At 39.5% G+C, this 111,371-nt stretch overlaps 3 protein-coding genes across 5 annotated transcripts in view; 1 reads left to right on the forward strand and 2 right to left on the reverse strand.

Moving 5' to 3' along the window:
* The window catches only part of ZNF592 (zinc finger protein 592), a 16,444-nt gene extending 1,901 nt beyond the window's left edge, over positions 1-14,543 (reverse strand). The window contains exons 1-8 of the mRNA XM_053462971.1: positions 14,415-14,543; positions 7,904-7,952; positions 5,301-7,582; positions 2,735-2,913; positions 2,095-2,271; positions 1,662-1,821; positions 1,297-1,554; positions 113-222 (exon numbers count right to left, since the gene is read on the reverse strand). Of these exons, the coding sequence (XP_053318946.1) occupies positions 113-222; positions 1,297-1,554; positions 1,662-1,821; positions 2,095-2,271; positions 2,735-2,913; positions 5,301-7,562 (3,146 nt within the window). The 5' untranslated portion in view covers positions 7,563-7,582; positions 7,904-7,952; positions 14,415-14,543. The remainder of the gene's footprint in view (positions 1-112; positions 223-1,296; positions 1,555-1,661; positions 1,822-2,094; positions 2,272-2,734; positions 2,914-5,300; positions 7,583-7,903; positions 7,953-14,414) is intronic.
* An 11,226-nt stretch (positions 14,544-25,769) lies between these two features.
* On the reverse strand, positions 25,770-51,313 carry LOC128492516 (mucosa-associated lymphoid tissue lymphoma translocation protein 1-like). Of its 2 annotated transcripts, none has more exons than XM_053465094.1 (16): positions 51,217-51,313; positions 40,452-40,558; positions 40,025-40,143; positions 38,667-38,820; positions 38,062-38,234; positions 37,339-37,435; positions 35,833-35,880; positions 35,276-35,302; positions 34,367-34,570; positions 31,306-31,483; positions 30,452-30,526; positions 29,935-30,062; positions 29,531-29,671; positions 28,061-28,212; positions 26,454-26,564; positions 25,770-26,295 (listed from the first exon to the last, which is right to left on the reverse strand). In XM_053465094.1, exons 2-16 carry the CDS (start codon positions 40,528-40,530, stop codon positions 25,966-25,968), a joined length of 2,016 nt encoding a protein of 671 aa, XP_053321069.1. In that variant the 5' UTR covers positions 40,531-40,558; positions 51,217-51,313; the 3' UTR covers positions 25,770-25,965. The 2 variants fall into 2 exon arrangements, with proteins under 2 accessions (XP_053321069.1, XP_053321068.1); XM_053465093.1 differs by having other exon boundaries at positions 25,770-26,298.
* A 10,913-nt stretch (positions 51,314-62,226) lies between these two features.
* Positions 62,227-107,934, forward strand: ALPK3 (alpha kinase 3). Of its 2 annotated transcripts, XM_053462547.1 has the most exons (16): positions 62,227-62,392; positions 72,463-72,745; positions 76,274-76,315; positions 76,739-76,860; positions 80,451-80,568; positions 80,958-82,434; positions 90,260-90,382; positions 92,386-94,516; positions 96,498-96,645; positions 97,379-97,506; positions 99,368-99,403; positions 100,687-100,961; positions 103,824-103,912; positions 105,023-105,240; positions 106,136-106,184; positions 106,536-107,934. In XM_053462547.1, the coding sequence occupies exons 2-16, from the start codon at positions 72,576-72,578 to the stop codon at positions 106,891-106,893; spliced, it is 5,484 nt and encodes a 1,827-aa protein (XP_053318522.1). In that variant the 5' UTR covers positions 62,227-62,392; positions 72,463-72,575; the 3' UTR covers positions 106,894-107,934. The 2 variants fall into 2 exon arrangements, with proteins under 2 accessions (XP_053318522.1, XP_053318523.1); XM_053462548.1 differs by lacking the exon at positions 76,274-76,315.
* Positions 107,935-111,371: the final 3,437 nt, after the last annotated feature.

A 111,371-nucleotide genomic window follows, 5' to 3' on the forward strand; every position in this document is an offset into this window, starting at 1 on the left:
TACCACCAAGCCGTTAAATAGATCATTGTTTGGAGATTAATATCAAAGATATTTTTTCTGGCTTTATATTAATCAGATTGCCCGGCCATGTAGTATGCCTTAGTGCTCATACCAGCATGTGTAGTCTTTTTTTGTGTCGTGATTGTTCCGTACGTGTCTTCTTAAGCTGGTGCAGGAGTTAAAGGAGCGCTCGCACTGTCTGCATGGATATCGCTTCATACACTGCGAACGAAAGCAGATACACAGAAAATAAAGTCAGCGATAGGTCACCCAAAGACCGGCGTAACAGTGTGTGGTCGGCACTATAAAGGAAACGCTTAAACTGCCAACATTATTGTGCAAAGAACCAAAAAACAATGAAGCAAATGTGATCGTTTTCCTTTAAATATGATATATATGCTCTTCATCCAAGTTACAATAATGATCAAACACACACAATTATATATTCAAAACAGACAGGGATAATACAGTAATGTGTGGGATGGAAAACATTTATGTAGACCCTTAGGCTCATCACCTCAACTAAACGCGTAACTTAGATGTAGATCAGATCACATTTTATGAACAATTAATGCAGTAAACCGGGTAATTCCAAACTAGATATTTTAGTAGTTTATTTCAGCAAGACATATCTACATGATTCTGTTGGGTAATAAATGGAGCAATTTGAAGAATAGTCTGCATTATGTTTAATCCTTCTTTTATCATATCTTAGGCAAGAAAAGGGAAGTGGCAGCAGCGCACAGGTTCAATCTGAGAAGCCAAACACATTGCACCCATCCATTTAATATACCTGTACATAAATATATATTTATCATCTCTCCTCTATATCTTTCTACTTATCTCTACATTTTCTCCCTACCTCTCAGCATTTTCTTCATATCTTCCCCCTTTCTCTGACATGCAAAGGGGGGGGAAGAAAGGGGACAGATGGTGCAAACTGGGGGTGAGTGAAAGACAAGAAGTGGGAGAGGTAACAGAGGAGATTTACTCTCTCAATATCCAACCCTTTGTCCTCTCTTTCTCAACACTCCCTCCCCCTTGTGCCATCTCGCCTTTTTCTCAATACCAACCTCTATGTGACATCTGTCCTTTCTCCCCCTTGCACCGTCTCTCCTGAAAACCAACCTCTTTGCACCATCTCACCTTTCTCCTCATCACCCTTGCAGTCTTTCCCCTTCCACAAACAACCAACCATGCACAATGTGCACTAGACAAAGAAACAATTGAAGCACACACTTGCGTACATGTATCCATCCTGTCACATTATGGTAGGACTTCCCCTTTAAACCTTACTTTGCCATGACTCTTCTTCATGTGGAACACATAGGTCTCTCGGTCTAGAATCCACTCTGAGCATTCTCCACAGGTCCAGCCTGAAAGCTTCAGTTTCTGCTGAGACTGTGAAGAGTCAGTGTCCTTCTTGGAGGAGGACGCTCCATCACCCTTGGATCCTGCCTTCGCTGATGTAGAGTCGTTTTTCTCTCTTGCAGTATCAGACTTCTTCTGGACGCCTGCAGTTTCATCAGGAATTTTAGGAAGGCCATGAACACTCTGTTTAGGGTAGCAGCGTATAAAGTATTTTATTAGCAATCTTATAGGACACTCCGACCTTGGTTTTGGACATACATTATAAAAGATACATCAATGCAAGGTCTTACCTTGAGATGCTGAATTAGCAGCTGTTTCTGCATGTAAGCCAGCTGGCACTCAGGACACTTAAACACATTCACTAGCAGGGTATTGGTGTTCTGATAGAAGTGCTGGTGCAGAAGCCTCTTCTTATTGAAGACTGTCTCACAAGAACACTTATAGATTATCCTGTAAGACAAAACATGCTTACAACCCAAAAACAAATGGATTAGCAAAAAAAAAAAAAAAAAAAGCCTTCACAAAACAGCATTTTATTTCTCATGACCGCGTGTCACCATTAACACATTATCAAAAATCATAAATCCCTAATAAACAAATGAGCCCAACATGCCTAACATTGTGAATCTTATACGTTCAAAAAGGGGTACAAAGAGGGCCTAGCGACTAGGCTCTAGAAAATCAGATTAAGGGAGTGAATTGTGTGACACGGGAGACACTTACTGTGCATTCGTATGGGTGGCAGTGGGATGCTGGGCAGTGATGTGAGCAGCCGTGTTTTCTGTGCTCTTGAAGGCCATCGGGCAAAAAGAACACTTGTGGAAGACCTCACAATGCTTGTCCTGAATGTGACCTTTGAGCAACCCAAGAGACATAAACACCAATCCACAATGAATGCACCTGTTGAAAAATAGATAAAAAAAAACAATCAATCTCTTATACATAGCCAGCCTGGCTAACAAAAAAACAGTATATAGCTGTGTGTATATGAAGCACATTTAAGCTGGGTCATGCCTTCACAGAAGTCTCAAATTTGACCAAAAATGGTCAACTGCACACACGCACAATATATACATGAAGCTTCTCCTCATTTATGGAATCATTGAATTAAGATTGGAGAAGGCCGTCCACATCTGCGTAAACAAGATGGTGTTTACTGTACAAATGTACACAAACATGAACACAATAAATGTAGATTGCCAGAGATTGTGTAAGCACTCATTTATCAAACCAAACAGTTAAAAAGAAATATGATTACACTATCACTTGCAAAAGCCGGTGTGAGGCTCAGGGTGTACATCATCTGTCTCCCCTCACACATTTTGTAATATATATGTACAGCATTCTGAGAAGCTATACTCACCGAAATGCCACCTTGCGTGTATAGTGCAGACAGTTTTCTTTGACGTGGGTCTGGAAATAGGCTGATCGACAGAGCACCCCACATTCTGGACAGCAATACGGAGACTTGTGTGTATGAGTGCGCTGGTGAGCCCCGTAACTGCACTTATTAGGGAGCATCATCTGGCACACCTGGCAGGTCTGCAGGGGTAGTGAGAAAACGGGTTAGACAAGAATACAGAGTATACGTTTTCAGCAAAACAATAAATTAAATACTAGCTTAGACATGACAGTAGCGGGAGGCAAAACAGAAATGATTGGAAACAAACAAGCAGAAAGGGCACAAAACATAACAGCAGAGGTTATGCAGAAAAATACCATAAAGGGATTTGAAATAGGCAGGCAGGCCATAAAACAATGACAACAATATTAAAGAGACAAGGCAGACAGGTAAACAAGAAGAAATAATAACCAAGTTTAAGTTAAAAGCACCACAAATAGCCATGATGCACATCTATATAGAGAAAAACATTAAAAATTATTGTGTGCCAGTATATACGTGGACTCCTTCCCGCTACCTAACATCAAACACCAAATATGAACTAAGTGGAACTAAGTGGAAATGAGTCTTCTAGGCTCTCGTAAAACGTTTGGAGCAATTTCTAAGTAGCTATTTGATGATCCTACTAGATGTAAGACGACCAATATACAGTGCAACACAGTATTTTAAGTGACGTTATTCCACATCTCTACAAAGTTTCAATATCTCTTCTACCTCCCTTTTAAACTTCCATTTCTGTGAATCATATTCTGCAAAGCAACTTTTTTTTAGAATCGCATTTTTGTTACATGTTACATGGCTTCTTTAACCTCCCTGTGTTATTATGAATGGGCCAACACTGGCAAGTTTCTCCATCAAAGAGGACCGAGATGGAACCGCATCGTTCAACGTGTAAAGAGACTGCAGAATTCAGGTAAGCTCCTCTGGGGTTGGACCTTCATAATGTATAGTGAGGTCAATGTAATGCCATCAGTCTGATGCTGCCCGATTGAATTAATAAAAGCAAACATTGTTTCACCAATTCCTGAAAGGGGCAGTGATTTTAAATGTATTTCTATAGATCAGATGTGCAAATAGTATTTAGTTCACTGGTGCATGTGTTTTAAAGTAAAAGAGCAAGATGTAGCTTAGAGTCAAGCACTCCCTCTCAACAGAATCATATAGCATGCCTAATGCATTGTCAAAGATGGCATAATATATTTGAGGGGCTACTGACCTCTTTAATGCAGAGTTCCAGATTCTTTCACTATCCATGCTAGTTTAGACTTTAGACTAGTGCAGACTTGTTTTATCTAGCTCTACAGCATCTTTACCATTCAGTAAGAATCCTTAATCTTTACAGTACCTACTTTTAGAATACCAGGTATTTAAAGGCCCCTCAGAACCTTGAAAAATGTTGGCAGTAGAATGGGTTGTACTGAAGAGCTCATAAAAAATGAAATTTCTGCCGTACTATATTTGCCCTGGTCCAATGGAAGTGCTATTGTAAGGTTAACGCATCTAGGAGAAACCTAACAAAATCACCTGTCCACTGTAGCATCACTTACTAGAGAGTTCTAAAATGCCTCTAGAAGCAACATCAGCTTCCATGGCCAAGCAGCTGCACACAAGCTGAATATCACTACATAGACATTTGTGGTGTAAAGCAACTGGACTGTGAAGCAGTGAAAACATGTTCTCGGGGGTGATGAATAATGCTTCACTATCTGGAAGTATGATGGAAAAATCTGGGTTTGGCAGATTTCAGAACCCTACCTATCAGAATGTATAGTGCCTAGTGCAAAGCTTGCTGGAGTGTTAACGGTCTTGGGCTGTTTGTCAAGGTTTGAGCTAGGCCCATTAGTTCCAGAGAACGAAGCGAACCAGTGAGTTCCAGCATGTTAATGTTCCAGCATACAAAGACATTTTAGACATCTGCATGCTTCCACCTTTGTGGCAAACATTTGGGGAAGGCCCTTTCCTGTTCCAGCATTTACTCTGCCCCTGTGCACCAAGCAATGTCCATAAACACAAGGACTAATCAGTTTGGCATAGAGCAACTGGAGTGGCCTGCACAGAGCCCATTAACCATTGGGATGAATTGGAGCACTGATTGCAAGCCATCCAACACCAGTGCCTGACTTCACAAATCGTCTTTAGGTTGACTAGACACAGATTCCCACAGACACTCCACAATCTTGTGGAAAGGCTTCCCGGAAGCTGTTATAGCCACAAGAGGGGGTTAACTGCATATTAATGCACAAGATTTTGGAATGGGATGTCCAACAAGTACATTTAAGGTGTGATGGTCAGGTGTGCACATGAGATGGAAAAGTTAGCATTTAGGCTGATTTTAGTTATGGCATCTCCCACAGAAAAACCATAGCTATAGAGATGTTTAATTGCTAGCTTTAGTATATGCAGCCTCTAAACATTCCTAAACATCTGAAGTATTAATGAGTGATAGGTCTGCTTACATATCCTTTATATTTGCCAAAAGTATTCTGCTTTCATATTAGTAACTAGAGTGAAGAGTCAGCCAACTCACCAGTCCATCTTTATCTTCAGCAACCCTTTGATAGTGTCCTGCTAGACAAGTGTAATCATCCACCTGCTTGCCACATTCTAAACACTTGAACCCATGGCGTATCAGTCCATATGGGTCTGCATAAAGAGGCATGGCTGGTGAGGCATAAGAAGAAGTCCCAGACCCAACACCTGGTGGTACTGTTGAAGATACTGTCCGTTGAGTGGCAGGTAAAGGCTGAGCAGCAAGTGCTAGAGCCACTGGAGATGGTGCCAACATTTGTTCAGAAGAAATGGGTTTCATCATTAGTTGGGAGCACTGCATGATCAATCCCTTAGTCTTGTGCTCCCTGGCATGGCTCAGCAAGCTGCATTTGTTGTAGAACTGAACAGTCTTGGAGCACTGACTGCACATAACCTCTATATGTATACTGCGCCTGCTATGGTGCTGAGCAAGGCTCTTTTCCAATGCAAATGAATCACCACACTCAAGGCAAGTAAAGCCAGTTGCTGGAAGGTGGATATCACATTCAGGAGGTGGGTTCAGATTTGGGGTGTATGTTGGTACAGGATTGGTGCTATGCAAAAGTTTATTAAATGCCTCGACAATGACTGGTGCAGATATTTTAACTTGGTGTACCAATGGTACAGTCATAGGCGCCACCTGCCCTTGTGTCTGCCTTGCTGATGTTGCTTTGGCAGCAACAGGGGTAGTAATACTATTTGGAACCAAGTTGAGACTGGCAAGGTGGACTGCCTTGGGAAGCTGAGTGGTAGGGTTGGAAGTTGTCTTGGTTGTAGGTGGGGCTTGTTTTTTGTTTTGTGAAGAGTTTGAGGTCTTAGCCGATCCACTACTAGGGTTAAGATTTGATGTTGTTGCTCCCTTTTTCTTATCAGCTTTGGCATTAACGACCTGGGAAGAGGTCACACCGGGTACCTGGCTGCTTGTAGGGGCTGCAGTTTTCCCTGGATTCCTCACCTTTTCCTTTTCAAAGTCAGTTGTGTCTTCCAAGGGAACACAACCTTTTATGTCCTCACTAGAAGAGTTCTCAGCCTGAAAATCATCTGGAGATTTTACCATATCATCGGTTTCAACCTCAGGCAAAATTCTGGTTACAGTTCTTTTGATCTCTCCAGATGAAGTCTTTATGGTCTTTATACGCACTTTAGGAATTGCAGGAGGAGATCCAGCACAGACTGAAGGTGAGCCTTTGCTGCTTGTGTCACTGCAGATGCTCATAGGGCTGTCAGGTGGTTTCAGAATTTTCTTAACCACCTCTAGTGGGCTTCTGGGACTTTTAGGGGACTTGGGCATTTTGGGACTACCTTTAACACTGTCTTTTAATGGAACAACTGCTTCTTTAGTAACACTTGAGGGTTCTTCTTTGGGGACCATGGCAACCTTTTTGGCCTGCAGTGCAACCAAAGCAGCCACACAAGATGATAGCTTAGAATTCGCTGGCTTGATACGCTGCCGAGGAGGCACAGCAGAGGAACATACAGTAGACTCTGAAAATACCTTTTCTTCAGAAATATCGTTCTCCTCTTTAAAGGACATAGATTCTCCAAGCAAACTGTTGGCCTTCTCGGTTTCTCTTCTTTGCTCAGCAGATCTCTCTTTTTCCAATTCCTTACAGTCTGGTTTCTGCTCTTTCTTACAGTATTCATCAAACATGCTTAGCTCAGTCTCTGCAGGTTTCCTTATTGAATCCACAACACATGACTCCACAGGAACATACATAGTGGGCTGTGGGAAATATGGACTCTCTGATACTTTTTGCTTGCTCAAGACTCCATTATCTTTCGAAGTGTCCTCAGGTTCAGGGCTGGATATGGGACTAAACTGGTTAAAAGTTGGCAAGGGTTCTGGCTTATGAGACTCAAGTTTGTCAACATAACCTCTTGAATTGTCCCCATTAATGAAACCTGGTTCAAACTTGACGTATCCTTGTCCAACAGTATGGGGCTCAGGTCCCACCTCTGGACTACGGAAGCCATTTTGTAGCAGAGTTGATCCCATGTGGTTCCCCTCTTTCTCAGTCGCTTCAAAAGATTCCTGGCGGCTGGTATTTTTCACAATAACACTAACTGCAGGAACATCGGGAGCTGGCACAGGCTGACTTAAGGACAGGTTTTCATCCAAGCACATTCCTGGTGGTTTGAGGTGGTTTTCTGGTTCATCACTTGTAGACTGGATAGCTTCTTTGGGGTCTAGGCTGGTTGCATCAGGAATATCGAAAGCAGCCAGGAGATCATCAAAGTCTGGAGTCTTCATGTCCCCCATGACTGGTGGTGTAACAATGTCTGTATATATAAAAAAAAAAAAATTAAAATAAACTCAACATGAGTTCTTTACAACTGATGGGAAATACTGTGCAAGCTTTCTTTAATGGGTTTTTGCCTGCAGTGTCTATGAAAAGGAAAAGGCTGCAACGACAGAAATAACCAATGCTACACTAGGGCTCGGCTTAACAAAATGACTAACCAGTTCTGTTTTGCTGGGGTTTTTTTGCTGTTTGTTGTCTAGGCACAAAGCAGCTCGGGTTAAATTTTTGCATACAATATTTTCTAGGAAAATGGTGGCGTTAACATGGAGCAGCTACAAAATGGTATAAAAATGTTTACCTGGCAGTCCTAATGCATGGCTCCACTCTGCATAGAGTCTGCACGCAACCTAAGAATAAACATATTAAAACAAGGTTTAAGTTACATGGTTTATCAGCATTCACCGACTCTCGCTACATTTGTTTGTACACTACAGAACTACAAAACAGCGATCCACCACGAATAAAGGAAGTGTAGACACTCAAACAGTGGCAGAGGAACAGACGCTTAGGAGCACTTCTAAATAACCCTGGCTACACCAACCACACACAGAATCTAGAAAGCAGCCATTTAAGACAATCTCTGTGTCTTAAAAAAGCGGCTGCCCTTTTGGGCAGGATCAGAATGAAATAAAGATGGAAATTCTTCCTCTGTAACGGCACAAGGGAGCTACAATTTAAGAGACTCCAAAGCGGGGGCGCACTATAGGACAGGCTATGACATCCTCTTTGTGCATGGCATCACATGGAACCGAGAATCAATACGCTGCATGGGTCGCAGGACGGAGTCTGGAAATCTTACCCCAGCCCCACTCTCTCAGTGTGCCAACTGTAAACACAGCAATATACACTTGAAAAGCATATAGGCAAAGGACAGTTTAAGCTGTGTCGGTATTATATTCACAACCACCAAACATAACTTCAAATTTAACCCTTATTGGGCAAGGTAACCCAAACAGAGGTTTTCGAGAAACATCATGGTCAGAAATGGAAGCCATCTTTCTCAACAAAATGTCATTTCACTCGCATAAAATCAAATATATATATATATAACATATTAAAAAGTACACTTATATGATGCCCCTTTCTGCCTAAAATTCAACGTTTACAGACATTGTTAAGTACAGCACAACATGCCCCTATATATGTCTATACAAATAGTATGGAAAAGCAGAAACCAGCAGTATCGTTTAAAGGAACAGCATCAGTTCCCTGACTCTTGATTCTTTTTGTATGTGTTAAGTATTGTTTTGTAAGTATTACATTGTAGCAGAGTGACATTTCTTCAGTGTTATCACATGAAAAGATATATTAAAATATTTACAAAAATGTGAGGGGTGTACTTACTTTTGTGAGATACTGTACATGCAACGTCGTCATTACTCCCACATAGCAAGCCAGTCCACATAAAACATATTTAAACAGTAACAAAAAACTGTTCTAGCGTAATTAAAGAAAGCTCTAAATCAGATATCATTAGGATGATGATGTCTAATGCAGGGATGTGTATTGTAATTTCAATCAGACTAAGTTCCATGTGTTGCATTACAGGTTCAAATTCTTACACGTACAAGGTAACCTGGTACTGCCACTAGCATGTGGGTATACCAAGGCTTCAATTCAGAAGAAAAAGCACAAGATTCGTATGACAAAGAATGCAGCATTCCCAATGACTTGAGATACTTAAATGTGTCGTTTCATTTCCCAAACACTACTGCGTGTGCGCATGCACGAAAGCCACCTAGACGGCAATACTGAGGTTGTAAGGATGAGAGGTTGCTTCTACTGTTCTCTTACTGCCTGGCAGCGCAGCTGTGTGATGGTTTCCTGTTGGCCCTAAACTATGAGGGGACAGACAGTGCTAAACTCCAGGATATTTGTTTGCAGCCTAAATATTATCTTGGAAACACTTTAATCACCGAGTTGTTCAAAAACCAGGAAGTCAGCTGAGCAGAGTCCCTGAAGCAAACCTGCAGCAGGATCATACCTTTTTATTTACAAGAATAACTAAAAAAAATACAGATTACATTCTCAGATCAATAACAAATGGTACAGTACAGCCCCTTCTTCTCAGCTCCCTTGGCTTTTGCAATACAGCTATCTTAAGGTCTAGCTCAGATCTGGAACTACCCCATTTTGGCTCTTATTCCCTGTAATGTTCCTTCAAGGCCAGCTGTCAGTGATTTTGCTTTACTCATTCACATTAACCATTTCTTTACCTGCTTCTAACCGGCCAATTCATCTATCCAAGTAATCACTTACTTTTAGCGACGGCCAAAGTGGTCATTTATATTGTTCACTGGTCGTCAGCAGCTATATGAGTGATATTTTCTGTTATAACTGCCACAAACTGCCATTAGAACACATACATGTGAACAGATACCCACGGTACTTTCGTGATCACCCCCACACACACAAACAAACGCCTGTCTTCAGCAGTAAACCCAGACCTTGTGAAGGCGACAATGCATGTTCTCTACATGCGGGACTCAAGAATGCATCATTCTGTTTTTGTTTCTGTCACTGTTTGTATTTGTTAGCATGTTCCCAGAGTCAGTGCCTTTTAACCAGCCAGCATAAAGACATCCATGCCAGGTTCACACAGTCACCCTTCTGTCTTTTCTACCTGGGATTGAGCAACTAGAGATTATGAAAGTAGACACGCTACAAGACGTTAAAAGGAACCCTTCTAGACTTTTATATTAACCTTTTTTATGGACTAGAAATGCTGTTCCTTACTATCCTTCAGGTATACCCTATCATCAGCCAGCTACAACAACTGCACCAATGTAAGAAATAGGCATGGTACCAAACCATACATCCTAAGAAGCTAGATTGGGGAACGGCCCCAGGGCTTTCTAACGCGTTGCTGGAACACCGTACTGCTAGACAGGATCAGGTGCCATGAGCAGCAAAGGGGAAGCATTAGCAATGCCGAGACTCTCAGATACACTCTGCAGGGCAAACAGAGGCTGGGGGGACTTCAATGGTTTTTCTATACTAATGTAAAATATTGACATGATTAACTCCTTAAAAACAGCAGGAAAGATATTAAAGAGATCCAGCCATCTTCAGCATTGAAGTTTGCCTGCAGACTCAGAAGCTGCCATTGCTGTCAGTCAGGTGACATCCTCTGCCCAAACATGACACCGAGCTGATTCTTTCTGCAAATGCTAATTAAGCACTTTTTATCAAAGCAGGTACATTCCTCTGCAGACTTTCGTTAGTTTGCGCCTGAGGGATTAAGACTGAGCCATTCTTTTGTTTACCACAAGGCAGTTTTGATCCGTAGTAAGGCTATTTGTCAAAAAGACAAAGTAGGATAACAGTGCCAGAAAACATACAATTGGCTAAATACTATGTAATTAAAAACTATGTAAAAACCATAATATTTCTTAAAAAAAAAAAGAAAGAAAATGGGGACATTGCACAAGATTTTGTGAAAAATGATACAATGGGATATTAGTAATACATTTTTGGGTGGGAGTTCCCCTTAAATGCATAAAACAGCTGTGTCCCTTTAACAATTTTACCCTCTTCTAAGGGTGTTTCATGCCCAAAAATCTGAGACAATTTTACTATGCTTCCTTAGAAGCGATTCTCCTATGAATTTTTGTGCACCCACACAGACATTAGTGTTTTTTTCAAGGACAGATAGAGCTTTCTTTGTATACCCTTTTCAGATGTACAGTCTAACGTTTAGCATTAATAATACATTAAAAAAGAAAAAAGAAAAAACACCACATTTTTTTCTAATACTTTCCTGTAATAATGGTCTCCAAGCCAAGACAGGGTATTAAACCAGGGCCATTTGGACACAAGCAACTGCAGAAAACCCACAAAAATGTATTCCGCTGCATCTCCAGATTACAGAAATCCCACATGCATAGTTTATTGTATATATTTTTTTTAAATGTACAGGCCACACTACATGACATTTTTCTGTGAAACAGCACACAGAATAGGACAAAGTAGGACAAAGGGTTAAATAATAAAACACTATACAAACAAAGTTTAGCTACAAAGAGATCCATTGTCACAAGTATGCCAGCCTTTTGCATTTCTTGTGCAAACACTTTTGGGGCCACAACTTCCTTCACTATCATCAGCTTGGCTGACATCAGGGATCAAGCATTTTCTTCCAGTATGCCACCTTGCACGCCTTTTCTAACTGTTTTTTTTTTGTTTACTTTATTAAATTTTTCTTCAAAATATTTTAACTTTTTCCAAGGCTCCTGATCAGTCTCTGACAGATCAGCAGCACGAGAACGCGAGGTATCCATTAAAAAAAAAAAAAAGCCTCAGGTGCCAGCCTGCTGCTGGATATTTTTTTTTCTGAGGCTGCTGATGAGTGGCACTCATAACAAATGACTGCAACATCACATTCATTGAGAATGCGAGGCATCCATTCATAAATGAAGAGACTTCAGGCCTGGGGAGGGTGAATGCCGGTTGCACCCATTAACCGGTAACCGGCAGGTAACTGCAAACAAAAGAAATGCAGGGTCTAATCAAAATGTTTCAAAAGCTACACTGTATATTGGACACTAATTCTGCCACAATATCACATTTATCACATGACACTATAGAAGTGTGGCCATTTGTCTTTGTACTGACCTTTTAAAGGGACACTCCAGCCACCATATGCACTGTAATGCATGCGATAGTGGAGTAGTCCCTTTAAATAGCCCTACCCTGGAAAATGCACGGAGGGAATTATGCAGAATCTCTTGTATGTATTTGCTTCTTTTCCTGCGCCCAACTTCTCTTAGCTGTGCCCACGTGATACACGCACCGCTAGCCAGCTTAAGCATGGGCTTTGTGAGGGTTTTGCATAAGGAACTTGAACATGCACTCTTAGTTGATGAGGCATGGGTGGCAAACTACACGAACTGTGCACATGTATCGTATCATAAAAGGGACAGTAAGTGTCCTACGCAGCTTCACCAACAAATAACGCATATTAAAGTATTTTAATATGCATTCTTCCACCTGCTTAAAAAACCCCAATAAAATCACCTACCTTTAGGAGAAGCTCTGGAGCACCAGCACCACAACCCCTTTTCACCCCACTGATTAGAGAAAATCCATGCATACACATTCACATACACTACTGCCCCTCTCACCGGCCACGTCGCTGCCTATCTTCTGCCATCGTGAATCTGGCACACAATGCATTCCCGCGGGTGGGCTGTGAAGCGGGTGATGTATGTCACCCAGCGAGGAAAGGTAGGGTGCATTATGTGACTCCGCCGGGTGCCTCACTGCACTTGCTACACCGGATTGATCGTGGAGTGCCCTCTTAAAGATTTTATATGGAAACAGGTTGTATGCCAACCGAACACAAAGCACAGCATATTTCTGTAAAATAATCCACTTTGATGGAACCTGTTCACTTTCCTTGAATATTGATGACATTTTACATCTCTATATAGCAAGCAAATCAATTTCATGTGAATACAATGTTATAGGTATACCACAGAAGCCACCTAAACATCTTGTATTCACCGCACTATGACACCTCTCCCCTGTTAAGTTACTAATTGTTGATTGGTTCAGGCAGTCTTTAGACGGGTATAGAGACTTTTAACATTCATTAGCTATACCAGCCTGGCCGCCCTATACTGCACATCGCATCCAACGCTGATCACACGCCTCTCCAAAACAATCATACTGACTCATACAGTGTACAACATATAGATGGCTTTCATAAACTAATTTATCTATAATAACTGTGAAACGGCACTTCATTTTTCTAACAAACGTATCAATCAGACTTTGTAAGCATATGCCATTGGCTGTCACAGTGACTGCCAACACTTTGTACCAGAACTACTCTTGTATATGAAGCGAGGAAAATTGAAATATAAACTAGATTATAATTTTGAAAACGGGAAAGCGATGATTACAATAAAAGTAAGAGCAAACTGTGAGCAAGGGTCTCTCTAGCACGGGGGTCTGCTTCCTAAACCTCACATATGGCACGAGCATTAGACAGTGTTTGTTTTTTTACATGCACACAAAGTGCTTCCAAGAATGGAAGCTCACTTTCACTACAATGGGTAAATAAATAATAATAAAAAAAAAAAAACTGGCAGTGCCGGTGGTGCCGCTGGCATAAGAGTGGCACAGGGGAGCGACCAAAATGATAGAGACTGCCTGGTGCCTGAGGGACATGACTTTTTAATAAGCAGATCTTCTAGATAAACCCGTGCTGATCTTATTTACACGGTACTTTATATTTGAACACATAATAAAGCATGATAACATTTTAATCTGACCTAAACCCATCAACCTGGTAATGTGTCCACGGTACAGAGGAGCCTTGCCTGCTCATCACAGGTCATAACACACACATCTGTATATTAACACCTAAAGAGACACTACTATGTGACATCCATGTACACGTTCAAACCATATGTACCTCATGTATGCTCATGTGTTATTGATGATCACTATAAATACGAATAAACTAAAGGTGAATGCACGCCCCTTGCCCCTACATGCACATGCATTCAAAGGGGCTCCTTGCACAGTCTTTAACAGCAAAATATATAACAGGAGAAACTCCCATTCAGGTAAATGGACCGGGGAGAGCACCATTATGATAAAGCGCTAGTGACACGGACATGTGCAACCACTGCTGCGTATACACGCTGTCGTCTCCCAGTATGCAGGCATATACACACAGCCTGGTATGTATGGATTGTGTACATCTCCTTCACCTCCCCCATATTCCTGGCAGTAAAAAGACCCCCCACCCCATTCCCCACCTTGCGGTGTATATTGTGCGCCCGGCCCTGCCTACTCACCTAACCTTGGCCTGTCCACCGGTCACAGGCCGGGGCCCCGAAGGGGCAGCTGCGCCCGGAGCCAATGTGTAAACCAGAAAATCGGCCTGATCAGTAGGCCCTGACCGGGAAAAACTAACATGGCGGAGAAGGACTGGGCCTGGGGAAGAGGAGGGGCCCTGCCTAGAAAAGGAGGAGATATGAGGTCTGAGCCGAGGAGAGGAGGGGCTTTCTGAGCAGCTAGACGGGAGAGAGTGGTGCCGGGACTGAAGGAAGCTAGAGTAGGTCGAGGCCCGGGTGGAAGGCGGGTCTCGATCGGGGTGAGGAGGCACTGGGTTGGCGACTGCTCTCCCCCGAGCAGGGGGTGGGGGAGGAGAAGCCCGTGGCTCCCATACCGGCTGGTGGAGCCGCAGCGAGCGCAGGACGTTGGAGGGACACGAGAAAAAGGAGTGGCCGCGATGGAGAGGGGGCCACACGGAATGGCAACTAAAACATCTCACGAAGGGCTGTGATAAGATGCGCTGGGCTGTGCGGTAACCCGGTTTATTACCCTAAAGTCCGGGGACAGTGGCTGCGCGTTTATTGGAGCAAATCCCGCAGGACACTTTTCTACGCGTTATACCCGTGTATAAAACATACAATGCAAGGGAAAGTATTAGCAAAGGCACCCAACGGCCACAGTGCAGACAAGCATGCTTGCGTAAAATGTAATGTGTGTGTGTGTGTGTATATATATATATATATATATATATATATATATATATATATATATATAGTAGCTTTCTAGCTGTAGAAGAAACCATGCCAAAGGCAGTAACTTTAAAAAGATGTAATGTGAATTTTTTTTTGGGGGGGGGGCATTGTCACCTGGCATTTACTCCGTGAGTACTTTAATATGCATTCTTATATGCAGCTACTAGTGATGTCCGGATTATGAACGAATCGTTCATTTGATCCGGTTCTTTTTAGTGATCCGGATGAATCGGTTCACTAGACTGAGCGATTCATTTGTAGCGGTTCAGTCTGTGAATCATGCAGCTGTAACCTGATCCTAGAGCTGTGAGTCATCTGCAGAGCACTCAGACACAGACTCTGGGGTCAGGTTACAGCTCATTAATTCACACAGGAACGATGACTCATAGAGTCAGAGAGTCGTTCAAAGAGTCGAATGATCCGAAGAGTCGAATGATTCAAATCCGGATCTTACAAGGATCCGGATCTTACAAGGATCCGGATCTTACAAGGATCCGGATCTTACAAGGATCCGGATCTTACAAGGATCCGGATCTTACAAGGATCCGGATCTTACAAGGATCCGGATCTTACAAGGATCCGGATCTTACAGAGATTCGAATCATTCAGAGAATATTACTGATACCATACTTTTATAAATAAATACATTAATAATGTTCACACTGCCCCCAGGATTTAGATTCCCCTGAGTTTGCCCCCCTTTACCTATAACTGCACCTACAGTTAACTTTATTAAATTAATTAAATTAACCCTCAGTCATCAGCATAAAATTAACCCTTATACCCCATCAACCATAACTGCCCCTGAAATTAACCGTAAAGATCCCATTAACCATAACGGCCCCTGAAATTAACCCTAAAGACCCCATTAACCATAACAGCCCCTGAAATTAACCCTAAATACTCCATTAACCATAACTGCCCCTAAATTAATTGCATGTACTCCAGATAAATTACCTAATAAATTGGTATGGTTGATGGGGTCTTTAGTGTTAATTTAGGGGCAGTTATGCTTAATGGGATGTTTAGGGATAATTTAGGGGCAGTTATGCTTAATGGGGTCTTTAGTGTTAATTTAGGGGCAGTTATGCTTAATGAGGTGTTTAGGGTTAATTTAGGGGCAGTTATGCTTAATGGGGTCTTTAGTGTTAATTTAGGGGCAGTTATGCTTAATGAGGTGTTTAGGGTTAATTTGGGGGTAGTTATGCTTAATGGGGTCTTTAGTGTTAATTTAGGGGCAGTTATGCTTAATGAGGTGTTTAGGGTTAATTTGGGGGCAGTTTGCTTAATGGGGTCTTTAGTGTTAATTTAGGGGCATTTATGCTTAATGAGGTGTTTAGGGTTAATTTGGGGGCGGTTATGCTTAATTGGGTGTTTAGGGTTAATTTGGGGGCAGTTATGGTTAATGGGGTGTTAAGGGTTAATTTTAGGGGCAGTCATGGTTGATGGGGTGTTAAGGGTTAATTTTAGGGGCAGTCATGGTTGATGGGGTGTTTAGGGTTAATTTAATGGTGAGGGTTAATTTAATAAAGTTAGCTTAAGGTGCAGTTGCAGGTAAAGGGGAATGTAAATCCTGGGGGCAGTGATTATTAATGTATTATTTATAACAGTATGGTGATATTCTCTGAATGATTAGAATGCCAATGAAGGCAGAGAGTCGTTCAAAGATCCGGATCTTACAGTGATCCGGATCACTGTAAGATTCGGATCCCTGTAAGATCCGAATCTTTGAACGACTCTCTGCCTTCATTGACATCACTGGAGGCAGGGGGGAGGATTCATAATGAAAGGGGCGGGGCCAATGGAAAACAGTAACTCTGTGCAGGCACACTGAGTGATCCGAAGATCCGGATCATGAATCGGATCATTTCAGTGAACGAATCGAAATGATCCGATTCACTTTAATGATCCGAACTTCCCATCACTAGCAGCTACAGCCGTCCTCCTACTCTATGGTCCCAGGATTGTTGGCACAGGTTGAGCCCCTTACCCCCCTGCTGACCGATAACCCACATTGCGATAAGGCCCTGCTTCGTGATTTAGTGCCAAACAAGCCTTCTGGCTTGTCTGGTGTCTGTAGATGAGTGTTTAATAATACTTCTACTACCCCCTTAATTTTAAGTGGAAGGGTTTTCCATCACCTTTACCCACCATAACTTATGTTGTTGAGGGGGAAAATCCTCCAAACCTGCATCTATCAATGTTGCACAGGGAGGAGTTCATAAAAATAAAGAAAGAATGAAAAAATCCCTGTGCCCTTACCACCAGAAATCCCTCTGCTACCCTCAAACCCAGCAGGATTAAAAAAAATGCACAAATAGTGCAAGCACAAAATAAGAAAAATGCCTAAATTCATTGCGTTTTGGTCAAATACCAGAGAATTTCTTAGGCCAAATCCTCCCATTAGTGTTATCTGGAAACCTGGCCAGACTCCATCATAAAGTCAGTGGAACATGCAGAGCATCCAAGCAGGGCGTCTTCAAAGGATGGAAGATAAGATATACTGTCCTGGGTGCCATGGACTCTTACAGGGACCAAGCACTGGGGTCACACAGTGGATGCAGCACCTAGCAGAGTTATCACATCTGAAATCCGGTTAGGTTTTCCGCGTGCCCTTTATAATGATTGGAGGAGAAAAGTATAGTTAAAATGATACTATTGATTGGCTAACTGAGAGTTTAATTGCGAGCTTTCGAGACCAAGTTGTTAGGTCCCTTCCTCAGGCATTAACATCTGAGGAAGGGACCTAACAACTTGGTCTCAAAAGCTCGCAATTAAACTCTGTTAGCCAATAAATGGTATCATTTTAACTATACTTTTCTCCTGTTTTCTCAACGGCTTACACGGTACAAAACCTTTTTATCACTCTATAATGATTGAGAGACATGGCAGGAGGGGGTTTAAAGGGGCCTGAGCGATAACGGGTCACCCCACAAGCAGTGGATGCTTGGTATTTGTACGTTTTTAACGACCTGAGGGGCACCATAATAAAATATAAAATACCAAAACAGCCAAATATGTCTTCATTCATAATCATTCAACAGATTGCTGTCAGGTTGAGCTTTCCCACTGTCCCGTGAGCGTGCATTGGCCAGTCTTACGTTGGCATTGCTGAGCAAACAGATGCTGGTTGACAAAAAGGTATATGCTGAAATATGCTGTCCAAGGCCAAATGGTTATACTTTGCAAGCTCTCTGTGAAAGACCCCCAGGTTGTTTACTTTCCAGAAATATGCACTTTGTGGGTAATTTATTGTTTTATTTGAGATTACCGTTATACAAGACCAAGTACAATAAGAGACTAATGCATTTACTCCCTGAGTAAAATGCAGCTACAGCCGCCTCCTCTTTGGTCCCAAGATTGTTGGCACAGGTTGAGCCCCTTACCCCCCCTGCTGGCTGGTAACCCACATTGCGATTTACAGACTAACTGAAAATAATGGGAAAAAAATAATTTGTATGCCTTCTAATATTTGCCCTATAATTGCCACAAACAGATAGTAATGCTTAAATATAAAGCATTTCCAAACTCAAGACACGTTAATATTTTATTAAACTCCGCTACTTTAGTGACAATTATCATAGCAAAAGTTTACCAAAATGTGGCGGTTCTTTCATTTTTTGATATAATTCATACTTAATTTTGGACTATTCATCTAAAAGCGGAATCAAAAGAAAGACCTACCGGTCCCTGAAAAGATGATGCATGTTTTGTATGGGTGAAGTAAAAATAAAAAAGGAGAATTATAGCTAAAAAAACACCGTAAAAACACCAAAAAACTGGTTTGTCAGCTGCTGCCCAAAGTATTGTTCTGGCGTCTCTATGCCCATGGCCAGATGGATAGATTCAAGCCATGAAACTTCATTCCGTTAACATGGGGAAGCACGTTAGCGTGGCTGAAAGTGAATTGCATTCCACATCACCAGGCACATAATCATAGAGTCACAAACCTAGTGTTTGATGGTTTACTGATAGTCCCACGTTAAAGATAAAAGCTGTTATTCATCACACTACACTGGTAGTCTCTTTAAAATTGTATCTAACATATAAAGATAATTAAAGTGCTGTAATTATACACCATGCAAAATACTGTTAATTTATAGACCATATAGCTTTCCAGATTTCCCCTTGAACAATGAATGCATATGAAAGTACTTTGTGCTTCACTGTATATGCCTATTGAAAAGCCCATTTAAATGGCAAGGTTAGTTATGCAATTCTAGAAATAATTTACTTGTCCCCTATTACATAAAATTATTTAGTAGGTACATTACATTATAGTTCATTTAAAATGCACTAGCAGATTCTTTTATGCTATGTTTTTGGTAAGTAAAAGATTAATGGCAAACTTTAAAGAATATTTGTTAGGGCTGCAACAACTAATCGATAATAATCGATAAAAATTGCGGCCAACGAATTTCATTATCAATTAGTTGAATTGATTTTATCGATTATAAGATGAAGGTTTTTTCAGTGCAAATGCCCTGAAAAATACCCCTCATTTTATAATCCGGTTCATTCAATGTCACTTACAGCAGTTACTACTTACAGTCCCTCCCTGCAGTCACTCTGACAACTGGCCCCGCCCCTTTCCTTATAGCGTCCACACTGCTCAGCAACTCATCTAATAGTAAGTATAAAATTAATATTTGGGCTGCTGAAAGTTAGGGGAGGTGGGGGTTAATTTATGAGCAGTTATGGTTAATGGGGTGTTGAGGGTTAATTTATGAGCAGTTATAGTTTATGTATCTTTAGGGTTTAATTTAGGGGCAGTTATGGTTGATGGGGTCTTTAGGGTTAATTTAGGCTGTTATGGTTAATGGGGTCTTTAGGGATAATTTAGGGCCGTTATGGCAAATGGGGTCTTTAGGGTTAATTTAATGCTGAGGACTGAGGTTTAACTTAAGGTGCAGTTAGATGTAAAGGGGGGCAAACTAAAGGGAATCTAAATCCTGGGGGCAGTGAAGATTAATCCTGTATTTATTTATAAAAGTATTGTGTCAGCGTGCTGTGAACGAGTCTGTGAATCTATGAGGGCACTATTGGATATCCGGGGGTATACGGCATATCTCGGGAGGACAGAGTGGCATATCTGGGGCTATGTGGCATTTCTGGGAGGCACTGTGGCAACCCTGGGCTCAAATGTGCATAACTGGGGGGAGGGAGGTCAGGTTGGGAAGTAAAAACAAGGAATGCATTTTTATCAAAGTTTTTGTTTTTATTATTCTGCTGTTTGTTTTGAACATCCTGTTTGTTTATTACATTTTTAAATAAATGAGAAATTTACATTTATTTTTTTATCTGATTAATCAATTAATTGAAAAAATAATCGGCCAACCAATCGATTATGAAAATGATCGTTAGTTGCAACCCTAATACTTGTTCGTATCAGACTTATGGTTTTAGACAAGACTTTAGTAAAATGTTACTATATTGTATTTGAAATGCCAACAAGACATTGAAAGAATCACACGTCTGTGTTGCTCTCATCTCTCTGGTGTTCTGAGGTCATGATTCCAACTCTAGTCAGATGCGCACTTAAGGACTGATGTATTCCTGACATATCTGGCTATCTTGCAGCTTCCCCTAGAGATATGTGGTAGAGAGATCTGTGTCAGAGGACTCGTGGTGTGGGGGAGGGGGGCAGAGAAATGGCAGGAGGTGTGGAGCTAAGACAGCTATAAGATAAGGAACCCATAAAGGTATTGTGTGAGATAGTACTGGACAAATATTTATCCAAATATGAGCTCCCCAAATTATCGGGAAGCTGATATGCAGCACATGCCTTCACTACGTATGGTTTAAAGACGGGAACTCGTGTGTGTGAGTGCGGGTGTGTGTGCTGAAACCTTTTACATGATGGCCTACATATTTACATAAATTGGGACAAGATCACAGTATTTTAATTTGAAGCCACACATTCTGTGTGGGTACCAAACAGGACACTTTGGTGGCTTCTACAGTATAAATACTACATAGTAGATGTGCAAATGGGCCAAAAACAATTTGGACACATTTTTTGGTTCGTTTTTGGCCCATTTTGTTCTCGGGCAACGAATTTCACTCCCAACCATTCAATTCAGGGCCATTTTTGGAACAAAAATTAATTCCCCGGTGCCTACATTCAGTCTCATAAACATTTATAAGGCTATCTTTTTAGGAAAATATCTACATTTTTGTTTATCAGTTCATATAGTGAACCTCCCTAGTCTCTAAAGCTCAGGCATATTATCAGTGTGTCAAGGGCTCTGTTTTAATATAGTAACCATTAACTTTTAGCCATATAGCCCATGGTTGTTAAAAAATGTCATGTCTGTTATTCTGTGCCATACTTTGCTCCATTTTATATAGGAATTGCATTTGTTTAATTATAGTATTCCAAGTAGGTGCATTTTCTTGCCGCCAAAACATAGCAATTAATGTCTTTACTGTTAAAAGCAGTTAAATAATAATTGCTCTTTTTTAAGGGGGGCATTATGCATATTATACCCTTTCTTAATTATGAGTATCACACACCGATCAGCCATAACATTATGACCACTGACAGGTAAAGTGAATAACACTGATCTTTCCAGAACCTGCAGAGATCTGATTTCTCTCCATGCTGGTTGATCACATGTGGTGTGATCAGAAATGCAGGGCTATGGAGCCCTGCTTGCTGACTACAGTGTGATCAGCACAGACAGATTAGAGTGAGGAGATGGAGAGAAAGAAAAATGTCTCTGCTCCATCAGGACATCGGGCCAAATGGTTCCCTGGGTAAAAATATTCCTTGGTGGCCCCTCATTGGTATACCCCTGCATTAGTCATATGAAGTCACATTGTCACCATAATACCTATACCATAATCCCCAAAACACCACTATTATAGGGGTAATAGGCAGATGCTACATGGAGAAATATGAGATCTTACAACGAAATAATAGTAAAAAGGAGTTATATTGAGGGCAATATCAAGCAGTATGTTGATATAATCGGGGAATTAATGTAGGTGGTATAGGTAAACCATAGACATTGCAAAATGACTCTATTCGCAAAAAAAGCCCCACCTACTACGTAGATCGGACATGAGATACAAAGTCTTTTGAATAGTATCATTTGTTTTTACAAAAAAACTTTTCAAATGGTAAGAAAATGTTTTAAGATGAGTCACAATTCACCTAGAAGGAAATCAGATCAAACAATTCAATTCAACTTCAGAATTTCCTTAATGCAGCCCTTAATAGCTTTCACACATCTCTCTGTGACCAGAGTGTTTATAAAGAACGGATATAGCCCCTTTTGATGTCAGCTTCCTCTGTCTGCTCTGACACACAGGTTTTTAAAATGGTGTGTATATAATGTGTTTTTATGGCATGTGTGACAGCTCCTAGAGTCACCCTAACCCTCCGCTATTGTTGCCCTGACTCCAAGAGGACTATTGGAGGGTTGAGTACATCGACCACCGAGTTAACTCCGAAGGCCAGCAGTACCTAGGACTGTTTGCGGCTATCGCCTCGTGTGCGGCCCGCTGGTTATTTCACTCGGTGGTCCCAGGACTTTGCTGGACTCTAGGACGTCGCTATTTTCACCGATTGTGCCCCTCAGTTAATGTTATCCAGTGACATGAAGCTCTTTATTAATAAAAATGTATTTTATTGCCTCATTTTGTAATAGTTTGCACATGGCACACTAGATAATCTAATAAAGATAATGTGTGCTCCTTATCTCCCAGACTTAGTGGCGCCTGTGTCCTTTTGTAGTATCCCCCCTGTGGTGTCCCTTCCTATAAATATAAAAGGCGACACTTGTCCCATAATAAACAGATTCCTTTTGTTGTACCTAAAGACTAGTCTCGCCTGGTTATTTGGGTACTGGATAGCGATATCCCTTTACTTTGCTTGGGGATATTGCCTACGGATTGCGGTGGATTATCGTCCTGAAGGGAGAAGTCGCTCTTGGCGGAGAAGGACAACCTGAGGTCCCTGGTCGGTCCGTCACAGCATGACAGAGGACATATTTCTGAGGTGAATTTGAGGACAATTTGGTGGCGCTTGCAGTGAAGTCCTCTCCCCCAATTGATCCGGGAAGACGTCACTGCAGCTCACGACGGGTTATGGGTTAGGTAAGCGGACGAAGAAAAGAGATTGCAGATTAACAATTTTAGACAGAATAGAGAAGAGAAGGGAGGATATGAAGGAGAAGATGCGGAAGAAGATGATGTTGTCGGCAGAGAAGGAAGGGAAACATTCAGAGAGAGTGAACAAGAATGAGAGAGTGTGAGTGAATGAGGACCCTTGAATTTCGGATGAAAATTTGTAGCTTTTTGCATCAGACCATGTCTCTTCCCCAAGAGCACTGTTGGACTGTCAATCTGGAGAAATCCCATCTCTATCCATGCAGAAAGAGTCTGTTTCTAGGAATGATCCTGGACTCCACAGTCCAGAGGACTTTTTTCCATGAGCAAATTCCACAGGCTTTGGGATTTCATCCTCCAGGTCCAAAAGGTAACCTCTTGTGTACTCCATCATGTCACTTTTAGTGTTCATGTTTTGCGGTCCACTGGGGCTTGGCTGACATCAAGCCCCCGTCTGATATCACTGGGACCGATCACATCTATCCTTACCTCTGTGTAGGTCTCTCGGTTCTCCACTCCCTCAAGTGGTGGACACTAGAAGAGAATATCCTGCAATGCTTTCCATGGTAATCTCCTTGATGGACTCCTGTCTTAACAGACACTTCAGGGGACAAGATTGTACAGAGAGTATGGGCTCCTGAGGAAGCCTGTTTCCCATGAACCACCTGAAACTTTAAGCTGTATGGAGAGCCCTAAAGCTTTTGGTGACTTTTCTGAGATGCAAAGCAGCCCGAATCTCTAACCCCTTCAGTCCCCTATGGACGTACCTTTAAATATTGACTTATTCGCCCCTTTTCTCACTACCTCTCCTACCATCTCAGTACTCCTTTTTCTCCATCTCGACAATCCTTTTATCCATCTCCACCATATAGTCAGGTCTTGCTGCCCTAAACAGTTATCATAGTTTTGTCTATTTTTGAAAAATTTTAACATCCCTGTTACACATTCAGTTGACCCACAAAAACATTTTAATTGAAAGTGTGTGCTTCTAAATGTCAATGAGAATTAGTGTTTGTTTGAATAAGTGAAAGACAAGAAATAGACTGTAGTGACACATTTTATTGAACCGACACATTGTTGATGATACAGCTTTGATTATTAAATTCTTAAGAAAGTGGAGCTGTGAGAACTATTCATGAAATCAGTTTCAAACTGCATTGCGTCAACAGCAACCTTTGTGCTTATGTTTAAATACGGGAACCGAGTCTTTTTAGTCCAAAATACTAAAAAGAGATCACCGACTCATTAGAAAAGCTGATTTAGCAAATCTTGAAGGTCATGCAGGTATACATGATCTGATATGTCACATAAAGTTCTCAAATAGCTAAATCATAACTAGACATTTCTGAATATGTCCTGCAGCAGTATATTTTTTGACAGGATGTGATCAGTTTTCTACATTTTGTGTGTATATATATAACACACAAATATACATGTGTAGCCTTAAGGAATTATTTGATCTCCTGGTTTAAGGATTCCTGCCCTGTCTCAAAAAAACAAACAAAACATAAACATAAAAAACAAACAAACAGAAAGTTGATCTTTCAGAACTTTTTTTTTTTTTTTGAACTGCACTTAAAATAAGTCTCTGTCTGGAAATCCAAAGAACCAAATAGCTTATGATAAGAACTGGAATGTTGTTCCTCAAGAGGCACACAAAAAAAGCTGTAGAGGTTAGTCATCAGCTAGTAGTGATTTCCAGGTTTTGGCCAAACCAGTAATCCAGCTCAAACCCATATGATTGATTTAATCGTTAATGTTGCGGTTGTAATTTTTGCAAAACTGATTCAAATATGATGCCAATGAATGCAAACAGAAATATTTTAAAATCTAGGAGTGTCCAAATGCCCCCTAACCAACAAGGGTGTGTTCACTTATTTTAGTGTGTAACAGAAAGCATAGGAAATGAGAACTTTGTGTTTTATACCCCCTTTGAGTTCATGAATTTAAAACGAAAACGTTTTCGCCTATCTTTAAAAGAGGCATTCGAACCGTTATATGTACTTGAATGCATAATTTAACTAATTGTTAAAATGTACCGATTGTTTTGTGGAAATGCATCCATTCTCAAGCATTACAGGATATGTGTTCAGCCCTAGTGTGCATCATATCCCTGGACTCTAACAGCACGTGGTGATCAGAACTCGAGTAAAAAGTGTTTGGAAAGGTCTGTTCCAGCTTCTCCACAGCCCTCCACCTCTGGATTACAGCTGCTGGGAAGTGGTCCCAAAGTACTGCTTTCATGGGCCCCTAAGGTAGGCCTGGGTCAGTAGCCCCTTTAATGTCCAGCATTAAAGACAACCAAAAGGTAAACAGTACAGTGTACAAGGGACTAACTACATACATGAAATATCTTTTTTCAGTATATTTACATTTCTGATTCAACTTCATATTTCAATTCCCTGATCTATACTTAAACTCTTATTTATGAGAACACAAATCCATAGAGAGGAAGTTCAATTAGTAATACTAGAAGTGAGTGTAAGAAACAAGGTGCAAGCTGAGAAGGACACTCTTATAACGTACTTTGTGCATATATGTATAAATATATAGACATATATACATACACACAAATATCACGAACAATACAAATATGGAACTAACACCAATCTGAAGTAAGTAAGTGGCTGTTCTACAATAATACTGACTGTGTGATGAAAACACTGTCATCTGTTTGATCCACATGGTGAAAAGGAAAACCATCTCATGAAACTAGAAAAATGTCACTTTCATCATTTTCCTCGGGTTCACTGTTTGACTTTGACTGGATGCTAGAAGGCAGTGCACTTGGATTTTCGGGATGGTGCGCTCCTGGCTTGTGTTTGTTACAATCTGTAGTGAGCTGGGATCCATTTGCTGGTACATAGTCATTATACGTGGCTCCAGCTGCATGGTCTCTATCTAGGAAAGCTACATCTTTCCTGCTAAACAACTTTGATATCCATAGCTTGGGGACCCTTTGGTCCCAACTCTCCTGTATGCGGTTCCCAGTGCCAATGTTCGTACAATGCAGGTCAACTTTAATGATGATGTCCTTCTGCCCATAAACAAAACAATACATATACTTAGGACAATGGAACGACCGTGAGGAAATCTACCACAAATAGATATCATAGTAAAATATGTTAAAAGCATGATTATTTAAATTGGATGAATGTGACAACGTTAGGATAGGTGAGAAGAGTGTCCTACCTGAAATTTCTGCAGGCCATGAAGTCTGATCATGCTGTCTGCCTCTTTCAGGTCACTTCCCGTGGTCAACACAGAGTCTACTCTATCAAGTCTGCAAAGCTTTGCCATTTCCTGAGGAAAGAAAGGTTATAAATAAAAGTAAATTATACATTTCTTGAATTCTTCATGCATTCTGAACAATAATCTGATCAATTATTTTCATTAAAATTCTTTATATGCCTCTTTCAAAGCAACACAAAACGTCTAAGTTTTAAACTTGACCTAACTGCTGAGCTAAAGCATGGTAGACACTGCGTGAAATACAACAGCTAATATTTGAACAAGAGAAATTCGTAGCAATAAAACTGCCAGACTTGACACCGATTTTATTCTCCAATAAGGTGTGTGCCAACTCTCCCATATTTCTCTCCCTATTGCCACTCTTCTATCCCTTCACTATCCCTCTCACCTTTTCGGTTTTCCTCATTCTTTCTCGTCCCTCTCACTAACCTTCTCTCTCCCATACCTCCTCCTCTTCTCAACATCTTCTTCCCACCTCTACTTAAATGTCTCAATGTCCGCCCGGTCCCCAATATTTGCCTCTCCCATAATTTACAGCCCCATGCCATCTCTCCCATAACTTACATAAGGCTGCCACCCCAACATTTGCCTCTCTCATAACTTGCCAACATTCACCCAATGCCTGTCCTCCTCATCCTGTGTCTGAATCTCCCATAACATAACGACGTGCACACTAGAGGACTGCACTGGGAGGCGGGTCCCGCGGGACCCGCCAAAAAACTTGCGGGCGCGGGCGGTCTTGCTGGGGCTGCGGGCGGGAGCGGGCGGTCAGGCACTGTACCTGCGGGTCCCGGTAATCCCGCGCAGTCCCGCAAGGCTGCCTTCTTGCTGCTCCCTCACAGTGTTTCCCAGCTTGCTCCGCCCAGGAACAAAACGGAGTCACGTGATGTAACGTCACTTCCTGTGACTCCGCTTTGTTCCTGGGAGGAGCAAGAGAAGAGACGCCGTGAGGGAACAACTCGAGGGCAGCCGCGCGGGACTGCGCGGGAAATCAGGTAAGGAGGCGGGCATGATTGGCCACAAATGTGGCGGGAGCGGGCGGGATTGGCCACAAATGTGGCCGGAGCGGGCGGGAGCGGAGCACCCACATTGCGGGAGCGGGCGGGAGCGGGATTAAAATCCGCGGGAGCGGGATTAAAAAAGTAGTCCCGCGCAGGGCTCTAGTGCACACTGACCACCCATGCCCTCTTCCCCCTTAACTTGCCAACAATCTCCCCCACTCTCCATACACAGAGGAGCTTATTCACAAAGAGAGATTTGACACTAGAGTTTGCAAAAAGTCATAGTTTCAACTTCTTGACTTCACTATACATTATGAACGTTCATTTTAGCTGGTCCTGTATAATGTATAGTTAAATCAGTAAGATTCCTGTGTTTTCCTCACCCACGGAAAGCGTTTTTGTTTGCTAAATGCCCACACCAGTTCTTGTTGCTCTGTACCTAAAATGTTTCTGAACGTGGAAGAGCTTTCAGGAGCAAATGTTACACGCAAAAAAACTGGATGTTTGATGTAATTTGTCTGTAAGTCAACTGGGAAAGAAACTTACATAAGGTTTGTAGAGAATGATCCTGATATTAGTCAGGTGAGGAGGACTGTGTGTCAGTGTAGCAAAGGTGTGGATGAGGTTGGAAAAGACAGTTTGGTACGTCAGTTCTACCTCAGCTCCACATGAGAACTTTATCTTCTGCTTTGGCAATTCTGGAACACAATCAAGAAAGGGTCAGTGATATGGTAGTCACAGAGTTGTATTATTTTATTGTTTTTATTGTTGTCACGACAAACTATTCTGTATAAAAAGTTTGGTAAATCTGGTTTTATGTTCTTTGCTAAAAGTGGCTACATCATAGGCTCCAGCAAAGTTCCTTGCATTCTATTCAGCCAGAAGTTTACAACATATTCCTTCTATTAATGGTAAGTACTGGTGCAGTCATTTTGGCACCTAGGCCAGGGCTGTGGTGGCAGCTTGCCTAGGATACCTGTTGTTGTGGGAGTAGCAGAGCCAGTTGGGGAGATAATTGATCTCCTTCTAATTGGCCTGAAATTAAGGAAGCAGGAAGTCTGTTCCTACAGACCTCAATTTCAGTGCTTCCTCGTGCTTTTATGCTGGCTATATCATTCCATATCCCAGTGCTCAGCACTGAAACTGAGATATCTGTAGAAAAAGACCCACTGCAGAACCACCAAGAAAAAAAAGAGGAAAAGAAGAAGCGATAGAGAGGAGAAAAAGGGGAGATATATGGAAAATGGTTAGAGAGATATGGAGAAGTGGGAAAGATAAAGAGAAAGGAAAGAGAGAGCGAGAGTATATGTGAAAAATGAAAAATAACTGATCACATCCTTAACCAAATCCAGTAAATTTAAAAATGTCTGCCATGAACCATGTCTGCCTATCCATGATCATGACCGTAACTGGGAACTCCGGCAGAAGCACTGTTTCTCCAGGTTGACACCCAAATTCCCCTGGGTCACAAAAGAGGGGTCTTGACATACCCCACTCCCGGCCATTTTCCCTTTTAAACAACAGTATTTGCCGCAATGTCAGCTGGAACGCCCACTGACATCAGCAGGAACGCCTCCGACGTCAGTGGGCAGTCCTGGCCCCATCCCGCAAGGATAGGCTCCTGTCATGCAATGCTGCATTATAGGTTGTTTAAATCATTTCTCTGTATGGGTGATGTTAAAAAAATGATCAGCCCAGGTGTCAAACGCACAACACTGTACTTTAGGAAATTCATAGAAGATAAAAAAAGTATATTTCCCTCACACATTCAGAAGAGGAGATAAAATAAGATAATTGGGTGTGTCCATGGGAAGACTTTAAATGGATACAGATTGTTCCTGAAGTTAATACAAATGAATAAGAAAAGAAAAAACAGCACCACCTATAACACCAATACGACTTGCTAAAAATATAAAGCTCAATGCGGTTAAATGGTGTTTACTCCAAAAATTGGTTCCTACTGCCAGATCCGCTGTTGCTGGATCTAACACCAGAGGGCACTCTATCCTCCCTCACCTATGTGCTGTTCCCACTCTGTCTTGTTCGGACACTCATATCCAGTGGTGCAGATTTTGTCAGTCAAAGCACGGGGTTCTTTCAGACTGTGCCTTATTTCCATCACTTGTTTTCCAGTTACCAGAGGATCTCTCCCGATGTCTGAAAAAGAGGCAGAATGTGATTTTGTTGCAAAGCAGATATCTGACAACTTGCCTCAATAATGTCTGGGCTCATAGGTGACAGATCATTGAATCACAAATCAAGAGTGCATTTATATACAGTGTGTGTGTTGTGCTCCAAATAAACTTTAGATCCAAGGCCCTAAAATTATATGTTTTTGACAATGAACACAATGATCTTAATAAAAATTTTCTAGGAGTCAATACTCCCATAAAAAGAAAACATGAATTTATGTGGTTTACCTTCCAGGACCTCTTCTAGCATGTGTGTCACCTTCTTCTCTTCCATTATGTGCTTCTTCAGATATGTCATGAAGATTCCAGAGCAGAATTCTCCATCCTGAACTTCATAAGCTTCTGCATTCTCGCTCCTACCCACACAGAAGATGTTATCATATCACAAACAGACCTACTGTAATTCTGTTCTATAGAGCTACCTACTATCCCTGAGTTAAATGAATTAATGGAGCTGGCACACAAAAAGCAACATATTTTGTTCAGATAAGATGAATTTAGGCCAAGGTCTTGAAAACTAAGAAATGGTATCCTCGCTTCTCAAGCGCAGCACGCTACAATGCCAATAGCATTTTAAGGTACTATAATGCTTGAGCATGGACTACGAAAGGCAAAAATCACTTGACAAAAATCTGTGGTAATGAATACCATATTCCAGAGATCAATTATGTAATTATTCCATACTAGATATTGGGGAGCTGGTAGATAAGCAAACATCACATACCAGTCAACACCAAGAACTTACGTGGCATATCCATAAACTGTGTTTCCCCATGGCTTGAGAGGGTTCACTTTAGACAGTGCACAGTCAGAATTGTACCTGAAAGAGTGTACAATAAACAGTAATTATTCAGAAGACAAAATGCATTGCAGTGTTTACTTAGATTTTTCTGTATATCAGATATAATTGTCAGATATAATTGTCACACACAGTCCTAGGTTCCATCCAATCAAAAAAAGAAAATACCCTGCTGTTGAGGAGTAGCCAATTTAACAGAACTATTAGCAAGGTAAAGCTTGGAGAAGAGAAGAGAAGAGAAGAGAGAAGATATGTGATACACAGAAGGCATTCAAGTACATTAAGAAAGCATCTTTCATATAGGGAGGAATGCTAGGACAATAGGTCATAATCCAAAACTAGATTGCCAGAGGCTTAGATATACTGTAAATAAGTTTCACATGTAGCAGTAGTTTGACAGAAACGGTAGAAGCTAATGCAGTGATGGGCATGCGATAGTAGACTCAGACCAACAATCAACTCCCCACTACTGCCCAATGCAAAATTATAGTAATTAACTTTTGCAAATCTGTAAGTGCTTGGCAAATTCACAATTTCCAGTGCATCTTCCAGCTCTTTTGTGGGCCCTGAGCTTATGAATACAATTATAGCTCTTCCTACTGCAAGACTTACTGTTTTTCAGTGGGACTTGTGGAAGTCTTGTGAGAATGGTCTAGCTGGTACTTTGAAATATCAAATATCAAAAGATTGAAATTTCCACTTCAGGGCGATTTGGGGCTACAGTAAAATGAACTAAAACTTTAATAATTCTCATACATTCATATCTGGTGATTGTTTACCAAATAACTGTGCACCCATACCATTTCCTGCACGTGTCTAAAAGAACTACGTTCAAAGCTGTCCTTCTGTCCTGCATCTTCTGCAGAATTTTTTGTACGCTGATGCAGTTCTCGGGTCGGTAGGGTTGTGGGGCATCAATTGGGACCATGTAATTTCTTCCAGAGTGTTCATATCCATGGCCAGCGTAATAAAATAAACCTGTGTTACAAAAGGTGACCATATAGTTAGTGTAAGGATTCTGTGTGGGCTTCTAAAGCTTCTATATATGAAGGACATACTCTGCCCCAATTAACCCTGTATAATCTTGGCAATTTAACTACCCATAATGCACGTCCAACTCTGCCTTCTTACATGAAAAAAATACCAGGACTGGTCCTTCATAATGCATAGTTTAGTCAGTAAGAGGAAATGTTTATCAATACTCAATCTGCCATGTTCAGCCATTCAATGTCACGCTTAACATGATTAAAAATATCAATAAAGAATCAATAAAGAATGCTGAGTTAAGCTCTTGAACACACAATATCACATTCTGATTTTTATCTCACTGGAGCTATTTCCTTGGTGGAGAAAATACCAAGCATGCTGATGAGGATTGAGCAACCTTTATTTGCTTATATCATCAGAAGCTGTTACAATAGAGCTATATTTAGCTCTATATAGTGTAAGTGTTTCCTGTTATTATGCACCTTGGCTCCATAAGACATACTGCACTATTTTTCATTTTACATATCTCCATCCCCTGGTTATATTGGAAGACCCTAAGGCTAGGTTTCCACTTGGGTTTTTGTCCGGCGTTTTTTTCTTGATGAAAAACGCCAGGAAAACTGCCAAGAAAACTGCCGCTGCATTTACCTGCGTTTTGGCGTTTTTTCTGCAGTTTTTTCTGGCGTTTTAGCCTTTCTGTGGAAATTGCTTTTTTTGACCTTAGGCAGTTTTTCCAGCCTTTACAAGTTAGAAGTTTCACCCAGCTAAAAGGGATTAGGATAAATGGCAAGTATCTGCCCCCTCCTGATGTCATTTACTTGGTAGACCCTTTTGTCTCTTTTCTGTGGTTTATTTCGAATGTCTGCTCCTCTGGGAAGATTGGCCCCAAATGATGGTGCAAATTGTTTGCTGTTGCTTTTGGCACGCAGGATCCGGTCGCGTATGTTTGTTTGTAATGGCATGTTTGTTCCAAATGGTGTAAAATTCAATATGAACCAGTCCAGGACTTTGTTTTGTGTGAAACTGTTTGTTTTCAGCCTATTTCTCGTAGGACACACAGATACTGGGTCCATCCTCTGCATTGTAACTGTGGAAAAAACGCCATAAAAAACGCCAAGGCAATAAACCCACATGGCTTTTTCATGGCGTTTTTTCTCTCCCATAGACTTCTATTGGAGAAAAAAAGCCAAGATTTCTTGCAAAAAACGCCAGAGTGTGAACATGCTGCAGTTTTGAAAAACTGCCACAGAGCCCAAAAAAGCAGAAAAACGCCAAAGAGGACTGAAAAAACGCCAAACAGAAAAACGCCAAGTGGAAATGGCATTTTGCGATTTCCTATTGAATTACAGCTAACATCTGGCTGCATGCGTTTTTCACAAAAAAACGCCAGGTGGCGCTATTGGCGTTTTTATAGGCGTTTTTAGCAAAAAAAAACCCAATGGAAACCAAGCCTAACAGCCATAATACCATTAAGTGTGACCGCCACACCCATCCCAAAGAGAATAATATGAAGTCAGAGGACAGACCCATGACACTGGTACAGGGCCCCCATCAGGGGGGTACAACCCTTACAACATTAAGGGGCCTGGGTGCCCTTGGGGGCCCATTCTGGCCTTGGGAGACAATGTCTCCCTGCATTTATTCTTTTTAAAAAAATGTCAGGCAGTTCCACCAAATTCATGATAAAGATGAAAAATCATCCACCAATTAGAGGGAGCTGGAATACACTAGATAAGGAATACACTAGATAAGGACTGCACGATGACACTGGATCCTGCGGCAGCAAGGTGGCAGCAAGGTGGTGGAAAAAGCTGCTGATAAGGTAGAATGCATTTTGAAAATTATTACAATTTGTGTCATCTTTGTCCCCAAATAGCTTATATGTGTCAGCTTGTCACGGCCCCCTAAAAATATGTGTGCCATCTGTGACCCCAAACAGCTTGCCTATGTCATATATGTGCCCCAAGCAGATGGCCTGTTCCATATGCCCCCAAACAGCTTGCCTGTGCTACATTTGTCTCCAAACAGCTTGCGTGTGCCACAGACAAGCTGTTTGGAGGCTAACAGCTTGCCATTGCCCCCAAATATTTTGTATGTTCGATCTTGTCACCAAACAGCTTCACAGTGCCCCTAAACAGAGTGTCTGTGCCATCTTTGCCACCATACAGCTTGTCAGTGACCCCAAACAGCCTGTCTGTGCCTTCTTCGCCCCCAAAAAGTCTGTTTGTGCCAAAATGATAAGTAAAAGAGAAAATCTTGTAGTGTGTGGGTCATCCGGAAAGGGGGGCCCAGTCCATTTGTTCCGCAAGGGACCCCAACATTTCTGATGGCAGCCCTGCACAGGTATAACAAAATAGGAACTCTGCCCACACAATATCACTGCCACATTTTGTCCTGGCATTGCAGGAAATAATTTTGGCAAGCCCGAACAATTTATTTATTACAATTATCTTAAAAGACTACTCTAATAGTGTGTTCAAATGTTAACAAAAATGTATGGTGTTTTTATGTTCTTTTATTAATCTTACTTTAAGTGACAGAGACCTTTTAATCATGGTACACAGTCACTTGACCTTCACTCCAGTGTCACTCAGAGTTAGCTGTCTCTGATTCAATGTATAATTAGCCAGTGATGCAAACTGTTCCTGGAAGTGAGGTTTATATTTGCATCAGTGGCAACATAAAAACTCTTAGGAAATACTTGTTGCTGTATAATAAAGCACTGACCTGCATAGTCTATATAGTGTGTATGGTACCTTGGTACATAGTTTAAAATGTGAGTCTTATACTTGGAACCAACAATAAACTTTGAGCAAAGTATCTTATGAGCAAGTTACATTGCAAAAAAAACAAAACAAACCAAAAACAACTCACCATAAACTCCTCTGTCCAAGAGCTGCAGAAACTGATTTACAGCTCTGAGCATTTCTTCATGAGTCAGGTCCACCAGGGACACTACACAAAATCCTATTTTTCTTAGAAGGACAGACAGCTCATAAACATCCACCATCGGTGCCAGAAGATTTGGATGATTCAGGTAACCATTGTTGCCAATCAGTAATGCTACCTTCCCAACAGCTGCCAAAAAGCAAAAAAATATTTCAGGACTAAGATCAGCATCATCTCTTAGGATTGTCAGGAGGAAAAAAAAGAATAAAATATATTTCCAGCCAAGTATAATGCTTAGAGGTTAGGAGCATATACCAGCCACTTGTGCAAGAGGCTTGTAACTTCCCACCATCCTTACCTTCCTCTATTTTAACTTTTCTGGTTCTGCTATTGTCTTTTAATGTGTCAAGCTCAGTGATTAGACCTTACACCCTGGACAGTGGTAAAGAACACTTTATACTAACACTAAGAGTCAGCAGGAGTCACATATGGAATGCTTTAATTGTTAAGGCTAGAAGTCTGAACAAATTTCAGTAGTCCATATTTAACCTTGAGTATTTACCACTCAAGTAGTTAAGAGATAAGATTCACTAGTTTCTAGTGACCAGAACATACTTAATTTAATACTAATTACACTATATGGACAAAACTGTTGGGACACCTGAACCATTACACCAGAGTGTTTCTGTCCATATTGTGTAGCTTTGACTAGGCAACATTTTATGTATCACAAGTTTATGTTGAGTTGGGGACATACTACATCTATGGGTTAGTCACCTTGGCAAGCACAGAAAATGTTGAGATAATACATTTTTATATTGCGTTATATGACATACACTAGTGAAGACACTCTTGTCTTCTAGCTTATTCTCCTCTTTTCTTTAGGGTACTTACCAAAGTATTCATCTGTTGGTACTTTACCTGCAGAGACAAGAAAATGGCACTTTAAAAACAGACAGTAAAGAACTGTAGGAGGACAAGACAAGAGCTGAAGGGATATGTTTTTTTTTCCTCAGTCAAACCAAGAAATCATTAAAACCAATTGTTAAAATCCAGTGGTACCTTAAGTGACTTAGGGTAAATAAATTGACCCCTGCTTGCCTCCCTTTACACGTACGAAATGCCCAATTTGACTATTGCCCATACAATGTTTTTAGCATACGGAAAAATCAGGGACAGATCCCATTGCCAGAACAGTCTTAATTAGATTAGGGATGTTGGTAATTTATGGCTTTGATTTCTCATGCACATCGTGGATGGCAGTTCAGTAGGCAATCTTCAAACAAATCATTGTAGGTTTATCTCCACTGCAAAATATCAGAGCATCTCTAGTCCAAATATGTCCTCTTCAAAAACACAAGTCTTCCCCAAGTCACAAAGTGATCACATGGTTCATATCGATTGTGCCAGCTCTGTACAGGGTGGTAAAATGATTGAAGGAATGAATTTACCTGTGATTGTTAGGGGTTTTGGTGATGCCTGCAAAATAACATCTTCCCCTGAAAAACAAAGCATATCAAGTGGGTATGATGGTATGAGAGGTAACCTGTCAGGCCATGTTAACATCAGATCAAATTAAACAATGGCTATGTGGCTTGGGTTTTTTTATTGTTCTGATTCACTGTACACTGCAGTCCCAGCACCCCTAGAGGAAAAGCGAGGAGATTAAACCAGGTAAATTTTGGGACAGAGGTACTTTCATACATAAATCCCATTTTGCCACAGTTTCTGGCTATTGATCTAACTGACCTATAGTGAGTACCAGTAGTTCACCATACCATTCTCCCTCTTTGTGGTAAGTCATGATTGAACTAGATTTTTTGCATGTAATAGGCTTATTAGAACTCCTTCATGGTTTAAACAGATTTAAAACATTTATTTTCAGATTATTATGGCCTTCTTTTCCATACACAACAATCAAATCAGGAACTTAACATTCCCCTCTTCTCTCTGCTGGAGGTTTTGAGCATACCTGGGAACTTGTGGGCTCCGGCTACCTGGAGCCTACCCTTGCGGGACGAGGCCAGGACTGCCCACTGATGTCAGTGTCAGTGGGTCAGTGTCAGTGGGTGTTCCCGCCTCTGTCAGGGGGTGTTCCTGCTGCCATCAGAGGGCCTTCCCGGTGACATTGAGGGAAACACCCCCATTTAAAGGGGAAATGGGCAGGCAGTGGTGCGTGTCAAGATCCTGCGACCAAGAGGATTCGGGTGTTGACCCTGAGAACGGGAGAAGCGGCACATCTCCCAGAGTTCTTTGGGGCAAACCCTGAGCGTTCCCAGGTAAGGTTATGAGTTTGAACATTTAATGAACATTTTGATCAATATAAGTATTAGAATGCTGTGGGAGTTCTTTAATTTGGATTATGCTCTTTTATTGAAATTGTTTGTCATTTTCTGACAATGTATTTATGTAAATTGGGGGGATTATGCTGTAAAAGTTAAATTTCTTTTGAATCCCCTTTGACCCAAGGGGGTGAGGACTTCCTCTTTGCTTTGACATCTGGGTAACCCCAGGTACAGCTCCAACCTGCATAAAAGACAGGTAAGTTTACCAGTTTACCAATTGCCCATTTACCTAAATAAATATTTGAATTATCTAATTTAATCTTTGACTATGCATGGTATTTATATTTCCTGTACATCTATATTGGAGCTATACCTATTGCACCTCTATAATTTTTATTTTTCAACCAATTCGTTTTGATGTGCGCCTGGGTAGGCGCATGCAAATAAGGTTAACAATTATCACCTTTGCCTCTATATCCACTTTATACATGGATCCCTTGAAAGTAATTGCCCGCTGTACAAGACAGCCTTTAGACAAAACTCGGGAAGAGTTAACCTTATTTAATTATATATATATATATATATATATATATATATATATATATATATATACACACACACATATACACATGCACATATACCATAATATATGCGGCTGTTGATCTAACTGACCAATAGTGAGTTCCACGGGTTCACTCCAACATTCTCCCTGATCATTGGACACACAGCACAGGTAACTTCCACAATGTCCAGGCTTTACCACCTTTATCTAAAAGCATAAATATAAATACATGTTTTATTATTATTATTATTATTGCCATTCATAATAAATGGCTCATATGCAAACAACAAAGGGGGTTATACATAAAGGGTGATTTTTGTTTCAATGCAACCCGACAGAATGGTTCAATTGCTAGGAACATATCGCTGTAACTAAAATAAAACAACTGATTTCTAAAGGAAATGTGCCAGGTTGAGAGAGTAGAAATGCATTAATGTGATTATGTAGGGTACAACTACTGAGTATTAGTGCTTTGCATATAGCAAATGTGAATTTAAGGGATTATATGCTTTGGGCACAAGGGACAGCAGTCATGAAAACAACAACTAGGCATTACCCTAGTGACAACGGGATACGTTAGGGAAAAAACCATGAAACAAATGCATCTAAAGCCATCACTATAGGGAAAAGCAACGGTATACAAATCTGTTATCACAACATTCACCGGTCTTTATTTCACCGTGCAATCTATTAGATCTGTCAGAAGTTACACACATTGCTTTAGATGCGTACTGTAATATTTTCAGTGTTTTCATGAAATATCCAAATTAGTTATCTGGGAGACTCCTCTTGAGAATACCAACGTATGAGAAAAAATAAAACACTTTACTCACCAGCAACTTCCTGCCCTTTCTATGTGGCAAGCATTGCCCATTGTGGTACCACTGGTATTGAGGAGCAGGAATCCCTAGGGCACAGCACTGGAACTGCACAGGATGCTGAGATGCCACATGAGAAGAGACCGGTTCAGTGACTATGATGGGGTCACCCTTCCAGCCAGGGGGTACTAATCATGAAAAACAGAAACATGGTCAATGTGAGAATGGAAAAGGCCCATGGACATTTATTTACGTGTGATCATCGTGTATAGCGCCATTAGCAAGACAAGTGAACTTCATCTCCCAGTAGAGAGATGTGTTTAACCTTGGTATAGCTAGGCTAACATGCTATGCTTCTCGATAATGACCATTTTAATACCTGCATATCTTTACAGCAATTTTTGAGAAGCAAGTGGTACAAAAACACCTCCTTACCTATACAATACATAGCAACTGTAAAATAAATTTATGCTTATTTTTATATAATCACTTGTAGTATGAAATATATTGGTTGCTATGAGAAAACCATAAGTATTCACATATATAAGAATATTATATATGAAAATTATCAACAAAAAAAAGTATTTCACCCAATGGTTGCTTGCCTCTAGATATCTTACTTTTAGCAAAACTCTTTACAACTTTCACCTTCACCCAACGACTGAACAAGATACGATGACGCTGATCGTTTACTCGGCAGATATAGAGTTGGGTCTGTTTAGCCACAATGTGTAGGTTTGGTTGGTTGGCATCAGGGATTTCCTTACAGGTAGACTGGGGAGAAAATGGTTATCTGTCAATGGGTGTAATGTATTCACGTGTGGGTACTCCAGAGAATGCATTCACAAGAGAAGCCATAATTACATTAAAAAAAATAATTTTCATGGGATAGACAATCAAGATTATTGAAGGTAATCATCTGTTAATTATCATATATTAGTGGAAATATTTTCCTTATTGTTATTTGAACAGGTTGAGCACGTAAACAAAATGAGGTGACTGTGCCCAAGCTGGGGTATCCAAAATTTGTGAACAGTTTTTGATGCCTACGAGTCCTGAGGTTGAGCTGCACTCATATAAGATAACCAACAGCCCAGGAGTAGACAGAAGGACTCTCCATTACAGGTGTCTCCAGCTAAATTTGCAGTGAGGGCAGTAAATCTGTGAAATGTAGGGTAGGGTGGAAGACTTATGATAAATCTTATGACTATATTTTTTGCCAAGAAAGGGCTTTCATTGTATGTGTTTTAATTTAGCACTAGAAATCACCATCTAAGATAGTGATCTGCCTGTTTCCCTGAAGTAAGGACTTTAACCTTAATCAGTCCTTGGTCTCATCTTAGTTTCTAGATACCCATTTGTCTATTCCATACGTGTTTTCCCTACATGTATTAGTCTCTACCATTTCTGCTGCTAGGCCATTTCACTTATCTACCACCCTCTCAGTATGTTGGAGGCATGCTACATTATTTGCTCATGGAAAATAAATCCTCTGGTTGTATCCCCTAGGGAACGTAAGGAGAGTTACAAAATATTATTACCCTCTATTCAACTGAAGACAAGGGGAGGCTAGAGATTAGGATCAAAGAGGGGTTGGACCGAGGTTAGAATCAAAGAGGGGTTGCTAAAATAAAACCTCTTTGAAGAAGGTTGCCTTGCCACTTTCAAATGACTACATGAAAAGTACCCACCTCCTAATTCTGACCGTTTACGCATATCTACAATGTAGACATTTCCTTCTGCAGCATACAGAAATGTAATTAATGAAGTTTAAACCATCTTGTTCCTTAGTATCCTTATGTAACAAAGCCCGATATGTAAAGCAAGTTAACAGAGTCAACTCCACTTTTTTCTAAGAAGGGGTTTTCCTATCCTTCTGTCTCTCTTACAATACACGGGTACTAAAGGAAACACATGTTTATTTTATTCATAAGGTCAGGGTTCCATACATATACTCGTTAATAGATGACAAATTTACCTCCTGCTGCTCGAACCACTGATAATGTAGGGGCAAGGGACTTTGAGCCCGGCATCGCAGGGTGAGGGGGAAGTTTGTGGGTACGCAGGCACACACTGGCTGTTCTGTGATCACAATTTCTACAAGGAAACGGAAAAGTTATTTCCACTGCAAAGTTGTCGAAGAATTCAATCTCAACTAAAAATAGAGCAGGGATGAGTGGGACCTTTATGTGTGCGGAAGTTAAATATTACTTAGATTAATGTTAGAACACAGCAAATGATCTTTAGATAAGGAAATGAGAACATGCACGCAGTGTAAATGTAATTTTTGCATGAAGTTTAATCATCTATTTCTTTTACATTGGGCCTGGCAGGTGAAAAGATTGGTTATCCTGGACTATTTGACAGACATTGCACCCAGTTGAATAGAACGCTGCAGCTCCTACCAGTCAGCATGGCAACGCATTCACTGGCTCGGCAAGACACATCACAGAGGGGACACATCACAGATGGGCCACCGTGCATTCAGACTCCATTTGATCAATAGAACCACCTACAAACATAAAGTATTCTGTTACATCAGTTTTCAGGAATACACATTTTCCAAAAGAAACACTGGTGCAGATAGAAATAATGGCAGATAATATCCTATCTACATATCTAACAAACAATAATAATAATAATGTGAAAATGTGTCCATCTTTCTACCTTATGTCTTCAAAGCTCATGTCAGGATTGCACCCCTTACATTCACTCACCCACCCACAAGATCCCACTGTTTCGTGATGAGCAGATATCTGAAGGACCAAATACTCCACGTGTACATGGACATGGTACTCCAGTGCCCTATCACCTACAAATTTCCTCATCTCAATACATTTTTACTTTACAGCTAGTTTCTCTACACCGCTTAAATAAATTTTCTCTTTTCCAACATGTTGAAATGGTCCCTTTATAATTTATCTCTTCTAATGTATTTGATTCCATATATCACTGATGCCAGCTACCAACGTTGTCCATGTTTCACACAGTGGCCCTATGGTTTCTAGTTACGCCTCTAGTGTGGCGTGTGGGCACATGAGCTCAACCATGAAATAAACTATATGGGGTAGGTGTCCAAATATTTCCAGGGCTGATTATCATTCTCAGTTCAATGCATGGAGCAGATAGTCTACTATGACTGTGTTCTTCCAAAAGTATAAAAAAGTGTGCCAACATCTTGCCATCTGATCTATCGTTAGATCAGCTGGCTGGCACCCTGGCCTGCTGGCAGTCTGATCCCTACATCCACATTTTCTAAACATTTTATTTTTATTTTTTCGGGCTGATGACAGTCTCATCACCCTCTGTCATGCTGATGATGAAGCCAAGTGACCTCAATCAGCCTCATGCTACCCCTTCCCCGGAAAATCACATGTGCTCTGGCACACACATTCACCTTTACACAAACTTACACATTCATGCTCATACAAACACTTGCATGATTTTGCCACACTTTTACTATGTAACATGACCTTGCTGCATCCCTTCCTCCCCAGGGTGGTCCCAAATTATTCACAAAGGGCCGGTCCAGCCTGGACAGCTGTTCTGGTTGGACTGGCCCTTTGGGAAAACCTTTGGATCGGCCTGGGAGACAATTGTAACTGGTCCCCTGGCTATCTGAACAGTTTTTATAGTTTATTATATCATCTAACATGTCCCTAGCCTGCCCTATGCTGTGTGCTGTTGTGCAGGGAAATGAGCGTGTCATGTCTTGTGTCCTGTAGATTTCCAATATAATACAATAACCTATCGATGTTGTAATGGTTCCACCCTGCTTGCCAGGCTCCTGTATAGATAATACCGGTTGTGGTTGTACTTCCATTTTCAGTCTGTATTCTGAAATTCTTGCCACACTCTGATCTAGTGCAGCCCTCCTCTTTAAATACCTGCTGCTTATAGCAGACGGGGCCTTTGCATTTGGATTTATGCCTTGGGGATATGACCGGCTTGATCTGGCTCGCTGTTTGGCTGCTTCTTTACCTCCTAATAACTGGTGTTTCCTGTTTGACTGCCATCCTGCCAAGCGCCCTGTCCGGGGTCTATCCTGCTTCTACTCTGTCCGTGAGCTTCCAGTCTGTTCTGCCTGTCTGTCTGTGTCATAACCACAGCCTGCCTTTGTGCACAGTCCTTTCTCAGTGCCCAGTCCTGCTGGTACCGAACCAGGCACCTTTCCTGTACTATCCAGCCCTGTATGTACCTTCCAGTCATTTGTCATGAATTGTGGGGTAGAGACGGATTCCATCGTATCCCATGAAGCGAAGTTCCTCGCCCAGGTTGTGACATAAGGATTATTTCTGTAATCTGGAGGGGCAGCTAAATACAGTTTTCGTGATTGTTTTTTTGTACTTGCACAAAACCTCTGCAAAGAATGCTAACCAATGCTAAAGTGTTTTTGAGAAAAAAACCAACCCACACATAATAATGGCTAACTTTGTTATATAACAACAGCATAAACATTCTCAGTGAAAGACCCCTGGGTCGTCTACTTTCCAGAAATATGGACTTTGTGGATTATTTATTGCTTTATTTGTTTAGGTTTACTGTTACAAACCTGTATATTAACTGTGAAAATAATTTTAAAAAAATACTTTGAAACATCAATCTTATATTTGCCCTATAATTGCCACATAGCTATACAAATTCTTACAAATAAGGAATTTCCTAACTCAAGACACTTAAATTAATGTATTTTGTACTTTTGTATTTCATACACAAATGTGGGGGGGGTCATTTTTTGATTATTATTTATACTAAATGTTGAACTACACATCTGAAAGCGGTATCACAAATCTAAAAATGATGTGTAATTTGTATAGGTGCAGTAAAAATGAAAAAGTGGAATCATAGCTAAACATACATATCTAGGTTTCTGGTACAAAGTACCCTCAACAGAGCAGAGGCTATAAAAGAAAACTGCATAATATTTTTTAAAACAATTTTTATCTGATAGTAGTACCAACAAAATGGTGGGAATTCCCCTTTGAATCTTTTTACATCTTTGACGTAATGTACTCAGCACAGCAGAATTTGGCACTATATAAATTCACAATTTAACGTCTGCCTCATTTTTTCCTTGCATGACTACACTCATAGACAGCAATGCCACCTGCTTCAATAGAAACAGGAAGGGTAGGATGTAAAAGATAAATGTATCTTAAATTGTGGGTTTTTTTCTCTTCCTCCTTGAAACTTGAGGTACTTGTGCTTCCCATTCATCAGTGAGAAACCAGACAGGTGCTCCAAGAGGTACGGCTACAGTGATATCCCCAATATTCTTCTTCTGGGGTCTGCACAACCCGCAGGGACATATATAGCTCTTTCTTGACAGAAGTCAAGGGTGGGCTAAATTGTCTTTGGCACACATGAAAAGTTGACCTACTGAAGTTTTCAAGGAGGGTTGATGACCAAAAAGGCACAGCCCACTCCCACCACCAAAAACCTGAGTTTTCAGGGACCTGTCTCCAGGTACTCACTTGATCTAAGCCAAAAGGCAGTATGCCTTTAACAGAAACAATTCACTCTTTGTAGCTTTTTTGTATATAAGCTCTTGTGAGCAAAACATGATGAAATGACTTCTCCTTTTGAATCACAAAGGGAGACACCGCAAATAGTTCAGGTCACACGCATTTCTATGATGTAAACGTCTTAGTCTGTCAATTCTTGTCTTGTCATATCCCTTGAATTTATGTATTGTATTAAGTGCTGCGTAAACTGTTGGTGCTATATAAATAAAAGATAATAATAATAATAATAATAAATTAAAAAATCTCTCTCTTTGGTGTAGGTGAACTAGGATTTGGATATGATTTAGCTTTTACCCACAAGCACCACCACAGCCATTAAAACACAGATTAAAGTGACATTTACATTAAGTGTACGTTAAAACATTAGCTAGTAGAATTACCTTCCCCGGCTATCAGTGAGGAGAGTTCCGCTGCGGTGAAGCACCGGTAAGTGTGGGGTGGGGGGAGAAGGAGTGTTAAATGGGGGGCCTAAGGCATTTCTGTAGGCAGAGTGCTCTATGAAATGCTTTTAACCCCCTTAATGCCACACTGCCTCCAGAAATTAACCCTCTATAAGCCACTCTGCCCCATAATATGCCTTTGAACCCCCTAAATGCCACAGTGGCATATAGGGGGTATAAGGCATTTCTGGGGCAGAGTGGCAAGCCTGGGGGCAGATGTGCATAACTGGGGGGCAGGTTGGAAAATAAAAGGAAATAAAAACAAAATATTTTTCTCAATCATAGCTTTTATTTTAAAAAAAATAGTTTACATGAATTAACATTTACTGGTACAACTTTTTTCCTATAGGGTCGTCTTATATTCAGGCTTTTTCTTTTTTGCCTATACGGTATATACTTATTTAAACCTAGTATACTAAATGAATGCATGGCATCAATATATATTGCCGGAGTCATATATGAAAGGCAAATGAAGGTTTTGCAAAAATAATGTTTCATTGATGTTCCAGTTTGTAGAAATTATTTCAAATTGAATGATGGTGGGTGGTGTCTATGAAATTCAACCAAGATCAGAAAGCAAAATCAGGAAGTAGCTTTTGGTGCAGGCACGTGTTGTGAATGTGAAGACGTGACATGCATGAAAGCCTCTGCAAGCAGAAGTTCCTCTTTCCAAACGTAACAACTTGATCCCGTGATAAATCCCTTCATGCGAAATTAAAATACAGCAGCCAAAACAAATGGAGGAACTAAGTAAATTCCTAAAAATCTTTAATTTATGAGTTCTCCACCCGCTGACATTTGTTATGACTACATGTTGGTGTGCTTTTAAAAAGTTATTTGTGTGTGTGTGATGTTAAAGGATGGTCACTCAAATCAACTAGCACAAGTGTGGGGTTTATTAAACTGTGATTTGAAAGCATGACTTACGGTACATAAAGTCAGCCCATTCCCCAGTTCAGGTCTAAACACAGAAGTCTAAGCCAAATGACATGCGCACAAACATACTTGTAACACACACACACACTTTCCCCACGGTCATCTTATCTTTTAGGTGCCTGGTTTGGTGAGCACTCCAACTCGCACAGGATCAATGCCGACACACAAATTACACCTGGCCACCTGATGTCATGTCACATGAACCAACATACTGGGGCCTATCAATGCAGCATAGTGGACTAATTTGGCGCCATAGTTGTGAGATTCTCTTAATTATAGGCCAATAACGCCTCAGAAGTAGACATCTGTTGGTGTCTTCCCTGGTTTCTATTAAGAAAGAAGTGCCAGAAATGATTCAATAATAACTTTGAATTTGTTAATAACAGGTTTCTATGCCCAACTTGAAGATGCATTTTGTTACTATTTTTAAATTTGCAAATAACACATTGAGCCAACTTGATAGTACTGAATTATCTAGGATAATGACTCTGATAATGCTATTACTATTATTAACCGTCCACTACTGTGTCTCTTCCATCAAAAACTTTCATGACTATTCCATGTCAGTGAAATGATTATACAGTTCTGTACAGTACTCTGGCCAGGGCTTTGGAACAGTGAACCTTAAACAAGCTTGCTTTTAGAAGGACCAATGTGCATTTTTGGAAAATAGTTCTCAGCTACATGACTAGGACTAATAAACACACCAGATAACACCAAGCCCAAGCTTTCCCTTGACATCACTAAAATTAAAATATCACAAAATGTGTTGGTAATTAAGAGTTATGAGAGCTAAATTCTTACTGTTGCAAAGAGACCTGAACTTTACAGAATGTGGATAATTCTATTGGAAGATGAATGGAAAAGAAAAATAGTTAAATCTATAGGGCCTCTTGCTGGTCAGTGGTCACTATTCGGAACAATTAACTTGTGTCAGCCTCCTGTAAGTATCCATGTCTCATAATGTTATATTTTATCAGCATGTAAGCATTCATACAACCTGCGCTTATGTTACATTAGCTTCAGTGTAGGTAGGGAGAAACCGGATATCATCTACTCACTAACATCATGGCTGACCCAGTAATTGTAAGACATTAGTAAAATTGTGTTTCTAAACACAGCAAGTGGTGTAAAGAGGCTCCAGTGTTATACAACAACAATCACTTTCCAAGTCAGGTGGAGAATCATTCTGGAGTGTAGTGGTATGCAAATTTTGCATACCTTGATCTGTAGGGGGAAATTGCAGTTTCCATCAACACCTTTTATTATTTTTGTGGTATTTGACATTTTCCCAAAGGGTGTCTTAAAATATAAAGTGTTAGGTAGTGAGAAGAGAAAGAAGCAAGAGAGTTAGAGGAAGAAAGGATAGATAAGTCAGTAAGGGCATGGAGACTCCTACCATCCAGTCGGCATCAACTCTTGAGCCAACTAATCAATAACTCTACCACCAACAAAAACAAAACAGCTCCCACCTTGCTTTGGATTCCAAAATGCAAGCCCCTCTTGGACTTTGGGTTGCAGGTTGTAGTCACGGGTGTTCCCACTGGTCAATAGCAGATAAAAAACAGGATGCTCCATGCCAACAATAAATAAAACGCTAGGCAACTAGAGGCTTATGCAAAAAAAAGTGCATTTATTTTCAGACCAGTGCACCCTGGGAGCAACATGAAACTGATTATGCCCACAGAACATAACACTGACAAAGCATTCTGGCACTGAACCGAAGACCTCACAACTACAAGAGCATATATCTAGGGTTCCTAGTAACCCATGTCATGCTCATGGCCAAACAAAAAAAATCTTCTTTATAATTTTGGGTTTCCTACAAATTAAACCATAAGCATACTTGTCTGCACTTACATTATTTGTTTTTATTAACGTCATCAACAACCTGACATTTATAAAAGGAAAGGTCATCACATAGGATTATCAAAGTAACCAAAGCAATTGGTCAGTTGCTGAGTGATGTGGATTAACAGGACGAGTGGGGAGATTAAAATATTTATATTTGATTTGTGTTTTCCAAGTTACATTAAAATGTTGTAGGTCAATGGCCCAGAAACGAATAAAGATAGCAATCTACTTCCTGCCTGGACATTCCTGAGCCTGACAAAGGACCTCTTCTAAAAAGCACAAATTTAAAGGGGCAGTCAGGCAGCTCAGTGATTTATTTAGCGGCTGCCTCCTGCCATACGTATCCATTTAATAAACTTGGCCCATCAGGTATCTGTGGAATGGGAAAGATTTCCTTTATGTTGTAAGATGAATGAAACATGAAATGTATAGTTTGCTCACTTTTTTCAGTAACAACACTGCTGTGATGTTATACCCCATCCTGACAGTAAATAGTGGATTTTCAGCTTTCCCTCCGAAAAAATATTGTTTTGGACAATGTTAATCTCAGGACCGGGATGGGAAATGAAACCCAATCCATAATGTTTGGTATTATAAATTACAAATGCAGAGTAGCACACATAATTTGTGTTTGCTTGGGTTGGGTAGTATAGGGCTAAAGACCAGGGGTTCTTAACATTTTACCCCCAATGGATTGCCCAATATGTCGCCATACCCCCTTTGTCCGACTGTTCAAATCATCATCACCAGTCCTATTAAATGACTTTAAAAGATGTCAATAGCTTGGTTTTACTTTACATACCAGAACTGGTGAAATAAAATCAGTTTTTTCTCATTCATATATATATATATATATATATATATATATATCGACAAATCACAAAAACATCCGGTCCCATACCCTCAAGGGGCATGGATACTCCCGGTTAAGAAAACCCCTGCTGTAAACGCTGCAGTATGCTGAAAAGAACACCAGTCAGACATGCAGTCAACCTGTTCACCTCAAAACTGTTATCGTGCCATATAGTTGGTTCATCACTGTCGAAAAAGGCAAACCTTACTTTTAATATAAGTAAGCTTTTTTTAATCATTTTTGTAATATCTGTTATATCTTCACTAAATGTGTATTTTGACTCTACCAACCTAGTACTTCATCCCTGGGTGATTTCTATATACTACTTCCAACCTGACTTTCAAATACAACACAATAATACTAGCTCCCCTCTGTACAAATCTACAGAGTGCTTCTCTGGAATACTTTATAATCAGTTATGACAAAACGGAGTCTGGAGTACAAGCAGGTCATTGTCACAAAGATTCTATTCATGCAGAGTGGTGTCTTTTCAGCAGCAGAAGGCAACTAGTGGCTTGCAATGGGAACCTAGGGGATTTCCATAAGTAAAGAACCAGGCTTAAGGGGAAAGTATTGCATCTGCATAAGTACACATTGATTTTATATGCTACCATTAACACAATATTTACCCTCATTACCCAAGTACAGTCATGCAGTTGTATGACACACAGTAGCTGTTCCACATATGGACACAATGTAGTGCTCACAGCCCTTGTGCCCGGCAGAATAAAACTTTGCAGGGACGCCCCTAACTACTAGCTCCTGGTAATTTCACTGCTGAAATTGCCACTAGCGTCCTCTTACAACGTAATGCCACGCAGCCTCCGCTTATACTTGAGTTTTAAACATTAAGCCTCCCAGATATCAGAACATACATCAGAAAGGTAGTAACCATATCTTTACTGCGAAAATATATAACAAACATTGTAAGACGAGAGTTCAAGGCCTTAGGCACACCCTAATATATGTGATCACCATATTTATTAATATACTGCTACTGAAGCGTTTGACATTTGCACCATAGATGTTACACAAGAACTCCTTTACACAGTGTTGGAGCGAGTAAACCCCCAGAATAGTATTTGTCTGAGGATTGTACGGGGAGTTGGGTAATACATTTAGAGTGCTTGGGCAGTGTACACCTATGAAATAGTTATGGGTTTCTAGATCTATAGGTGAATGGAAAAGCTAGATCCAGTAATTCTTTTAGCCAGCTATCAAGGTTTTTGCAATAACAACAGAAAACAAAATAATGTTCAGTCCACCAGTTTGCTTGCAAGTGTGTTGTTTCAGCTACTAAACACAAGATTGGAAACATCATTCCTATTAGTAGTGTTTCATGTATAAATCCTTTACACGTGTAATTTGTTGCTAGGAACACTTAATTGAAGTGTGACACAAAAGCAGGCGCTGATGGGTATAAAAAACAGAAAAAGATTCTTAAAAGTTGCTGTGGCTTACATGGGTAAACCTTCAGAGCTTAACACACTGGAGAGTGAAATTACTGTTTTGTCCAAGTGGAACAGCACCTTTAAACTAGCCCATTCCATGCAGCTGTTGAAATAACTGTTATTGTAAAAGATCTCCTGCTGTGTATCATTCTGATATTTTTATTTCTATTTCCTGAACAGAGGGTGGAGTTTGAAATACTAATTTGATTCCAATTTTCCAGACCAAACAAGTTAGTCATACGGTTATTAACTAAGCAACCTGCCAGATTTATGTTACTTGCTGCCAGCAAGTCATATTGTTTTGCCAGTCTATGTGATTTACAAGTTGGTGGTAGCTTGCCAGAATAATTTTACCAAAATACCAGACACAAGTGCTTGCCGTGCAATGAACATGGTATATTTTTTTCCTGGCGACGAAATAGAAGAAATCTATTGTGCCCCTTTTGACCACCTTGATCTAGCTGAAGGTGATAGGAGTTCCTAAACTAATTTACATTTCTCAGTCTCCTAGATACCCATGTCTTGCACTTATGGTGGCCATCAGCCATATTTTTTAGGACACGAGTCATTTTTACATCTTACTGACCAGCACAGGTAAAAGGTTGACCTTATTGTGTGAAATGCATGACTGGGTAATTGGTTCCCATCCATGACTTTATACATTCTTCATGCTGCAGGACAGCACTATACCTGTGCTGGTCCTAAATATGTCAACAATTTTGGTGTCCTGGAAAACACAGCCAATGTGGTCGTCCTAATTGCACTTTAATGCAACTTAAGGTAAAAGACAAAAACATTGGCTTCTAAATATTTTGACTATACTTTGGTTCCACTAATGAAGAAGAAAATAAAAATAAGCAAACCTTCAGATTTTGGCTTTTACATAGACATATCCTGACATTAAAAGTGGCCCTCCTTTGGGGCACAACATAATAGCTAGAAGATATCCACCTGAATAGTTTTAATAGCAATTTTGATTATGTTGTTAACACTGTTTATATTACCGTACTTAGGCTACATTTCTGCGGCTACTCCAGAAAATTAGATTGGCCCCGTTGTTTTTAGTTTAGACACAGGGATTTATTCACTAAACTGGATGCTTGGAGGTGAGTTGCACACTGGCCTACATAATGCATTGTTAGAGAGATCTACCACATTAGGTCTGTATTATTATTATTATAAAGTGGTCCTCTTTTCACTCTAGACCTAAAACCTCCCCATGTGTGACTAGTATCTTAAATGGGGAACCCCCACCATTTTTTTTGAATTGTTAGTATTAGATGAAAACAAACAATAACAACAAGATTGTGTGGCTCATTGTTAGTCACACAGCTGACCTCACACACTAATGAAAGTCTATGGAGGAAGGTCCTTTATTAGCACTGTCATGAAGAATAAGCTTCGTGTGGGGTTTGAGCAGAGAAAGTCACCCAAAATATCATGGCAAAAAAATAGCTAAAACCCTTTATTGTGAATGATTATCTATGTTACTGTATAGAGCAATGGGCTTACTGATCAAAGAGAAAGATACATCATTATTGCGAGAGGGAAGCACTGCTTGCTGGGCAAAATAATCTTGAAAACCATCTAACCTTGACAACGTAAGCAAATTAAAAGGACATAAGGGGGAACAAACTGCATATTTCATAACTCATTCCTAATTCTACATGAAACAATATAATAACCCCATGAAAGTTGTGGTAGTAGCAGATTGCAGTGACATAGGGGCATCCCTATGGGCTGTGCTGGGGTAGCTGTTCCCAGTGATTTGTTTGTGTGATGACCATTCATCATCTGTGATTTCCACACCCATTATCCCTGATTTCGTTTAAAGGACTATATTTATTGTGACATTCACAACCACCAGCTCACTGTACCTTGTGATCTTGAATCATTCTTAGTTTTATGACTTCTTCGAGTGCCCACCCTGGATTAACCCTTTCCCTAGGATTTCAAACCATCACTCATTTTATAACGAAAAGACAAAATCAGATTAATGAAAGCAATGCTTTCCACGGGAGATTCTCCTGTGACACCAAGAACATAGTTAACTTCACCCAAGCCGCATTCTTTTTGCCCGCAAGTGACTAGCAGGATCTCGGTGTACTCACCCGGGAGCGATCCTCCAGCTAACGATGGGATGAATAAAGAGCAGCTGCTCGTGGCATATACCTCCTCCCCCGGTTAACGAGCAACTGCACTTCCTCCTCCTCCACTCGATGGAATAATTCGCAGCAGCCTATAGCGCAAAAGCTCGGCCTCGGCAGCGAAAGTGAAAGTGGATCTAAAGCAGGAAGAAGTGACTGAGTGTGAAGTCCCTGCTAGGAAAGTCTTATTACTGACATGGGAGGCACACACCTGCTGCCCACACCTCACCACCCTGTCACCTGCCTGCTGCAGACTACTGTTTGCTATAGCTGTCTCTCTAAACACTTCCATTTCTGGGCCAATTCTCAGCAAGGGGGACCCAAAGTCCAGGATAATTGTCATCATTTTGCTGTAATTATATTTAGCCCTATAAACAGCTTACATAATTTCCATGCACATGAAAACAAATTAAAAAGGTAGCAGATACATTTAGATGTACATGTGTATAGATTGCATATAGAAGCTCATGAAGGTAACTTTCCAAAATACTTTATAAAAAAAAAATCTAGTGATAAAGAATATATTGCACCCTTTTCACACATCTGGAGTGGCAACTGTTGTGCACTACAACTCCAATGATTCTTATCTTTATGCTTGTTGAATGTCATGGGAGTTGTAGTCCATTAAATCTAACAGCCCATTTTTATATAAAAAAAAGTAAATTACTAAAATATGTGTTTTTCAATTTATGTGGGTGTTATCTGATAGTTATCAAGAATGGGACACTTTTATTCCTGCATGTTAACAAACTGATCAAATAATAGATCTGCTGCCAGCATATGGGCAACATGGTGGCAGGTAGTTAATAGTCCATGCACTAATCACTGCTCTTCTGCCATGTGTTTTTGCATTTGGTATAAGTTTTGCTTAGCGATAACTATTAATGGTATATTATGATGTTTTATCTAATGGGGTTGTCTCACCTGACAAACTCAAGTATGCATTTAAAAAAAAAAAAAATCATATTATATTATCTATTTATCATCTTTAGAAGCATTTAGTAAAAAAGACCTAAACCAACTGAGACAGACCTCACACTCCCTTTATTTTGGGCCGGTTTAAAACGTTAATCGGTAACTGCCCCATCGCAAAGCGGCTGAAGCTGCTCACACCAGGAGGCCTGAGACCTGTATAAACAGACCCTTGACCTCAGGAATAAAGAAAGGTTAGAGATAGTATGAACGAACCAAAATTAATGTGTGGATTAATTGTGTGAATGAGTGAGAGAATGAAATGATTAATGTGTGGATGAATTGTGAATGAGTGAGAGAATGAAAGGATTAATGTGTGGATGAATTGTCTGAATGAGGGAGACTATGAATTAATGTGCGGATGAATTGTGTGAATGAGTGAGAGTATGAATTAATGTGTGGATGAATTGTCTGAATGAGTGGGATTATGAATTAATGTGTGGATGAATTGTCTGAATGAGTGGGATTATGAATTAATGTGTGGATGAATTGTCTGAATGAGGGACAGTATGAATTAATTAATTTGTGAGAATGCATTAATGAATATGTGTAAATGATTTGAGTACAGGATTTGTATGTCTTATTCAGTTGATCAATATCTGCAATGCTGTTTCCATGTGTTTTTGTTATCTCTACCCTCAGTACATAGAGTGTCAACATGCTGTGATTTTGAAAAACTGCCACAGAGCCCAAAAATGCAGTAAAACGCCAAAGCCGTGTGGCTGAATTGGCATTATTATGGGCGTTTTTGCACACACTATGTGTGTGGATTGGTAAGTGTGTGGATTGGTAAGTGTGTGGATTGGTAAAGTACATCATAACTCCCATCACTCTATACTGTCCAAAACAGTGGCAGAGCTGGGAGACAGAGGCCTTGCACCACCACCGCAGGACTCCTGAAAGGTAAGTGAACTTCAAAGAGGGAGAGGGTAGATAGTTAGGAGGGGGTAGATAGGGATAAGGGAGTGAGACGGGGGATAGGGGATAGATAGGGAGAAGGGAGGGAGAAGAGAGTGAGAAGGGGTAGATAGGGCAGAAGGGAGTGAGAAGGGGTAGATAGGGCAATCATACTCCTATCATGCCAAGTCTGCGAGTGCCTCCTGGAATCTGGGTATGCCTGGGCATGATAGGAATTTGATTGCTGTTAATTTTATATATATATATATATATATATTAATATTGTTATTTAATTGTTTTCCATTTCAGGTCAGTACATACTATGTTATTGTCTTGTTGGAAAGACATAGTTGCATACCTTTATATTTAAATCCTCTAAATCTGAAAAAAGAACAATTACATTGTTACCAGGAACTTTTATTATTATTATTATTTTATGGAGATGTTGCATCAAATTAATTTTAGTTCTGCCTTTTTAGTTCTTAAAATATGTTTAGTAGGGATTTTGCAAGTTGTGTCAATGTTAACAGCAGAGTGCCCATGTATACAAAAACAAGGTGACTTTTTATACAAAACTGTTTTTTTAACTGTATGTGTTTAATGTGTAAAACTCAATGAACCGTAGGGAGCCCCTTCTGGTTCAATGTAAAGTAGAATTTTACCTTCTTAACATTGTCCTTTGTGAGGCATGAAGTCTGGGCCCAGTAGAGTAGAACTGGTCACTGATCGGTAGGGAGGCAAGTCAGATGACCAGCTGCAGCCAAGTCTAATTTATGACGACATGCAGTTTATCAAGGTCCAAGCCTACCAAAGTCCTAAGCAGTGTTCAGGCCAAAGAAACCAAGAGGTGAGCGATGAGGGTAAACTGGATGAAAAATGAGTGGGGCTCAAAAGACAGGAGCTAAATGGATGAGGTGTTTGGGGGAAAAAAAGCAGGAGGGCAAACAGTAGGGTGGGGGATGTCACCCACAGCACCCAGACATGATGCTTTGGATAAGAACCTGGTAAAAATAAAGGTTCTTGTGGGTTTACATCCATATGCAAGTACTCTGTTTTCTTAAGAAGAAAAGGCTAAGAGGGGCTAAAACTGTCTGTAAACTTACTATAAATGAGTCATTGCTGCTTTCATTATTAATGTTTTAAGACTACTATGTATATTTTTAGGTAGCGAAGAACTAAAAATAGGAAGGACAACAATGGAAGAGGGAACAAAATGGGCAACTTTGGGTAATCTTACCAGAGTAGTAATATGGAAAGTATCCTTACCCTGTTACTAGGAGAAAATGATAATAAACAGAATCTAAAACTAAACTGTTCTCTGTCTATCATGTACTAAATGACATCTCATCTTATTGTAGATGCTAAGAAATGACTTTTTGTGAATTCTGGACAAAAGAAAAGGTTCACTGTTCACTTTGTGGATAATGTATACCACTGAGCATTCCTTCAGTACTCAAAATATGGAATACACTGATTTCTGTTTACTAGTTAATGTACGGCCAATAAAATGAGCCACTTAATCAAATTTACACAAATAAGGATATCTGGATAACTAAAACAGTGTGACATGACATGCAAATCATTTTCTTTGAAGATATGTTTAGTGTAAAATAATTTCTATAGTTTCAGTTTCCTTCTTTCAGTCATTCTTTCAGAAACACTCCCAGATGTTGTGGAAAGCCCTCGCAGAACAGTGGAAGCTGTTATAGCTGCAAAGGGGATCAACTTCACATTAACCCCTTAATGACAAAGTCCGTACAGGTACAGGCTCAAAATGCATTGTTTTCAATGGGTTTAGGGACCACTCATTGTCCTTAAGGGGTTAATGTTTATGCCTTTGAAATCTGATGTGTCATCAAAGTCCCTGTTGGAGTAATGTCAGATGTCCCAATACTTTTGTCCATATAGTGGATGTCCGTGCTGACAGGGTAGACACACTCCATAACTGCCTGTGATTTGTGCTGATGGCAAACGATATTTAAAAACTGCACTTTTCATTTACTCCATGTCAGTGTTCTCATCTCCATCCGAAACTAGGGCAGGAATGCATCATATGTTCTCCTTCTATCCACTAAGGTTACTTTTTCAGGCTGTCTATAGACACTACAATGATCAGCAGGGTTGTAAAGTAATCCAAGTGTACAATGAGAAGTAAGCCAGTTACATTGAGAAAGCCAGGGCCTCACAGTTTATGTGAATGTTCATCACATTGAAGATTAGCAGGGATCGCAGCAGTAAACTGAGACCAAAAGTCTCACAAAAGGTGGTCACATTGAGGGGCAAATACCGAGGAAAGCAAATCAAATACTTTATATATCTTTCATTCATAGATCTGTCTAGTAATTGCTCCTTTTTCTAACATGGTTTCCCAGCTTCCTCAATTGTTATCTAACTTTTTAGATGGATGCTGCAATAAATGACCACCTCAGTGCGAAACCTATAGACACACATGACAGCCTAGAAGAATTCAGTAAACAGCATGTCACTTACCCTTTACTAACACAATATCAAATAACAGCTAAAGGGGAAACAACATCCCTTAACAACAGTTAAGTATCCTTGACAAAAAAAACATAAAACATTTAAGCCCCGAGTCAATCGTAATTATATTTTTATAAAAAAAAAAAAACTATCTAAAAAGAAAGAAAAAGTAAAATAAGTTACACCTAAAATTATGATACTCTACAATTACTGTTACTTAAAAAGTAACTAGGTGACCATTCTCACATTGCATATGTGTTGGCTGTTTTGACTCATAATACCTCACTACCTCACTTTCTTTCTAAAAATATAATTTATACCTCTGATATTGCCTACCAAGCTTCTACCTAGATTCATGCAGTCTAACCCAAATAAACTAAGGACGTACAAATACAACGTATAAGCACAAATATCTAGGATAAATAAAATCTCATATCAATGACAGTAACATAATCAAATAGTTACGTGGGCTGGTTGGTACCAATGGTGATGTGGGAGTATAATTTGTTAGAATCTTCTGCGTGAACAATATATTATGGGTAGAAACTGTTTGCATTGAGATGTGTTACATTGCCACAGCAAAGTCAAATAGGTTATATTAAATATAAATTCCCTGTAAAATGTGCTATAATTAATCAAAATGAATTATCTCTTCAACAAGTTGTAAGGGGTGGTATAAAATGGCCAAATGACATTGCTGACTCTGATGGCACAGAGGATCCCATACCCTACAGAGCACGGTGATTGGGCGGTAATTGAAATGTGTTTCAGTGGAATTACTTCAGTAAAACTTGCAACAAGTTTACCAAATCAGGAATTCCAAAAATTAGCAAAATAGTTAATGTTTAGTGCTCTTATATGATACGGATGTTCTCACTGCTTGAAAAAGGTCAAAAAAATATTTTGGGGAGCTATGAGTCTTCTTTTTTTAACAAAAACTTAAGTTTCTCCAATTTGAAAATAGCAACAACACCCGCACAAACAGGAAGCTTGTGAAGTCACTGGAAACTGTAGTGTAGAAGCTATGACCAAACGATTAAGGATATCAACAGACATGTGTCAGCGATTGGTTTGTACCCTGTTAATTCCAAACCAAATAGTAAAAGTATCTAAAACAAAACGTTTTTTTTTCTCCAAACCCTTGGCAAAGTTATTACATATATAGTAAATAATGTACATACATGTAGATTTTACACGAAACACGTGTAGGTGTCTAGTTCTGTGTTTAGTCGGGATGGTTAATAATCTTACTGCTAGAGTGAGAAGCATGTCGAATAAAATGCATTGAAGGTGCTGGGCATGATGGTAGTTTGGCAGTGAACAGCCAGGCTTTACAGGAACAGGTTACATTAGGACACGTTGTCCCTATAAGCATTCACCAAACGCTTACTCCTGCAAAGCAGACTAAGATTAGCCACTTCCTAACTAACCATAGATTTCGTAGTCAAACATAAGGTAAGCAAAATGTAGCAGTGCAAATCAGAAGTGTGCCCCAGTGCTAAGGAAGACCAGGGAGCTTTTCTTGCTTTGAAACTTTCTCTTGACAGGTGTCTACACACTAAGAGACTGCTTCCTTCTTAGTTGTATATAACCTTCACGTGGTTTAACCCCTTAAGGGACCAAACTAATTTTCAAATAAAATATATACATATATATATATGACCATTAAAAAAACATATTCATACATGTAATACCTTATTTTTATGAAAAAAATAAATAAATATATAAATAAATAAAAACAATGTATTTGTTAATTTGCCCTAATTTAGAAACCACCCTATATTCCTATATAACAATTTCAATTATTTTGAGTTTTCTATTTTTTTTTTTAGTTATTTTTTTTTAACCCCACCATACTAAAATATGGATCATTGTTTCTTACTGTCCCCTATCTCCAGTTCATGATCACAGTGAGAAGGAGGAAAGGCAGTGCTTACATTGCCCTTCACGTTACTTAGGACCTTCCATGCATGTACCATTAAACATAGGACAGATTTGCCAAATAATCTAGGACAAGATATTAAAAGGTGAATAATGGAGGTTTACAGTAATCTGCCTCACTTCCACCAACCTTTTGTTTGTGAATGTTATTTTTTCTTTTGTTTTGCAAGCTATAGGACGATGCATACATAATATTGTATTTTATTTGACTGCAACTTTTGATTCCAACAATTGGATATGATAACTGTTCAATCTGTTATACTGCAAAGAGACCTATTTATGGTTTTCTTAAGGATTGCAGTAGTACCATAAATGGTCATGCTTATACCTATATTGGTTCAATCTTTTTCGGTTCTTTTGTTATCAGGATTTAAGTTAAGCAGCAGAGGAGGAGGCTGCCACGGAAATGCTTTAAAGGGAAGCTAGTCTGCAGAAAATATTGGACCTATTGGCTAATGCACATATGCTTTCATCTACTGAAAACAATCATAATCTCTGTGGTGAGCCAAATACATGATTTCACGTAAACAAATCTTTACTTCAATGGATTTTGTGACTTTTTTTAATTAGATGTAGAAGAATTGTACATGTACAATAATACAGATACTAAAGATCATGACTAAAAACAATCAGTGTAAGCACTGATTTTTATTTTTTTTCTTCAAAGAAATGATCATCTCGTAATCTAAAACAGACTCATTTAACAGCACATTCCTGCCAGCAACAGTTAATAGATCTTGAAAGAACAAAGGGGTCAGTCTGACCATTCACTCCTTCTGCATGGTTGAAATATTTGAACGCCTCAGGAGATTCAAAGCTTGAGAATATTATAACTGTTTGGCACTTGCTGCAAGTAGCGCATGATCCAATATCCCTAATAAATTCATACTAAGTTAAAATCACTGGAAGATACATTTAATTTCTATGAGACTGATAACCAAAGGCACTGGCGATTTTGCCATGTTAGATGTTATTATTTGGCAAGATGTTATTACCGGTATTTTAATTGCACCTGTTGATTTGTCTCAAAGTCTCTTTAATGTTCCTGGCTAAGGAACATGAGTGGCCAGACTTTCCCCTTACTCTGCAGGTATGGAGCTGTCAGTTTGCATTATATTTATTGCTTCGAGATCCCCCAAGGTCTGCCACTGGTGTTCTCCCCCACATTCCCACCTTGAATATTGGTTGGTTGCTTTCAAGCTGTGCTTATTTATCATGGGGGGTCCATTGAGTTGATGGATGGTCCCACATAGTAAATCCCCACCTTACATAAGTATCAGCAGGTAGGTTCTTCTCTTAATTACAGACTGTTGGTGTTGCCCATACATTCTATTATTAACTGACAAGTGCATATTTTCAACATTGGGGATGCAGCATTGTCAAAATCAAAAAGCTTTGCAAATCAAGCAGGGGTAATATCGGAAGTTGTTACTAACTTCTAGCGTGGGCATATAAAGCTGTTTATTTCCATGGATATAGATAAGCCTACATGGAAACTATTTGAAAGCAGTTTGCTTTGGCAAGTGGTTTGTAAGATCTGTATACTGGATCTGAGATTTTAATAAAATAGAATAAGAAAGCTTTCATTGTAAAGTGTTTGCAGTTAAGATCATTTTTATATAGAAAGCAGAAATACTACTTTTAGGGAATAGAGAGATTTAAAGTCTTTATTTTGTAATTTTATATTTTTAAATGTACTCTGTTAAAAGTGGTGACCTTTGTGCTCGGAAACATGAACTGCAATCTAAATCAGGACAACAATGCCTTACAATATCAGGACAACAATGGGCATTAACAAACATACATTGTGCTTGTAATATAAATACACATTGCAGTCCAGGTAGAAATGCTGTCTGGGGGCCTTAAATTCCAAATACGTTGTAACCACATGGAGAACAGCAGATCAGAGAGAAAATTAGAAGAATTAGAGTAACTTGGGGTCCAATAGCTCAGTGTTCAAAAACCACATCACTCTGCCATTCTGGTAATTCAGTCAGTGGTACATGTTGTTTATAACCGTCATAATACCTGGAAATAAAGCGGTCATGCTGTGGTTTTGCAGATCACACACACTTACATATTTAACGTAGAAACCCACAAGAACAACCTTGTTCATATAAAAGTGAGCAAAGTGCCACCTTCTCTGAAAGCAATTATTACCTCTGCCTGTCATTTACAGATAATGCTTGTGAACATAAATGCAGGGGTCATGTGAATTTGCTAATTATGAGGAACTTTAACCCAGATAGGCAAATCAAAAGCTGTGGTTTACATACTAAGCAAAGTGATTCTGTGAAGAATAAAACGAGCTTGCATTTTGTATGTTTTGATTACACAGCTATTGCTATAAATAATAAATATTCACTGCAGTTTTATTTAAGAAAATGTAAAGGTGTAAGGACAGTGTCAAGTACAGAACAATATTAAATAATACTATATCAAAAGTAACAAAATCTTGTTCTCATGGCACCTGTCAGTGGGTGGGATATATTCGTGGTCCAAGGAAGGAAAAGCAGTGAACTGGCAACAGGGTCATGGGCGACCAAGGGTCATTGATGCATGTGGGGGGAGAAGGCAGGTCTGTTTGGTCAAATCCAATAAACGAGCTACTGTAGCTCAAATTGCTGAAAAAGTAACTTCTGGTTCTGATAGAAAGGCATTTGTTGTGTATGGGGCTGCGTAGCCACAGACCAGTCCGGGTGCCTATGCTGACCCCTGTCCACTGTCAATAGCTCCTACAATGGTCACGTGAACATAAAAACTGGACCATGGAGCAATGGAAGAAGGTAGCCTGATCTGATAAACCATGTTTTATTTTACATCACGTGTTGTGTGTGGATTGCGTACCTGGAGAACACATGGCACCAGGATGCATCCATGGAGGCCACACCTCACAACCTACAGGACTTAAATGATCTGCTGCCAGGGCCGGCCGAAGACTTAACGCCGCCTGGGGCGAAGTTTAAAACGCCGCCCCCCCCGCCGATGCCGGGAGGGGCATTTAAACTTCGCCGACGCCATAATCTACGACCCCCCCCCCCCCGTACTTACCTTTAAACAGTCCTGCGGCGAGTCTCCCTGCTCTGCCACGGTGCCGGCTTGTAATGCTGAGCGCCGGAAATTGACGTCACTTCCGGCGCTCTGCATTACAAGCCGGCACCGGGACCGAACAGGGAGACTCGCCGCAGAGGAGAGAGAGAGAGAGGGGCGCCGAGCGGGTAAGCGAAAACCACTCGGTGCCCCTCTCTCTCTCCTCCGCTTCAAAACAAAAAAACAAAAAAAGATATAGGGCCGGCCCTGTCTGCTGCTAATGTCTTGGTGCCAGATACCACAGCACACCTTCAGAGGTCTTGTGGAGTCCATGTCTCTGTGTGTCAGGGCTGTTCTGGCAGAAAAAGGGGGACCTACACAATATTAGGCTAATGTTCATAATGGCTGATCGGTATATAACTGATTATTTTTCCGTAATGGATGGGGGCCCCCTAAAGGGATAGTTTACTGTCCCTGACAGCCACTATAAAAGAAGAATTCAATTTTAAGCACCCTGTGTATACTTTAATATACATTCTTCAGAAACACAAAAAAAGAATAAAATAAACCACTTACCTGGCACAGAAGAGACAGCTTCATGTTCCAACTATTCTGCTTCAAGCAGTCAATCAGTTGCAGTAAAGTGCTACCATTTAAATAAATTGAAGCATTTTTCAAATGTGAGCCAGGGTTGCCTGAGCTAGCGTTGGAGCTGTCTGGGGGTGAGTATATGATGTGCGGGGAAACACACCTCCTAAGGGTATTGTGATGAGTGTTTGGGAAAGGGGCATTTGTGGAGATTTTGCAACATTTTGACAATGGACAACATAACATTTTAAAGGGAACATGAAGCTATCATTTGCATTAAAGCGCATATGCTTTCTGGAGTGTCATTTCAAGCAAGACTTGCCAAGGATAACTTTCTGAACCTTCATTACAGTTGGCTCTGGCCAGATGGCTTTGATCTATCACTAAGTGTTAGAACATAGAGTATGGAGTAATTTGTGTGAGCCCTCTGCTGACTCACAACTCCAGTACTGGTCAAAAGTATTAGGGCTATGTAACTGTTGTGGGGTGTATATATCCTGGATTTTAGATATTGCCCTTTTTTCATCTGACAGTTGCCCTGTGATGATTTTCCAGCTGTTAGTGCATTTTAGTGGGGTAGTGTGGTAGTGTGTGTGTGTGTGTGTGGGGGGGTTATGTGGGCATCACTGAATACAAGTAAATACGAGTCGAGAATACCATGTTCAGGTAGCATAGAGGGTAATACCAATAGATAGAAATGGATGGCACTTTTATGGCAATCATTAAGAAATGTATAACGAAAGAAGTCATACTTTAATTTTGTGTACCATGGATACAGTATTGTGACATTGAAAACTTGAGTTTTACAGGTGTTAGTTTGGCTGTAATCAGTACATCGATACAGTGGGTACTAATGCTAAAAGCTGAAGTACTGTTACTCTGTCTGACACAGCAGCTTAGTATGTTTGATATTACTGCTGTAAACAAAAGGTAGCTACCAAAACATGTTACGTATGTCCCAGTTCTAGCACTCCCTCCCCCAGTAGCACCCAGTCGTTCACACAGTAAAGAAGTCCTCCTGGAAAATATGACCGGCCCTATGCGGAGATGTCTATAAATAGCAGGTGGGCAGCTTGTGCTGTGAGTGACAGCTGCTCCTGGGGACTTGGCTGGGGGCAGACAAGAATCAGTTCAGACAGAAGGATAGGCAAACACACAATATTTACCCACATCCACTGGAGTTCATCTACTTTCCTTGTCAAAGGAGCTGATGATCTACTCTTTCTGCAAGGTAAGCACTGACACTCACTGCTTTTCCTTTGGTTTAGCAAATATGTATTTAAACTTTGGGCTGACCTGGTTACAATTGCTGGCACAACGGCCAAATACTTACTGAGCATGATGAGACTGATAGTCTGCATCATCTCGCATGACAACCAGAGGGCCACTGAGCAAAATGGGAGTTGCAGTCCACAGGAGGTAGAGTAACAGTATCTGCCACTCTCTAATAAGTGGTCTCAGTACAGACCAGGCAGAACAAGTCTGCAGACCATAACAGCTTAAAGGACAGACAAAGATGGGTTGTGATGGCAATTTTAGTTTATACCAAGTAGAATGATAGCCGGGATACACTCTGCTTGATAGGAGTTAAAGGCATCAGCACCTGGGTTAACAATGGCTGCCTATTACTTATTATCAACCTTATAATTGGCGCTCTATGTTTTTTTGGACATTGAAGTGGGCCTTGATTAACTACAAATGTTCTGGTATGGATTTTTGATAAGCCTTTCTTCTACTGAATTAATTTGTTGAGGTTTGCAGAACCGCAAGTAAATAATTCATAACAATATTTTAACATTCCTAAACGGCTGTCACATAGTTTGGTTTATGTGATTAAAATTGTTGTTAAGTAAACTAAATATAGTCTGTTAAGCCTGTGTGGGTCTGTCCCCATAAGGACAATTTCCTGCTATCTTAAAGGGAGTAGCAGAGGGAGAGGGTACAGATACTTGGAGTCCCAAAAATAGCATTGTCCCACTTTTAGGAATCTTTCCAATCCATGTGAAATTATTGGCTGCACTGTTTGAGCTGCTCTTCAACTTTTGAGAAAGTTGGAGAAAAAAAAATATTCGAGGATAACAAAACAGTGTTTTTGTTCAAGTCTGAATGTGCCAGCAACTAAATGTATTTTATTGATTTGTTGTTAAAGACTGCATGTGTTTTTTTTACACAAACTTATAGGGTGTATAGAACCTTTGGGAGGCAGCGCAAATGTGCATGTGCACAAGTCTGCTCATGCGCAGTATACATTCTCTGGTGTCCCAGGTACTGGAGAATAAAATCTAGATCATGAGATTGCGCTCCTGAGTCCTTCTGAGCTCTACCTCTGTCCTGAAAAGGGGAACACAGCGGGACAGAGTGGCAAAATCGGGACTGCCCCGCATGAAGCATTGGGTAGCATGCTACAGATCTGTTAAACGAATAAGCGCAAAAGAATGCTTTGCAATTGGTGATAGCTCTTATTTGCATACTGGTGAAGAGTGGTGGTACTATCATAAAAGCTGGCTGTTGATCAAACCAGTTGCAGGTTGCGTTTCTACATAATAGGTAGATTTCTTACTGTTAGACAGTGTGTATAACATATGGCTTTTATACATTGCTATGTTGTCGACAGTGTTGTTGGCAGTGTTTGGTTTGTGTCTTCAGGCAGTGTTTCTGAACTACACTAGTAAGTTGCTCTTATATTTTACCGTTGTAATAGTTATTAGCATCCAAACCCATTATTTCGTGAGTTTTTTTTTTTTGTCAACCAGTTAAGAATCTAATTTTGCACTTTGATCAGTGTAGTTGGTCTGGCTTGGATGTGTCAGATAATCATCATCTTTTGATGAGGTACAGTCATTAGTGCTTGAATTCCACCACAGAAGAAATTGAGATGATATGGATTGCGAACCAGAAGCTTGTGACTGTTACTCACAACAAGATCTAACATTTATCCTTTTCAATATTGTAATAGATATTAGTATCTACTAGGATACCAGTACACATAATATATTTTGTAGCTATTTATACATTTCATGTTGCTTGTTATTATCAGATAGATAAGTTGTTATATAGATATATTTAGAAGTTATTTAATCATAGAGATTAATATTTAACTTATTTTAACCTGCCAGGATGAAAAAGCCTACTTTTCTTACAGAAATATATTTGTGAATTTTAGTATGTAGGTATGGCTAAAAATACTTTTTGATTATATTTTTGCTTACTTTCCCATTCACGTTGTACCTGTGTGTCAACTATGCTGCATATATGTCCATGTATAATAATGATGTTAGCATTGGATCTGCGTGCCCTGTCAATTCTAGAAATTGTATATGTATAATTATAAAAAAAGGTGTATAAATATTCTGACATTAGTTTTAACTGAGTATAGAGAGGAAATTGGGGTTTATTGTACCATGAAAACAACATTGATAGAATGCAAAATAAAACATCTTGAGAATGTCTGAAGTGTATCAACTTTTGGACATTATTTAATCCTTTGATTCCTCATTACAAAGACCTTATGTAGCAACTAAATACTCAATAGTACTAATACTACTACTAACAGAATACCTTTGTATTTTTTAGACTCTATGTTTAACCTAGGATGATTGGATGCCCCTTTTATATAATTGTTAAGGTTTCAAATGACATAAGACCACAGAATCCAACAGTTTGCGTGACGGCTTCTAAAACATGAATTATGCTGGCCAACATGCCCCTCTACCCCATTATCGCTTTTTCAACTGATTAAAAGGCTAAATGCCAAAACATTGAGTCATACTCCTGTGCCTCTGGTATTTTCCCTTCTGCAGTTTCAGTTTGTATGTTATCACCTTTATAATGAATTCATTTTGACTTGTGCTGCTGTCTTTTGGTGATTTACTGGTAATGTCATTTTGCATGTTAATAATAATAATAATATTTATTATATTTTATTGATTAAGCGCCAACATATTATACAGCGCTTTACAATTTAAACGGGGCAGTTAACACACATAACAAATATAGATTAATACATACAGATACATCAGGAGAAGAGAACCCTGCTCCTGAGCTTGCTATCTAGCCTTTTGGTTCCATTGAGGAATGGTGGGCTTTGGACGGCTCCGCAATTGAAAGGCATAGTCTGGGTAATTGAAACAAATATATATTTATGGCTAGGTGTGCCCTAGACTTTTGTAATTACAGACAAGGATTGGGAGTATTCGAGTTAAACCTCAGGTTTATGTCATTTGTAATACAGGGGGAAAAGCTATATTTGCTTTTTGTGTTATTGCGTTTTACTTTTTATGTTTTAACCCATAAAAACAAAACGGTATTCTCAGAATGAAATTGTATATTGAAATGAACGTTCTCAGGGAGCCTACTATCAGAAGCACCCTCTGTTTGCTGCTCAACAGTTGGCAATGAAAGAGACATACATAACAAGGGATTAAATGACATAATAACACAAGCCTTGGTATGTATACAGTCCCATCAATACTTTTTCTAAACAAAATTCTATTTTAAAGTGCTAATCACCCAATAAGTTATCTTATTAAAATGTCGCTCCCAAATCAGGTTACTTCTTCAGCTGTTGCTTTGTTGCCTCTAATAAAGCCTTTCTGGCTGAGTGAAAGAACGATCTGATTGTTCCCGTGGAGCTCTATGTGTCTGCAAGTTGCCTGGTCATTACACATATGAACTACACACTACTATAATGTACTGCACACGTGTTTCTAAGCAAAGAACCATCATCCAGCTGTGTTCAGTGGCCCACAACTTGGACATGAACTTTATAGGCTTAATTAGTTAGTCAGGGACACTATCATTTGTATCTAAGCCTATCTGTATCTAAGGTTATAGTTATAGTGTGTACAGTCATTCACAAGTTCCATTTAAAGTCCTAGAGAAATGGCAATAAGTCATGAAGTAGCAATAAAATTAGGAAGAATGGACACAGATGTTAAAGGGTAGGTGCACAATTACGTTATGCTTACAGCGTGTGGGGACAGAGCCTGGTATGGTCCCGATAAGGTGCCCCCCAAGCAAATAATGTGCTTTCTACCATCTACCATATTTCTGCATTATAGTAATAGGTCTTTTGGCTGGTCTTTTCACAAGTGATTGCCATCACTTTTCTGCATGTGGGTATTGGTTTAAATTCACAGGCTTGCCCCATATTTCACATTTGTGGATGTCGCCATTTCTTATAGCCTCTTGGGTTCTAATGAACTGGTTTCCACATGAAGCCAATATATTTTCATACTTTGAAGTCCAGAGCAAGGTAGGTATTAACCCCATTAAAAATAGAATCTCAAAATGGAAGCATATCAGCAGGATAACCGAGCACCGTTGCATTGGAGATGTCAGCTCATGCCTGCTGACAGGGGCTAGCCCAAGCTGTCAGCAAACACCATGATCTCCCCAGATGAAGAAAAAATAGCAAGACATACTATTATGTCCTAATGGTCATCATGACACCTTTGTTTTGGGTGGAAGAATATGGTACACAGGGTTCCTAAGGGGTTCAATGATTTCCAGGTGCAGAGATCATAGTATGCCAAATTTGGTCTTCAAGGCTATAATCCCACCTTGAGTTGTACACTTTCTGAAGTGAACAGCATTTGAGACATTAAGCTCAGTAACAAACAAAGGGCTGAATTCAATTCCCAAAAATAATTCTATGACAATCTTCCCATAGACTGCAATGGAAACATGTAACTTGTTTTTGTTTAATCCAGTTTGCTTCCATTGCAGTCTATACTAGGATTGCTATTAAATTGCTAGTGACAGATTTATTGCAAACAATATTGCAATCATCCTAAAAGCATTTCCATAGAAACACATGCTAGCTCAGCATTACCTGGGTCACCGAGAATTTTACCATGAATTCACCATGCGATTTACCATGAATTTCAACAAGGTCTGCTAGAAGAGAAAGTAAAAATTACTGTAGAATATTAAGAGAGACTGTGTGTCCCTGCTCACTTACCCCCATCCCGAGATTAACATAAAGGCTATGACTTGCAGATCAAACACTTTCACTTTGGCAATATATTATTAATATGGTAAAACCTTGGTTTATCTTCATTCTTTGGGGAATGGAGTTTGAGGCTAAGCACAGTGTGTCTTACTAAGGGGAATACTGCCTTTGATTGCTGGCATAAATTAATACATTCAGTTCTATTGCTTAAAATGCTGGAGTACTATGTGATCAATTAGTACATATTGTGGTCCTGAAAGTAACCACTCCAGTGCCAAAGAAAAGGAAACATGTAATACAATGTAATACAATGGTATTTGTATGTTGGTACCAGAGACATTGTTAAAGACTGACCAACATCCACCATGAAAGCCAGAAGACCTGCTTTTCCCATGGAAATTTGTACCTCTATAAATGTATACATGGATCCATTAGAGCAAGTGCACACTGTACTAAACAGCCTTTAAACAAATCCCAGGACAGAGTACAGTCCTAAAGAATTTGTTGGCATTATATAAATAAATGTAATGTAATGATATAAGTGCTCAGATAACCACTCATGGATAGCTGGGAGTCATAAGCATTAGGTTAGATACTGAATTACTGCTCGAGGCTTGGAGCAGTACATGAAGCACACACAACATAAGTTGTGGTGGGGTAAATGTGATGGAAAGCGCCTCCGCTTAAAATGAAGGGGATAGCAGAGGCATTATTAAACACTTATCCAAGCAAGCCAGGTATGAAACCCTACAAAAGGCCCATGTGATCTTGGTTCTGAATCATATACATGTTGCTGTCATGTAGAGGTGTTTTGTGGTGAAATCACTCTCACATGTTTTGAGCATGCCAACAGCCAAAAGATGTTGACCATCTGTCATCTTCTTCAGAGTTTAAGCATCATGTGATGTGACAGTATATCATTGTTGTTGTGTACTCTGCTGTTATGCTCCACGGCCATTTCTGTATGTTCCTTCATAGCTTTATGTGATGTTTACAATACCTACCTCCAGTCAGCATACCTGGGAACTCTGACCCTGAGATTCTGGAAATTTTAGCCCTTTAAGTAGTGACTTGCCAAATAAGTTTCCCAAATGGATCTAATACTAGCCCTCCTGGAAACCTTGACTTGTCATTATTTAAAGATATAATTAATTGAGTCACCTGCATTCAAAGAAGCACAAGCACCAATTCGGCGTCTAAGATATGATCCTGGCAGTGTAGAATTGGAAGGAATCAGCTCCAGGCTGTGTGACCCTGAGATTTTAGCCCTTCACCCTGAGATTGGGGCAAAAACCCTGAAACTCAAGGTCAAACCCTGAGAGTTCCCAGCTATGCCAGTAAGGTGCATTTTCCAAAATTAAAGCATGTAAAAAAAACTATATACCTTAATTTATGAAGGTGAGATAATTATGTTATACAAACATCCTAACATACCCACCCTAGGACCTACTAAGTCCTAGGGTGGCAATAATAAAGTGCTTAGACCCACTGTTGTAACCACATAGAACAGATGGATCTGTGCATCCACACTACCAGGGGCACGTGGAACACTGGCTTTCCAGTAGTTCTTCCCAGAGCACTACTGCTGTTGAACCTTTTTCAAGTTCTTGTTACTAGATTGCTTTATATTTAAACCACCAGTTTAAGGGATGCATTACATATGGTAGGACCTTGTTATTTGCACTATGCGATGAGTCTTGGTTCTTAAAAGGGCACTCCAGTGTCCCAGGGAGCACCCTGAATAAAAGTACGGTATATGAAAACACTTTGTATGTACTTGGATATGCATTCTTCAAACATACAAAAAATAAATAAAAAGCACCTTAAGGAGAAGCTGCAGTTCCAGAGGTGCAACAGAACCTGCCCCCTGTTGTCCAGCATTTGACACCTGAGTGATCTCTGAGCATAGAGGGATCTGGCAGATAAAAATGGTTATGTTTTCTAAAACAGAGATTTTTTTTGTAGAGAGCTGATCTACCAGACAAACACCTTGACTCTCAGGACAATTGCTCCAGGGCCCTGAGGGGCCCATACCTCTCATCTATGTGTGGTGTTATCCAAAATATCACATCTGAGAACAATGATAGCCTCCCCGTCTGTAGGTAAATAGCGATTATAGGAACAAAAGGGGATGCAAGGTATTTTATGCTTTATGAACAAAAAGATTTTTTTCCATGGAACTCCCTCATTATAGAGATCCAGTATTACACTTTGGTCACCTGTCATTCTACTGTATTGTTTTATTCTAGAGGTTTTTCCTGAATTTCAAAATGTTTACTCTTCCCATTTTTCCTGTATAGCGTTGAGGAATACATTGGCACTGTCTGAATAATCTGCTAATAAAAATAGAGAAAATAGCAAGGTTTTTGTATACATACAGAAGAAAGCACATGAGATCCACGACCCTTAGAATGCTTCTCATATGCAGTATTCTTGATGTTCAGTTCGGTGTGTGTACAACCTTGGAGAAAATATGACCTAATGTTTGGAGAATCCAAGCAGGAGCAGGCTGACAGCAATCAGCAAATGGCATGCTATAGATATCTCATTGAATGAGTGCAGAAAGGACACATCCAAGGAGGAATGCTGCCTAAATATATGGTTGGATGTCATTTCAGATACCCCTGTTGCTTTCATATTTGGAAAGGGGGAAAACAAGATTCTGAAAAATAAGATGCAACAATGGCTACAGCTTTCTTTTTATCTTATACTAGACTGAACTTTGCCATTACCACAAATGCAACCATACCCAAGAAATGGCTTGCAGATTACAAGTGCAAGAGGATTTCGAAGTAGAAAGCAAATGCAATTACTGGAAGGAGACAATGAGACAGCCTGTTGCGAAAAATGAGAAAAATGGAACTGACAAGAAGCAGGGTCAACACAAACAGTCCTGTAATAATAACAATAATAATAATAATAGTAGTAATAATAATATATATTATAGAATTTTTGTAGTACAAATAATATTTAAATTGTTAAATTGTAGCTGAGAATGGTATTATTTGGTGAGAGTGACACCTTCTATTTCTAAAAATATTTTTTTCACAATTATTATGATAATATGGAAATAAAATAATAAATAATTAGAAACACAAAAGAGCAATATAGAGTGAATCAGCACACTGGGGAAAGCTTGAGATAACAATTGAAACGCAGTTTGTGACAAACAAGAAAGGAGGGTATATAAATACTCCTACTGAGTGTTCTGCTGTGAATTGATATGAGCAGTGTTTGTAGAGGTGCACTTAATAGTGTCAGTTGTCATATGTGCATCCCTTTTTTCCCCCTTTTTTTCTTGCACTGTCCAGCTGTCCCACCAAGCTGCCTCAGTGTCCTGGGTTATGGAACTCCTAATCATTCCTCCAAGCTACAAAATTGATCTGGGCTTTTGTAGCACAGACCTCAATTACAGCACCCACGTGGCCACCTCGTGATACATTGAAACTTTGTACCAGGATTTATACAAAATAGGGTAGCGCACAACCCGAAAAGCATAGAAGGCATACACATTCAGATCGCCAGGTTGCTAGGATAATAATGACCAAGAAGTATGGCACTAGTTGAGACAAACTAACCAGTTTTATATTAAAATTCAACATAACTAAATATATAGAAGTCAACACTCATTATCTAAATTTGGAGGGGGCAAAAATATAAGCTTTGATGTATATGTTTATTGAATGATTGAATTAAGATTGTCTCAAGCTCTATTAATGTAAATTAACTTATATTGATTTTAAAATAAATGTATATGTGTATCAGCATTTTGAAAACTGTGAAGAATTGAAAACTATGTTGAAAAAATAGAAGTGATTATATAAACAATTATGATTATGAATATAATCCCTTATAAATCCCTTATAAAGCTTATAATGTATTGTTATAACTACTTTGTATTAGTAGTAGTAAAAGTGTAAACAACAAAGTATGAAACACGAACTGTACAGTAAATAAGGTATAAATTAAGGTGTGAATTTAATTTGATGGTAAAAGTGGATTACATATTTTAGTTTAGTATTTAATTTAGTATTTATATGATGGAATTGTAGCATAAACATACTCCTTATAAGTAGTATAAGAACCAATCTTTGGTTTTAGCATATTGAATTATAAAGCTAAAAGAAAAGTAAAAATAAAGTGATTTATAATAATGGATACACAACCCCTAACAGCGGATAGTAGACAAATATTAACAATGAAAATACAAATAGTACTAGCAATAAGTAAGGTATGGTTGTTTATGTCAGCCTCCTAATTATTACTTTACTACTAGTACCTTAAGGTGCCTTAATGGTGTTAACTTCATTAGTAAGCTATAGACATGTCCAGCTTTGGGACAGATAGCAATTCATTAGACAGTCTAGTACTAAAATAGCAACTGTTTATTCCAGAATGTGGTCTAAAAAGGTAAGTAATTGAACTCTAAATAAAGACTATCCACCATCTATGTACACAGCGTTAACACACATTAAGTTGATATATTGTACATCATCAAAATTCACCGTGCATTCACTAAGACGCATGCCAGACCTGTTCATGGAACTATTACTTTTTAATTTGTGATTCATTTTTACTAATTTTAAAATGTTTCCAACAAGTATTTTGTATTATGGCCCCATATATATAAAACATATGCAAATTATTTTCCATGCAATATCTTTTAGGGTAAAAGGAGATTGTATTTGTACTTTAAGTTGACATTTGATTGGATATGGATGTCGGCCTATGTGTTTTAATTAGTTTCTTTGGTACATATGTTTTAGAGCATGTGCATTAGGGGATAGATGTATCATACATTATTCCTTTATGTATATCTGCTGTATTAACATCGGCTATAAGGACAATTCACAGGATTGGTCTATATATACTTTAATCTTTGCAACAGTTTAGGAATAAAAATAAAATAAGAATAAAAATAGTCTAGTTGTAAGGCTAATTCTTCAATGTTGCCTCAAGTTTGTCAACAGCCATTTTAACTTGGTAGGAGCTGGTTCACAAAATCCTTCACTTGCCTCCTTTGGGTATAGAGAAAAGTTAGGGAACCCAAGACAACTTGTTTCTTTAAAAGACAGAAAATAAACTACCAAGCGGCTAATCACACCAAGACAATTACAGTACTTTTTGTGTGGTTATTGGGGGTGATGGAGATACAAGATGAAAATCATTGGGATGAATGGAACATGAGGGAATATCATATAAGAGGTGGATGTGATGAGATATGAGGAAGCCATCAAGAATCTATTATAGCATTTTTGCATGCTATAAAGTTTTTTTCCTCTAATGAGTAAGGGGAAAAAATATCATCTCTGAATTTGTTCAAGATGTCTTTAACTTTCTCTCTCCAGGTTCTGCGCCCCAGGGATAGACGTGCAGCATCTTCTTACACCTCTGTATAGAAGTCGCAGGCGGCTGAGTCATTAGTTGACCAAACAGAGGAACATAAAGAAAAGGATAAATAATGGGCACGCGAAGACCCATGAGCCGCATTGCCAATGGAAATGGCAGGTATTATGACTCCCTTGGGAGCAGCAATGGAAGTGCAAGTGAAAGTGAAGACAGTAATGGGTCCGTGTATAGTCCACGGGCAGACAGTCGGAGTTACTTGCTGAACGTCAGGCCTGAGAACAGGTAAGGTGATTTTGTTTACAATATTTCAAGGGTAAATTTTTATAATGTTCGTAATAACATTGATATTGGTGGCCCTTTTTTCTACAATTTCAGAATTACCTATTTTGGCAAATCTGTACATCGTGATTAATGTAAGCTGATAATATAAGTATTCTTTTTGAGATTCAGACTTGGGGGAAATTAATTGTGCCAAAGGACTAATATGCTCCATCCCTGTCTGATGGCACAAAAATGAAAAGCTTTTTCTGAACACTTCTCTGACCAAAGCACAACATTAGGCAAGTTTTTTGTCTACTCATTTTTTGAGGCACAAGGGCCAAATCTTTTTACACTGGAATTATGCTCCTTGGATGTCTTTCAGGCATACATAACCAGTAATCAGTAAGACGCAAGTGACCGTTAACACAAATGTTATGTTGGGAAGTTGCATATGTTATTCTAGTAAAAGACACAGGGGGTCTTGGCACTATGAGAATACAAGAATACCGGACCTGACCTCACATAACATCAGAAGTTTTGCGGTTAGTCTAGTGAGTCAATTAACAAGAAGCTGGTAATATTACATTTGGTTTATTTCTTTTTTGTTGGGTTTAGATCTTAGCCTTATTTCAATTATATGTGGTTTATGTAGTATAATTAGGATATTAACAAGGTTTACTTAGTAGCCACTGAGACACGGGTTGATGAGCCAGGTCTGGCAAAGCCTGAACTGATTGTGGCCAGGCCAGACCCCGGGTTTGAATTGTCAGGTAATTTGATTAAATATTCCACTAAATATGAATTATGCATAAATAGAGAAGAGCTAACCTCAGTGAGCTTCCCTAACACCAAGAGTATGGTTGTCTCTGTACAATACACAGTTATAGCAAGGAAATTCCTAAAATATCACCCCTGATGAAAGAATATATAACGCAGTTCCAATTCAACCCCGCCTTTGAACAGACTTCGTGAATGGCATTGCTATAAATGCCACATAGTTACTAAATACCCGCTTCAGTGATTAAACCTAAACTTACAAATTATATTTTGTCACATTATACAAATTCCCCAGCTTTGTTGGTCATATTATACCAAACTGGACATTTGTGGTTTTGGAAGTGACAGTGTTAATTTCGTCTCCTGGTCTCCTTTGGTTATTCGAGGTGACTGATTTAGAAATAGCAAGTGTTCTGTTAGATTTGGCAGCCAGCGTTACATAGAATCATCATGCGACAAGGCCAAGCTCATGGGACAAATTACACTGCAATGTGGGGAGAGGCCAGGAACAGAACAAACTCCCCTCACATCCTTCTTTTTTCTCACCTCCTCATGTATTGCCAGTACTAGCTGGTCATTTCAACTTCTTTTTTTATGATTAATAATCACAAGTTGAATTAGGTGTTGTGAACCATTTGTAGAAATATCAGTACACCAGCTGGGGTGTCCCAGTGCTGGAGTGACCTCATCTGCCATTATACTCAAAACAGTCTGTTTGTGGTATATAAACCCTCTTACTTGCAAAGGGCTTTATTTCTACTATTTCAAATAATGGTAGGGTGTCTTAGATGCAATTACAACCAGAACCTAGTTGACAAAATGTCCACTAGCATGTTACTATGACTATATGTTATTAATAAAAAATGCTTAATTTGTTTAGTGAAGTGCTTTCCGAGTGGAGGTGCATGTCGTAATACATGTTGGCCTATTTTAGTAGTATTATTTGCTTCTGCTTGCATTAGAGCTGGATAAAGATACTACTGGACCCAGAGCCGGCCTTAGGTGTTCCGGCGCCCTGTGCGAACTACTCCTCTGGTGCGCCCCCTCACTAACCCCCATCTGCCCCTTCAAACTACCCCCCCTCTGCCCCTTCAAACTACCCCCCTGCCCCTTCAAACTATCCCCCTATGCCCCTTCAAACTACTCCCCTCTCTGCCCCTTCAAACTACTCCCCTCTCTGCCCCTTCAAACTACTCCCCTCTCTGCCCCTTCAAACTACCCCCCTCTGCCCCTTCAAACTACCCCCCCTCTGCCCCTTCAAACTACCCCCCCTCTGCCCCTTCAAACTACCCCCCTCTGCCCCTTCAAACTACCCCCCCTCTGCCTCTTCCTTCAAACTATCCCCCCGCTCTCCATACTTCTCCTTATCCTAACTTACCTTGAGGAGTCCTGCCGGCATTTCATGTTGAGCGCCGGCACCGCGACGGAGTCACGGAGAGTAAGAGGCGTCGAGCGGTTGCTGAGAACTTCACGAGCAACCGCTCGGCGCCCCTGCCAGGGACATAAATGAAAACATTGTTGGTTTTTTTTGTTGTTGGTTTTTTTTAACTTTATTTAGCATCCTCCATGTTAAATAAAGTTAAAAAAAAACTTTATTTAACATGGAGGTTGTTAAATAAAGTTAAAAAAAACCAACAACAAAAAAAACCAACAATGTTTTCATTTAGGTGCAGAGGGGGCGGAGGACCCCGTGGCGGCGGCGGAGGACCCTGTGGCGGTTGCGGAGGAGGACCCCGCGGCGGCGGCGCCCCCTGGAGTGTGGCGCCCTGTGCGGTCGCACAGGTCGCACACCCCAAAGGCCGGCCCTGACTGGACCCTTTGTGAGATAACAAATTAGGGTTCTGTGTGTATGCATGAGCTTATAATCATGGCCAGGAACGTGCAGAGAATGTTGCCTGGAATGTCTCCCCTGTACAACACTCCATATGGGATTTAGGAGGGCACAGGAGCAGGCCTGAGAGGCATATCTAGCCACACATGGTTTTATGTTTATGTGATAAAAAAGGGATTGGTAAATAGACAATGCTACCCACTCACTTAACCAGAAATAAATGTCTGACACAGAAGCTGGTTATCATCTACTTTACCCATAGCATTTTGGGCAAATAAGCTAAATTTCCAGGTATGCATTCACTGTAAGATGTGGCTAGCTTACTTTGTTGAAGACCCAAAGTTTCTAATAGTTAAAGGGGACAGTTTGGTGTTTTTTGCGATGTGGTTGGATACATGTCTAGGGTTAAAGGGTTTACAGGAGTCTTTTATGTAATTTCATCTCATATTGCCTTTATGTAATAAAGGAAGTAATTTAAAACATTACAATTATTTTTTTTTTTGGCACACACACAAAAACATTCCATGTTGTTACACCCTGGATCAATGCCCATTTTTTTTTCCCATACACCTGAAACTTACACTAAAACCATAAAACTTAATTTTGCTGCCTGTGTTGTATACCCATAAGTCTGTGCTCAGTTGAGCAAGTTCTAAGTATCCTCCTCAAAATTTTGGTTTTGTTTATCACTAGTTAAAAATGAAGTCAGAGATACCAGGCTTTCAATAACTAGTCAATAAATCACATAAGTTCTATTGCTTTCCCCTACATCTGTGTTAATATCCTATGTTGCATTGAAGCATTACTGCTTTGGAGCGAAGAAAAAATGTGATAAATTGCATTCAACCTAATCCGTTGTTACTACCAGCTATTTTTCTGCTCTTCTAATGCTTTTCTGCTTATTGTCTCCTAAATGTGCCTAAACTTGCTGCTTCTATCAGTCGCTCCAGCACCAGTCGGTACTCGCAATACACATCTGGAAGGTAATACACTGCTCTATAATCTGCGTTCTTGCACAGTGGGGTTTCTGGGGGATACATCACCATTTATTTTTATGCAAAACATATGCATTCACTATGTAATATGGTTCAGACTTTTTCAAAAAGATACATGAAAATAAGCCTTATTGTGTGTGTCACTATTATCACATTTTATGTTCCGCTTCATTCCATTGGTGATTTACATAACATGGTGCAAGCAGATTTTCCCTTTCTATGGCCTATCAATTTATTCAAATTGATATATGACTTATGATAATATCAATGTACAACATTCTGGAGACACGGTGAAATCATTTCTTGGAGCCGCCCATTCGCTCAGAGATTTAGGGCCAGGTGTGATCATTTTATACTTTTTTTTTTTTAGACGTACATAACTCACAGAAGTCCTTGTTCCATTTTTGATAGGACCACATTTTGCAACATTATCTCCCAGCTGACTGAGGAGACACAGCCATGTTTTGAGACAACGTTGAAAGCCAGGGCTGTGTCTGAGGGATGTGATGCTAAATTTATCTGCATGGTTACAGGTAAGGGGAGACGTCTTAAAAAATACCTAATGAACTATAGATCCAGATCAAAATCTCTAGGTAGAGAATAATATCTCTATTTGCATTGATATAGGTGATCTAATAAATGGTTCACTTAATCTTCTTTTTTTTTAATCTAATGGACTACATCTATTGGAAAGATTTACAGAAATGAACAATCCTTAGTTGGATGTCAATAGTTAAAGTGATTAGCTGTTAGAATTACCAATTGGGACTGCAATTCAGTTAACCCATGAAGGTTATCATTACCAGATTTACTCATTTATTTCCATGGCTAACACTGTAAAATTATATGCCTCTTGGGAAATATCATGTGAAGTGTCGCAAATGCGATTTAGTGAATATTCTATATGCTTCTTTAAACAGCATTGTAGCATTTTAAACCTTGATGTTTGGTGATGGCAGATCAGTCAATACACGTTGTACCTCGTCTGTCAGTGACTGTATTTCAGTGATTAATAATTCTCTGCCAGGGGGATCACACTGTCACACTTTTTTTTTAAATGTAGCATTTGTTTGGGTATGCTGCAGAACTTTCAGCTGCTTCATTTAACAGAAATATGATCTAGTGTCACTGATAAATGCAAGAGATGGGCGCACAGCACTGCTATACTCAGCATGGCATTTATGGTGGGATACAACATGGTAAATCTTTTATTATTTAAATTTTATAACGTTCTCTGTGTGCTATTGCTTACTGAAATTATTTTGTTTTGTGGTCATGTATTCCATGCTCATGAACATATCAGGGATTATGTACAATAATTGGTTATCTATAGCATAGTAAAGTTTGTGCATTTTTTTACATTTTTACAATGTGAAATAATGTAACTGTTTCGATCAGACCCATTGCCACAGGTATAAAATCAAGCACCTAGCCGTACAGTCTGCATTTACAAACATTTGTGAAAAAATGTGTCATTCTGAAGAGCTCAGTGAATTTAAGCATGGTACTGTTATAGGATGCCACCTTTGCAAAAAGTCAGTTTGATATTCCACGGTCAACTGTAAGTAGTATTATTGGAAAGCGGAAGCATATAGAAACCGCAGCAACACGTAAAGTCACAAAGCGGGGTCACCCAGTGCTGAGGCACATGGTGCGTAACAGTCGCCAACGCTCTGCTGATTCCATAACTGAAGAGTTCCAAACGTCGACTGGCATTAGTATCAGCATAAAAACTGTCCAACTGGAGCTTCATGGAATGGGTTTCCATGGCCGAGGAGCTACATGCAAGCCTCGCATCACCAAGTATAATGACAAGCGTTGGATTGAGTGATGTAAAGCACACCACCACTGCACTCTGGATGCCATGAGAACATTACCTGCCTGACTGCATTGTGCCAACAGTAAAGTGTGGTGGAGTAGGAATAATGGTATGTGGCTGTCTTTCAGAGTTTGGGCTAGGCCCCTTACTTCCGGTGAAGGGAAATATTAATGCTTCACCATACAAAGACATTTTGGACAATGCTGTGCTTCCAACGTTGTGGGAACAGTTTGGGGAGGACCCTTTTCTATTCCAGCATTTTATGAACCACTTCAAGGTTCATAAAGACATGGTTGGATGAGTTTGGTGTGGAAGAACTTAACTGGCCCACACAAAGCCCTGACTTCAATCCCATTGAACACCTTTGGGATGAACTGGAATAGAGACTTCAAGCCAGGCCTTCTCGTCCAACATCAGCGCCTGACCTCACAAATGCTCTACTGGATGAAAAATCCCCACAGAAACAATAAAAGAAACTTGTAGAATGCCTTCCCAGAAGAGGGGAAACTATTATAGCTGCAAAGGGGGACCAACTTCATATTAATGTTTATGTATTTAGAATGCAATGTCATAAAAGTTCCTGTTGATATAATGGTCAGGTGTCCCAATACTTGCAGATACTGCATAAAACATTATACATTATGTCATGTTGAATGGAAGGGAAATATTTTTGTCAGCACCCAGGATTATTTTTTTCTGGAGGTGTCAAGTAATATAATGATGCAATTTCTTGATCTCTTGTGTATAAAGGGAGAGGAGGAGGTTTGAACTTGTGTGAAAGGGAAGGAGATCAGCTTTCAAACACTGACGTCTGAAGATAAACACTCTAATGGCGCAACTTGGCAGCTGCCACCTGCCCTTACAAATGCAGGGATCTTGCTGGGTTAGACATAAAAAACTCATGTGAAACCTTAGCTACAGGCATCCTTTTAAAGGGGAACCCCCATGGAAAAAAAAGTTCTCCATGAGCATAAAATACAGTGTTATATAGAGTAATGTAATACATTGACACAAAAATGTATTTTATCTAATTTCGTTCAAATAAACCTCTTTTCTCTGCAGGTCTAGAGGCTGCCATTGTTGTCAGTCGTGTAATATTTTGGTTGACTTTCCCTGCTCAAGCACAGTACTCAGCTGATTTGCCTTGGCAATGCTAATGAAGTCTATTCCTCCACAGACTTTAATGAGTCAGAGTGTCTGCCTGGGTGACTTAGGCTGAGCCATTGTAATGAAGGCAGTATGATAAGGAGTCAGGGTGTTTGTCTAGTAGATCGGACTAATTTCTAGTATGCGGCTGCCTGAAAACATTATATTATACAAGAGGTGGAACAGTTTTAATAATAAAAACATTTATTATTTTTAATCTGATACTAGTAATTATAAAAATTCCTTGTGTGTTCCCTTTCACTTTTTAGCAGGACCCTCGATTGATTCTGTCATTCTGTGTATTTAAATACATAATTGTATGTATTGTTTCAACGTACAACGTACAACATAATAATAGAACAGCAGGATATGTTTATAAAATATGAATGATAAATGAGTTGTAGGTACATTTTATGTCAGGGTTTTAGCTAAGAGGCCGGCTGAGGAGTATGGGAGATGTAGTCCTGCAGCAGCTGGAGGGCCGCAGGTTGGACACCCCTGTTTTATGTGGTAGTTTGCAGAAATTAAAAAAATATGTTACTTGCAACAAAGAATTGCAGAAATGTATTGAGAAACACTGAGAATTGAGATATATTACTAAATACTCCAGTTCTTCTAAGTATTTTGTTGCACTCAAAGAGGAGAAGGGGCCTTATGAAAGTAAAAGATCCTACATATCTTCATAACAGAACAAAACAAAGGAGGTCTCTACCACATTGTGTTTACATTTTATGTCGTAGAGTACCTTAAAACACAAATTTTGTCCTGAGGCTAGCCCACAGAAAACAGACCTGGTTAAGAAGCTTCCAGGGAAGTGAGCGCCATTTGACCCCACTAACTACCTAACCCACTGACCACTACTAGACGTGCCCCTATGTGTTGCTAGCCTGTCTCCTTAACACAGACATACCCCTTCCCCTTTTAAGTAGCAGGAGAAATTAAGTAGCCCTAGGAAGTTCACAGATTTGCATATGGAGATTACATTAGTGTATACCTTCCGCCATTTATAGACAGAGAAAGGACACTTGTTTTAGAGGGGTAGCGTTAAGATATGCATTGGTGGGACTACAGGTTATGATGTTCATATACTAATACTTTGTCTTCCCTTGAATTGGGATGTATCCAGACAGACATAAAGACCTGTTTTGTATTTTGTAGGATATCCAGAGCCTGAGGTTACCTGGTATAAAGATGATGCAGAAATGGATCGCTATTGTGGCTTGCCAAAATACGAAATTATCCGTAATGGAAAACGCCACTCCTTACACATTTACAAGTGAGTTCTGCAAAGTATTTTATTAGGATATTAAAGGAAAGCAATAAGACCCGCATTTTTTTTCTGAGAAGCATGTTGGAATTGCCTTAACTTTTATTACATCTAATTCAAAAACATTATATGTTCATTAAATGAGTTCTTCAATAATAAAACAATACTTTATTTGACTCACACCTTGTATTATTAAAGTATTTCTATTCAAATTTCAATTATTCTTAATGAGGCATCATTAAGATAATATCAGAAGAATTGTCAACTACAATGTAAATTGTTAAAGCATTCCCTAACTATACAAAAAAAAGGTTGCTGGAAGATTATAAAAAAACGGCTGAACCATTTACAGTATATATTAATTAGGGCAACTAATTATTGATTTTTGTGTCTTTTAGGTGCAGTGAAGAAGATGCTGCTATTTATCAAGCGTCAGCCAGAAACAACAAAGGTATAGTGTCCTGTTCTGGTGTGCTTGAGGTTGGAACCATGACAGAGTATAAAATACATCAAAGGTGGTTTGCAAAGCTCAAGAGAAAAGCTGAAGTCAAGATGCGTGAAATTGAGCAAAGCAGGAGAAAGGTAAAAGAAAACTTGGAAGAAGGAGAAAGACTAAGGACTCTGAGCCCTGAAAGGATTCAGAGAAAGAGAAGGTTTTCATCAGAAAATAAAGATACATCGCCTTTGTCATTGGACAAGGAAGAAGTAATCAAGGTCCACATTCCAGATCCAAACTCCAGGTTGCAAGAGGTCAAACCCAATGCAACAGAGCAAGCACATAATGTGGTCAATGGCCTCACAATGGTAGATACTCCACAAAGTGAAGAGGTGACTACCAATGGTTTTGCACCACATCAGAATATTGATGAACATGGTAAAGACTTCCTTGCTTATGTATATGAAACAATGGAGGTCATGACCAAGAAGCCAATGCCAAAGGAGTCTTATGCAAAAAAGAAGAAAAAAGAGGAAGAGTCTCCTTCTGTACCTATAGTTGACTCAAAAAGAGAAGAACCATCATTAGGAAGCAGCCCAAAAAAAGTTGAGAGCACTGGTCCTACCACAAGGAGGTCACGCTTTGGAAAAGATAACACTAAAACATCAATGGAGGAGAAAATGGAGGTTCAGCCTGCACCTGTGATATCAAATCGAAGATTTGCTAATTCCAGCACATCTAATAAATTTAGTAAAACAATTGTGGGGAATGATTCAAAGAAGCTTAAAGAGGTTGTTGTTCCCCCAGGCAAAGGAGCTGATTCCTCTAGCACAAAACAAGACCTTGAACAGCCAAAGGGGGAAGTCAGCTTTTCACTGAAGGATATGTATTTTGGTGATGGTGTGCCATTGCCAGTGGCAGAAGGGAAGGTTGCATCAACCTTTGAAAAGGATAGCAATACAAAGACTGTGAAAGAACCCATTAAATATGAGAGACATGCAAAAATTTCACCACAAGGGCAAGTGAAAGAGGTACCCAAAGCAGCACCACGACGCTCCAAGGAACAAAAAGACCAAACTGTTGGAAGTAAGCAATCAACAACCCTGAGTGCAAAAACTGATGTTTTAGCTCCTGAGTCAACCTTAGGAAATCAGAAGATGCAGGACACTAAGCCAACCTGTGACACCCAGCAGTCAAGGGCAGTTGAAAAGGTCCCACAGCCCACAAGTCATTCAGAGTCAGCCTCTGTTTTACAAATTACTGAACAGCCTCTATCAAAAAATGACCAGTCAGAATTGCTTCCAACTGCTAGTTTGCCTGCAGAACTCTCTGCTATTGCTGTAGAAGCAAAATCTCCAATTCTTGGGGAACCAGAAAAAATCACTGATGAACCGTTGGAAAAAAACAATGCCAAAATATCCTCAGAAGACTCTTCTGAAGTAAGTTTTATCTTCTTGTTTACTGCATACAAATTTTTTCCATCTCAATTAAGCTCCTGTCCATAACGCAAACCCTAATAATAGCCTGGGCATTCATGTGTTTGGACACAGTCCTATAGCCATGATGACATCCTACTGTCTGTTCCAAACATTGCGGTTCCTGCTGTTCCTCTTTTGTGGAAATACCTTGTCATAACAGTCATGTAAACATAAATCTGCGTCACATAAATTGCAAACATTGCTGCAGTGTAAATGAGATTAACGTTTATTTAACTATTTCAATTGGGGGATTTTAACTCATGTATGCTGTAGATTGTAGTCTTCATGTATCTGGAATAACAGGGCAACTATTTTAACATCCTGAAAGCAAGCAATTTTGTGGATACTTAAAAAAAGCAATATATATTGCTATAATATTGATATAATAAAATAAGTATGGTAATTATTTTATCATAAATCTTAAACAAGCACATTTAGGACTTACTTTTTTGCCAGAGAAAGTATCTATTATAAACATGATTCATGTGTGGCTAGTACAAAACATTTTTACAATCTTTCTTTCATCAAGTAACTACCAAGTTTCTTTTATGGGAAATATTTTACACATAAAAGCATTTTTCTTCTGCCACTATGACTGTAAATTGCCTATGTACCACCAAATGGAAGTCAATGTATATATTTTTTCTTTGCACTATATCAATAGCCTTTTTTCATTATTATAATTATTATTATATTTTATTTATAGCACCAGTAATTTACACAGTGCTTCTTATAGTACATACATTCCAAGTGTATTTCAACACGAGATTAAAACACATAGTATGATTATTTTACATATTTTAATATGTCAAAAAGATATTTGTATACAAAAGTAAGTGCATCACACTATTGGAAAAGATGGAAAAGCATGTGAGTAGGGATATAGTAGAATACTGATTGTAAGGATATTGGTAACTAGCTGTGTGTTTAGTTTTTCCTGCACTTGCAATTCCATTTATATGGAGTGTCAGAAATTGCATTCAGTCAAGCCTATTTTTCTGGAATGGGATAGACTGAACAGAATAAAACAGAGTATGTTGTCTTTTTTTTCCTCAATTAATTTTTATTGAAAGGTTTTTCATATAACAGATAAGTATAACTTTTAAGAGAGGAATACAGAAAAAGAGAAAAAAAGGGAGTTGTCTTTTTAAAGGAACAGCTCCATCTAGTCTCCTATTTTTCATATAATTTAATACATGTATCAGTTTAATGCTCTGTGAAGGGACAATTAACCTCTTCTCTTTCTAATAAAATAATGTAAGTGGATGCCTTTTACATCTTGGACCAATGACTGGTGTAATACCAGATCAAACATAGATGCACTCAAAGTGGTTCCTTTCTGAGCAGGCAACATATTCAGTTCCTGCCTTCCAAGTCCTAGAACACTTTTCATAAATATGTTTAAGGTCAAAAAGAAACTTTATATGATGCTGGCAACTCATTGATTCCAAAGTTACCATAATTTATGGTTCAAGGTCATTTCAAGATAATAAATTACTAGATTATTGACACTCAGATACATTATTGCCTGTGTGCTTCTAAAATACTGTCTAAGTGGCAGTCCTAGTCATATCATATCACATTATTCTGGTATATAAGTTTTGCTTTTCAGCTGTCATGGAGGTGGTCTTTAATCTGTGTGCACAACGCATTTTGCTTCATCCATGTGCCTGCAGATTTTCCAATGACATGCATTAATACATTAATAATTATGTATATGTGGTTGCCAGTTGCCAGTATCTAGTCTTTTTTAGTATAAATGTGATGTGTTTAGAGTTAATCTTGGTTTTTACACAAGACGCTTGTATGGTAGTGTTTTGTGTTATAGCAATAATTAAGCATTCCACTCAAAAGTAGATATTTGTACCCTCATAAATCAATGTTTGAAGGGCCTGTCTAAAGCCACTACTCTTATGGGATCAAGGATATAACCTTTGTGAACAATCCCTTAGGAGGAAAAAATAACCTTTAAAATAGGCATATGGCTATCTCTGTTTTCCAAACCCTTAGATGGTCCTACCTAGTGCAAAGAAAAGCTTGTCAAGCCAAAGAAGAACATTGGTTACAACCTATAATAACTTTGTTGACCTTCTTGGAGAGCAGCACTCTCTGGCAATAGTTTTATAAAGATTGGCTTCCTTGGGTATCTAACCGGCTCCCAAATACCTTAGGAGGTAGCTAAGATATGAAGAAAATAGTGACCTGTCTCATTCTGCTTCTCCTGGGATTTCACTAACTGACTAGCCCAGTGATACTTTAAACTACTGTAAGCAGACAGGTGTATAGTAAAATGTAGTATAGTCATGTGTTTCTTTCTATTGCATGATACCACCCACTGCCTTATCTCCTGTGACCCCCAAATCCCAACATTTCTCAAACAACTTAGCTGACTGCATTACTGTTAACTACCCATACTCACCTTTTTGCATAAATATTTTATATTCAACTGGGTGTTTTCTGTGGATTCAAACGATCCACAGAAAACACCCAGTTGAATATAAAATATTTATATTTACCGCTTTCGGTGCAGTCCAGGTTTGGATGGGCCCTTTCTAAACAATTTTAAATGGTACAAGGAGACAGGAAGAAGGGGTTGCAGCGGTCGCAGTTGCTGTAGTTACGCCAGTGTTCATGGTATATGTCTGGACTGCCTGCTACTTGCTTGGTGACTGACTTCTGGCGAGTATGTTGTGGGAAAGAGTGTCTGCTGCATAATGTGTTGTGGGGGGTGATTGCTTGAAAATGTGTTGTGGGGTGAGCTGCTGCTGGATAGTGTGTTGTGGGGTGAGCTGCTGCTGGATAGTGTGTTGTGGGAGGAGCTGCTGCTGCTGGATAGTGTGTTGCGGGAGGAGCTGCTGCTGGATAGTGTGTTGTGGGAGGAGCTGCTGCTGCTGGATAGTGTGTTATGTTGCAGGATGAGTGACTTGAAAAACGTAAAAGTCAATGTATTGTGCTACTTTTAATGGCTGTGATGTAGCTATTTTTGTTAGTTGTTTTTTTAGAACCTAATGTATTGAATGTCTTACCTCTGGATCTTAGTCAGACCTCTATTTGAGGTTGGATTATAAGACGAGCTTTTGCTCTGAAAAAAACCTCATCTTATATTTAAGCGAATACGGTACTCTTATCCTTAGCAGCACTATTACACTGGCTTTGTAAGCCATTGCCCTCAAGATTTTTTCTTTTTTTCAAAACTCAACATAACATCTATTTTAATGAAGGGGTTAAACTGGCAGTTGTGGAAGATGATCATTTTAAGGCTGCATGCAGTAATAGTTCTAAACTTTACCTAAATTAATAATTCATTCCTATAAACAGAGTATACATTATGTAGCAACCGGCAATTAATACTTATTTGTTTTAGAATAAAAAAATGTATATTACTGTATTAGAGAAGAGTAGGTTGAAGTTGACATAATGGCTCTGCATAGAAAATGTAAAGTTACATAAGCTTTTGGTACCTCATAGGTCTATTCTTTAGACAGAAGGAGACAGATTTGTTTTAAGACAATTAAGTACATTGTGTGTAAAAAGTGACAAAATATATGGTATTTTAATTCTGTTAAAATTAGTAAAGTTGGCAAATGTATCTATAAACTATTATATAACTATACAATTATTAGGGGACATTAATATGTATTTACTTTTTAAAAGTACAGACTCCACTCTAATGGATTAGTATATGTGAGCATACCACTACACATGTTAGTGACTGTAGAACACTGAGGACATAGCAGTCCATTTGCTATAATCCAAATGAAATTGTGAACCCTACTGACTTTATGCAACCCGCATGCTGCAATCAAATGCAGGGTAAAATATGCAGTCAAAGCGTGGGTGCTTCGAGTGGATATTTTGTGAGCAAACGTATCAAGCTCAGCTGAGGAATTGGAGAATACTACAGGAACACTACCTCATGGGGAAGATAATAAACTCTATCATGTGGGTGACCCTCAGCCACATAAGAGCTTAGTATATGTGCTGACCCAGGGAGCAGGTGGGGACCTTCTTGCCCTAAACTGCAAGTGGTAGTGCTAATGGTTCTCTCAATACTGGGACAGTTTGCCAAGGAAAGGATTAGACAGATATCTGTCATGTATATTGAGATACACAAGGGCTTAGGGTTGTCATTAGACCATTAGGTCAGTTTTTTGTTCTTCTTAAGAATGTCTACACAGCTGGTATCCTAGAACCAAACTTAATTCACAAGTCCTTCAGATAACGTAATAAGGTTATTAAATTAAATAGCATTTCTACAATAAATTGTCCCGCAATATAATGCTTAGTTGGCAACATTGAGACAACCATTTTGAAGTGGCTGTGCCTATGCATCTTGAAATCTGATTTTCTCTACATTGTTGTGCCTTTTTTATTGCAATGGTTTTAATCTACATTAAAAAATATTTTTACATTTAAAATTCACCCTGCCTCTAGCCTCGAGCATGTGAGGATCTGTCCTGAGCTCTGCCTGTGTGGCAAGTCTGTGTGGAAACTGCAAATCAATGAATGCCGAACGCCCTGGTTAACCCACTGAGCATGTCACATGGCGTCACTCGGCGTGTCCTTTAGGTGCATTGCTAGCACCCGGTGGTGAAGAAAGGGAGATAAAATGGTGGAATAAAGCACTTAACATTACATCTTCGTGGGTGGTTTTAAATGTGGTGGGTGGGGGGGGGGGATAAAGGATCGCCCCATTTGCCAAATACTCTAGGTATGCCCCTGGGCATAGCAAAACTGGATTTGACAGACTACCCCAAACATTAGGTAAAGAGAGCTTGCAAGTTTACAATCTAGAGGGAATGGAGTGAGGAGTAACATAAGATATGGCGAAAGGGGGAGGGGGATTGTGTTAGTGGCAGATAAGTTTTAGCTGAAAATATAGTATTCTTCTCTGAAGAAGTTGTTTTTGAGATTTTTCTTGTTCTTGATTGTTGAGAGGGAGAAATGAAGATTCTTTGTGTTGTGTTGTGTGTCTTCGTCTTCGAATATGCTTTGCCGCCGCCATGTTCGTTTCTTCTGTATTCTGGCTGAACCCTTCATGTTCGTTTTCATGTTCGCCCAAATACGAATGTACAAGTCTAGTGATAAGCAGTGTGGCTGATTTTAGTATCCCATGGTTGGTATGTAAGTTGTCAGGCATAGCATAGGTGCCATGCTGTTGAGAGATGAGGAACGTGTATTGTTAAATAGAGGCTGCTGGGTCTGGACAGAAGAGGGTTCTTATTGGTAGGACAGGTCCCACTGAGGCTGACATTTGGGGAATGGTATTATCTGGAAGTGACCTATAAATATCAGGTGAGAGTTGTGATGTTGTGTACTTAGGGGTTAGTATTGGAGAAAAGGTTAGAAGGTGGTGGTCAGAAATGGAAGGGAAAGGAAACTTCCACTTTCTTTGTGGTGCAATTGGAAATCACTTCAATTAGTGATTTCCAGCCTTCTTCTGGATGAACAGCAAGGTTGGACTTGTGTCTTTTTAAACCTAAAATATCACTCTACTGTGTTAATTGTTTTTGAACTGCGTGCAGCATTAGTAGTATCACAAATGGGAGACGTTAATCTGTTGAAACATATATATATATATATATATATTGTGACAGGGAACAGGGCATGGTGGTGGATAACATGTACATTTCCCACAAAATACTGCAGTGCAATGTGTTCGATAACCCCAGGGAGAATGTTTTGTTACCAACAAAATAATGGTAATGTTGTAGTTATGTTTGGGTCCCTGGGGTGGAGCATTTGGAGAGAAGGGAGGGCCAGTGCTCCACTCCACAGTTTACTTGCAGCAGGTGATGAAGCCAGTCCAGGAGTTCTGGTTCTCTCAGATTGTTACTCACCTGTTACCAATGAGCAGCAGGGGGCTGCTACAAAAAGGAGCCCTGTGAGTTATTCAGGTGAGAAACATACAAGCAGTGAGTGAGACTGCATTTTCTCCTAACAAATCTGCTGAACGGTTCCTAAACGAAAAAAGGTCTGTGCTAAATGTTTTTGTTGGTAGCGGGTAAGCCGTCCAACGATAGTTAGTTGCTGTTTGTCAGTAAGTGCTCAGAGAGCAAGGCTTTTCTTTTTGTTTGTTTTATTTATGTTTGTTTACAGACCTTTTAATAAAAAGGACTACAATTCTACAAATACTTTAGCCTTATGTGGTATATCAAACCTTAAGACTGTGTGGTTACATGATCCCAGCTCACATATGGTGGAGAACGCGGGCACCACATTGATAGTCTGGAAAAAGAAAAGCCTTGCTCTCTGAGCACTTACTGACAAACAGCAACTAACTATCGTTGGACGGCTTACCCGCTACCAACAAAAAACATTTAGCACAGACCTTTTTCGTTTAGGAACCGTTCAGCAGATTTGTTAGGAGAAAATGCAGTCTCACTCACTGCTTGTATGTTTCTCACCTGAATAACTCACAGGGCTCCTTTTTGTAGCAGCCCCCTGCTGCTCATTGGTAACAGGTGAGTAACAATCTGAGAGAACCAGAACTCCTGGACTGGCTTCATCACCTGCTGCAAGTAAACTGTGGAGTGGAGCACTGGCCCTCCCTTCTCTCCAAATGCTCCACCCCAGGGACCCAAACATAACTACAACATTACCATTATTTTGTTGGTAACAAAACATTCTCCCTGGGGTTATCGAACACATTGCACTGCAGTATTTTGTGGGAAATGTACATGTTATCCACCACCATGCCCTGTTCCCTGTCACAATATATATATATATATATATATGTAACGTATACCCAATGTGTCATATGAATCTGAAATAATATCCTCATGAGTCATAGAGCAGAGTGATACTAGACGCAGAGTTAAACTCATTGCCACTCCACACAAGAAGCCTACACAGATTTAGGGAATGATCGTCATATTGGTGCTAACTGTATTGTCAGTTGGATATTGTAATTTTGCTTGATTTACATTAAACTTACACTTTCATATTCCAGTTTAGCCCCAGTGCTATTTTATAAAAGTTTTTGTATCTTTTTTTTTAAATTATTTTCAACTAAGAATCAATAAAGCATCTGGTGTTTTTGTGTTATGTGAGAATTACAATCTTTTTTATTCAAGAGAATAGCTTTTCATGAGGATTACAAGGGTAGAGCCAGTCTGAAAATAATGTATGATGGGTACATAAAACGTTGTAATATCTTCTTATTTAAACTGATGCAATGGGAAATGAATGAATGTGCACGAAGCAAATTTGATGTCAGATCAGTAAAATATAAATCAGAATTTATAAAATAATAACAATAACTGGGTTTTGTTTCATATTGTTCCAATATGCTGATGTGGAAGTCATAGTTGCGATAAAAAAAAGAAACATGCATACTCCTAGTAAAGCAGGTTAACCATCAATTTGTTATTATTCTTATTACTTTTGTAAAAGTGCTATGGAATGAGCTCTAGTGCTATAAACAAAATATAGCATAAAAAAGAAAGCACATTTTATTGCTCAGTTATTTTTTGTATATGATAACTGTCAAGCTTTACCTATCACGGAATGCATTAATCCTGTGACACATATCATGCGCTTTTTGGCACAAAGTTGCCAACACTACCCTACCTGTCTCTATATTCTTTTCTGATATAGGACTAGATGATAAGTGTTACTGAACTACTAGACCCCTTTGGACTTTGTAAGAATTTTGTAAAAACCCTTACAGTTACTGCAGTTTCCTCAATGAGACCAATAATGGTATAAAATATCCTTATTTTACATTACGTAACAGTTATCCACGAATGTATGAATATTTCTTGATGGTGTGCTATTTTTTTAGGCAAAGGCACGTACGGAGACACTACAGAAGCTGAAGCATTTGGAGATGGAATATATGGCTTTACAGAAAGCATATGGTCTCCTGCAGCAACAGCTTGAACACAGTCAGAAAGAAGAACAAAAAGTAATGTACCAAAACATAACAAATGAACTTTAAAAAAATGTAGACTTGCATCAGAGGAACAAATCTTGTAGGTGCAAACTCCAGTCTCACCGAAATCTAATGTTATGGAAATGATGGGCAGGCACAATTGGATTAGGAGCAAGGGACAAGGATATAGGTAGAAGTGTACAAGGGGTTACCTGAATACTGAGTAGCATGGCTGGACTGGTGATGATGAGGCAACCCTGGCACTTTAAGGCAAAGGCCACCTGAAGACACAAGTACAGTTGATGACTGGATGTGTGCAGCCACAATATACATTTTTATGCTCATGTAGCTTGATCCAGTTGATCTGCTGGAGTGGCAGACCAGGGGAGTGTATGGGTCTGTTGGCCAGCACCCACTTTCCTGGTGTGCCAGATGGCCAGTCCGGGCCTGCTAAGTGGGGTAAATGGAGAAATATATGTAAAAGTGAGTATAAGAAAGCTGTCAGGGTACAAAAATATAAATGTCAGAGGAGAGGCATTAAGGTAGGGAGATGCCAGTAGTGGACAGAATGAGTGTAACCTCTTTCGTCGCTCCGGTGCTCCCTCGGGCAGGGGAGCTGAGACGCAGCTCGCGCATTCAGCCCCCTGCTCGTTCCGTCAGCGGAAGCTGCCGTCGGGTCCTCCTTGCTGCTAGACGGGCATCCCCGCAAAGATCGAGGGATCTAGACGGGGCACGCTTCTCAATGTCATGAGAGCCGTCCATTATCTTTTTTCCTCCTCACCCTCATTAGGTAGGTAGGTAGGAGGATCTAGGAGTATTAAAACCTTCAGTTGGTATCACACCTTTGCCTGTGATAGTGCCTTATTGCCTACACTAGCGTTTTGACTACTTGTATTTATTGATTCTTTGAATTCTGCTTGTTCCCGACCATCATTGTTTGCTGCCTGCCCTGACCTATGCTAAGTGACCCCGACTATTCTTTTGCCTGACCCTTGGAATTTATCATCTTGTTCCTGAACTATCTGCAACCTTTATGGTTACGGATTCGGCTGCTCCACGCTTAGCGTCTCTGTTGCACTGGTAGTGGAGTTCTTCATCACCGCTTGGGGTGCCTTTCCAAATTTCTGCAGTGAGGATTCACATCCTGACTAGCAGCAGTGGCAATGAGTTAGTGGAATCCAAGAGAGGTATGAAATTTATGAGACCAGAACAATTAGGGAGTGGACTTTTTTGTGAAGAGTACGCAGAGGCGAGATAGGACACCAAAGAATTTGAATTGGTTAGTAGGTGAGACAGTCATTTTGAGAATGGTAATGGAGAATTTGGGTACTGGGGTAGAGATTGAACTATAGGAGATCATTAATACTGTATTGGGTAGGCTGAGATTCAGTTAACAATGTGAAAGCCAGGAGGAGAAAACAGTTGGCAGTGAGGACACGCAGGATCGAAAGAGTTCAAGGGAGGAGTGGTAATTTTGGATCCCTTCTGCAAACAGGCCTTTTTTGGAAACCCAAATTAATTTACTGGCACACTGACAGATGAGATATAAAAAGAGCCAAAGATGGATCCTTGTGGGATCCAAAGAAAAAGTGGAAGGGGTTATGATATCTGACCAAAGATTACAACAGAGGAGTGCCTGATTAAAGTGATGATAAATAGTATCAAATATGGCAGACAGATCCTATGAAATTACCAGGGAGTAGCGACCTTTGAATCCGGCAGAGGGCAAGTCTCAGTACAGCTCATGGTTTTCGATTCCATACTGAAAACAGCCAAGGAGAAGCTCCAAAAATTGATGTATATGTATATACTCAAAGAAATATATAACAAACAAATCCCTTTTTTTTAATTAGACTGTATAACAGTTTTGCTGGCATGTAAGTATACACAACTAACTTTCAATGTTTATTAACATAATTAAATGTTATAGCTATAAAATAAAAAGGAGTCTTCAGTTTTTCAGTTCACTTTTTTGTAGTTGGTCAGATAATTTGCTGTTGAGTTGTAATATCAATTCATCTTTTTTTTTTGTTTAGAAAAGAGAACTTCCTGTCTCTTCAGGGGCCTTAATACATAACCCAGTAATCAACCCTGAAGCTCAGAAAAACATAGATGACAAGGAGAGTATGATTAAGTGTCCCAGTTCACCAGTACCTGTATACATGGAGACAGAAGAGACCCTAAAATTAGAGGAGATACCCATCGTGGATACTGTAATGCAAGATGAGCAAGAAGGAGCTCCTCAAATGTTTACAAGGGAGGTTCCATCTCCCAGACCACTGCAGTCTCCAGTAACCTTCATGGAGTGTAATGCAAGAGAAGGAGCTAATGTTCACAATTATCAAGTAGATGAAACTAATTTGGAGGAAAGAAATACATTGCAGACTAAAACGCTTCAGACAGAAACCATGGTGGATGCTGGTGAAGCTCACCAACCTGATGAACAGATACTAAAACCTACTGAGGTCACAAGGGGCGCTATTGTACCAGCTACACCTATCTCCAGTGAGGTAGATATGTCAGAAGAAGTAAGGCACTTTCAAGGCATGGCTGCACCTAAGGTGGAACAAGCTTCAGACAGTCACAGAGGTGTTGAAGTAACTTTGGTAGGCACAACTGCTGGTTCCTCCAATGAAACTACCAGTACATCAGGGATGCTGGATGATGTGACTCCTATAGAAAAAGAAAAGAGTTTGACAAATCCCAATGCAGTACTAACTGGTACATCAGTAGACACAGGAGCTCAGGAAATGAGCCATTCCAAAAATATACTGGATACTGATCTTCCAGAAGAAATTTTATCTGAAGATGTAACAGCAAGTGATAATCAGTCAGTAGCCACTCTTCTTCGAGATGTTAAGAAAGCTTTGGAATCAGGTGCAACCATTGATATTACATCATCTTCAGATACCAGTCCTAGTTCTGCTGGCTCACCAATGATCATACCACCCACCGAGGACTATTTTGAAGCAGAATCATTGTCACTGGCACCCGAGGAAGAGAAAAATATCAGTGGAGATAACATGGCACCAGAAATGAAAAACATAGCTAAAACACCCAATATTGAGCCTGATGCCCTTACTTTTCCAGAAAAATATACAGAGGAAACAGTAAAAGATGATCACGTGTCAAAACAACAAGGCAAACAGGATCACAGTTTAGTAACCTCTTTGAAGAATTCTTTGTTGAAGTTGTTGCATATGAAAACAGATGAAGATGATAAACAGGTTACCAAAGATAGCAACAAGGTGGGTGGTTCTCGACCTGATTCCCCTGGAGACATATGTTCACCAGAAGGAAGCCTAAGCCCCTCAGGTTCTAGAAAAATCTTTGAATTGGTGAAAGACAGCGACTCCACTCAGAGTCCAGTTAGCATGCATTCGACTTCCACCTCTGGGAAATTGACACCAATGTCAGAAGAAGACATAGTTCAAAATGATGATTCTTTGCAAACAAGTCCTACTGTACCTAGAAAGACACATAAGATATTCAGAAAAGAGGTGGCACAGGTGGAAAGTGCCCCATTGAGTCCAGTCATTACTAAGAGGAATTCAAAGGCCACACTTATTGAACCATTATTGAGCAAAGATGATTTGAGCCTCACTTCATCCACTTCAAGAAAGATAGCTGCCAAGATGGCATCTGATACTGACTTTGCTTCTACCCTATCAGTACCTTCTATAGTGGTTGGCAGTTTACCTGCTGAAAAAACCCTTGGAAGCATGTTCTTTGATTTACATGCAGACAGCAATCGCAAATGGAAGTCAACAGAAAACGTGTCTTTGATTCCTTCTGCAACGCCAGAGGAGTTGGCTTCCGGGGCACGGCGAAAGATATACCTTCTTAAGTCAAAGCAATTGGATGATGCAGAGACTGCCAGCACAGGTTCACTTACTCCTCCTTCTAAAAAAGAAACCCCCAATGTGTCCCCAGGACTATCCAGAAAAGGTAGCGCTCTCTTGACCTCTCAGTCTCCTCCAGTGGAAAGACGTTCCCCAGGTATGGCACGTAAAATGGCAATGCTGGAAGTGCCAAAAATATATGAAGAAGCTGTAGAAAAGGACAAATCCTCTGAAGAGCGCTTTCTACAAAATAAAGATTCTGACAGTTCACGTAAAGAGGATGTACAGCCAACAGAAACTAAAAAAATTAATGATCCCTATAAAGGTGAGACAGAAGAAGAATGTGTGTGATATTTTCAGTTTTACTATAATCCACATAGCAGATCACATAAGTGATGGGATTATGTATACTGTCCCAGTGCACGCAGCAAATTGGAGGAGAATTGTTTGCTTTATGGTGTTTAACACGTAACACTCCATATCAAAAAAAGTTGATCATATTTAAGATAACAGACAAAGGATAGATATGGATAGATATGGTTAAGAGACCTACATTGTAATATAAGAATGAGCTTGGACTCTTTAAGGACCTTTTTGTCATCTTATTGATGTAGCCTGTTTAATTGTAAAAAGAAGATACTTTTTTTTTTTTAAATTGTAAAAATGAAGATACATTTTACTTTTAACATGCATATTATTCTGAGGAAACACTCTGCTATAGTAAGAAGGTTTTGCCAAGCCTGACTCACTCTATGGATACGCATCTTTATAGGCCTCATTCTACACATGAACGAGGGCCCAGTAGTACTGGTGATCTCAGTTAATTAAAAACTTGGTTCTCAATGCAAATTTTGACATTGGGATTTATTCACTAAAGGGAGATTTTGTGATTGTGGAAAAGGCTCGCAGAAAACAAGCATAGTGCACTTTCAATTCCCAAATCATTCAATACATAATCTTTATGGTTCCACTGTGGTAGGTAATTCAAGCTCCCCGAGTGTTAGTATGTGTTCATTTGGAGTTATTTCTAAATTATAATAAAGTAACAAGATTGAAACCTCTGTTTTTTTAATCTCTGGTGTGTTAGATTTGCATCACTGTCGGGTTCTTAAAAGGCAAATGAGTTTAAAAACACAAAAATGTTTCTGTGCTAGTCTACTGATTTTTTTTCCATAAAACGTGCTGTAATCAGGGCCGGCCTTAGGGGTGTGCGACATGTGCGGCACAGTGCGCCATGGCAACAGGGGCGCCGTCCGGGACTTAAATTGTTTGGTTTTTTTGTAACTTTATTTAACATCCTCCATGTTAAGTAGAGTTTTTTTTAACTTTATTTAACATGGAGGATGTTAAATAAAGTTAAAGAAAAAAAACCAGTGTCTTTTAATTTAAGTCTCAGGCAGGGGCGCCGAGCGGTTGCTCGTGAAGTTTTCAGCAACCGCTCGGCGTCCCTCACCCTCCGTGACTCCGTTGCGGTGCCGGCGTTTCGTGCTGAGCGCCGGAATTATTCTGGCGCTCAGCTGTGAAGCGTGCACCGTGGCAGAGCGGGAAGATGGACACCTCCCGCTCCCACCGCAGGACTCCGGCAACAAGGTAAGTAAGGATAGGGAGAGCTGGTAGATAGTGATAAGGGGCAGGGGGGGTAGATAGTGATAAGGGGCAGGGGGGGGGAAAGGCAGTGAGAAGGGGCGGGGGGGAAGGCAGTGAGGGGGGAAGGCAGTGAGAAGGGGCAGAGGGGGGAAGGCTTGTGAGAAGGTGCAGAGGGGGGAGATTTTTTTTCCTTTCTTTTTTGGGGGATGGGGGGGCGCCAGAGGAGTAGTCCGCACAGGGCGCCAGAACACTTAAGGCCGGCTCTGGCTGTAATGCTAGTGGTTGCACAACCAAAATAGAACCCTTAGGACAAAGGTACAGTACAGGGACCATCCCTGAAATCAGGGTACAGGGCCTGTCAGTGCAGGACCAAAACTTAAAGTGACAGCCCCACTAAGGAAGAATGCATATTAAAACACTTTAATATGCATTCTTAACAAGCAAAAATGAAATAAAAGTACTTACCTGAGGTAAAAACTATAGCTGTGCATCAGCTTGCCTCCTCCATGATCTTGCCACCGATTGGCTACTTCACACAGCCAATCAGTGTCAGGAAAGCAGTGCCATTCTGAAATTAAAACTGGAAGGTATCACTTCCAAAATATAGTTTGTCTAATGGACATAGAAGACACTGTTGAGTAACCTTTTATACAACAACAGTAAAAACAATGCAATCCTTTATTGAACTAGACAACCACTTTCCAATTGTTCTTCTTCAGCTCCACAGGTGATACGGAAGATACGAGCAGAGCAATTTTCTGACGCATCTGGAAATTTGAAACTCTGGTGCCAGTTTTTTAATGTTTTAAGTGACTCATGTATAACATGGTATAAAGATGAAGTTCCAGTAGCAAGAGTAAAGAGATGGTAATGCAGCTTTTTGTTTTTACTTAATCATTCATGCTTTGGGGCAGCAATTGGTAACACGGTTACCAATTGTTAAGAGGGTTAGTTTGGTGATTGAATACATATAAGCTGAAGTTAGTAAGCATGCAATAAATTAGGATGGGATACTACTAAACTGACACATTTGTATTGAAGAACCGTGCAATGTTGCATTAACAGTAGGAATAGCATGTGGGATAATGATGTCAATAAAGGGTGGAGAGCTCAATTGTGCTAACTTTCTGACAAAGCTAGTAGGGAAAACTAAAACTTAGTAAGGAAACATTTGTATTATAAGCCTGATGAGGCCACCTACCTCTTGTGTAAAGTACAAGCACTTTGGTTGTCTCGTATGCTGTTATTAACAGAGGATGTCAGTTATCCAAGGCTGTTAGCATGAAAAAAATTACAGGCCATATCCCATGTACTGCAGGTATGTACAGCGCTATATAACATGTGAAATAAACCATTACCAATATAATAATATTGCAAAAAAATCAAACATTGGAGCCACTCTTGTGCCTACAGTGGAAGGGCCAATGTTTGTATACATGTGTGATAGGGAGGGCTCTGATATGGTAGTGTATGTATGATTCAGAAGCATTCTATATACAGAATGCCACATATGCTCATGACAAGTTTCTTTTCCTTGGGGTTCTAGAGTGCGATTTTCAATTTTTGATGCAGTACTTAAACATATTTCTATCCATCTTAGTGCTGGTGATGAAAGTCAGGTGGCCCTTGCAATTGTGCAAGCATCTGCTAAGGACTGTGGCGTTTATCAATGCACTATTGAAAATGAGTACGGGACAGACTCAACAGATTGTCTTCTAAGCTCAGAGAGTAAGTACTCTAAGTGTGCTTAGTGTATGGTTTGGTTCTTTCAATCTAACTTCATTGCTTTGTATGTAAAACCGCTATGTAGGCAGCATGAGTGATTTCTTTCTTTCTACTTTATTATTGTTAAATGTTCTATGTAAAAGTATTATTTGATGCATGTGGATATCTAAGTGTTTATATATGTGTGTGTATATATATATATATATATATATATATATATATACTGTATCTAAAATGTATCATATGTATGTGGCATAAATAAAGTATTTGCTTACATTGAGCTATTATCTTCATAGTTATACAAACAGTGGTGTGCACCTAGCTTGATTTTCCTAGGACATCTTTGGAAGCTACTGTATATTCAGAAAATACCATATATTTTTAATATAGGGTGGCCTAGACTTTCAAAAGCCAAACAAGAAACAGTAACTTAATTTTTTCTACAAAAGTATATGTTGCAAATAAATTGTGTAAACTTCACTAATTTATGCCTTCAATAGTTAGCATTGCAGAGACCTCTTGTGATATTAAATAGCATTGCAGTGTGACTACAGTATAAAATATTCTTTCAAGCACCAGTACTGCCTATTTGAAATGTTGCTATATATATGCTATAATTGTAACAAAATGACCACATTTTTTAAATATTTTTGTTAAATTTTTCCCTTAAAAATGCAGGAAGCCATCTGTTAGACCGAGATGCTTAATTAAATTGTACTGTAATAGCTTCACTGTCTATAGCAAAAACTGCTATATATATACACCGATCAGCCATAAAATTATGACCACTGACAGGTGAAGTGAATAACACTGATAATCTTGTTCTCATGGTACCTGGGTGGGATATATTAGGCAGCAAGTGAACATTTCGTCCTCAAAGTTGATGTGTTAGAAGCAAGAAAAATGTGCAAGCATAAGGATCTGAGCGACTCTGACAAGGGCCAAATTGTGATGATTAGTCAACTGGGTCAGAGCATCTCCAAAACTGCAGCTCTTGTGGGTTGTTCCCGGTCTGCAGGAAAAACGGTGACCCAGCGGCAGGATCAGGGGTGGCCAAGGCTCATTAATGCATGTGGGGGGCAATGCCTGGCCCGTGTGGTCAAATCCTACAGATGAGCTACCGTAGCTCAAATTGCTGAAAAAGTTAATGCTGGTTCTGGTAGAAAGGTGTCAGAACACACAGTGTGTATATATAAATATATATATTACATTACATTTATTTATAAAGCACCGGCAGATTCCGCAGATACTTTTATATATTTGCAGTTTGTTGCGTATGAGGATGCGTAGCCACAGACCAGTCAGGGTGCCCATGCTGACCCCTGTAGAACTGGACAACGGAGCAATGGAAGAAGGTGACCTGGTCTGATGAATCACATTTTCTTTTATATCAAGTGGATGGGCAGGTGTGTGTGCATCAGCGCTGCGTACATTGTTGGCACTATGTAAATAAAAGATAATAATAATAGACAACACATGGCACCAGGATGCATCCATGGAGGCCCCACCTCACAGCTTACAGGACATAAAGCATCTGCTGTTGACCTCTTGGTGCCAGATACCACAGTACACCTTCAGAGGTCTAGTGGAGTCCATGCCTCAATGGGTTGGCAAAAGAGGACCTAGACAATATTAGGCAGGTGGTCATAATGTTATGGCTGATCGGTGTGTGTATATACCGTATAAATATATTCATATGATATCATAAGATATCATATATCCACATTTGTCTCCTATACTGAATTATTGCATGCTTAAAAAAGAATATGTCTCTCTTTCTCATTGAATATCTGCAGACAGAAGAGGTACTGCACTCCTAAAAATATGATCCATTAACAATGTTATCTCTTGCCTTACCTTTCAGTTTTGTCTGGATTCATTTCCAAAGAGGAAATTGAAGGTAAATAACATTGGCATGTGTGGTTGGCAAAGTTGAAGACCCCTCCCCAGGGGGGTGCCTGGTGGGCCGGCTAAGCACATGTATATGCGGCTTGACATGGGCCTGCAGCTTACCGCTAGATTCCTGCTTCCCATGGGCAGGAAAAGAGAGCCTGCACGGCCCCAGTGATGCTCGGGCCGGTGAAATCTGCAAGAGAGTAAAGGGGGTGCAAGAGTGAAGGGGTGAATGAATGAGTGTTTAGGGCCAGAAATGGGACAGACAGGCTGTTTAGGAGGGGCAGAAGTGGAAAAGCAGGCTGCTAAAGGGGCAAAGGTGGCCAATATTAATATAAGGAATTTAGGATGATGCTTCTTCCCCCTTTGCTATCAATTCCAAACAAGGATTGGCTGGAGATATTTGGTTTTACCTCCATAACTCCATCATTCGTTATGAAGAGATGCTCCTTCAGTGACATTCCTTCAAAGTCACTTCAACAATTGAAGTATGCAATATCTGGAGCCAGAATAACATTTCTTCCATAAGAAGCTCACTGGTGCCGACCCTTTATAATGCTGTTCCTACAAACTCCCCTGCCAACTCCCACTTTAGTGAATTTCAACAAACCCCTTTGTTTTTACCACTTGTCCATTTTTCGAAGATGTCTTTGGCTTTCCCCACTCATATTACCCTGTGTGTGCAAATACTCTAAATAACAGCCTATGCTAAGACAATGTTAACAACAGTACTAGATCTAGCCAAAAATTAGGTTAAATGTTTTCAATATATGACGCAAATGGCTCCAACAACATATAAAAGTACTGTCCATTGTATTAATAAGATCTCTAAATCATATAAGAAACATAGGTTGATATGGGGTCAGTACTACACCAACAGAATATACAGGTTCAAAAACCCTTGGTGACCACCAACTGGGCAGAAGGTTTAGAAGACTAACAATGCATGAGTTTGTTGTGAGACTTTAAACAATCTAAATCTGGTTAGATGGCGCTTACTTGTGGTGGGATTTTGGGTGTATAGTTTTTATGATGCCTCCTGCAATACCAGGAAGTAGATATTCAGATGTTGAAGCAAGTTTTACATATATTTTAGTAATGTATGTGACCAGTTAGAATAATGTATGCATGCATTTGTATGTAACAAAGGTAGTCAAAGATGATGAATGGTCCCTTCAGCTCTAACCTATTATTGTTTCTCTCTTTTATCATCTCCTGGACACTGCATGGAGTTCTGAAATAATGTCCATGTGTATGTAAGTGTCACTGCTCTTTCTACCGCTATTTCAGTTGGGGAAGAAATAGAGATGACGCCCATGGTTTTTGCAAAAGGATTAGCTGATTCTGGCTATTGGGGAGACAAGTTTTTTGGAAGGATAGTGATGGAGGACGCACATGTTGGAAACGGGTTTCTAAGGAAGTCTTCTAGAGTGAAGGTTATTTATGGACTGGAACCAATGTTTGAATCAGGAAAAACCTCTATTATAAAGATCAGAAACCTCATCACATTTGGGACCAAGAATGAAAGCACTTTGGTGGAGAAGAATTATGAGATAACCATTCAGGTAAGTGTTAGAATTCTTAGTATTCTTAGTATTCATTCTCAACTATAACTTAACATTTTCTTTTAGTGATTATTTTCATGCTACATATTTCTTAGTACTCTGGAATGCTATTTTAAGAAATGTTTTACACACATTAATTTAACATGGTTTACTACTCATTATTATTATTATCTTTTATCTATATAGTGCCAACAATTTACCCAGCGCTTAATATAATACATATATTCAAGGGGTATGACAAGACAAAAACTGCCAGACTAAGACAAACCAATACATTAGGTGGAGAGAGCCCTGCTCGCAAGCTTACAATCTTGAGGGAATGGGGTGACAAACATAAGGCACAGAGAAAGGGTGAGAGGTAGTGAGTGGTTGTATCAATGACAAGGAAGTTCTAGCAGCTAAGATGGTATGCTTCTCTGAAGAAGTGGGTTTTTGAGATGTTTCTTGAATGTCGGGAGGGAGGGTGAATGCTGAAGGTTCCTTGGGAGTAGATTCCAGAGATATGGGGCAGCTCGAGTGAAATCTTGTAGACGGGAAAAGGAAGAGGTGATAAGTGAGGAGGAGAGCCTTAATCCATGGGAAGAATGTAAAGATTGAGCAGAAATGTATGGAGGCGCAGTGTTTTTAAATTTAATTCTAAAGGTAATAGGGAGCCAGAGGAGCAGTGTGCAAGGAAGATAAGCCTAGCAGCAGCATTTAAGACAGACTGCAGAGGAGAGAGTCGAGACAGTGGAATGACAACCAGAAGAGTGTTGCAGTAGTCAAGATGGGAAATAATAAGTGAATGAGTTTTTGTGGATTCTTGGGTGAGGAATGGGTAGATGCGAAAGATGTTTTTTAGGTGCAAGCGGGAGGATCTGGTGAGGGACTGAATGTGAGGGATGAAGGAGAGGTTTGCGTCAAGGATGACCCCAAGACATCGGGCCTGGTTAGTAGGAGAGATAGTTGTGCTGGTGATAGAGAATTCAGGTAGTGGAGTGGAGATGGAGGGAGGGAAGATAATGAGTTCAGTTTTAGAAATATTACGTTTCAGGTAGCATGGGGGTGTTACATTAGTGACAAAGATAACCAAGAAAAATGCTGTTTGGAATGTGAATTATTTTATCAGGTAAAAGGTCTTTCGACCCTTATAAAGGAAATGAAACTTTAAATTGTAATAATTAAATCCCAGAGATCTCTTCTGCCTTCCTAGCTAGGAACAGAATAATGTTTCACTTCTGCCAGACAAGGCAGTCCTAAAAAAATATCCACACTTGCAAACTTGTACATGATGAAACTAGAGTCACATCAACCACTATGTCCAAAGACGACACTGATCAGCCTTTAAAAATCTGGCATTCTAGTTCTCACGCTCACACAAAGTTACAGTGCTTAATTTCCAGATATCCAAAATTGCTTGAATTCTACCCCTTCTCCTTCATTGTGTCCACTGTTACCAGTCCATGGAACAACAGTAATGCCCAGGTTAACATCCTGAAAAATCCTAGTATGCAAGTTGAACCGTTTTGGCATTTTGCAATATACACTCACTGGCCACTTTATTAGGTACATCTTGCTAGTTCCGGGTTGGACCCCCTTTTGCCTTCGGAACTGCCTTAGTTCTTCTTGGCATACTTTCTACAAGGTGCTGGTAACATTCCTCAGAGATTTTGGTCCATATGGACATGATGGCATCATACAGTTGCTGCAGATTTGTTTGCTGCACATCCATGATGTGAATCTCCCGTTCCACCACATCCCAAAGGTGGATTGAGATCTGCTGACAGTGGAGGCCATTGGAGTACAAAAGAACTCATTGTCATGTTCAAGAAACCAGTTTGAGATGATGTGAGCTTTGTGGCATGATGCATTATCCTGCTGGATGTAGACATCAGAAGATAGGTACACTTTGGTCATAAAGGGATGGACATGAACAATACTCAGGTAGCCCATCATGTTTAAGCAATGCTCAATGGTATTAAGGGGCCCAAGGTGTGCCAAGAAAATGTCCCCTACACCATTGCACTACCACCAGCAGCCTGAACCGTTGATACAAGGCAGGATGGATCCATGCTTTCATGTTGTTTATGCCAAAGTCTGACCCTGCCATCTGAATGTCGCAGCTGGAATAGAGACTCATCAGACCAGGCAACTTTCTTCCAGTCTTCTATTGTCCAATTTTGGTGAGCCTGTGCAAATTGTAGCCTCAGTTTTCTATCCTTAGCTGACAGGAGTGGCACCTGGTGTGGTCTTCTGCTGCTGTAACCCATCTGTTTCAAGGTTCGTTGTGTTGTGCGTTCAGAGATAGTATTCTGCAAAACTTGGTTGTAACAAGTTGTTATTTGAGTTACTGTTGAACCATCTTGAACCAGTCCTCCCATTCTCTTCTGACATCAACAAGGCATTTTCGTCCAAACAACTGCCACTCATTGGGTATTTTCTCTTTTTCGGACCATTCTCTGTAAACCCTAGAGATAGATCAGCAGTTTCTGAAATACTCAGACCACCCCATCTGGCACCAACAAACATACCGCGTTCAAAGTCACTTAAATCCCCTTCCTTCCCCAATCTGATGCTCGGTTTGAACTTCAGCAAGTTGTCTTGACCACGTCTACATGCCTAAATGCATTGAGTCTCTGCCATGAAATTGGCTGATTAGGTTTTTGTGATACAAGCAGTTGAACAGGTGTACCTAATAAAGTGGTCAGTGAGTGTATATTTTTTTCTATATAACACAATGTGTGTGAAAGGCCCACATGACTATAAAAAAATACCAGAAAAATAATGTTTTGCAGTGCCGGTTTTAATTGACTTAGTCTTCATCATTTACATGTATAGTTACTGAGCCCATCATTCCTTTTTTTTTTCTTTTTTTCAATGCAGGATTGTAAGATACAGAACACAACCAGAGAATACTGCAAAATATTTGCATCTGAGTGCAAAGCACTACCAAACTTTGGGCAGCTTCTGGAGTAAGTGGAGAGTCACATATGTGTTCTTCAGATACACTTTGATAATAGCAGTACCACCATAAATGTTGAAAAATAGTTGGTAGGTCAGTTAACATATTAAAGATTTGTAATCACAAGAATACATATGCAATACAGTTCAATACCTTACATGCAGAAGATATACTTCTAAAACATCTAAACCCTGTCATCAGGAACAATACAGGCAGATAGGGTGGAAAGTTTAAACCAAGTGAGAAGGTGACCAAATAATATAGCATCCAGAAAATCCCCCCCCAAAAAAAGATCATAACAAGGCTGAGGTATGTTGACATTCTTTTAAAAGTGGTTAGATTCCCTTAAAAGGATCCATCGGGATGTATCCAGTTCTGGTGATAATTCTGTTATTTTAAGATTAAGATTACGATGCATGTAGATTAAAGAGACACTCCAGCCATCATAGCTGCATGATCCATTTACATTTTTGTGTTGTCTGCTTTGAAAACGAGTGGAGGGATTCTGCAAAATCCCCCCAGATAAGAGCCCAGCAGGAGATGTGTTTGGCCAAACACATCTCCCTGCATGTGAAATACTCACCTCCAGTCAGCTCCAGTGATGGCTTGGGGAAAGTTGGGGCAGAAAGTGCTGCCATTGATTTCAATAATAGCAGTTTTTTGCCACTGGCGGCTTCGAGCAGCCAATCAGTGATAGGAATAGTGGTAGCATGGAGAAGGAACGGAGTTGGCTTCAAGCAGCCAATCAGTGACAGGAATAGTGGTACAATGGAGGAGGAAGGCAGTTGGCTTCAAGCAGCCAATCAGTGACAGGAATAGTGGTACAATGGAGGAGAAAGGCCAGGTAAGTGCTTTAATTTTGTTATTTCAAGTACTTTAATATGCATTCTTTTTTAATAGGGGTGTCAGGGACATAACTCACTGACAGGTACGAGCCCAAGCTAATTGCAAGTTTTCAGCAGATCTCCAAATAAGGATGAGTGAGACTGTCAGTCTCCAGAAAAGCTTAAGCTGTGATTTCATTACCTTGATCTAACTTTGTAGCATCATCTCTGTTACTAGAGACGTTGATTCATTTGGTGTTAACTCTGTATCCTGTGTTTCTATGGTTTTATTTCAGGGTACTGCCTCTTAATCTAATTTATAGACCTGCCAACAATATCCCTTATGCCACCATAGAGGATGATCTGGAAGGACACTTTACAAAGTACTGTATCCAAGATATTACTGGTAAACTACATCATAAGAATATATCAGAGATAGGGCAAAAATGCTGCACCTTCCAGCACTGGGTGTACCAATGGACCAACGGGAATTTCCTGGTGACTAATCTAGAAGGTGAGAATCTCAGAGAGTTTTTAAATTGTTTTAAGAGCTGTTGTTTAAAAATCTCTCTCTCTCTGTTTATTTGCAGACAGATTTTAGTTTATGTTGTACAAATGAAGGCATGTGGTGCATTTTTCCTATAAAACCTAAGGGAATTTTTACTTGTACACAGTGGTATCAGTTATTTGCTAACTGATTTTACTAATGCTCAATATTTCACTGGTTCCTGGTGAGAAAATCATTCCAAATAGCTGCCTTTTGAAAGCAAATATGAGAAAACACAGTTGAGAGCTGGCATCATTCAGCCTGGTGGGGAAGTCCAGCCAAGTGGAAAATAAAGCATCTCAAACCACATTTGGCAGATAACACGCTCAATATGTATAAATTAATTGTTTAAGGTAATATTTAGCAAAAGGAAAATCATAGAAAATCCTTAAAAGGTGCACAGGATCAAGTCATCACGAAAATATAAAGTTCTTGTTACCTTGGTCTCTCTGTGCAACCCAGTTGCGCCTTACCACTTTGCAAGACCTCCGATGAACACAAAACGGAGGATTTTATACTTCAATGAAAAATGTTTGCGCTTCAACCACAACATAAAGGTGTTTATTATTAGGAAAACCCAAAAACTCAATATTTATTGGTTGCTACTAGCATCTGTCAGCAGCCTACATGTTCTAATTGTTTCTGGGGTGGGTCACTGGGTCATTATGGCAAACGACAGACAGCTATAAACTCCAGTTGAATATTGAAGCACCAACATTGATCTATCCAGAGTTCTTGGCAGAGAATAGAAACAAGGGGCTCCTGATAGGTATACAATGTTTTAACAGTACTTACAAAAGAAAACATTTAAATGAAGTGACATTTTCCAGTTTTACAGTAATTGTTCTAATGTGTTTTACAGGTGTTGGGTGGAAACTAACAAATATTGGAATTGCTACAAAGTCTAAGGGGTGAGTTACTATTTGAATACATTCATTATTAAAATAAAAGAAAAATTATATAATTAATATAATCATAATACAGACGTTGTTAATTTTCCCATTTAAGTGATCACACCTAGTACAGTGCTGCAAAATATGATGGTGCTAAATCAATACATAATTGATTATTATTATGATTATTATTTGTGATAATAAATAATCAAAAGTGGATTGCGTCAATTTAGTAACTACTTTGATCAAAACACTATTCCAGATTATTGGACTAACAAGCCTTTGCCTTTTGTTTGCAGTCTTCAGTGATAAATGCACTGTATCAGTGACAGTAATATAGGCAGTGACATTTATCTGTATTTATTTTAGGTATCAGGGTCTAAAAGAGAGCTGCTGTCCTGCAGTGCTTGAAGAATTTGTATCAGGTCATCAATGCAATAATTACTGTGACATGCTTGACCTAAAGCCTTTAAAAGCAATTGAAGGACTCCAACCTCCATCCAAGCCAAAGGGCTCCAAGAGTCCTTCCATGGGAAGAAAAACCGGGTCAGCTCAGTCCAGTCCCCAGATCCAGAAAAAGGGATTGTCAAGCCCACAGAGTAGTAGAAAAGGTGGGGTCAGTCCTAAAGCTATACGGAAGGCCACAGAGCTTGGAGACACACAGTCAGCTTCCAGAACCAAAGGCAGTGATGAGTCAACACCAGCAAAACCACCGGCACAGAAATAGATCTTATCTTCTAACCAATCTATACATGCCCGGAAATAACTTTTTTTTAACCAATAACCATTTCTCTAACAAGGAAGCACCCAAATTATGTCCATTTTACAACAATGAGGTACAGAGATATCCAAACTATATTATGCACAGAGAATACTGGAAACGTAAGTGAACAAAAAAGTGAAACACGTAGGCTGTTGTCGGCTGAGTGTACTGAATTACCTTTTTTTGAACAAGATGAAACATTAAGATGCCTTAACTCCAAGCGCCAACAAAAGCATGGACGATACTTAGACATTTAATCTTGATGAATGCTGGCATATTATCTACAATACATGAACTGCTACAGAAGAAACACAGAATGGATTTTAAGCAGGTTTAGTCCATAAGAAATAAAATAAACAGTAAAGAGTCAGGGTAGAGACAGTGGGGAAACCAATGCATTCATTGGGTACAGGAGAATTAATAAAAAGTAGATGGAATTCCAGTCACTTTTGAAGAATTGGGTTTGCGTGGTCTAACAGCAAAACAATATTTTGGAGTTTAAATTTACATGCAAGAATACTAGAAGTTGAATTTAAATTGAAACCATTTTGGTACTCTGTTCCAAAATGTAATTTGAAAACTACAGGGTTGACAATCACAGGTTAAGCTTTATAGGAATTTAATTGCTTCACATAAAACTGTTTATGTCAGTAACAAACATTGAAACCATGTTTATGTAAAATATAACAAAGGCAATGTTTTTATGATGCTTTCTCTGCCCTTATACAGGTAATGTAGCACAAACATGGTCATCACTTCTACAAATGTGTTCAAATCCTTGCTCTTTGACTAAGTCCTAAAATAGAATACCCTGCCATGCTAGAACATGTATGCGACTTGCAATGCAATGTACAGTTAACTAGCAGCAATGGCTGTTAGAACCACATTATGTTCTTTAGTAATGTACTGTATATTAAACTTTTCTCAGGAGCATGCATGTTCTGTTATGCACCAGCACTTTGGTTTATGTTTTAGTGAGAGTTTTAATGAACTATATTTAACAAGTGTTTTGGTGCATCTCAATGTTCTCTTTGAGATCTGGGAGGGCTGAGCTGATGTGGATCTGATCTGTAGATGGTTTTGTGGGTTTTGAAGTGTATTAAGGTTCAGCCAGGGCAAATGCTTCATTCCAGACACGTAATAGAAAAGTATTGAATGTACTAAAATATATGAATGCTCTGAAATACATGTAGACTCACAATTGCAGGGTGCAGATGATAGACATATATTAAGCTAAGGCTATGATGGTTATCTGCCTACCTGCACAGATCTGATGTATCTGTGGTTTAGAGCATTGCGTAACATATGTTGAAAACCTACATTATGTAGCACTGACATTGAGATGATATGACTTAGGGAACTCTTCCAGCAAAACAAACACAATTTCAACTGGAAAGAAGAACAAACTCCTAGGTTCTTTAAATAGTCTTTTATCAATTAACGTAATTGTGTTTAATACATATACAAAAAAAAAGCCTCAATCTATTCTCTGGATACAAATTTTACAATACACACAACAGTTATCATAACTGTAATGTCAACAATGTGTGTAACTGTTTATCTTTGTAAATAAATACCATTGTAGAATTAATGGCTTTGAGGCTTATATAGAAGAAACAAAATTATTTTTTATTATATCCTTTATATTTCGATATATACTTCTTTCCAGTTCCATTTTACACACATGCATACATTAACTATCGTAATAAAATTCTGCTGAGGCTGAAGTTACCCACATTTGCCATTCACACAATAAAATTATTCTTTCTTTTATTTTGTACTTTTTAAGGTACATTTACTTGCAAGCAATTTATTAGGCAATAAAAAAATAGCAAGTCTGTATGCCAAAACCTTAGACTTTGAATCTTTGCACCATTTTATTTTTGTTTGTTACAATTTCTTTTTGGGGTGGTATTTTATAGTAGCGACCTGTTTATTATGTTAAAATATGCCTATTGTTTGGAGACGGTAGCTTATTTAATTGGCCGTAAAGTAAATCAATTCTGAGCAGGACTGAACTAATATCTAGTGCCCACATAGAAGCACACACTACTGTTGCTGACCCACACAAACTATTTTGAAGACCGAACATACAACATAGACAAAGCACGCTCCATTTCAGGTGTCCTCCAAATTACATGTATTGGTCGTAGCTACATGCAGAGATGTCAGGGTCAAAGGCAGGAGTGAGTGCGGATGAGCCACGTACACACTTTACCCGATGAGCCACCTTGTGGTGCTCAGCTGTAGAGTGATAAAGTGGAAGCTGCAATAGAGGTCTGTGATGCAATAGCCCAGACCTCCATTGACTTTACAGCTCTGAAACGGGCCCAGGATGATCCTCGCTGACCAAAAGTCAGGACTGTCTAGCAAAAAAACCTGCTTGACCTCCTGGCTTTTGGCTTGTTACATTTTCATCCTTGGTGTTTTAATCCCTTGTGATCCTGTGCTGCCTGCCCTTGACCTTCTGAACTGATTATTGACATTTGTTTTTGGACTGCCTGCTACTGGGTGTCTACACCTTCTGCCTCTCAGCCCAGTCCTTACACTCACGTAAAACATAAGTATAAATTCTAATGTTACGACTTTTCCGACAAATATTACATAAATACTCCTTACAAACATAGGACAACAACAAACTGATATACAAGTATGGTGGAAGTGACACTCTGTGTCAGCAAACAGTTCCCACATACTGGAGAGACTAGGAGAAACAGAGGAGGTGATAAAGAAATATAATAAAGTACATAGGAGCTTAAAGATATAGTAGAGACTGAGGGAAGGACAGGAGAGAAGCTGAAGACAGGGAATAGTGAGTAGCTAGAGGACATAGTGTGGGACAGAGAAACTAAGAATAGAGTGAAAATAGGCGAAAGTTGAGAATGCATTTTGTTGGTGCACATTTCCATGACATCACTTTGCATTAGGATGTCATGCTAGAAGGACTGACATAGTGATGCATAGTACATTTGGGGAGGTTTCTTGAAAGTAATGTGCTTTGCCTATGCATTATGCAAGGTCAGCTCAGCCCTGGAGCTGGCTGTAATTAGGTCTTTTTAATGCATGACAATATGTGGGATTTGCAACTCTTCTGTCAACTCCTAGATTTGTGAATGAAAAAAATTACTGCTCCAACCCTTCAAACTATGGCAACAGCATTTTCTGTTTTTAAAGATATAATTGTATTGGCTGTTTAAAAAACAATGTTTAATTTCTAGATTTCTAGTCTAGATTCTTAACTTCTAGAATCCAGAGTGTCTTGGTTTAAAACTTATAGGGCACTTTTTCCTCTACAAAACCAGCTGCTTTATTGAAGAGGCAGAGTATGCTAACCAAATTGATGTAGGTATTGGCTATGTATGGATTTATGTCTTTTTTTTTCTTGCACACTTTTAATAGCAATGTGTATATGGTATAGAATTGTACTAAAAGCAAGAGGCAATGTGGCAGTTATTACAGTATTATGTGTCCATAAGTGCATTTTTCTAATTTCCTCTTAGACTGCAGTAGTTATTGTTTAAAATAAACAAGAAAGCACCTAAAAGAACCATTTGTAACTCTAAATCATTGCCACATTGCCCAATGTGTGTATTGCAAAGTACATCAACAGAGAAATACTGGGCTCCTCATACTGTAGATATAAGTGGTTTGGATGGTGCCGGCTTAGAGAGCAAATTGGCTTAACTGGCTATAAATGGGTTTTTTTTGTATAGAAACCGCTCACATGTCTGGATTGTAAATGTATGTGAACGTTTAGGTCTACTTAATAATCCTGACATGCCTCAAAGTTGATATCTGATCAATATCAACATGGATAGCCACTACAATGGATTCCTCAGCAAATTGACCTTGCCAAGTTCAAAGTGTTGAAAGAGAAGATGATTACATTTAAAATAGGAATCGGTTATGAGAGTCCCCTATTTTTATTGGCACAGAAAATTGCTTTGAGGGTTTTACTTTAAATAATTGCTCCAGTTTTTTACCCTTTGCCTACCAGACACTGGTCAAAATTCCAAACAGTTGCTATGTAGATCACTTCCTCTTACATGTGTATTGTTAGTTCTGGTGTTTGAAGTTGCAGTTGGTTATAATGCAGTGGTTAAGCACAGTTTCATACGCACTGTTATATAGTGTACATTTTCTGTTGCAGATTTGTAAAGATAAAGTGTACATACCAGATTTCATTCACTGTGTGCTCAACTGGTATACTCCAAATGCAATAAAAATAATAAAACATTTAGAGTTTGTATTGTTTCTCAGAATTTTGCATATCATTTGTAATATTGTCATTATATTAGTGTTAATGTAAATACCAATCACATTGATACAATATAATGTAATAAATAATTATATTTAATCATGTAATTATCTATTCTGAATAGCGTTATCATCTCCAAGACCAGCATCAGGGTACTGGTATTTGAAAGCAGAAGTAGACAATG

This window comes from Spea bombifrons, chromosome 4 (genome assembly GCF_027358695.1).
Source record: "Spea bombifrons isolate aSpeBom1 chromosome 4, aSpeBom1.2.pri, whole genome shotgun sequence".
Taxonomy (NCBI): Eukaryota; Metazoa; Chordata; class Amphibia; order Anura; family Pelobatidae; genus Spea; species Spea bombifrons.

Bases quoted from the DNA above. Each gene is read 5' to 3' on its own strand.
- LOC128492516 (XM_053465093.1), bottom strand. From the start codon at position 40,530: ATGCACGGTGGCCCATCTGTGATGTGTCCCCTCTGTGATGTGTCTTGC. The intron at 40,144-40,451 runs GTAGGAGCTGCA...GTTTCCTTGTAG, and splicing joins ATGCGTTGCCATGCTGACTG to AAATTGTGATCACAGAACAG. The intron at 31,484-34,366 runs GTGAGTTGTTTT...TTTGTAACACAG, and splicing joins CTTGGACAGAGGAGTTTATG to GTTTATTTTATTACGCTGGC.
- ALPK3 (XM_053462547.1), top strand. From the start codon at position 72,576: ATGGGCACGCGAAGACCCATGAGCCGCATTGCCAATGGAAATGGCAGG. The intron at 97,507-99,367 runs GTAAGTACTCTA...CTTACCTTTCAG, and splicing joins TTGTCTTCTAAGCTCAGAGA to TTTTGTCTGGATTCATTTCC. The intron at 105,241-106,135 runs GTGAGAATCTCA...TGTGTTTTACAG, and splicing joins CCTGGTGACTAATCTAGAAG to GTGTTGGGTGGAAACTAACA.